This window comes from Anomalospiza imberbis, chromosome 2, assembly GCF_031753505.1.
Source record: "Anomalospiza imberbis isolate Cuckoo-Finch-1a 21T00152 chromosome 2, ASM3175350v1, whole genome shotgun sequence".
In the NCBI taxonomy this organism is placed as follows: domain Eukaryota; kingdom Metazoa; phylum Chordata; class Aves; order Passeriformes; family Viduidae; genus Anomalospiza; species Anomalospiza imberbis.
This window is the reverse complement of record NC_089682.1, coordinates 42,185,335-42,329,513: the sequence shown is the minus strand read 5'-3', so window position 1 is coordinate 42,329,513 and position 144,179 is coordinate 42,185,335. Positions and strand designations below refer to the sequence as shown.

Genomic DNA, 144,179 nt, shown 5'->3' with positions numbered 1-144,179 from the left:
GTGAATTTCTCTTCTTTCTTCTCTAATTTTCCTTACTCTGCCTCATGGTTTTATTTTGTTATCCCCCTTTCAAATGTGATGTCTCCTTTTCTCCTTTTCCTGCCTTTTTTATCATTGCTAGTCATTCTTCTGGTGTATTTGGAGTAAGTTCTGCCTTTTAACAGTCCTTTATGCTTAACTTGTCCTCTTTCTGACAGCATTTTTTTATTTTTAATTTTGATATCTCTGACATGTGACTATGCCTATCTGTTGTGTGCCTCAAGTAGTTGCTCATGCACCTAGGTAAATTATTTACACAAAATTTATACACTGGTATCTGTTATGTCATTTTAGTATGCTTAGATTTCAATTCAGTGCAAAACAATATAAATTGTAAACCTATTTATAATTTATAGGTGTCACAGTCTTCCAATTTGTCTATATCACCCAATTTACTTTTGACAGAAAAGTGCACATGGAAGAACTTTTTGTGGTGATATGGGATTTCCAGCTATATGATAGTTGCTGTGCAAATCAGTTTGACATGCCTCTGAGGTTTTTGGTTGTGTCTGCAATGTGTAGGCACCAACATAGTACTGTGGAGCATGGCTGGAAACAATGGATTTTTTATAAATGATTTCCACAGAGTGTGCCTGCATTTTTCTGTCTGAAATTTAAGGAAAACATAACAGCATTTGTCAGCTGAATAGATTATTTTCTGTCCTGTTGATGTAGGTTTTATCTAATTCTGAGTTCATGTACCTCAACTCATCTCCAGTCTATGATTCTACGATATTCCTGGTGAGGATCATATGATGTAGGGAGGCGGTGAGGTCATAGAATGGTTTGGGTTGGAAGGGACCTTGAAGATCTTCAAGTTCCAAACCCCTGTTGTAGGCAGTGACACCTTTCACTAGACCAGGTTGCTCAGAGCTCCATCCAACCTGGCCTAGAACACTTCCAGGAATGGGGCTTCCACAATTTCTCAAGGCAACCTGTGCCAGGGCCTCACCACTCCCAGAGGAAAAGAATTCCCTCCTGACATCTGATCTAACCCTACTCTCTGTAGATTTGTACTTATTCCTCCTTGTTCTCTCACTACAGTTTCTGATGAAAAGTCTCTATCTGGCTTCCTTGTAGGCATCCATGGGAGACAATGTTGCCTGGCATAGTTTGGATCAGCGAAAAGTCTCATTGAGATATTTGCAATAATTTAATTTAAATGGTACCAGCACTTCATAAAAGTGTTGACCTGAGGAAACAAGCTTGAAAGAGAAGAGCCCTGAGCAATGTGTTATAAAAGCTTGCATATAAATACCTCCTGTAATCAAATATACTGAGGTTCATGCAGCACTACAATGACAGCACTACTGCTGTAAATGAAAGCAGTAAAGCAGTCATAGGACCTCGTGGGGGAAAGAAATGAAAATGGACTATGCTTTCAGCAGGAAAACCTTAGTCAGGAACAGAGTCTAGAGAAATGCCACAGGCAAGTAAGTTATATGTCCTTCCAAGAAATATAACTGTTTGTCCACCAGGGCTGGTAAATTCCTCCACTTTCAGCTTCGCAGTCTGAGTCAAATGCTTCAGTTTTGGGGAGCTGTGAAGCCTTTGTCTTGCTGCTACAAATATTAGTTTTGTTCTTGGGTATTTTATCTCAAGGTTGAAGGGGATGGAAGTACATTAGCAGCTAGCACTCTGAAAGGTGAGTGGAGTTATTTCTATAAAAATAAATAAAGGAAAATATCTAAGTAACTCCAAGGCCAATAAAAATAAAGAATGAGCTATGCTGCCCCATTAGATGCCTTTTTTTTTTTTTTTTTTTTTAGATAAATATCAAGTTTATGCTTTACTGTTTCTGGTTGGTTTTACTTCCTCCCAGTCCATCAAGAAATCTGCTGACAAAAGGAAAGACATTTTTCTTTCTTTCTAACACATATAAGTGTTGAAGGAAGCATAAAGAAACTTCCAAATAATTTCTTAACAATACCTTGTACAACATTAAAAACAGTAACATGTTAATTTTCCCTTATGACTAATGTGAAGCCTTTGCCTGTCTCCTACCCCAAAAATTACCAGCTTGTTAGAAAAAGAACTCAAGATTTGTGGCTCAAATACCTCTTGTTTCATTCTCCTGGGCATCAGCCTGCACAAGGAAAGCTGTATTGATCACTACAGTGATCTATCCCTCTTTTTGAGTAGACAACAACTTGAACTCAAGCAGACAAATTCCTTTCAGCCATCAAAATGAAACTTTTAAAATTGAAACTCAGCTTTCTAAAAGACTGTAGGTAGCCTGAATAGCTGAAATGCAGAATATTAAAAAAAAAAAAAAAAAAGCTTGGTAAGGGAAGTTAGAGAAGTGAAAGGGAAAACAGGATTATCCCCAAAAATATTCACTTTTTTTGTTTGGTTTTTTTTTGTTTGTTTGGGGTTTTTTTTGTTTTTGTTTTTTTTTTTTTTTTGTTTGAGCTGCATAGCATATATTCAAAATGTCCAGAACTGAGCATATTTACAGAGACCTGCCTGCAAGAAGAAATCAGTGAGTGCTGTTGGCACACACTGCACACTGTGTGTAAAGGAGCTCACCCTGCAACAACTGAGAGTGGCTGAAAGACTTTCAGTATTTTGACCATGACGATGTACCAGCTCAACTACTCAGATGCTGAAACCATAAGAACATCTTGGTGTCCACTAGAGCAGATTAGGTAACAAATATTTAATATTTGCTTTTTTAAGATTTCTATAATCATGTATTTTTATAGGCAACTTGTTACAGAACAGATTATTCTTATTTCAGAATAATTGCTGTCATATTCTTGTTGAAAGCAATCAGAAGAGGAAAGGCTGAAAGATTTGGGATTGTTCAGCCTGGAAGAGAGAAGGCTTTGGGGTGACCTAATTGTGACCTTCCAGTACCTGAAGGGAGCCCACAAGATGGACAAAGAGAGACTATTTACCAAGGTCTGAAGTGACAAAACAAGGTGGAATAGCTTCAAAATGAAAGAGAGTAGGTTTAAATCAGATATTGGGAAGAAGAAATTCTTCCCTGTGAAGATGGTGAGGCACTGGAACAGGTTTCCTTGAGAAGTTGTGGATGCCACATCCCTGGAAATGTTTCAGGCCAGACTGGATGGCTCTGAGCAAACTGGACCCTGCCCATGGCAGCAAGGTTGTAATGAAAGAATTTTTAAGGTCCCTCCCAGCCCAGCCCATTCTGTGATTCTAAGAAACCTCCTCTAGCTGATCTTACCCACTGCAGAACAGCTACTCCATGAAGTTGTAGGGAAGAGCTGCTCCAGGAAGGGGAGAGTGAAGTTAATAGGAGGAAGAGACTTCTGCCTTTGGAGAAATTGTTAGATGATGGAGAGGATCTTTTCTGTCTTCTAAGCCTTATAAGATGTTTTGGAAATACAGAAGAGACTCAAATGAGCTTGTTTAAACTTTCCCTCAGCTTTAGTACACACACACCTATTTTACACCATGCAGAGCATCACAGGGATTCTTAAAATGCATGACCCAAAGTTCTTACAGGTATATGGATACAAAGACATGACATCTGTTTATGTTACAGTCTAGAACTTACATTTTTAGATAAAAGAATTTCCACTGAGAAAGTTTGAAAAACTTTTATATTATCTTATGTTCTGTTATATATGTCAAATTATACTCGAACAAAATTTTAAACTATTTAAAAAATTATTTCTCTCAAATTACTCAAAAAATTACTTCTCCCAAATGCAATAAAACCTGTCTTGTCCCATTCTCACTGTTTCCCATATGCCAAACAAAAGGTAATGGACTTTTTTCAGACATTTCCCTTAATCAGCAAAAAGCTTGGAATAAAAGCTCTCTCTGATTATTAGCCTTAAATCTTAATCTCCTTAACTTGTCAGGGCCTTGCCATTACTTTTGAATGTTTAAATATAGATTAATAAAGAGAAGACATGCCTAGCCACTGCAATCATGTAGCTATTAGAAGAGCAAATATCTTAAGAGCTCCAGCTGAAGTGAACCCCAAGAGAGATGAGGTTTAAATTCAAAAGAATGCAGTTTCCAATTTAGGTGAAAACAAGGTGGATTATGAATTGTTTGTCCCTACCACCTCAGTGTTTATTTTGCTGAAGATTTGTAGTGGTAATTAAATGTTGACTTCCAAGTAATGCTAAGTATCCATGGAAATAAATAGAGCCTGTCTTTATAGACATAGAGATGAAATGAAGGTATTTGTGGAGTGAGGATTTGTGTTTATTTATTAATTTAGCTTGTAGTACTGTGGGAATATCTGTCTTCATTTAAAATATTTGTTTATTTGCAAGTCCTGTGTTTTCATTTTTGTTTCCCTAGTGGGAATAAATCAGACTTTCAGGTTTTTAAAAGAATTCACAAAACTTCAATGGATCTTTTGCATTGCACAGGGTCTTCATTAAATACTTTGGGCAGACTTTAGTCCTGAAATAGTTTTAGACAATTTACCAAGGCATTTGTAAATTTCAGTCTGCAAAATTATCTGACTCTGAAGTGCACAAGTTTTCAGTACATTATTCTGTCAGGATAACTCTCTTGTAATTGAAGAATAACAACTTTTTTCCTCTGTTGTTCAATGCTTTTCTGCCCTCCAGTCTTCTTCCCCATGCTTTCTGCGGCGGTTGCCCGTTACGACCTCAAGCAGTAAAAGCTTCAGCTGGCACTGCCTTGTGAGGCCATAGCCACTATGTTTATGGACACTCCAGGGTTGCAGAGTGCCCCGGTGTGGGTTAGCAGCTTTGGTAGCTTCACACTGAGAGGAAGCGAAGGGAAGAGCGAAGGACACTTTGCCTGCGAAACTGAGAACTTTTATTCCCCCATGCACGGTCTGAGTGAATCGCCCTCAGCTCATTGCAAGGCAAAATGGCCCGGAACAAAAGATTACAGCAGATTAAATAGGGGGTGGGCGGACAGGGGTGGAAACCTGCCTCGCCCTATGGTGTTAAACCGAGATCGGGTTTCACAACCAATGGTGATATAACAGAGGTGGGCACAGCGTTTTGGGACGAATAGAAAGGCTAAGGTGGGGTGATTGACACGGAAAGCTCTGTGAAGAAGCAGGCAGTGGTTATGTGATTGACACCCCGACAAGGTGTGACAACCCCTGATTGACAAAACCACGTAAGGAGGAACCTTGGGAGGAATGAGATGATTGAGAGGTGAGTTCTCATGGTAAACAACCTGGAGCAAACCACTGTGAGGGTAAATAGGGGTACAAGGAACATACCTTTACTAACATTAATAAAATCCCTGACTAAACCAACCCAACCTACAACAGCCTTGACCGTCATAGTAATAGGCACAGTCCTTGGATAGTTGCATGCTCAGTATAATGTTATAAGATAGGAATTTTCCTTTGACTGGCTTATCGACACTTAAATTGATTTTTCATTAAAATGTTGTTCCAGTCTTAACTGGATAAGGTTGGGTTTGCTCAGAAAGCAGGGCAAATTCCCACATTCTCTTAAAACCAAAACAAATAGAATTACCGCAACAAAAGCCAAAAACCCTGGTAGAAGTGATAACTTATGTTCAGACCTGAATTCTATGTCTGTTTTGTGTCACTGTTAGTGCCTCCAATTGTGTATGGAGTACTCCTAAGAGAAAATCCATTATCTTCCTCAAATTAGAAAAGGAAGATAAAATGAGCAGCTGGTTTATTTTTCTGGCTCCCATCTAAATGTAAAGCTTCCTGGGCTTGTTTGAGACCATTTAGATATGATTGTTGTCCTGCTTTCTTTCTATTTCTCATAATGAATATACATCTAGGAGTGATTCCAGATTTCAGGATAATCTCCTGGTTTGGTAACTGATTTCTTTCTATCTTGTTTTAAAGCTACATTGGCAGTGTCTTTCAAAGCATTTTGAGATGACTTTTCTCCTTGCAGCACTGTTGAGATTTAAAGTAACAAAGAGCAAGATAAGAAAATATGATGCTTTTTTTCCTTTTTTTCCTTCCTTTTTTTTTAAGAGGTTCCCTTTTGTCTCCTATTCCCTCAATGAGTAGAAAAGCATAAAAGGGTTTGAAGTAAGCTAAGTCCAAGAGGTAGATAAAGGAGAGTCTGACGAACTTCAGTTTGTTTGGAAACCAGTACCAATATTGCCTTTCTAATCTGTATGGATAATACAAACAATAGAATGTCCTATTTTTATGGCCTGACCATTACATCTTTTCCTATAGCCATATATAACTTTGAACTACTAACAGTCATTGTTTGTAGTTATTTGCTATGTTTAAATGCTTCAGATGAGACTCTGGGCTTTTTTCAGTTTCACCCTGTATTATAGAACAGTGGCTGTTGCTGGGCATGCAAGGTCGTAGCTGAAATGTCATTGCTTTTGGTGTCCACACTCAGTTATTTTCATTTGCTGATGAAGATCTGAGGCTAGTCAATCAATTAAACTAAAAGTGAAAGCAATTTTAATGGCTCAGTGGTTTCCTCCTGAGAATGTTATCCTACATGGCCAAACACATTGTGCTGCTTATATTCAGTCTGTGTAATGGATATTTCTGGGTGTTCCTAGAAGTTCAGGAGGCCAAAGCATGGACCGAAGTTTCTCTGTGTGGTTCCAAAGCAGTGCAGTAGGGGAGTTCCTTGCACAAATGAATTACCCTTTTGACACAGGTTTTGGTTATTGACAAGCTTTCACAAAATGAAAAAAGGACAAGTTTTTGTGAGTGAGAGTAAAGGCTATACAATTTCAAAATTATTTTTGCTGGCTAAAAAAAGACATCTAAAGGTATTTCAATAAAATAGGTATTATAGTAAGTTCATAATCAATCAGAGGGCAATGAACTAATGGCAATGTAATTAGTTTGGATGTTCTGGGTGTGCATTTTGCTTTTTTTTGTTTGTCATTGCTTATATAACTGCATGACATTTGCTGCCATGAGGGACATCCAGGTCTCACTAATTTTAAGAGCAGTCAGAGTAGTAGATTTTCCATATAATAAAGTGTGAGCTTTAATTTATATTTCTCTTCTACCATCAACCAGTAATGCAGCTGTGGGAATAGCTCCTTTGTGTGTGTGTGTGTGTGTGTGTGACAATGACCTATGAAATTACACCCATGATGGGAACACGGAACACACAGAAGAGATCGCTAGAATATGAGCAGTAAAGATGGAATTGTTGCAATCTGCTCATGGATGAACTTAAAATTTCACATATTTCAGGCACAAACATTTCTTCAGACTGCAGTTTTTATAAAAATTACAAATGCAAGGCTAAGCAGGGTTACTCTCCTGATGAGAGCAAACAGCATAACACTTCCACAGCTAGTGATTTAAACCTGTCCTAATTCAAGCAGAAAAAAAAATACCAGATTCTAAAGGAGGAAATGTGGAAGGTGGAAGGTTAAGGTCACAGAAAAACAGAAAAAACGCATTGTAGGTGAGGGAAGTGTTTCATTGTTTTGGAGTTATAGATCAAAATATCAGTAATACTCATGCTGGCTCCTGAAACCTGGACTGTGCTGCTTAGGAAACAAAAATTATCATTAACCAAGTAGGGAAAAAACCTTGAAGATATACTTCTGCCTTAATTTCTGTGGAACAAAGAAGAATTTTCTAGAAATTTCTAGATTCACTCCCCTTTTTTAACAAGAAATGATTGCAAAGGCTGTAAAATCACTGAACAATGCAGTGGGAAAAGTTTACTTCCAGTCTGCCTTCATTTTTGTGTGCCTAACCCATGTTCTCCATAGGCTGACTGTCATCGGGATATTTTGATCTCATTTTCTGCCGTTTTCCAAGATACCTTATGCTCTGCTAATAGCCATTTTTCCCCCAAAGATGATAGCTGCTCACAGCTGCTATCCCTATCCTTTGTGGATGCTTGGCAGCCCCTCCTCTGTCATGCTGAGAACAAACACCTGGTCATATAACTGAGAGGCCACTGGGCCCTTTGGAAGGATGACAACTAAGCACCAGCTGTTATCACTAAAAGAGTTCATCCATTTCTCTCCTCATCATCTCCTGAAACGTTTAAAGGGAAAAAAAAAACAAAAAACTGACCAGGAGCAGGCTGAAGAAATTGTTGTCCAGAACAGGGGTGCTTCAGATCCTAAAGACTTTGTACTCCATATGATCAGAAAGACTGAGTACAACTGCCCTTTTCTGTTCTAGTTATGTGGTTTCTGTTCCGACAATGCTGGAAAATATTTGCTGCAGTTTAAACTTTCCCTAAAATATATCACGTTTTTAGCTCCCACCCTAATCACTCATTTGTAAACATGCCTATCCTGTCAGGATTGATATGCAAGAAAAGGGACAAGGATTCTGTGTTAAGTCATGGTTAATAGCAGCTCAGGCCTCATCTTGCTACATCAGGAAAATTTAATTACACTTTTTGGGTTCACTGAACTGGTTTTGTCTGCTTGCTAATATCAACTAGTTGACTTCATTTAATCAAACCTAGAATAAAAAAAGAACACCCCAAAGCAGACAGATAACTATCTTACACTCTGTAGCTGGAACTATTTCACAGTTCACTTCTCCAATGAGATTATGAGGCAGCTGCTACATCAACTGGCTGCTTTCTTTCTATCATGGAGCATTCACCTCCTTCATAGTTGATCTCTCAAGGTACTGCCAGGTACTGAGCCCTTATCTAAGCAGCAATTTATCCTGTTTGAGCTGCTTCTCCTCTGAGAAACACCTATTTCTAACTTCCTGCACTTCTATCATGTTTGGTTAGCTATTCCCTACTCCAACAGTTGTTCCCTGCTGCCCCTTCCCTAATTGTTGCTTACTTAGTTACCTGTTCCATCTAATGCAGTTTTACTAATGATTTCTGTTAATTCATCTCCATCAACACAAACACTGCTAGGGGCTGATGCAGCCTATACAATACCACTATTCCAACTTCCACTGCTTTCTGGAAACTCTGAAGTAAAATGTCCCACTTTTTTTTTTTTTTCCACAGCACATAATTTGTATCCACATCATTACAGAATTGGTGTTTAAGATGAGCATTTATCTCCAAATTTTACTTGTGAGCTGGCCTGTACTTTCCTATATCCTTACAGCTCCAGATTTTCTCTGGTTAGCTGCGGACTTTCTTTTCAACAACTACCAAACACAATAAAATAGGACATGTTAAAAGAGGTCACGTTTCATCAAATGCTTTCATTTATCTTCCTTTCTCTCTATCACAAATCCAGAGAGCTGTCTATGGTCTCTGAAAATCTCCTGTGATTTTCTTTTAGGGTCCAACCATCAGGCATATTTGAGAATGCAGAATTTCTGCTCTGCAAGTGTAGGGCTATAGTAGTGTATGGAATAGGATGAAACTTATTCTCTAATCCCAAGATTAATTTTAAGTATGGAATTCTGCCTTTCTCTTAGAATTATTTGTGCCAGTCAAAATTCAGAAGACATCTGACACAAAAGTAGGTTTCCATACAGTAGTTACTAAAAATCAGCATCGGAATAAAGCACAAAGCCACCAGATCCAGACCACACTCTCTGACTATATCACTAATCTCAATTTAGTTAATTGGGAAAACCTAGACTAAGAATAGAAGTAGAAATCATTGCTCAAAATATAGTAAAGTGAGCAAGGGAAGAAATCCACTTCAAATGGATGAAACAGAGAAAGAGGAAAAATCATGATTTTAGGAAGATTTAGCATGGTAATTCACAGTTGCATCTGCATCTGACAAGCTGTGCACAACCAGCTATGTTAGTCAGTTTAAGAGCAGTTAACAGCATTTAACCACCACTTTCTTTAGTCCTAAAGTAGCATCAGGAAAAATTGCCCCAACCATGTGGATGTCACAAAGGGCTGGTTTGCCATCCCATTGACGGTCAACTCAGCTTGATCTGATTAGAAGAGGCGACACTGTTCATTGAAGAGACACATCTATTTCTGAAAATCATTAGATTTCTCCAAAATTTTGTGCCCTGGGCTGTTCTGGGAAAATTGTCTTTGCCTTCCTGGAAAATCAGGAAGAACTTACTGTTCATAAAATTCCATAAGGGTCTCAGTATCTCCATTTACTGCTGTGATGTAGCACAGACCTATTTAGTGCTCCCTCTCAAACAGTCTCAAACCTTTAATGGATTAAGATATCCACAGTTTATCACACAGAAATAATTCCCTCTCTCTCTTCAAACTCAGATCTTACTGCTGGTTATCACACACCTGGCTGTTTTCAAATGCCACCTGCCTTGTGCTGTTAGCTGCACACACTATTTCATTCCTTTTTTTCTCAGTAAGAGATAATCTCCAGGTTCTGTGGATCTATTTTCTATGTATGGGCTCTGGACTGCACATGTGGTGAAGAACACATCTGTTAAATTGCCTTTGAGGTGAGAGAAGGGCTTTTCTGAGCAGAGGTTGGCAAATATGAGCTCCATATTCGCAGTAATGATCAGTGATGTTCTCTACCTCAAGCAGTCCTCTTTTCCTGAGAAATCTTATCATGCACATGCATTACATAAAGGCATTGACTGGATTCACCTTTTTCTTGGTATCAGTTTTCTGTAATAGCCATGGGCGAAGGGCAATAACCTGACAATGGCAGCTGCTTCTGTCTGTCTTGAGAAAGCACAAAAGCCCTGGACTACCTCACTTCAGTCCTGGCGAAGGGAGCACCTCAGGGCATGAGCTCAATGTGGACAAAGACCTTTTAGATTAAAAAATATGTATTGTGTGGACTGCTGTGTGCTGGTTTTGTGCTGTGGGAAAAACAGTGGTAAGAGAGTTTCATTACCCCTGAGGGTGTGGAGGTTTCACAATAGACAGACCCGATCAAGAAAAAGGTTCACAATATTTAATACCAACTTTCTAGCTGTTTTATTATGTTAAAGCAGCTGAGTCTCACTCAGAATCTGGTATCTGGCAAGCAGTGTATTGAAATGCACTTGAATACAGTACTTGTAGAGCAGATACTATTGAACAGAACATTCACAAATGGATGCAGCTTTTTCCAGGGGTGCCTTGTAGCTTCTGCAGAGTGACAGCCAAATTCTCTGGAGATCCACCCCATAACAAATCATTAAAGCTAATTTTTTGTTGTGTCTTGCACTAATGAGTGCTATGCTCAGAATGAGAGTCTGATGTTTGAGAAGATATTTGCTGTCATTTGTTTAAAGGACAAGTGTTGTAGATGTCGGTGAACTTAATGGGAAGAATGATGATGTTTGACTTATTTCAGAAGGCTGAATGATTTCTTTATTATAATTATGCTATGATACAATAATATACTATATAAAAGAGGATACTAAAAACTACATGCTACTTTCTCTATCATATCTAACTCACTCACAACTCATGACCCTGTTCGCCAGAATCCAGAAACAGGTGGATCTCATTGGCCATCAGGCCCAAACAATCCACTGTGTTCCAACCAGGCATTCGCTCTAGGTAAACAATTCTCTAAACACATTCCACAAGAGAAAAACAAGGAGCAGAAATAGAAATTGTTTTCTCTTTCACTTCTCTCTGTGCACCTTTATAAAAATCCTGAGAGAGACAGAAATGTGCTTGCCACAGACAAGTGTTGAATCTTGTGGTCTGAGATGAGCAGTGGTAGGCTGAGGCACTGAAGTGAATAAGGGTTTGGTAAACATTTCTTGCAAGGAAATAATTTTTCTGGTACATCCTTGTGGGTGCCTTGAATGCTTTAGTAAAGATCCCTTGGAAGCAGGCAATAATATGGAAGGAAGCATGCTGAAAATTTCTCAGAGGTATTGAGAGAAACTGTCTCATATGATGTCATTAATGGCTTGTGAAATGCAGTTTGGTGTTTAAGTAAAGCAATTCTGGCTGAGCTATATATATTTAAATTGGTTGCTATGTTAGCTGTGAAGAAAAAATATCTCCTTAAAGATGTTTTCCATTCTTTACAAAAATCTTGCCTTTTGAGATCTTTTTTATCAGCTCACTTGACTTAATAGAATTTCTAAGACTAATAAATATGTTTTGTTGAAGATGTGAGTCTTAATACCCATTTGAAGCTAAATTATATTTCAAGTATGAACATGCAGTATAGCACAAGTATTTTAACTTAACTGCATCTTGTAATTTGGAGGAAATACTGTTATACCTACAATGAGTCTGGTCATCCTTATAAACTAATACTTATCTAAAGCAAATAATCACTGCTATGTACATTTGGCTAGTACTAACCATGAACATGGATTTCCCTGAAGTATTATCTAGGATGCACACCACTTGGAGCTTGATGTCTTCTAGAGAGAGCTTTGTTTGGTTTGTCCAGCAAGGAAGTTTAATGTACTCATGGTGTTCTCACAAAAATGTAATTCTTGATCACCTCTTGACAGTGTGACCTTGAATTATTAATTTTTAATTTGTTTTCCACTATTCCTTGCAGAGATGATAGTTAACTCATTAATTTCTCTGCATTCCCTCTTCACAAGACATTTCTCACTAAAGGACAAACAGTTTTATTTAGCTACTTACTATTTTGATTTACAGATTGCTTATATAGATCAAAGATTGTCTCTGTTTAGGGCACTAAAATTTATCGCTTAGGTGCAGAAAATAGCTACAAGTGCGTGGCTGTTTACTGTCCTGTAAATGATCCCATTTGTTACAGTGGTTAGATTGAGCTAGGGGGATGTAACCCCTGGATGCCACATGTTTTCCATAGGAAAACCTGTTAACAGAACACAACTACCTGCTTTTGCCTGCCCCAAGTGGGTGTAGAAACAGTAGTAATAACAGCAGGTGCTTAGTATGACGTTGTTTGTGACAGAAAAAATGGAAAAGGAAGAGGAATTGTGGGGAGATTAAAAAAAAATCTTCCGATGGGTTTCTTTTAAACCTAGCTGTGTTTAGCAAGAAGTTTACAAGAACAGGAGGCCTGACAAATAGATTTGCATGAGATATATTGAGTTGAATTTTGCTTGGTGGCCAGTGTTTCCTGCACTCCTTACTCTGAGAGTCCCCCTGAGCAATAAAGGCAGAGATGAAGTCATTACTACCTGTCTTCTGATCAAAATCAAACAGTTCTTTTCAATGTTTTTTCTCTCTATAACCTTTATAATTACTCTTTCACAAATTCATTGCTTATTTTCATTTGTGGAAATGTCTCTTCATTTTGCTTAGCCTTAAGTGCTAGTTTTTCAACAATGAGCGGCTAGGGACCTTGGTGACCCCCAAAGAAAAAGAGAATTTTATTCTAGGCTGGACAAAAGAGCAAATATAGGGCCACTCACATGTATTCTTTCTTGTATTCCTTGTGTCTCCCTTCTTCATTATAAAAGATGCATCACTAAAAATTAACCCCAAAGGTTTTTTTTCATCATCATCCTTCCTACATGAGAGACTGGGAGAATTATCTCAGGATGCCCAGGGAAAGAAAGCAAAGGACATGGCCAAATTATCACCCTCTGAAAGAACAATTCACTCGCTTCTTTCTCCTGGACCTGGAGCTGGCTCCAGGACTCTGGCTTTAATCACCATTCTGGGATTGTGATTATGTCTTGCTGCTGCTTACCCAGCAGATTTAGTTTCTCATTCATTTGATGGAATACTGTATTTGTTGAACTTACCTGTGACAGTTTGACTGGGTGCTGAGGCTATAAAAACTGCTTACCTGCACTTAATAAATAGCATTTGCAGTCATTTTACAAGTATCTTGGCTATTTAAGTCTTGCCTTCTGAATATTGTGGATATGGAACAAACAAATCTGAATTTCCCTTTAAAATTTCATCAAAGGCATAGTTCTCAAAAGTCACTAGTTTTTTGACAGTCCAGGAGTGCCATCCACAGGATGAAATTCATATTTTATGCCACAGCATCTTTGATACTTTAGTTGGAAAAAAAATAGTTTAAAAAAAAGAAGAAAAATCAGCAATTAACTTTTGATACCACTTAAATATTTACACTGTCACCAAATAGGAAAACCTTTCTTTCTTTCTGCTGAAATTGAATGACAACAAAAGATATGATTTAGATCTTTAGGTGGTTGATAATTGACTTCTAGCAGTTTATAAAAATTATGATACAAATATAACTTAGCTTTGGTTTGGGTTTTTTTTAAGACTATTCTGTGATATTGACATAGAGCATATTTCTTCTGTATTTATTGAAATCTCTAGGGAAAATACTCCTTTGCCCAAAGAGAGCTCATTGGATAATAAAACCAGGAGGTTGTGCAGGACTGGATTTTCTAGATAAGATGATAACATATAAGGCCATTTTCCCAAACTATTATATTCTCAGAAATAAATTATTAAATATAAAACATTTATTCATGTATATTCTGTTATTGAGTCTAATATTGCCTTGAGAAACTATAATGAGAATAAAAAAAATATGGTGAATTTATAATACATCGGAGGAAAAAAATTCCCTCTCAAGTAGGGGGTAATCTGCAACTAGAGAGAAGTATGTTTATTAAAAGGTAACTGTACAGAAACTATAAAATTGCAAATGCTCTCTCACATCTTTCAAAATACCTGTGAGTTATTATTTCCTTGAATACTTTCATAATGTGAGTCCACATACAGAAATTACTTAAAACTACAATAGTTTTAACATGAGAAACCATTGAAATGCATCCTTATGATGTCTTTGGCCAGTGTTAGTAACCACCGTGACAAAATCAGGTTTTGGTGGGGAGTCATAAGTTATTTTTAGTGATCCTCTGCCATCACTGGTATTGGTACCTTACTTCTGGAATTTCTGGCCTTTAATTTTTGTGACCCTTCTGGCATTAGTTGCAATGAAACAAAAGATGGACAGCTGCTCAAGGTCTCCTTATGGTCAGGAAAATTTTCCTCGTCTTTTCCTTTTCCTTTTCCTACTCTCTATCCCCGAGTACTGTTTTCTATGCCTGTTATGATTTTCCAACTCACTCCACACAATTTCTGTCCTCCCCTCCGTGCCATTTGTCTGTTTTACTGCCATCTCTGCTGGACACAAGGCTGTGCTGCTCTGAAGTAAGTATGAAAAAAATATGAGTGACCTCAATTCAAAACCAACTGAATCTGTTAATTTCTTTGACCTTGAATGTATTTTATCTTGGTACTATTGCTAACACAGTAAGTATAATTAACTCCCCACTGTCAAAATTTTTCCCATATCCTATGTTTTTTCTGTAGCTAGGTCAAGCACATTTTCTTTCTAATCCACAAAATGCATTCCAAAAGGTTCCAAAGCAAAAGTGATTATAATCCAGCTATCACTTTGCTTTAAGAAGAGATTTGGTTTCATTTGATACTTTTGGGAAAGATATGCCAGAGAAGCTAAAGACCAATAAGCAGTTCAGATGCACAGTATAGCTTGTAAAATTAACCTTCCATGATTAACTAACCTTCTGTACTCTCAGCTGAAAGTAATATTAAATGTGTTGGAATTACTTAAATGCAACTCCACATGCATATAGAAATAGTGTTATTAGGACTGATACAGAAGTATACAGTCCAGACAGATTCCCAGCTGAATCTGCAGGAATGGTGTTTCCATATTGGTTTATTAGGCAGGAATGGAGAAGAAATCCCTATTGGACTCATAATCTTATTGTACAGAGCAATATTTCAGAATATTCTCCATGAAAAGTCTGACCCAGAAATTTATGCTATTTTTATTTGTCAGACTGCTGGTTGTCATTGCACAGATCAGTGTTTAAACAATGCATCACATAAGAGTTTTTGTCTCTCTTCATTTCTCATGGAAAGTAAGTTCTGGTATCATGTGGGTTCTTTGTTTATGTTATTAGTCTCTATAAACTTCATACCTGAGAATGGAGAATAATCCTGAAGTGTGGAGAAAAACATGTCTCAACAATTTTAAGTATTTTTTCTGGGTTTCAGATATTCTTCAGCTTTTTATTTTTTCCTTCAAAGAATCTCTATAATGTTTGCTTACTAGACTAGTGACTCCTCATGACTAATTGTTTCAATTTACACCCCCTGCAGCCTTATTCTTCCATACCCCAATCTGCAAGAAATTCAGTTTGTTTAGAAGTACTAAGATCTGTGTCATGCCATCAACATATAGTAAGCAAACCAAAATGTACCATTTTCTCTACATTTTCTTGTGTTTGTAATCATTGACAGTACCATACTTGGCCTGAAGCCTTTTATAGCTGTGGAGTTCTTTCTGTATTACCACAGCATTCCTACAATGGGATTTTGGCCAATCATTAAAGATGCAAAAAACTCCAGTGATTTAGGTCACAGCACAGATAAAACAACCATTCCCAGAAATAGGTACCTCTTCCAGGATCATAGTTGGAGGCTAGAAAAGGAAAGATATAACTGTTCATAGATGGAAGACTTAAACTGAAAGTGCTGTGAGATACCCAGAGAAGCTGTGACTGCTCCACCCCTGGCATTGTTCAAGGACAGAACACTGATCTAGTGGAAGGGGGGTTGGAACTGGATAATCTATAAGGTCCTTTCCAACCCAGGTCATTCTAGGAAGGCTGTGTAGGGGCTAAGAGAACATAAACACTGAGAATTCTGCCACCCTTGAGTTTCTAAGCAAGTCACATTTATTGTCTGATCAAATAATGATGTGATGAGAGGTCGTGCTCCTTTCTGAAATCCCATTAGTAACCTGTGTACCAAGGGAGAGCTCCAACATTCTTTTTAAATTTGGTCGCTTTAGAAATTCTTCTCTAAGATACCCATGAATAATACACATCTCAGGCCTGGCCTAAAAATATCAAATTCACGCTGAGCTGCTGGTCTTGACTAGAAACAGACTGTAAATGGTGGAGGAGGTATGATTTGCTCAGACTTATTTTTCAAGACAGCTCATAACATTACAGAACCAAAGTGCTGATCACTTTTGGAAGATCTCATTTGAGTGTTAATCTTCAAAACTGACCTTCCCAAGCCTGGCAGGGGAGATAGCCTATTGAATTTCTTGAAGGGCAGGGACTACTGGGGGAAGTAAGGTCTAAGGCTGCAAGGGATTGCCACATTTGTTCACGGGCTTTAAGCTGAGTAAATGAGCAGGAAAAGTAAAAAAAAAAAAAAAAAAAAAAAAAAAAAAAAAGCCCACTAGGCCAAGGATAGATTTATTTACTCTACAGGCAGTACAGAGCACAGTGCATTATAAGCATGTCTAACAGGTTGCTTGGGAACCATCTCAGGCTTTTATAACATATGACAACCTTTGCTCAAATTTGTGCAATGCCAGCCTAGATGCGGCTGTTCCAAGGGCTCCTTATCTTGCTTTTCCACCTGGTCTATGAATGTAGCAATCATTAACAACTTCACTGATCCCATGGCTAGCAATGATAACTAATAATTAAGTTAATATGAACATTCGTAGTATTATTATTTGTCCTAATCACAATGCCATTTGTGCACCAGAGGAATGTGAGGTCCTCTTTCAGTAAACATTATTGTCACAGTCCATTTGAATATATAAAATTTAGGGAACAATGGTCTCTATAAATTAAGCTTTATTTTGTGAACTCATTAGCCAAAATAAAACCAAACAAGACAAATAGTGCCTCAATTTCCTTTGTACAGACTCACATGTCTATGAGCAAAATGGTTCCCTAGACAATGGTGAGAGCATTCATTCTTCATCTTCCTCCCCTGCATCACTCTGGGAAGCACAAAAGCCTCGGCAGTCCAGCTGCTGCTGGAACTGTTTCAATATTTTTTCAAAGAATCATGCAGTCCTTATGGTTGAAATAGATCTCTGAGATCACTGAGTTCAACCACTGACTGATCACCACCTTGTCAACCAGACCATGGAACCAAGTGCCAAGTTCAGTCCTTTCCTGAACACCTTCAGGTAATCGTTACTCCCCTATCCTGGGCAGCCCATTCCCATGTTTAACGACCCTTTCAGTGAAGAAATTCCTCTTTATATCCAACCTGAATCTCCTCTGGCACACCTAAGGCTAAGCTTGAGGTAAGCCAATGTATTTATACCTTCCATCTTGGAAGTCTGGTCTGTACCACATCCATTACTTACTGGAATCTGAAGAGACTTCCAGACAATTACTATGCAAGAGGGCAGGTGATATCTTCAGCAAAGGGTGAGCTTAGGGTGATAATGGCTGCAGAGTGGCCTGTACTCCTTCCCGTGCATTGCATCCCAACAACACCTTGTTTTGTCTTTGAACAGAACAGAACATCCATCAGGTCTTAGCTTGGGGAATGTGTCAGGCCAAACCTGGAGCAGCAGTTGAGCCAACAGTTGGAGTTAAGCAGACATGAATTCAAAACTCCCAGAACAGCCAAATTAATTGTTGGGTATTATAAGGTTATCTCTATTCAAAGAATTCAGAAGGACATTTTTTTCTTCTCTAGACCACATCAGAGGGCCTGCATGTTATGTATTAGCCTCAAATGCTTTGGAAGTGTCTAACGGAATGCGACTTGATGAGAATTGCAGGACCATAATTCTTTCCCCAAGACAACTATCATTCTCGTCTGCTTAGAAATAATGACCCACACATAAATCTCCTTTGACATATTCAATCTTATTTCCCATCTACAGCTGTTGTTGAACTTGGATGGATTTCATTAAAAATCCTGTAGAAAAGACTACACTAAATTGTGCACCACCATGCTGGAGATGTATCACCTCAGAAATTATGTAGGATATTTCTGGGCTCTGTAAACATGAGGAAAAAAATTTTGAAGCTTTATTTTTCTGTGCTAAAATCCTGAGTGATTATAATCCATTTTGTCCTTTTCACAAATTTGAAGTTGATTAAATAGCAATATTTACATAGGTACTGGTAAAGCAGAACCTAAGGAATGCTTATCCCATCTTAATGAGTACAGTACAGAGGGTAAGAACAAATGCTAATTAAAAAGCATCTCTATTTATATGAATAAAAAACAGCAACAGCTTTTACACCTTTTTTATCTTTCTTAAACTCAAAGTTTTCAAAACAATAGTGTAAATTAATTTTTGGTGGTGTGCTACTTTGTTTTCAAGGATTTGAATAAACAACCCAGTCTGGCAGATACATAAACGTGTGTGTTGCTGAAGGATCCATGCCTAAGGAGTTTGTGGAGCCATCTAGAATGCATTGCTTTTCCTGATTTTTAGGAAGAGGCAATCCTTTTATCAATGAGCAGAATTGTTCTAACATAGTCTGTGTGATCATCAGCTTCCAAGTGAATGAAAGAATGAAACTATTTTGATAATTACTAAGAGACCAAAATGTAATGCTTGAAGAATAAGTAGAACAATTTCTGGTAACTGCAGTTTTTACCAGAAACAAAGTTTGTTTGTAGTTATTTTCTAAAATTTCACAACTGTTACCATAATAACAAATCACTAAAATATCTCTCTGGAGTAGGAAATCAAGGCTGGCATTTTCAGAAATAGAGTTTATTGTTAAATTCTTTCTTTTTTATGTAATTAAAACTGAGGTCTATTATTTCTATCAAAGTTGCATAGGCTGAGTATTGTCAGATCAGGGTGAAACTCAATTTTGGAAGTATCAACACAAGGTTTTCATGTGTACATGGTTTCAATGGTTAGTTAACACCATCCGGAACATAACTTTGGGAACATTTCTGTGTGTTTTTCCTATCCTAAGCTGTCAGAGCAACACTAAGAGCAGCACTACAACTGCACTTTGCAGGGATGCACCCTGAAACCCAGGCTTCTTGTCCTTTTTTTCCCCTTCCAAATAAAGGAGGAAAAATATGGGATTTGGAAAGAGCAGCACTGCCCTCCGGTGGGCAGATTAATCCTTCACAGAGGGAAGTTTTTCTTTGAGATCTTAGACTATTTAAAAAGCAGTGCATAGAACCGTACTCCCAGCAAAACATATGGATTGAAACTTTCAGGGTAAGGTTTGAATATGAATAATGAAAATACTTTTATTTTTGGAGGGTTTGGAGGTGTGTGAGTTCTGTTTTGGTTTTTTGCCTTTTTTTTCAGAAATCTGTAAAATACTTTTATGTAAGATTAGAAATCACTGCAAAATAGGAGAGTACATTTGTCTTTTGTAACCTGAAAACACTAGAGTGTCAGTAAAGATGAGTTCAGTTCCTTCATGTCTGTTTCACTGTCACACAATTTCAACCCTGAATGAGCATTTGTCATTAATCTGATTAGAATAAAATATTCTGTTTTTTAATCTTTTAGTTATTGGACAAAGCACAATCAAGACAAGCTGAAATCAATAGCGAAAATCTTTTAGTTGTTGGACATAGCACAGTAAAGACTAACTCAAATCAATAACAAAACCTTTCTATTTGAAGTTAATTAGAAACAGCAAAGGAATAAAATGAGTATGTTTTAAATTTGCATATATACAACTATGTTTACATAGAAATAATGTTGTTACACAGTTGTTTCTGCTGAAATATAATTCTTATGGAACCCTTTCACAGGCTTCTGTCCAGGTACCGAACCCAGAAGGAGCTGTGAAGGGGTTCTATGAGAACTGATAGGAGCTTTCTGAGAAGAGGATTTCAAAAGCTTTCCATTCACCTTGCAAAGCTTCATTATGATAAATTTTTATACAAAACAGAATTGTAAGTCTGCTTAAGTCAAAACATCTGAGTAAGCCAATCTAAGACCCTTGCTATCATAGAATTCTGGAATGGTTTGGGTTGGAAAAAACCTTAAAGATCATCTCATTGCAGCCCCCTGTCACAGGCAAGGACACCTTCAGCTAGACCAGGTTGCTCAGAGATACATCCAATCTGGCAATCTGGCCTTGAACACTTCCAGGGATGGGGCATCCAGAGCTTCTCTGGGCAACCTGTGCCAGTGCCTCACCACCCTCACATGTACTTGTTGTTGTTGTTGTTGTTGTTGTTGAATCTAGTCTAAACCTGCTCTCTTCCTCTTCTAGGGAAAAAAATGAATGAGATAGTTCTCAGTGAATTATTTTTAAAATGTCCATGTTCTAATTTCTGTATTTTCCGAACATCTATGTGTCATTTGGGTTGCTTACAATGAGTTAGAGTATTTTTTTTCCCATTCTTTTCTAGATATTTGGCCTGGGAATTCAACTTGCACTGGTAGATTTGGGGGTTTTGGCCAGCTCTTTTTACTTTTTTTTTTCTAAATATATTACATTTCTAAATTGCTTTAAGACTAATAGTTTAAGATTAATTTAGAGAGACGTCTGGGGGCTTTTAAATACCTTAAGAAAAACTTACTCAGATCCAGTTAGCTGAAAGCATGTGTTTAATACTAAGTACTCTCTCACCAGGACTTTTTCACCAATACTTCGAGCTAAGACCTTGATCCGCTTTTGCAATATCACTTCTCTACCCATATGGATATGGCTGAAATTTCTAATAAAGAAAAACATTTGCTCTTTTGCTGGTTTTATTGGCACATCTTCCCTTAAAAAAAATTATTTTTCATGCTCCAACTAATTTTCTACCCTTGGATAATCTCTCTGGCTCAACAGACTTTCCTCAGAGGGAGGACTTTTTACTTCACTTTGAGGCTGACTTGACTTAGCAGCTCTGTGTTAGCTTTAAGCATGTGTTTCCATACTTTACTGAATCGGTGTTAAAATTATGAATCAGGTGTAATTTTCTCTTGTTCATTTTCCAACTGCTGCAGCAATATATTTCCCTCAACAATTAATTTGTTTAGTATTCATGAACATGCAAGTTATTCTAAAACCATTCTCAAGATCATCACCATCTCACCTAAACCCTTGTTAAAATGTGCAACTAAACTTCACTGGTTTTCAAGTAGAGTTATTAGTTGAAATAATGTAGGGACTTTTAATGTGACTTAGCTTCCTTTTGTATGCTGAGAATAGTTTAAAACTAATCTGGCTCTTTTATAAATGCAATAACTCCATGAGATATACATTATAGTTTGTTAGAAAATTACTTTTAAAATTTTAAATTGTTTCTTAATTAAATATATGTTTAAAAAGCTGTATTTGAATATAGATTTAAAATACTACTCAAATCTGAGATATTTACATTGAATTTTAGTTTTATTTAACCATTATAAATATGAAGTGCAGTAAGATTAAAATGCAGGTATGATTATTATTTTTTTTTTATAAATATAACCACTATTCTGTGATGTCCTAGGGCTTCCTCTACAACCAGTGATGGCTGCAATGGTGATGTGAGTGAGAGTCTCCCAGTTTGAGTGGGCTTTGGATCAGGTCCATTAACACCAACTTTCAACTATGACCAGCTGGATTTATGAGAGTTAGTTGGCATAATTCCTAGAAAAATGGTGGGCTGCTTCTGGAGAAACATGCACTATATCCCTAAGCTTAGCTGATACTTCCAGATATTAGAAGAGGCAATTTAATGATCTGTATCTGTACATTTTGGGTGATGAAAGGGACATATCTCCCTGCTATCTAAATTCCAATATACGGAAAAAAGACCTAATGAAGCTGAACTCACAGCTCCAGGAAAGAACATTTTAGTTCTATTATTCTCCAAAATTGCAAGAGGACTAATACAGCCTGGGGAGGATTGTAAAATGAATTATCCTTAGCTGCACTTTTCCTTATAGCCTGATTCCAAAGCAAAGCACTTTCCTTTCACTCCCTATGAATATCTTTTGCTGTCATTCTTTGGTTTATTTTACTTCAGGGACACGGTCAGCTTTTATCTGCCATTAAAGATCCATTTCTGACAGCAGGTAATGACATTTGAAATCTTTTCCCTACACTATCGCTTTAGACTCTTTGTGCCATGAAATTGGTCTTTTTTTTTTTTTCTCCTTCTTAGTTTGCAGACGGTAAGTTGATGCATCAGCCTCCTTGATGTTTCCCATTGGGCACTAGAAAATGACCAAGCAAAAAGCCAAGTCTGGATGAGATCAACACAGAGACCAAAAATAAAAAACAAAAAACAAAACAAAACAAAAACACCAAAAAAACACCAAAAAACCCCCACAAACAAACAAACAAAAAGAAAAAAAAAACACCAAAAGCAAGAGGGGTTTTTTTCCTCAATTTTTCATTTAGCTAGAATTTTATATTGACTCCAAAACAGGAAAGACTGAGTTTTTCCAAAACTCCCTTTTTTAAGAATTCAAACCTTTTAAGAACTGAAAGCTTCAGTTCTTGGCTTAAAAGCCCTCTTTAAAATTATAGAAAAAAATCTATGATTAGTTTACTCACTTTGCCTACCTTGACATCTAAGGTCAAGGAAGTAGCAAGGGACTCAGGGTGTTTGCAGGGCTGCCAGATTCTGGTTTCATATGTAGCCCAGTGACTTGCGCCTGAATATAGGTCCTGAATTTGTCTCCCTTATCCATGCTACATAACCTATGTATCACTTAATCAGCACCACAATCCCCAGGATCACCTGCCTGGATTTGCTTTGATGTTGTTAGTCAGCATGAGGAGGCCACATGCTGTTTTCTGTGAACAGTTCAGTAGTATGGAGGGAAGGGTTAATTCTCTCTGGGCCCTATTCAGTCATGTCTGGCTTAGCTGAGCCAGCTCAAGGAGCACAATTTTAATCTGATATAGCCCAGTGGCAAAAAACCCTCTCAGTTAGAGGACCCAGAATGTGCTTAGAAAGCATAAAAGGTGGTGTGACTCAGAGAAATCTGTTAGGGGTACAGATGGACTTTGCCTAAATGTGGAGTTAGCCAATAGAAGGACGTCATACAGGTGGAACAAGCTATTTCCCACTCACATTGACATAGTCTAATGCTGTAATACATATTATCATGGAATCAGAATAGCCTGGGTTGGCAAGGCCCATACAGATCAAATAGTTCCAGCCCCCTACAGTGGGCAGAGAGACGCCTTCCATTAATTCAGACACTTTCAGAAGTTCTTGGAGAAGTTCCTTTGATATACCAGGAGCCTAAAATCTGTGTACATTAACCACTCCTTATGAAGAAGAACTTTAAGAAAGATATATCTTAAAGTGTCTGAAAATAGACTGCTGTCCAGCAGGTCCCAAAATCATCGCTACTGGTATGTTGTTCAGTGAGCCCAGTTGACATGCTGCAGTCAAATGTCTGTTTCAAATTTGTAATATTGACTTCAATGCACAGTAGAATATGACTATGAAAGTTAAACAGACTGTAAAAGAAAGAAGGGATGGTCAGTGTAAATCCTGTAGCACAAAGCAGAAATCCCAGCAGTTCATACAGTAGTATAAAACCTGATCAATGAGAACAAAAATACTTGTTTTCTAACATGGAAAAAGAAAACTGTGTTCTATTTGTCTGAGTTAAAATAGGAATACTGTTCAGAGAATAAGATTCAGCAATAAACACAGTGGCTGCCTCTTGATATGGAATATATTGTTTCCAAAAGGGTGGCAGATCAAGCAAGGAGTGTGATTTTTAACAATATTGGTCTGACTGTGAGTTTTGTTAATGCAGAGATTCATATCTGCTTGCAACTTTTCAAAATTGAGCTTTTAGTTAAGGGTTTCCTCCGCAGGAGTTTAAAATTCCCTATTACCTAAATAGTGGTAAGTATTTGAAAAATCACCTTCACTTTTTCTTTTTTTTCCTCTCTTTACCTTGTGATTTAGTGTCACCAACTGTGACCGATGTGATAGCTTCATACCATTGAAGTAGATGTAGTGGTTATCATATCTACTTTATATTTATTTACTCACTAAATTGCATCATTAGATTAAGTATTATTCCTTTAATCTATTGTACTGGGTCCAGCTGGGGTGGAGTTAATTTTCCTCATAGCAGCCTGCATGACACTGTGTTTTGTAATTGTGTCTGAAACTCTCTCATATTTTGGCTATGGCTGAGCAGAGCCAAGGTTTTCTCTGTTTCCCATTCTGACTCCCACTGTGAGCAGGTGTCGATGTCTCGGGGTTCAGAAGGTCGAGGTGACCCCGAGATAGTGAAAAGTCTTTGCTTCCTAGCCCGCCGCAGCTGAAGAAGGAGTCTGGAATGCTTCAGATTGCGTTCTCAAGGTTGTTTATTTTTTCCTTATCTATAACATTCTTTCTCTGACCTGCTGAGGTCTGTCGAATAAAGCAGCCATAGCAGTCTGCTCTGCCCTCTCAAGCAGTGTTTACCTTTTATATCAAAAGTGACGTATAGTCTGTTTACAATAACGTACCAATATCTAACATCTACGCTAGAGAGTGTGTCTCTACCTTAAACCAGTAGAAAAGTGTCACCATCACACCAAGACATGAAGGAGAAGAAGGCTAGGACACGCCCAAATCCTTCCATCTTGTACCCCCTGAATCACATTCTAAAAATCCCAAAATTCTACTTTTCCACCCTGTGTTAATTCAAATTTCACACTACTAAAACCCTTGTGACTTGTAATTCTTCATACAAAATTGACAGCTTTTCCTATGGGCTAAAATCGAAGCCACAGGTGTTTTTTGACTTCATGCTAAGATCTCTGAGCCCCCTGCCAGGGTCTCAAGACAGCCAGGGCAGCCAGAGGGATGTCCTGGACTCTGACAAGCAGCGTGGGACAAAGTCAGGTCAGAGGGCTATTCCATGCCATATAACATCATGCTTAGCAATGAAAAATATTGCAACAATACTGGCTTGTATTTTATTGAACCTTTGAAATTCTTTGCTATGGTTCAGAAGTGGTGGTGTCAATGCAAGACCAATGGCACCTCTGTAGGAGTCACTGGGTGTGTGTTTGTCCCTGTCCAGCTGTACTGCAGATCCAGCTTTAATGTCAACAAAGTCACATTCGGGAAGGGAAATTTAGAGCACCCTTTCCCAGCTCCCTGCAACCAGGCTCCAGCGTTGCAGGCAAATGCAGTGCTCTCACACCTTTAGTAGACAGATTTCTATACAAAGTTTTAGAGGGGAACGTGTTTCTCATTCTTCAGCAAGTCAGGATAAAATCATAGACTGTTAAAGGGTTGGAAGGGACATTAGAGACCATCTTGTTCCAAACACCTGCCATGGGCAGGGACAACTTCCACTAGACCAGGTTCCTCCAAGCTCCATCAAACCTGGCCTTGAACACTCCCAGGGATGGGGCACCCACAGCTTCTCTGGGAGACCTGTATCAGTGCCTCACCACCCTCTCAAGGAAGAATTTCTTTCTAATATCTAACCTAAATTTCCCCTCCTTTAATTTGAACCCATTATCTTATCAATATAGGTCTTGAAAAAATGTCCCTCCTCAGCCTCCCAGTATATACTCACAGTTTCTTTCAACAGCCTAAATAGTGCTTAACAGATTCTTTCTTCACTGTAACATGCAAAATTTCACATTAGTGTAGAGAAGAATAAACAATGAGTTTCTTTAAGAAAGAAAAAATTTAATAATTAACACCTGAATTACTCATAGTTGACAGAAATTTTTTTTCCATATTATGTCTTAGTTTAGTCTATACATTCTGGTGTTTTCAAAATACATTACCTTCTCTTTTTTTTTTTTTTTTTTTTTCATTTTTTACCTTTTCTGATATGTTGGGTATTTATTACCTGGATTTGTTTTTTTCTAGTTTTCTGGCATAGCCTTCTGACATGTTCCCTCTTTAACTTTCATCCTACCAAACCTAAATCTCACTTTGGACAGAATGTCTCCTAATTTTCTGTATTTTTATTTTTTCTCAGATGATTGAATATTTTAGTTATTAGAAATTAAGTTAAAATTCAGCTTTTGTCCTTTATTTAACAAATGGTTTGTCTCCAATTCTGTGATTTCTGAATGACCAAGTATATTTTGTTGACTTTCCCAAGGGTGGTGTAAATGCCATTAACAAACTCATCTGTTTCAAAAGCATCATGTTTTTCATGTATTTATAGGAGACGGCTTAAAAGTATTTTAAAACAAAAACATCTCTAAATATTTAAATTTGTTTCACATAATTTCTAACCAATAGAGAATATATGAAATTATACAGCAGGAAGAAATTATATTTATAATTTCATTATCCTTTTACTTCTCAAGTGTTTAGAATTTGTATAAATAGTATCATTAGTACAGTTGTACTATTACACCATTTAATAGGCATTTTACTAGCCTGCTTCTCCCTGAAATGTTACCCTTTTTATTTGACTCTTCATGTGTTCACCTGTGACTGCAGTGAAAATAATTTTTTTGTGGGAGATTGTGCTGTTTTCAGACTTCACATACTCTTTTTTTTTTTAATGCTGCAAAAATACACGGGGTGGCACAATTTGACTTTATTATTTATGACCTCCTTTTTCACTTGGATAAACTTGATCTCAAAGATAAAATCTCAAAGAAAACCAGCAAGAACAAGTATTACTGGGCGAGAGAAGGAAAATGCAGGCTCTTAGTGTCCCCAAATGAAATGCTAAACTCATGGAACAAAGTCAGACAAGTGCTACAGTGTAGGAAAAGCTATTACATAAGAAATAAGAAAAGAAAAATTAAAATAAACTGCTGCGGTGCAGCAGCGGTACACAGCGGTGTCCTGGGTGTGGGTGACAGAAGGGGGCTGCGACACCTCCCCTGGGACCCCGAACCTCCTAAGCAGTCACCGAGCGATCAATGTGGAAAAGACGAGATGGGCCTTGCTTGCTTATCCAAGGATCATTTATTGTGCCAAAAGGGTGAAAGAAAAAGGGTCCATACCTCGAATATACAGCAGAGGCAAGGACCCAGGCACAAGCAGGGCAGTGGGGTTTTAGAGACAGGACTAGGATGGAGCTTGGGACTAGGAACCAATAGCAGAGTGGCAGGGGATGAACATAAACCAATAGGGAGTTTCAGGAGAGGGGAACAGTCTAACTAAACCAATGGGGCAACAAGGGATGCATAAATGACAGGGAATTCTCTGGAATAAGGGGTAGGTTTGAGGGAGGACTGACAGCAAGGACTAAACCAATGCCTCAGGGGAGGGGGTGTACAAAACCAACTATTGAAAATGATAATAAAAAAGAAAACACACCACAACAATACACTAGATTAAATTGTCATATCTGTTCATTTAGAAGCAATCATCAATCATGGTTATTCTTTCTTACTGCTGGAAAAGAAATAGAAGCTTAATATTTGTTATAAAATATGGGGGACTCATTCAGCATTTACAGATTCTTAATGTTACATCTGTCTTGTTCTGTCAACTTAAATCACTAAAAATTTATTAGACTTAAAAGTCCTCATTCTTCCAGAGCAGAGACTTTCAGGCCATTTTATAGCAGACTGTGCTAAAAGTTTTTGTTCCCGATACAATAAGTCTAATAACAGTAAATACATAAGGATTTATTTCAGTTGGCAGTAACAGGAAAATCTTGCAATACAGTTGTACACTAACAATGATTCCTAAAATTATATTTTCAACTCAATATAATCTTAGCATTTTAAATTCAAGTTCAGTCTTTTTTGACTGAAACAGTTTAATTTTCCATTTCTAATCTGAAGAATTGACAGAAGTATGAGAGAGGGAAATGCAGCCTTTTAGCAATAGAATTTTCAACTTGGTTCCACTTGTGTAATCTTTCATCAATTCTATATGTAAATTAAAAAAAACAGAGTCTCAAATCCATCTGCTGGGCTTGTACTTAACAAGACATATTTTTAAAGGTAAATTGATTCAAAATGTGTTGTTTCTGCAAAGTTAGGAGAAAATCAAGGGGTTTATGAGCAATATAATGTTTGCAGGGTTATGACGTTTCTATTGAAATAATTGATATATATGTTAGCTGGAAATGCTAAAACACTTGTGTAATTGTGTAGTGGTAGATGAATACAAGTGAAAATGCAGATATATTTGCCATTTTTTAAATGCTTTTTGTAGAATTGCACTGAATCATCCCGTTCCCATTGCCTGTCCCTTCCTTCCTACAAGGAAAAAAATATATGAAATCTGAAATATTGGTCATTTCTATAAGGGTTTTCTAAGCCCCGATTTTTTACATCATTACATTTGATCTGTTTCTAATAATGTTTATGCTTTTGCCATGTTTCAGACTGACTTAAAAGGGCAAGTTTTTTCTATTTTTGTATTTGTTTGTTTCTTTTCCTCCAAACCATATGAAATCTGTCAGAGTTGATTTGCATTGGAATGTAAATCCTTCCACGCAGACTAGTCCTGTGTCTCAATTGTCCAGTTCTCATTGGTTTTTCAGTGGCAATTCCAATTTTTAAATGAAGACAAAATGAGGCTGAAGGCTTGTAATAGAAAAAAGCTATCAAATTTCAAATATCATTGTTAGTATTTCTGCTGTGTTTGATATCAGGTTTTTTTCCCAATTTACATAGGTATTAAAGAAAGAAGTTGTTGATAGAATCAACAACAGAAAGTTATAAAACATTTTCACATTCAGTATCTTGGGAGCATTTAAAGAGTTTTGAAATAAAAAGTGTTCTCTTTGTAGTACCTACAATGGGTAATGAGGAACAATTTGAACACAATGACCAAAAATTTGAACTCCTGTTCAAATGAGCCCAGTTATTTGAACCTTTGAGAAAGTAATTACATACTTAGTTGCTTTCAAAATCCAACAGCATTTTCTTCATCCTTCTGTGCTACCTGTCAGCTACTGCTAAAATAATTATTGTGTTAAAAATAAAACTAAGAAACCAATTGTACTTAATTTTGTTTATTTATCATCTTGTCAAACATCCAATGTGAAAAGTTAATTTGGTGCAAGAAACTAATTGGATTATCATAGAGGTCTGACCTGAATATCTCTCCACACATGTCTAAAAGAATATAAATTACTTTTAGTTCAGTAGTTATTTAGAGGATCATGTACAGAGGACAAGAAAATAAGAATGACCAAATCATTTAGTGCTCTAACTTGAGATCTGTGTTACCTGGTTTGGGGAATCTTTTAAAATTAAGTAGAAGAGTTTCCTTGTCATACCTTTCCTCCAAAACCCACACATAATTGTTGTCTTGCTGTTACGTTAGGTGTAAAGTGGGATTTTTCAAAGGATTCTGCACTGATATAAATCTTTTTCAAGTCAGGCTCAGCTTCTACTGAAAGCTGCACTACAAATTTCAAAAGGAAAGGAGCAAGGCTGAGCCTGAATGTTCTTGGAAGTATGTGTAGATAATTTTTAACGTCAAAAAATGTCAAGCTGCCAATATGCTTTGGAATATGTGTATTTAGAGAGTAACCTTATTCTCACACTTGACACACTGAGCACTACATAAATGCTTGTCAGTTCTCTTTTGCAGCCTCTCTGGCCTCAGCTTTCACCTAATTTTGTGTGCTATTTGGGAGTGAACGGCAAGGATTTCAGATTTACTTTTTCCTATCTTCTCCCTTTATTTGTGTAATCTCTTTCTGACCCACGTATCTGATTTTCCTTTACTCTGCCTGATGTGAACAACAAAAAAGTAACCACATGAGGTGGCAACAAAAGGTATAATAATGGAGAAATTTGAGAGTGTGTTTCTTATGGTCTGGCCTGCAGAATCTCAGGTAGTTAAGAATGTTACATCCACAACACAGATACACAGGAGAACAAATGCTTCATAAAACCAAATTGGATTTCACATACAGATTTCCAAAATCATTCCAAAGGGTAATGGACAAGCTATCTTTGTATTATTGATTGTATAAGTTAGCAATAGAGATAATTATTTCTCCTTCAGCATTTCTTACTTCTCATGTTATGGAGATACCTATGATTAGGGTTTTCCAGAGGCTTAAGAAAAGAGATCAGTTTAAATATCTGTTGCTCTAAAAGAGACAGATATTTAGCAGAAGGACCTGGGAATTTTAAAGTACTTAAATTTCAGTGAAACAGATGCTATGCACATTTTTAATAGTTAAAATTTAACAGCCTTTTAAGGAAGCCAATCTGTAGAACAGGGCATAGCAATGCTTATCAAGATCTGCAGTCAAGAGTGTTTATTGAACAGTTGAAATAACACTCATGAAATACAGATCTTAATGTTTTAATTATTATTTGAATATGAATTTTCCCATTTTTCATATTTTTGAGACAAAAATCTTGAATATTCATCAAGAATAACAGTTTTCTAGGTATCATGGACAAACTTTGAAAAGACTGCTGGAAGCTACACAAAAGATGAAGATGCATTTTAATGCATCTAATTTTGCCCAGATTTTTCCCCATATTTTGCACAAGTGGTTTACATAGGACAGATAGAGGCTAAACTACCCCATACCTAAGTTCTTGTTTCAGACCTTTCCCTCTTCTGTGTTTTGTGGCCCTTTAACCTGCAAACAGAGGTGAAGATTTTCTTTCAAACTTCTTTGGAAACAAATATATACTGACAAAGCCCTCTGATGTATAGTATAGAAAACTTAGTTTGCATTTATTCTATCATTTGGAGCAAAAGGTAAGAATAAAAGAGGACAACCATTCCCCTGCCACTTGAATTTTCTTTTCAATGCTTCCATATTAGCCTACAAGGCACACAAATCTTTATACACAGCAATGTTCTTGTGATTTGTTTTATTCATAGAAACTATTACATTGTGGCAAATTTATTGCTGTTTTCAGTGACTGCTCCACACTGGCATCAATTTACATCAATTAATCAGAGAATTCAGAGAAGCAGTAATGCTGCTACTTCCCCTTGACCTTTGTCTTTTACCTGCCTGTTTTGCCGTGCAGTGTTATCAGCTGAGTTGACTCTGATTCTTCCCCTTGTGTGCCATATCTGTTCTTAACTCATCCCATTTACTTGTCACAGAGAACTTTACATTGACATGCTCTTTCCATTGCTCAGATGGTTGTTTTCAAAAACAGCTCATGCTGTTTTCTGTTTTCTTCTTGATTGCTACTGTCTTCACTTTGTTCCCATGATCCATAACTTTTCCCCCTAATAAAGAGGAACATAAGGAAGTATGTGCATGTAGTTGTTTAAACTCAGCTAATTTACTCAATGTGGTCTATCAGTTTATTTTTTTAATGCAAAGCATCATGCTATTCTCATTTTATCTAATTTTAATTTACTAAAAATTAGATATTTATGATAAAATATTTATTTATTATATTTAGTCGGTGTAGAAGGATTTGATTGCCTCCAGAAGCAAATTCTTACCCTCACCATTGGGTCTCTGAAGTTAGGTAAAAATCTTCCTTTATTCCCAGAGCCTGTTGCTGGCTCTGTGATCACTTCTGCTGAAGTCAACTGTTTTAATCACTGATTTCCTTTCTGGATACTTTTAATTAGCCTCACTTTTTATTATAATATATTCAGAAACATATTTCTCTGAGTCTGACTTAAAATAAGATTCTTTGATTCTATGTTGGAAACTGATGAGAAAAGGAAGTGAATGTTAAGCTGCAGCTAACCAGTCAGACAAGACATGGACTGACACAGAAAAGAACCTCACAGTGCTGTCCTGTGAGATCTTCCTGGATGTGCTGAAACAAGGAGAGTTTTTTTTTGTATGCTTTAAAAAGGCCTTGCTCCAAATTGAGGGAAAGGTGATATATTCCAGTTTTGCTTTCTGTGCAATTTTTTTCCAAGACAGTCTGAAGAACTATTGCTAATGACAGCAGTGCCTCTTTAATTACTTTTCTGATATAGATTTGTTAACATGAAAGCAGATTACTCGCCAGCAATTTACTTGGATCTTTTAATTGAATAGTTCAGCTTAATCCATATTTCTGAACACTTTTCATGGGATGTATAAAATCTGTAAGGAATTTATACATTTTTTTCTTCCTTTTTTTATGGTCTTACTGGAAGTCAGAATTTAAACTATGAATGCACAAATCAACATAGATATTTGTTCATGTGATGGGAATCTAACACTCCTCAGAACCTTTTGTCAGTTTCAATATGGTCTTCCACACAAAGTAAATGTATTGGTTACTTCATCCATTACTATATTATCCATTACTGTGTTATTTTGCACACTACACATCTCCTCTGTTTAGTGATCACCCCTAGGAAACTTGTTAGGTGTGCATGTGAAAGTTCTTGGGCAGTGTCTCAGAGCAAACACTCAGATGACTCCACGAGTAGATCTTCCCACTACAGTAAATCTTCCAATGTGATGAGGCCACCAGACATCAACCCAGAGATTTCAATAATTGGTAGCTCAATACACACTTAGACCCAGGATTTGGGGAATGTTTGGGGACTAGAGGCAGATATCAGGTCCAATTCCTTTCTCTATCTTCCCATCTTTGACATACCACAGCCAAATGGAGACCTACATAACCTAGACCAAGGGGCACTTAGACTTGTTCTGTGGCCTTGAAAGTAGGTTTGGGTTCTTTCAGTTTGGTTTTGAAGGGCTTGGGATGGTCAATTGGTTGAATTTTTAATTATCATAAACTGTATGACTTCAGGAGGGAAATGCGGACACTGTTCCTTCATACCTTTCTTTTTATTAAAACAAAAGTATACCCAAATTTGTTCTACACTTGTGTGTTCTACAGCATAGTTTTCTCTCCACCTCTAATCCAATTTAAATAAAATAATACTGCTCATTCTGGCATCTTTAATACTGCATGCACTTTTAAAATTTTGTGATCTTCTCTAAGAACCACAGGATAAGAAATAGCATTCCAGAAAACAGAAGATTCAGCAAGTCCTCCAAGCTGGGTTATTCTGGAAACAGGTGAAAAGAAGGTGAATACAAAGACTATGTACTCCTCTGTTCCCATGACTCCTCTGCTGAGTTATGTCTTGCTGAGTCCAACATGCATGAGAAGATCTTTGAAGAGAGAATAGCACATTAGTGATGTATATTATGTGACTTTTAGTCAAGCAACATTTAATAATTAATTACACAAAGAATTAAATCTAACTAAAACTTCTGATTACTTTTTTTAGTAAATGAGGTCCATGTTTTTCCTTTCATATGAAGTTTCACGGCTGGATGACCACTACCATGGATATTTTTCATCCTCATTTTTTTTTTTAAGTATGGTGTTACTGCAATCCAGCTGTGGGGTCCCCAGCACAGGAGCAACATGGACCTGTTGGAGCACATCCAAAGAAGGGCCATCAAGTTGATCAGAGGGATGGAGCACCTCTCCTATAAGGAAAGGCTGAGAGAATTTGGATTGTTCAGCCTGGAACAGAGAAGGCTTTGGGTGACCTAATTGCAGTCTTCCAGTACCTGAAGGGAGCCAACAGAAAAGATGAAGAGAGACTATTTACTAGAATCTGGAGTGACAGGACAAGGTGGAATGCCTTCACACTAAAAGATGGTAGGTTTAGATTGCATATTAGAAAGAAATTCTTTACTTTGGGGGTGGTGAGGCACAGGCATGGGTTGGATGGGGCTCTGAGCAATCTCATCTAGTGGAAGGTGTCCCTGTCCATGGCAGGAAGGTTGGAATGAGATGATCTTTAAGTTCCCTTTCAACCCAGGCCAGTCTGTGATTCTACGATTACTGAAAATATGATCTCCATTTTAAACTTCTCCTTTTGATGCAGTGGTGAAAATAGCTCATAGTCCCTTTCTGTACCTTCACAGCGGATCTTTTGCTTTGGTTTTCTATCTTCTCTGGAAGTCTGCATAGGGAAAGAAACAAACATTTAGACATCTGAAAATAGCTGTCAAAATAAAGCTGAATTTCATTTTTTTTTTTGATAGGTCAGTGCAAGTCTTTGGGGGGTGACAAGATGTTTTCCCACAGAGAGCTAGTCATTAAAGTAATGTCAGGCTTTAAGTATGTTTGTGATAGTCTGGGTATTAGAGGAATTATCTGAGCACAACATCCCCTCTCCTCCTATGTCAGCAGTCTTTTCACCCTGTGCTGGAGACTGATCAAGCAAGGAAATAAAAGCAGCCCAATAAGGCTACAAAACCTGTGGAGCTGCAGATATGGATGCAGTATAAATGACCTAAATTGTGAATCTGTTAGATTTCTACCCTGTCAATGCCCTATTTCTTTAAAAAAATATCTAACCTGAAGTTTCACTTGTATGGCTATTGTAATAATTATAAAACCCTCAATTATCAACATTAAATAAGTTGTCATCTTTCTCTGAGATTTATCACATTAATAGAGTATTTGCCTTTATATAATTTAAAGTATTTTAAAATCATGTTGTATTATTTTATCATAAAGTTCATAAGTAGAGTCATAAAACTAGAGTTTAGAAAGTAACATGCAATTGATTTTATTAGTTTCAACTAAGTAATGTAATTTATTTTTAATTTTGCATTATTTCCTTAGGTGATTAATTTCTTTGCTGTAGGGTGTCCATGACCTGTGAATATTCACAACTTGCAGTAGGTGGTAGTAAACTGTTAGTAACAGTGGCTCACTCTTTTCCTGAATGGATCATACAATTTCATCGGTTTAATCATGTAGCAAACCATCCAAATCCAGCTTTCAAGAGTCCTATTAATCCACAAAGGAAATTAAAGTGAAAAGAAAATTTCAGGACTATGCCGAAAACTAAAAAAAAATGCAACTAAGACTGCAGAAGAAGAATGAACAAGAAAAGTAATTATATGAGGAATAAAAGTAGAAGCAAATGAAGTCAATGTCTAGAGGGCAGTTTTCAGTCACAGGATGTGCTCATCATTAAAAGGCATAGAAATGGCCTGGAATAAACTGCATAATGTTCAACCAAGTTCAACAAGTCCAAAGTCCAGCATCTGGGTTGAAATAACCCAATGTCCCAGTACTGATTGAGCCTGACAAGCTGATAGGAATGTCTAATTGCTGCCTTCAGCTATCTAAGGGATGATTGCAGAGAAGGCAAATGGACTCTTCCCAGAATTGCAAAAGCAAAGCCCAAGAGGCAACAAACACAAATTGCAGCAGCTGATATTCCAATAAGATACAGTGGGAAGAAGAGAATCACTATGCAGTGTTCATGGAGTCTTCCACCTTGGAAGTATTCAGATATTGCCTTGACATGGCCCTGAACAGCCTGATCTAATTTCAGTTAACCCTGTCTCAAGCAGGAGTGGAACCAGATGCTTGTCATAGGTCTCTTCCAGCATAAACCTCTCTGTTTCTGTAATTCCTGACTGCTGGCAAGCAAGCACTGGCACACTGTTGAATTCTGCTCCCCTCATATGGAAGGTTTACAAATAAAAATGTGGAAACATGGGTTGTTATATTGTTTTATAACTAGCTCATACTAGTTCAGACTATAATACTTTGCAAACAAATTAATCCAAGAACTCACTTTTAATTACCATCGGCTCAATGTCCAAGGCTTGCCTATTAATTATTGCTACTATGGCCTTATTGCCAGATAAAATTGTTTAGCAAATGACTTCATTTGCAGGAGTCACAACTCCAACTTGAGACTAGCCATGCTAAGTTAAGTCTTTGGCCAGCCTGTAATCACTCTGTGTGAACTGTAAGTGGCCACAGTTTTTACTCCTCTGGGCTAATCTCTTCACCATTAGAGCATAAAATCAGAATTTAACATGCAGTGGCATCTTTGGGTAATAGTGATGGTCATTTATTAGTGATGTAGTTTCGATACAAATAGTGAAATTATGCAAAACATGAGAGAGGAATCCAAAGTCCATCTGCCCAAAACTCCTCCGACTTGTGATAAAAAAAAATATTTGATTAGGGATAAGACAGGACTAAACTAGTATTGTTTCAGGCAGCATGGACAATTGCAGCGATTCAACCTTGCCTGGCTGCCAGATGCCCAATCAGAAGATTCCTCAGTGCTCTCCTCAACACAACAGGGCAAAAGTAATTCATAGCCATCCTCAAGTGGTGCAGGGAGATGAGGACTGAGGGCTTGTGGCCAGTCCATTACAGTTCTCTGTCACTCTTTCCTCTTCACATTTTTCCCCTACTCCCTGCAATGGCACAACTCTGCTAGGTGTGGGATAACCTAATATGTGTAGCTGAGCCAAGTGAATTATTTAGAGACATCATCAATTTGTGTGATAGTCAGTGTTCAGAAAGATGTCAAAACTTAAACCCCTTGAAATGAAAGGTATTGAAATTATTGCTGAGAAAGCACAAAAAGTTACAAAGACATGACTGTGTAACAGTTCAGCAGTGCTCAGCACTACGAATATGACCTGGTCATAAGCATGCATCTATATCTACACACATTTGTATTCATATATGTGTGTGTCTGTGGTATACAATATATACAAAAGCAATTACTATTCTGTCTAGCATGATGACCCAGAGATCTAATCCATTTGCAAGATACAGACTCAGTTTTCTCTTGCTCTGTAAGGGCAGTATGATTAAGCTGCACTGAATTTTGTTTTAAAATCTTTGTGTATAAGTAAATAATTATTTCTTTTTAGTAAGGTGAAATATTACTATATTGCTTTCATTATGGTATGATATTGAACTAGATGAAGGTTCCCCACTGTCAAGCCAAGATTTTGATTGTGATTTAGTGCTTTACATCCTTTCAAATGGCAATCCTTTCAAATACCACAGTTCTCAATGACTGGACAGAGAACTGCTATGTCATCCAAGAGTCTCATTTCAAGACTTTCTCATTTCTTCCTAATTTATATTATCTCCATTTCTGTCAATTAACAAATAGAGCTTCTCTCTTCCAAAGACTGACTCAGAAGTTTCCCTTTCATTTGACAGGCAGGAATATGGCAGGTGTGCTCAGATCCTCCACAAGGAAGAGTGTCATACCACAAATCTGGGTTTAGTGCTCTGATTGAGAGTCAGAAACAGTAACTCCCAGGGCTCAAAACATAGAATCAGGATGACTTTACTTTTCAGGAGCTCAAAAGTTTTGACAGATTAAATTTATAACCAAATGGTTACACTGGTTACTACATTGCCTGTTAATTTACTCCTGCTCTACTACGGCTACAGCTCTCCATCCACCGTGCTTTAACTTTATCAAGGACTTGCATCCCATAGCACATTTATGCCTGGCAAGAAAATACAAAACAAGCATGCATTTCATAATGTCTTCTCTGATTAGTTGTCCAGTTCTGTGGTCAAAGAACCATGCCTTACACAGATTAAATTTGTGCTGCTGAATTACTGTGCAGTGCTGAACACTTTGCTGAGCTATGGCACATTACTAAACAATTCATTTTCCAGCACTTTCTTTATAAATAAAATTACTTCTAAAGGAACTTTTTAAGCAGAATGAGGAAAGATACGGCTTTCGCTGTTGTCCTCATAATTACCCTTAGGATAATTAAGGAATTATCAAAAGAAAACTGTATAAGCAATAAATTTGGCAGCAATATTTTATATTGTCACTTAAAAATATCAAATTACAAGAAATAGTGTAAATCCAGTGACTAACCTTACATTTCTGTAGGTTTTCTTGTTCTTTATCTGAGACAAGTATCTTCAGTGCTTCCCCTCTGAGTGGATTTCTTTTCTTCGTATTTGCATATCCTGTGCATGATTATGACTGCTGAGGAATGTTGTAAAAACCTATGTCAGTGAAGTTTTATGATGTAATTCATTTACAATCATCTCCTATAAATATCTGTTCATGTGGATTATTACTTTCCTTCTCAGGCTGTGTCTTTTGTCAGTCCTTAATTCACAGAAGTTTTTGAGACAGAAATGAAGCTGACAAAATCATCTGATAAGAAATACATTCCTCTTAGTAGCGATGAGATTTTCTTTGCTTCTCTAGTTGCAATCTTTGTGTGTGTTTGTGTTGGACTGATTGTACTGTCTTGGTTATCAATCCAGGAGTTGGAACGAGGTAAGTAGCCAATCTTTAGCTACAGACCTTTAGGAATTCCTTAGACTTTGAAGACAGTGCTCTTACAATTGTAGTTGTATTTTTTTAATTACATGCTATGTTTTTAATGCTGGGGGCAGAGGAAGTGGTGTTCTAGGGTTTATGTGTTTTCCTTCCCTGGAAATTGATGTCAACAAAATAGGGGAAAAAACCAAACACTGGAATCATGCTCTGAAGGCATATAAAATAATTTTCATGGATTAGGCTTTGGGAAAGGTCCCTAAGACACAATCCAAGCTATAAAGCTTGGGTAATTCCACCATGTTCATCAATTAGTGAAGTTAATATGGAAAAGTGTGAAATTTTGCCTTTTTCTCCATGTATGAGTTTTGAATCAGAAAACAAATAATCCACTGAAAGTCTAATAATCCCCTAGAGTTTGTGGGGCCTATCTCTTGGAATCTATTAATTTTTTATTGAAAAAATATTTTCAAGTCATTTATTGGTGTGAGAGAGCTCCTGCATCAGTCAGCTGCCTGCACCATGTAAAGCTCAGATGAAGTCACTCTTAGTCTTTATTCAGTTCTTGGAATGTGATGGAAGAAGTTACTGATACTCAAAGCAAACTAAATTATCAATGTTTCATGATTTTCAATTGGAATTAAAATTTTGGTTAAGAAATAATGTGGATATAAGTTAAGTGGGAGGGCCACACCTGGAGGACAGCATCCAGTTCAGGGCTCCAAAACATGTGGGGGATATGGAGCTACTAGAGAGAGTCTCAAAGGGATTTTTGTTGCTGAAGAAATATTCTGTTACATTGATGACTTTACTGCTTTCATTAACCAAAAATCCATACTATTTCATTCTGACGGCTAAATTTTCATGAAGACTGAATTTTCTGTAAGAATTATGTTAAAAAAATAAAAACAACTAACCAAAGCCATTATGTCAGAATATCATATTTATTCCTTCAATTGCCATTGTTTTTATTTCCAGATTTTAGAAACTGCACCACCTACCAACTTTCTTACCTTCTTACTAGAATGTTATCACACTCCAGTAAAATAAAAGGGTATCTTATTGAATCTAGAGACAGGCTTTTACTTAATGACTTTGTTTTTAGAAGAAAAATAGGCCAAATTTTGTAAAAATATGATTATAAAATATTTTAAATTATAGTTGATATATAATTTTTAAAGGTTTTTGCTATTAAGAAATATTTTTAAACAGATTTGCAATTGTCTTAAGGAAAAGCCTTCAAAGAAGCCCAAAGCAGTCTGCTATTACTATTGTTATTATTATTATTAGTTGATATTAAATCAGTGTCATTATGCTATGCCTTCCATAATAAACTGTTCATTGTAGTATTTATTGCTTATCTGCTGTTATGTTTCAGTTATTAAATTTACTAGAAATGCCTCTGCCCAAATTAACGTGCAAATTAGACCATATGCCAAAGTCAATATTATGGGTTTTATCTAACAGTAAATGAGAGAGATAAAAAGGAATAAATAAGAAAGAGGGGACTGGGAGGGGAGAGTAAGGTGGAGACAGATTAAGTGGAAAATATCAACACTACATGGATCTTGATGGCATCCTGTTGATCTTCTTGGTGGTGAGGGTTTCTTGAAAAACACAGAATCCAGTGAATATGTTTGGGCCAGGTGGGAATGCCCAGGTTCCTGTTAGGAGGTGTCTTCAGGGAGGAGAGGGCTTTGGTGGTCACAGCCTCTTTATGCAGTTTTGCCATAATGGGCAAAATGCCTTCATAACAATGTTTAAGCCATGAACTATAATATTTTAGTCTCTGACATCTTCTTTTGTCTTAAAACTTGCTTTGATGTTAATGCCTTCAAACACAATCTAAAATACCACTAGTACTGCAACTGGTAAGCCAAAGGCATTTCCTATCAATCAACTTTAATTCAGATATTTTCTAAGAATTTCCAGTGTGTTACACAGTGAAGAAATATGTTTTAAATGTATAATGAATTCTTTTATGTATACCTCATGTCTTGTAGTATATTAAAATCAAGATTAAATTTGCAGCAAGGACCAGTTGTCTAATTTCTTTATAAATTCTCCCAGAATTTCATATATGTATTGATGAGAAAGGTCAGGTCAAAAATAATTTAGCTATTCTGACACTGAATATTTCTGTGCTGTCATCAAAACCAGTTTACACATATAAAAAAGAGCACTGCCAAATACATAAAGTGTGAGGCAATAATTCATAATATTTTTTATCCAGAACATACAAAATACTCATAATTCACTATTTGTCTTCCCGTTTATCTCTGTCCCTTGTGTCAGACATAACTGGGCGTGTCATCTTATCATTTATGCACTCACAGTGTTGCTGAAAAACAGCATCTAAAACAAAATGGAAAATAATGAGAACTAAGGGTTAAGGGTATTCATTAAAATATGATTACAGTTATAACTATTGTAAACATCAAAACAATTTTTTTTCTTTAAACTCAGCACTAGGCAGAACATCTCTAATCACAAAGCAGTAAAAAAAACCCTAGAAATTATTGTATTGATGATATGTGTGAAATAAAATCTAATGTAATAATTTTCATTTATATCTATATAATTAAAATACCTTTTTTTTAATTATCTAGCTGAAGCAGATGTGAATACTCATGGCTATATGGGAATATTTAAAATAGCCTCTGGTGCATCTTTCACTTCAAACTTACAAAATAGTTCATCAGCTGATTTCAAAGTCCTTGCCTTTGATGTCGAAAAATTGGTAAGAACCTATCAGCTTGTGGTTTATTCAAGAGTATTTGTAGGTACATTAATTCCCTAACATTAACTGCTGTTGATGGGTTTTTCTTTCCAGAGTTATTTTGGGTCCTAAGCCTGGTCAGAACCCAATATATTCCTTATTTGAGAAAATCAGTGAATCATCAAAGAAATAACTTGCTTATGTAGTCGAGAAAAAGTTATTTAGTACTAAAGCCATGATTATAATGTGAGAATGTGGGTATTTTTAATTATTGTATTGGTTCAAGATTTCTCTTTTCCATATAGATACAAAATATCTTTCAAGAAAGTGATCTGAAATACAAATTTGAGAGATGTGAAATTTCCCAGTTCAAGTAGGTACAGCTTAATTTAACTTTGAAAATAAATGTCAAAAGTCCTCACTCAGATATTTCCCTCAGAAGTAATTAATTACCTTGATTATCAAGACATCCTTGGGAACCTCCTGTATTATGCCTTTCACACACTCATCTTCCAACATGCTCAGTTTGACACCAGTGTGTGTCCTTGGGCAAACTTCCTTCTCAAGCTGATGTGTGTCCCTGCCTTGACCAAACCAGTAAGGCTGAGCACTAACACTCACTCAGAAAAATTCCATATTTCAAAGAACTGCTGAATTATTTTTTTGCCAAGGTCTGATCCTTGCCATCTAAAAGAAATTTCAGGTTAGAGATCTCCTGGCATAAGCCTGGAAGCTCAGGCACTCATGTCCCTATGGATACAGATCCACTTAATTCACATTCCTTAGGGCGTTAACAAGTAAAAGGCTGTCATTTGACACCAGGAAAAGCACCAGCCTCTGTGTCCTAAAGATTCAATAAATCGGTACAGTAAGATCTGCTTCATTTAGTAAAGCTCATTTTCAATATCCTGGGGTGTTGGTTGTCCTACTGAAGGCCAGCTGACAAAAATGTCCAGGTTTTACAGCCCGGTCTGTGGTGTTTATTCCATCTGCACTATTCTTAATAAGGTCCTGATTCAGCAAAACACGTGAAACACTGTCTCTCATTATTAAACAGTTCCAGGACGTGTCCCCATCCTTTCCAAAACATTCTAATATCGATGGAAAACATGTGGTGTTGGTTGTGGTTTTTCTTTTTTATTGTTGCTTCTTTTTCTAAAGGAAATCTGAAGATGACCATGACAGATTGACATCAGAGACCAGGTAATTTTATATAACAAAGTTTACTTAAAATATAGGCAAGAGACAATGATACTACTAATTTAGACAGTTCTTCTGTGGACTGTGAATAGATTAAAAAAAAAAAATGAAACCCAAACACTTTTAGAATTTAGATAAGGCCCTCAAAAGAGGATGAAGCTTCAAAACATATCTTTTCTCTTAAAACTTCCTTTAGGATTAGATGAAAAAAAAATTATAGTCTCTGGAACTGTTGATTTAGAAAGAAAAATGAAAGAGTGAGAAAGGTAAGAAAATATCTAGAAAGGAAGAGATATAGGTTTGTGCTGAGTTTGCTCATGTAAAACTGCTTAAAGTGATATCAGATCTCATGTCACTACCAGTAACTCAAGTTTTAAATCAAAAGAAGTCTAATGACACACTGTGATAGGCAAGAACAAAGCAGAGGACAAAAGATTAAGACTCTAGCAGAACTGAAGAACTGTGGGAAATGAATGGTATAATTGGCTGTCTCATAGGTAAACCCAGAAAATTAAAGTACACATTACATGAAAACAGATCAATAGTCCTGTGCTACCACATGTTCTTGTGAATCAATGTAAGTACATAAAGTTGATAAATATGTGGAGGGGATTAGTTTATTTGAATGACTGTCCTTGAAAAAAAAAAAAAAACAATCAAGATAATGGGATATTATCTGACCATGAATATCAGTAAGCAATGGGAAGCAGATTTACATTGGAGCAATCTTTTGATTTAAATAGTGAGGACATAACTCTATTAGCTAGGAAGTGGAATATGATCCGTTTATGAAGGATTATATAACATTAAGGGAATGGACTACACAGCAGCAGGAGTAGGCCACTTCCAAAGTGTTGTCCTTGTGAAGGTAGATCCAGTCAGGAAATTTGGTTTCTGCACAAAGAAAGGGACTATTCTCATCAAAATTTGGGCATCAAAGATGGAGACATCTCTGAATGGTTTGCTCAAGACTGTCTTTGTATGTGCTGGGTTTTTAGCTTTCTCATCTGGGCAATTTAGATGCCTTTTTTTAGGAGGAGACCAAATTATGCCAAACAGCTTATTTCTTTCTATCAACCAAAATGAGAATCCAGATATCTTCCCTGTAAATAACTGTGTTGGGCAAAACTCATTCCACCACGGTATCTTGACACAACAATCATAGAAATTGCAGAAAATCTGCTGGTTTTGAATGTTGGATCTTGTTTTTAATACATTAGTAAGGATTTGTCTTCACTTCTGCTTTCAATAACTTTGTCTCAGACATTACTTTCTTTTCATTTTAAAAGTGTTTACCCCTTCAGGCAATCTGCTTGGCATTTCACCCTTGAAATGCTGCTGCTGACTCACAAGGACAGCAATAAAAGCTTTTGTTTGCTCAGCATGGCCTAGAGGTTATCAGAAATATGCAAGAAAGAGCTTTTCTACATATTGCAAACTGCAAACTATGCTCAGCAAAACAACAGGATTAATCACTCCTTACAAAGAGCGCTACTGAGTCAGTTGCAAGTGGGTAGTTTAAGGATAAAAACATTTACACCTAAATTTAAGGAGAAAATGTTTATCTTTGGCAAGTGTCATACTTCAACATTACTTTAGCTGCAAACATAAAACTTCATAACAGTGTCTAGAAAGGATGGAGAGAACAAACAGAAAACACTCTGGATAAAATTCATAGACATTAAATGCAGTTTAACCACAATTTCTAAATATCTCTGTTTTCAGCCATCATTGTTTCCTTGTGAGAATCCAGCAGATCTGCAAAAATGCAGAATCCGCAGATTTCCTTTATAAAAATGGTCACTTTGTATTATATTTTGTCTAATTATACAATTTTCGTAATACTTCCAGTTTCACCTTCAATATTTTAGGGCTAAACTTATTGAACAACAGTAAAGCTACTTCTTTATGTTTCCTCAAGTTCAGCTCCATTGCAGCAATTGAAATGAATGTTATCTTGGGTTTTTTTTTCTGATAGTGTAAGTAAGAGTAGATAAAGAAAAAACAAAGTTTCTCCAAGGTTCAAACTGACCTGATGATTAAGAGATGTTTCTTTATGTCATCTTTGCCAGCCAATACTTAAAAAACAATCTGCCTTTGCCAATGGAACCAATGTTAGAATGAAATATTGTCTAGATAATGTCGTATAGCAGGTTTTTTCATCAGCTTGAATAACTGATTAACTTCTCTGGTTTGTATTGCTAGTGTGGTTGTGATCCTCACCCTTTACTTTACCCAGATGGTAACAGTTGAGAAAATAAAAAATGAGCTGGTTTTGGGTGTCATTGCAAATAACCCTAATCCTGCCAAGGCTTTGAAAATTGATGTGAACAGCATACAAATCGCAGGTAATTTTAGTAAGTTTTTTGTTTGAGGGTTTGTTTGGTTGGTTTTTTTGGGGGGGGTTTTGTTTGTTTGTTTTTTGGTTTTAATTCTAAAAATCCTTCAGAACTGCAGGTAGCAGGAATGAAAGCTTTGGCTCCCAGACAGCAATTGGATAGTTAATTTTTCTCTTGGGTGCCCTCCTCCCCCATTACATAACTTTCCGTAGCAGCTGAAAGAAGAATTTACAACCTTTTCTACTAGAAAGTATGAGTCAGCATTGTGTACTTTCCCTAAGGAGGGAGTAAAGGGCAAAATAGCGGTTTCCCAGTGAAAATGACTCAATTTCACCTCTTATGAAGCATAATATTTGTAACTTTTAGCCCTCTAATTAAAGCAACTAAGCCCCAACCATGTTGTTTCATATGTAAATACAGTTACAATTCTGTTCTGCTAAAGAATAAGAAAAGGGCTCAGAGTTGCAGTGAGTAAAGACTCATTTACTGAAAAATATGTCCTGTAGAAAAAAAACTGCTCTGGGAGAAGTGCACCCAGGGAACTGGCTCCATATTCCTGTAGAGCCTAGGTAAATGTAAGAGGGAAGAACAGGGCTTTAAGGACTAGGTAGCTTTAAATTCTGCAAGTATACAGATATTTCATGTAAGTACTAGAAAATATATCAAAATCTAAATGGGAGCCCTTCAACATCAATGGGAATCTTTTTTTTTTTTTACCTGAATAAAGCTTCAAAACAGCTCTTCACTGAGAATGAGGTTAAAAAAACATTCTGAATTCTTTGAAGAAGAAGTTGATTAGCTGACATTTGAAGACCTGCTGGAGTTACTATTAAGTAAAAACTGAGGAGTGGCAATCTGCTGTGCCATGTCTCTTACTCTATATTAAAAGCTGCATTTTTTGTTAAGTACTTCAAGTATTCAAAGGCTAAATTCAGAGTCTGGGCATGTTTAGTTCTCTTTACTGTTTGTTACAAATTACTGCATAACACTGTGGAAAATGATTGCTCATTATACTTCAAAAATGCCACCAAACAAAAAATTAAGAGCCTCTTAAAAGGTTCATCCATTGATGAACTTTGAACTAGACAAACTTTTATTGCTGTGGATCATTAAAATGCCTCTTTTCACCTGAGATATCACCTGTCCATTCTACCAGGTGTGCTTCAATAAAATAATTGTACCTAATTAACAATCACAATCATATATGGCACTTTTGCACTATGTATATCATCTGTTCTGCCAGAGACATTCCTATTTCAGAGAGGGAGAGAGGTGTCACACAGGTGTGACTTGCTTGAAATGAGTTTTCACAGTGATTAAAAGTAACTTTCTTTCTTCTAAACTATCCCAAGTTAATTTTAACTCATTCATCTCTTCTAAATACTGTTCTCTAAGATGCAGGTGCTCTGCAAATCTCTATAGAATAAAAAGCCTTGAAAGAGATTTCCCAGGTGAAGACATTCTATGTGCAATACAATCAATAGGGATTGAGGATTGAAAGGAACGGCAGTGGTTTTGAAAACTCATAATCTCAACTCATTTTTGGGATCTTTCCTCCTCTGGGATCATGGAGTTTGAGAAAAGACTGGGAACAGAATGGGGCAGAAGGAGGGAAGCAGGACACTTACAAGGATTCAATGAGAAATAGTCACAGCCGATTTCTTTTTAATCTTTATTGCTGTCATTTAAAACTAGACACTGTGCAATAAAAGAAGTTTATAATGAACTTGCTTTCTTCCAGTAGCTGCTGAAAATACTACTACAATGATGCCTTTAACCTCATCAGGTCAGTATCTTTCTCAAAGCAGGCACTAATTTTTGCTACCAATACAAGATGAAGGAAAACAAGACTTGCTGTTCAGCTCACATAACTTAGTAAAGCTGCTCTGGCTGCAGCTGGGGCTTGACTGCCAGGGTCCATTCAGTGATAATTAACTGCTTTCACCATTTCTGACTATTTAAGAAAGCAGTGAGTGATCTGTAGACTGTACAAAATCTGTAGGAACTTAATTAGAGTATCAAACCAAAAGCTGAGTCTCCCTTAACCAGCTGAGCTGCAAGCTGAAGATTTTGCAGATTTAGGGAGGCAGATAAGGCTGGGGAGTCCTGCTCTCATGTTGTGGTTATTGATTTACTAAGCAATGTTGACTGACAGATTTTCCTCCCACTATCCCTGAAAATTTTATGATTATAAGACATGAAGCAGACAAACTTAGTCTCACAAACCTGCCAAAAGTCAGCCAGAGATAAAAACAATACAATAAGTGCTTTATAGCACTAGGTGCAGGTAGTCACATACAAACTGAATGCAAATTATCACATACAAACTCTCCAGGGCAAGGTACCAGACCAGAAGCTAAACAACTGCCCCTATAAATATAGGAGACGAGTATTTATTGATATTCTAATTACAGCCATAGTAATGAAAGAGTTACTATAAGTCTGCTTACAGGCCTACCAACGTGTATAGTCCAAAGTGTGCAAGTACTATAGGCTATTCCCAAAGATACAGTTTAAACTGCTAACATTCAGTTTTTTCCCCTATCTGTTCCTTCTTCTGGTATGCTATCTTAACGCTCCCCTGGTCCTAAGTTCAATCTTGCTAATCATCCTCAAGCAAAAATTTGGAGACTGGGGGAGGTTCATAAGGAAAGGGGAAGGGAGTTGGGAATTGTCAGCACCCAAGGTTGGAATGGAAACAATATTCCTGGTGTGAATTTCTTCTCCTTGGCTTTGGTTCTGCTTGAGGTCACTTTTGTTCTTTTTGGTAATTTTGTCTACTTCCTTGTTCTTTCTGTTTCAGTCCAAATGTCACGATGTACCTACATTTTACCACACGTGTACAGTTACACATGCTGGATGCAGGGTTATGGCTCTGCTGACCCTAAAAACATCCTTTGCCATCTCAACCTGTTACTGTAGTGAGATTTTCTAGTACTTGTGCTTATATCACTGCTGCTTCTTTCATTGTCCTGTGTTTTCCTTTAGGGATTTTGCTGTCAACTTGTGCTTGTGCTGTCACTTTTGGGAACATCTGTAGCAACCAGAATTTTTCAACAGTTTTCAAGATGTAGCTCCCTGATAACTGTTTTCTTAGAACTGTTTGCTCCTGCATGCATCTAGGTTTTAGGTCTTGGAACATTTAATTCCTTCTAATTCAGTTATCCTGCGGTAAATGTATAGACAGATATGTTGGTATAAATATGTTTGTGTGTGTGTGTATCTCTCTGAAAACCTGTGATGGTATGAATTATGTTTTTTTTTCTCTACAGTAGCTGTGAGAACAGTCCATCTATTCACTGCTCTTCTCTCTCTCTGCCAAAGAAATTGTGCCCCTAAATTTGCTGACACAGAAGGCACCGTAACCAGAATGGTCTAGTTTAGCCTAATAGTATTTGCTAAATAAGCATGTTAAAAAATTGGTGGGAAATCCTCCTGCAAGTTTGTGCACTAGGTCTGGGAGAGCAGGAATATCTAACAAAAGTAAGTTGTTGATGGCCAGTGGTCAGCAGCTTCTGCCCAAAAATCTGATGGGTGACAAACTATAGAGAAAACCTTACTGCATCTCCCACTTTATTCCTTCAGGCCCTTAGTATTATAAACTGAGGTACAGGATCCAGTACCTGCAGTGACATGGAGATTGTTTTCAGTTGAAGACATCATCATCCTACTCACATGTTTGAGTCTTAATTTAGAAAGTAAAAATAGTAAAGAGGGATGCTAAAGCAAATTCAGAGAGGAAAAGAGAAAAGACTGTATGGGAGCTGGAAATGCAGGTGCATCCTCAATGAAGTGGAACTTCTGTTGGAGCAATCACAAATACACATTCCATTTTCCCCAGAATGTTTTGCAGTTTACAATCACTAATAAAAATCTGCTTATTTACTTAGGCATTTGTTCCGGTGTAAATATGTATACCCACAGTATATATATACACACCTGTATGTAAATAGACAAATACTAGATAGATTTGAGGCTCCTAATTTATTTGTAGAGCAATTTTATTTGTCAGAAAATGTACATTTGCCTTTTAGTACTAATATTGAAGTTGTCATAACTTTTCTTGTTTCAACAGATCCCACAAGTTTAACTACAAGTTCCCTGACACCAACTTCAGGTCAGAACTTTTACAGGGGAAGACAAGAAAGAATTGCTCCTGGTTTAGTGGGGGGAAGGTGGAAGGAGGAAAGAAATCTTTTGAAGTTATTGAAACACTTGGGTTTCACATAATTTTTTTTTATGTTTATTGTGACACTTGAGCTTCAGGACCAACCCACTCAATCTGGCACTACCATGTCATTACCTGGAGCATGGGGAGCTTTTTTTTTTTTTTTTTATATCTGCAATAATGAAGATATAAAAGCAGATTAACTACTGCTTAATTCTGCCCAAGTGACCACAGAGGTGCTCCCAGAGAGCAAGAAGTAGAGTTCTAACCTCGGGTTGTATTTGTCCAGGTTCAGGACAAGTCACTACAAGCAAGTCCTCAACAACAGTGGGTGAGTAACTGTGTGTGTGGAGGAGCAGGGAGGTTACACAGAGCAATCTGAGATTGCAAAATTGCACTGCTCGTGTACAGCCTCTTCTCACAGCATTCAATCCTTGTATTCCAATCCTGAAAATTCAGAATATGCAGGTTTACCTTAGACCAATGAGACCTCTTCAAGGAGAAGGGACTTCTAAGACTGTACATGCTACAAAAATGTTACACGTGTTATGCATGTTGATGCACACGTTGACACTAATACTAGTTGCTCTTTTTTTTAAAAAAATCATATTATTTATTGACTTTTATGAGGAAAATAAAATAAAATAAGCAAACTGATAGTAAAGTATGACTTCCAATGGACAGAAAGCTGAAGATGTTTGAATTTTGAAAACATTCTCCAGCCTTCTTATATGGTAAAATATATTTGAAATCTACAAGCAGTCTAATGTGTTTACTGTCCTTATTTATTTGAATATAGCACTTATAGCACAAATTAGGGTAATTTGCCATTTAAAAGAGAAGTCAGGAAGTTTCAGTAGGAAAAGTTTATATCTTTCAATCCAGGAGGTGGCAGTGCTGTTTAGTTTTCTGAGCTGAATAAACCAAGAATTGATCATGTTGCATGTAAACAATGATTTCTTGCCTGATGGGCTTGTGCAAAATCTCTTCCTGGGTTATTGGTTGGAATTTTTGCTCTGGGTATAGAATGCACAGTTTTGTCTCTGCTCATCTGTGGAAATTCATTCACTGGCCCTGTGTCACCTCCAACACTTTACTGGAGTATGTTTGGTTCATTTTAATTTCCAGTTGGATGCAAAATGGTAAATCTTGTGGCTTTGTAACATTTGCATTGCCAACACTGAGAGTGTTTTGTAAAGCACTTTAAAATGCTACAATGCATCCATGCCAATATCAGTCTGGGACACACAATACAATATCATACTTAATCTGATTACAGAACTAACAGATCTATTAAAAAAAATAAAAATATGAAATTTTACAGATTACTATTTTCCCTTCTTGTATCAGAAATGTTGACGTTTTTCTGTAAGCATTTATTGAAGTAGAGACAAGGAACTGTGTGAATATTTCTCTAGAATTTAATGCAATTTTAAGAATTTTCAAATTAGTAGTTCTCCAAAGCTTAGTTTAGCTGTGTGTTTCTGTTCACTTTAATAGGACCTACTTCAATTCTACAGATATCTAAGACCAAAACCCTCTAAAGACTAAGAGGTTTTTTTTGCAGTAGATGAACATTTATGCTCTAGGAAAAGGCTATTAGTAAGATGTGCAATTTCAAGGATCTGCCCATGTATTCTAACAGAATTTTACTCTTAACTTATACATTTAATTTGTAAATCTGAAAAGAATATGGTTTCTGATAATTCTGGTGTTTAAGAATCTAAAGGCTCCTTTTTTTAGGATATGCTGGTTAAAAGATCAGATTCCTTAGTGTGATGAGGTGCAACAGTTTGATGTGTTTAAGTTGAAGAAATAAATTAAATTCTAGAGATTTTTCACTGTTATTTAAACCAAAGTAGTTTTCTCACATTATTTGAACATAAGTAATTGGAAAATGTCATTTATTATATTGCATAAAGTAGTTTATTTGTGTAAAGGAAAAAAAAAAGAAATTCACAGATATTTTCTTCCAGCCTTACTTCAAGCTTAGCTTCAAAATATATTTCACTTCTGAGAACTGTCTCCATTCTGTGCCAAATTTATCTTTTTAGTATGTGATATTTCATTCCAGGCTTCTAAAAATGCAGTTTTGTAAAACACAATAGAGTGGTTGATTTGATTTGTGGCAAAGCAACCAGAGGTAAGTCAATTTTCCTTTGTAGTGAGACTGCATTACTGTTGTACTGTTATTGCTCTCATCTTTATTATTCCAGCTGAGTGTTTGCCACCTGCTGAACTCTGTGCTGATGGTGCAACCTGCATTAGTGAAGATTTCTTTTGTGATGGAGTCTGGAACTGCCCAGATGGTTCAGATGAATCTGAAAAAAGATGTGGTAAGAATGTACACTCCTGGAAATCAGTGTGTTTAAACATCTGTTTAAAATACTGTCAGTAGTTTGTAAATAGTTTATGGGCAATAAACTGCACAGTGAAGTCCAAATCAATTCTACTAAAAATAATGAGTGATTTTTATAATATTTATCTTGCAAGAGGAAACAATGTTCTGTAAAATTCTCACTAATGAAGAATATGCTTAATAAATAATGAAATATTAGACTCTTTCTGTTTTAATATAAAGTTGTACATTTTGTGCTTACTATAGAAACATTACTAATATAAATCCTATGTAGATTACAAAATAATACAGAAATTTAATATGAAGATTTGCATCAGTGATATCAAACAGTGTTCAGACCAGATGATCTATATCGGTCCCATTCAAGCTCAGCCTGTCTCTGATTCTATGAAGCTACAGACCTGAAACCCCATTGGAGTTTCACATAAAGAATTCTTATCCTGCAGTGCCAGTCAGTTTGTTTGCCTTTGTCTTATCTTCAAGTACTGTGTCCATTTCTGGGCCCCTCACCACAAGAAGGACATTGAGGGCCTGGAGAGGGTCCATGGAAGGGCAATAAAATTAGAGAACAATTCATGTGAGGAGCTGGGAGGCCTCAGCCTGGAGAAAAAGCAGCTCAGGGATCAACTTCTCGCTCTGTACAACTCCCTGACAGGAGGATGGAGCCAGGTGCGGGTCAGGCTCTTCTCCCAGGCAAGTAGTGACAGGACCAGAGGAAATGGCCTCAAGCTGGCCGGGGGACATTCAGGTTGGACATCAGGAAGAATTTCTTCACAGAAATGCTTGTCCAGCATTGGAACAGGCTTCCTAGGGAAGTGGTGGAGTCACCATCCTTGGAGGTGTTCAAGAAATGACTGGACATGGTCTGGTTGACAAGGTGGTGATCTGGCAAAGGCTGAATTCAATGATCTTGGAGGTCTTTTCTAACCTAAGTTATTCTACTCTATGATTCCATCTGACTTCCTGGTTTCCCCAAGAAATTTTTTTGTACCAAGGATTTTGACTACATTACTCCTTGCTAAACTGCCCTGCAGTTTTGCTGGGAAGGTGTGCGGGTTAATGCTGCCTGCATTGCTCTCCACAGCCTCAGCTCTCAGTTAAAAGTCTGTCGAGTTGCCTTGCAAAGAGAACATTGCAAATGTTTTAGGAGCAATGGGAACAATTAACTCCCTGAGTGTTTTGTTTGCTTGTTTATTTGCTGTGGTTTTTTTTTTGTTTTGTTTTTTTTTTTTTGGGGGGGGGCTTTTTTTAATATAAAATTTAGTGCTAGAAATCTGGAAAGCTTCTTTCCATTTTGCTGTGAGAAGAAGAAAACATTGAGGGCAGACTGCTTCAGCTTTCAGAAACATGTGAAATGCTGGACTCTAAAAACAAACAAGCAAGTAAAAGACCAATTATGTTTTTATAGAATCTGAAAGCTTGATTCTGAAGGTTTGTGACAGGCTGAGCCCATAAATGTAATTTTCTTCAGAAAAAAATAAAAGAGAATTGCAGATTCTCTTCCCATTACCTACATTTTTTTCTGACTGCAGTCAGCTCAGGAAGTAGACTTGGCTGAATATTTTAGGGAAAATATCCATCAAAATACTTCAGTAGTATATTCACTGAAGCACATCAAAATGTCTACTTATCATAACAGCTGCGTGTATCTAAATCATAATAATTATTGGCTCTGAGTTGGTCCTTCTATGGTTGAGGAAATCAGAAGGTCCTAAGGTTCAGCTAGATCTTAGTTCCATGGAAAGCATTAGGTAACATAACCCCACAAAGTTATTCAGTCATTCATTTCTACCATCATACTTTCTTTTTTATGAGACAGCAATCTTATTTGGGGTATTTGTTATTTTTTTTTATTTTAGATATTGCTAAATAAGAAAATCTAGGCCTTTATATTCATAAAGTAATATTATACATCTAATAAAATGAATGATTTTTACTTATCGTCACAGAATCACAGAATGGCCTGGATTGGAAGGGACCTTAAAGATAATTTCATTCCAACTCCCTGCCAGGTACAGGGACACCTTACACTATCCCATATTGCTCAGAGCCCCATCCAACCTGGCCTTGAACACTTCCAGGCAGGGGACATCCATACAGTCTCTGAGCAACCTGTTCCAGAAGTTTTTTCCTACTATCTAATCTAAACCTATTCTTTGTCAGTTTGAATCCATTTCCCCTTGTCCTGTCAGTCCAGGCTCTTGAAGTAAACTCTCTCCATCTCTCTTGTAGGGTCCCTTCATAGAAAGGACACAATTATGTCACCCCAAAACCTTCTTTTCTCCAAGTTGAATAATCCCAATTCTCTCAGCCTTTCCTCACAGCAGAAGAGCTCCATCCCTCTGATCAATTTGGTGGCCTCCTCTGGACTCTTTCTAGCAGGTCAATGCCCCAGCAAGGTCTGAATTTACAAATTTCACCCATATTTTATTCAAGATATTACATTCATACCTGCTATAAATGACAGAATTTAATTGATATTATGCATTGGTAGATACAGACAAAAATAAGCTCAAATACTTGAAGTCAGTGCTGTGTAGGCATGACTCAGCTGTGCCCTGGAGGCCACACAGGGTTTTAAGTTATGAGTTGTGTTGAGTAGAGGTTTTCAGCTCAGGCATAGACTTTTATGCACATGGCTTTTGGATGTGATTTGCACATCTCTCCAAATCTCTACCGAATATAATTTGTGAATGTTTTCCCCTTTGTAACTGAGGATGTTATTCCTCATTTCAGTACAACTGAGCTAAAAATTTCAGGAATGTGCATACTTAATAAAAGTAGTAAATAAAATAAATAAGTACAAATAATAAAAGTATTAAAAGTAAAATTATAAAATAAATATTAATAAGAGTAAAAATAGTCAGTGTCAGACGGGAAAACAGCTGTAGTTACAGTCCAGAGAGCTGGATGATTTACCCCTGTTCATCTTCACTGATGCCTGGTATTTCCAAACAATTTGGTCAGTTACCACTAGTGCAGCAGTTTTGGTTCATAACCTTATAGAAGTACACTTTTGACTGGAAGACAAATTGTTGGTCCATGTTTCTTATATTATTCTATTGTCAGTCTTTCCTATCCAAAACCTCAGAGCTTCTCTAATTTTTTGTATTTAAGTTTCTTAGCAGATTTTATAAAACCAGTGGAATGAGGGGTAAGAAGCTGAATGCACCTTTGGGATAGCTGCCAATTTTTTCCACATCTTTAATGTTTCACATTTGTCCCATTCCTAGAAACTCAATATGATCACATGAAATCTAAAATTGTTTAGATTTTCAGAAGTTCTTCAGAGTTTCACAATGAGATTTATGACAAATTCACAATTCACTTCTACATGCAAAAGAGTTGTTGTCCTCTAAAAAACTTGGTTTGTTTTTCATCTTGATTGTTATTCCCTCTAGTATTTCTGATTTCATAATGTCAATGACTTAAAAATATAGGATTAAAAAGTGAATTTTAGTAATTTCTTTCCTGCATTAGAGAGAATTCAGTAAAATCTCAGATTTTCAGAAGAGATTCAGGCAACTGAACACCTTTTTTTTTGTTTGTTTTATTGATTAAAATTATCTTGAAAGGTCTCTTCCTGGCTCTGCAATGCAGTGCAGTAACAAAAGGCTTCACAGAAGCCTTTTCAATTTAGCCTAGCAATTTCAGTGAAAGGGTCTCTAGAAAAATGTGAAGTCTGAACAGCAGCCACTAATAATGACTGGCATTGCTGTAAAGCAGCCACATAGCACGTAGGGGTACAGAAAGGGAGACTGGAGGCTGATCCCAGGAGGGGTTTCTGCAGACTCTTTGCAGTTATTTTATGTCTAAACTATCATTTTGTGATTACTCACCTCACAGCATCACTAGAGCACTGAGAGAGACTAATCAGAAAGTAATGAACTGGCCTTTGGCAGAGAAAGATCCTGTCAAGTGAAATAAGTGGGCTTGACTTGACCAGTTTGGGGAACTTCTCCCTCAAATTCAAGGCTAACAGGATGAAGTCTTCATAATGTCCCATGTATGGAACATAAGAAAATAGAAGTGGACAGCAAGATACATGTTGGGGAAAGAGTAGTATCCTTTGGCTGCTTCAAAGGATATCTCCTGTGTCCTTAGATGAACAACTGCAGATTTTCTTTGGGCTCCAGGATGAGGCAAAAATGTAATGACTTCCATGCCCATCCATCTTTGACCACAGCTGCTTTCTCCCTGCAAGGAGGAAGCACTGGGAGGTTCTCTAGGGAAAAAGGACCAGTCCCTGCCCTCTTCCTGCTCGGTTCTGACACACTAACCACTGACTATTGCTAGTCTACCTAAGGGCCTGATTGAATTTACTCACTGTCTCTTAAGAGATAAAAAACAAATAGAATAAGAAGATAAGAACAATCATAATAATACGGGGCTGGAGCACCTTTCTTATGAGGAAAGACTGAGGAAGCTGGGGCTGTTCTGCCTCAAGAAGAGACGACTGAGAGGGGACCTCATCAGTGTCTGTCAGTGCCTGCAGGGAGGGTCAGAACGGGGACCAAGCTCTGCTTGGTGGTGCCCAGCAATGGCACAAGAGTCAATGGGCAGGAATTGATGCACAGGAAGTTTCACCTGAACATGGGGAAGAACTTCTTCACTGTGCAGTGACCAAACACTGGAACAGATCCCCCAGAGATGCTGTGTAGTCTCCTTCACTGGAGATATTCCAGAAATGTCTGAAAACAATCCTGTCCCATGTGCTCAAAGTTGATCCTGCTTGAGCAGGGAGGTTGGACCCATTGTGGTCCCTTCAAACCTGACCCATACTGTGATTCTAAGAGAAATAAATGAGCAAACACTTGTAGTTGATTTTATTAGGAAAGTATGGTTATCTTTTTTATTATTGTCCATACTATAAGGTTCCTTTTAGATCAGATTATGTCTTACTTGTTAACAGCACCACATTTTCATAATCTTCATTGATAACAAGCTGGGCGCTTTCCTTCTTCTCACACTGATTTTCTTCTTCTTATTGGTAAGGACAGGAAATATGTGAATTAAAGTGGAGAAAAAAAGTACTTCTATACCAATACCCAGCTCTAATGCTAATATAGAATAATAACTATCATTCCTCTCTATGTATTTAAAATCTTATGTGTTCTACTTTCCTCTTAAAGATTGAAAAAGGGAATATGTTTCTATTTCGGCTCATGCATTAGGCATGTTGGCAAAGTTCATTCTGCACTGTCTTTATTTATGGTCTACAGCTGCCTGAAACAAAGCTTGACTTTTATTTTGTGTTTGCTAGAGTGAAAGGCAGAAAGAATTTTACACTTATAAAATGAACGCACAAAGAAGCCTAATTTATTCTTTTATATATAATTTCCCAGAGGATGACAATGCTCTATAAAATTCCCATTTAATTTTCAATATGATTGGTTATTTGTAATTTGGAGCATCATAATAGGTATTATTTCATTTCTGAAATTAATTAAAAGCTCTATATAATTTCTGATCATCTGCCTCGAATTGATGAACTTGTCCTTACCTCTCCAGATACCACTGTGTATCATAAGGGAAAAAAAAGTATTTTTAAGCCTCTGCACATGTGTGGTACTGATTTTATCCTTATGTGAAAGCCCTATGATACGCTTTGAACTTCTGAAGAGAAAACACTATTAGACAGATTCTTAACATAATGTTCAAAAGATGAAGCAAAACCTTCAGCAATTCTTCTGAATCTGCTGAAATAAAAATCTCTACATGAATTATCATTTCCAATCTTGCTGAGGCTTAAAAATACTTATTTTTTCCTTTTTTTGAAGTGAAGAACTTTCATAGAATGGAATACCAACACCAAGGGAAAAAAATTATGAAAGCCCTTTGAAAAAATAGATGGTGATAAATAACATTTACCTCAGCTGAATAAATTCAATAGCTGGCAGGAAAATTGGGATCCACTTATCTCTTCGAGTACTCAGTAATATATAAGGCAAGGAACCAGGAAGCTCATAAAAGTAGAGATAACAATAGTCAACCATATCCCCTTTTGCTTTTATTCACGTGATATCAAATCGTCTCTGGTAGAACAAACACAGTTTTCTGATTTAAAGTAGTTGTAGATAAGAACTGGTAAGGCAAGATCCTGTTTCCTTATAGAAGTATAGAGTAAAATGAAAGTATTGGATTATCTAAATCCAGTTGCTGTATTTGAATTATTTAGATTAGTTTAGATTAGTTTGGATTAGTTGGATTATGTCTAATTTAAAAATTAATTTTCTGTACTGCTTTTCTTCTCATATAGTACTTTGAGATCAAACAGTGATAAGAATTAAAATGGGAATAAGTTGATAGTGTATTTTTTTTTGTCTTCATATTGTTGCTTACAAAGCACTTCCAAAGGTAATCCATGTAAATCAATATCCAGGGTCACCCACATTTTGGCTCTGATTCTGTTTTTCAAATGTCATTCTGACAAATGTTCTTCATTATATCTTTACAGCTGCAGTTTGTGATGGAAAATTCATGTTGACTGGTTCCTCTGGGTTTTTTCACTCTATGAATTATCCAAAGCCATATAATGAAAACATTGCTTGCCAATGGATAATAGTGTAAGCCATTTTCCAATAATTTTGTAGCTAACATATTTTTGATTATAAGGTGATCTTGTTTCCTGCACAATAATCTTATGCCATTTGCTTTTGTTCCCAAATACCCCAGCACAGAAAATATGTAATACCATTTTCTCCTTTGTGTTTATGTAATTTTTCTTTATGAATAATCTCCCTAACTATATCAACAAATTTTCCACTTACAAAAATTCTTAGGTACAATTTTGAGAAATCCTGTGTGTTATATACATCCAGAGGAACATAAGTGTAAGTTCAAAATAAATCACATAACTCAAAATAATTGCAAGATTTTTTTCCCCAAAGGATTATATTAAATAGTAGTCTTCAGATAGTGGCTTTATATTATGTAATTCTTATTAAACAGAGTTTTCAAGAATTCCCTTGTCACTTAGGTGTAAAGGTTTCATATGTGAGTTAAGAGTACCTGTGTACCTATGTAATTTAGAAATATGTTTTAGAATTGCATAATTAGCATTTTACATAATAGCACCAAATGCCTGTTAAGCCTTAGGCACAAGAAGTGGATTTTTTTTTCTTTTTAATCAAGGATATATACCTACAGCCGGGGACAACTCTTTGATTTTGACTCTCTAAGTCTAGTTCTTAGGCCAGGGAGAAAAAAGATAGTGACATTATATGATGATAAATCTCATCCAAAAGTACATTGTAAAGTAAAAAAATTGGATGATCACAAGTTAGACAGTCCTAAAATCCCTCCTATGATTGCCAATTCAGATGTTACTTCTTTGAAAGGCAGTAATTCTTATTAAGTTTTATAATAATGGCTGTTCTTTGATTCTGAGAAGTATTAATTTGGCAGAAGATTTCAAAGGAGATTAAAAAATTGCCTTTAAAATTGCAGAAGATTTGAGCTTCTCATTCCAAAGGCTCCTTTGAAAGTGCTAGGCTTTGATTTTGTTCAGAACTTTCATCTTCACCTTGAAATAGTGGTTTTCCTTCTGTTTAGTACATTTTTTCCTTCTCATCCTCAGTGGTACTGATCACCAGTAATTAGTGACAACACCTGGCTTTAAAATACAGGCGTGTCCCAGGAAAAGGACAAGAATTTTTCCCTTCAGAATATGTCTGCTTTGTTCCTCATTTCATGGCATTGCAGAATTTGAGCTCAGTAAATAAACATGTCCCAAGTGCCCTCCTTCCTTCTAAACTGTTGATGTTGCTCCAGGTGCTGCTATGGCTACAGGAAGCATTGTATTAGGTAGATATATATACCAGGTATGTAGCTAGTAAAAACTTCATTTTAGAGAGAATCATTAGCAATTGCAAATGATATGGTAGAGGTTCTGCAGATATGTGTAATTACAGATTGAAAAATGACAAAAAACAACCATCAGAATTTATTTTCCACTTAACTACTTTAAGAAGTCAGGCAACACTGAGAGTAAAGCCCTAAGAAATTAAAAGTGGTGCTCAAATTTTTGTCTTTCTTTCAAACAGAGTTGTTTCCAGGAGGGAACTTTTGGGTTTTCCAATAACCTACGTCCCTATAAAAATGTGTTAAAAGGCAACTTATAATACATCCAATATTGGATTTTCTTGTGCCTGCCTTTGTCTAGAAATATTTCCCCATTACCTTTAGGAAGAGCTTTTATATTTTTATGCCCTTTAACTCCAAATGAAGATCCAATCTGCTCTCCTTAAAGAGCAATATGCTCAATATTTCCCTGAAAGTTTAGCTTCCTGAACCTTTCAACTATGTTTTACTCTTTTCTAAACAAAGCTATTTCTCCCATCTGGAGAAATATAAAATTACAACAACAACAAATTTTAAACGGCAAAATATCTAAGTATTTATTTCACACTTATCTACTTATCATTACTGATAAGCACCATCAGATTGCTGTTAAAAGCTTATTTTCTTTGAGTCTCTGAATTCTGAAAAAAGCCCCACATGGTGGTAGCTAAGCTGGTAGTGTTTTAGAATTTGGACTACCATATGTGTCTAATGGGAGAACAAATTAAATATAGATTATTCATAGAGCATAACTGTAGCAAAATAAGGCCAAGAATTTTTACACTTCAAGTGACTTCTGTCATTAACCTTGTGTGATGATTTGGATTTGTAACAATTTCCCAAAGAGTGGGTTTGAGATCATCAATTCTGCATTCAAATCCTGTTTTTGTCATAAGAGACAGTGTTTTGGACTTCCAGGAGAGAGATTTTGATATCTTGCTGTTCATATTCATATCTTGATACTGTTCCTCTGGGTTAGGGAAGTCTACCTCAGCAGTGAGATATCTAAGAGTAATATTGATTGCAATTCAGTGAGATACAGAGGACAACGAAACCCAGACAAAACCATCCAAAACCCCCTTCTAGAACTGATAATCACATTCTAAAGTTCAGAACATTGAGATTCTAGAATACAATTAATTCCAGTGTGTAAATGTGTGTGCACTCTGTTACAAAAGGTTTATGCCCAATTCCTTTGGCAATTTTACAAGTTAGAAAAATAGATCATCTTGATTAATAATCTTGACTAATATAATTTCATGTTGCTTCTGAACTTTTCATTCAAGCACTCAATGACTTCAATGACTTTACTGAAGTCAAATAATAGATTTTCAGTTTTGAGTTTGTGTTTCTTTCATTGCCTTAGAGTGCCTCAAGCGTTGTCCATTAAACTGAACTTCACTTCTTTTGAAACACAACCCTATTCAGACGTGCTGAGTATTTTTGAAGGATTAGGACAAAATAAGGTTTTAAGAGGTAAGTTTATTTTTCAGTTAATAATACTAAAATCTAAGTGGTAAAATAAGCATTTTGAGGTATCAAAAACTGCACATGTATGTTTAAGAGGAAGACTGGATCTGCATAAAGTTAGTGTGTTAGACAATTAATCTCAATATACCTATCCACCTTTTAATTTGACCAGAAAAAACCCTTATACATTATGAAATTTCTACTTGTTTTTTGAGATCTTATTTGAATGATCTTGATAACTTCATCAGCCTCATGGTCTTGTGGGATCCATGTTCCATTGGAAATATATTGTCAGAAGTTCCTATAATATCACACACAGTAATATAAAATGAAAGCATCTAAACTGAACTTGGGTGGGAAAATTGTTACAAAACATCCTGAAAACCTTTACAAGTATGGCATTGTTTTCCTCAGATCTTGGAATACTGATGATACCTTATCTCTATCTCTATGTTCTACTCTGAAAACTAGGATTGTACCCATTTTTCACAAGACTCAGTCCATTCAGCTGAATTCCATCAGAAATGGAAAACGTATTCTGAAGATAGACTACAGGGAGATAAGTGTATCAGAAAGATATATTATTATTTATCCTTATTTTCGGAAATAGGTGGAGAATGGGAATGAGAAATGGTAAAAGACTAGCTGATATCCATATTGGTGGATATGAGAGATGGAATATGCAGATTATTTATGTCAGCCAAACAGCTAAATGCTTCAAGAGTTTGAAGCTATTATAGCAGGATTGCAGTAAAACAGGAAAACCATCCCTTAAGACTCAATAAACTAATACACTGTGCTTTTGTGACAACACTGGAAATTTTAATGTGCTTGTGATTATTTTCTCTCTAACTGTATGTTTGTTTTTTTTTAATTTGTTTCTAGCTTCTCTGTCAGGGACCAATCTTGAAACAATTTACATTTTTTCTCATGAGGCTACAGCACAATTCATGTCTGATTATTCAGAGAATTATAATGGCTTTAATGCAACATACACTGCATTTAATGCGAGTGAACTAAACAGTAAGTGGTGTGTGTGTGTGTGTGTGAGAGGGTGTGTTTGGTTTTTTGTTTCTTTTTATCCCAAAATTTTGGTGAATCTACATTTTCAGTTTGAGAAAATGGAGGTGGAAAGGGAAACAGCATTTTCTGACCTCAGTCCAATACCTAGATCCACTTTGAAAAAATTCATACTGTTTTAAAGATCAAATAAATTATTTATGTAAGGCTATTCACAGGTTTACAGGCCTGTATCTAGCAGTAGGTTGATGTCTTAAAAAACTCATCTGTGTAAATAAAACTGTGATTGAACCTCAATCAGATTCCACTCAGCCAGTTTGTTCACTAATCAACACTATGAAATCATTGACCTCAATATCTTTATATTAAAAAAAATTTCAGAATAACATTTAGAAATAACACTCAGGAAAAAAACTGCTTCAGTAAACAGGCCTTAGGAAAAGTCTGGATGAGGTAAATCTACAGTGACAACAAAATGCAGCAATATTACTCATGCTTTGGTAATTGGATAAGTGAAGGCTTCTTTAGCTGCTAAATTTGGAGCAGGAGGTGAACAGGGAATGTGGCTGGGATGGGATATGCTGCAGGCAGCATCAGGAGGGCCTGTTCCCTCTAGATGCTAGAAAACAAGTTCCAGTCGCGTGGAAGCCCTGCCTAACCTGCATGTCAAGGCACCATGGGCAAACACTGAAATATCATGAGAACAAAAGTGATGAGGATGCTGCAGCAAAGCCATGTGAGCAAAGAAGGAGCAAATAAGAAAGAAAGTGGCATCCCAGGTGCATGGAGCACAGCACTCTGCTCTAATGGTGAGCCCTTTCTGCTGGAGCAACCCAGGCCTTGGCAAAGAAAAGAGGAAAAGAAGAATCAGAAATGAAGGTTGGTGAATGAGTGCAAGAGTATGTTGGGCTACCCTTCAAAAATAGTGTTTTATTAACAAGTACAAACAACACACTTATTTGAGTAATTTTGTTGCATTGCAAAAAGAGGAAAATAAGTCACTGTGGGCTGGTTTACAAACATATTTAAAAATTTACATTATTTATCACTCCTTCCCATGTAATTTTAAGAAAAAACTTACCATCTCTGTGATCTTTTATTTACTAGAATTTCTTATTCACAGATTATGAGAAAATCAATTGCACTTTTGAAGATGGCTTTTGTTTCTGGATACAAGATTTAGATGATGATTCAGACTGGGACAGAGTTCATGGTCCTACCTTTCCCTTGATGAGTGGTCCTGAATTTGATCATACATTTGGCAACTTGTCAGGTAAGATCAAAAAAGTGGCTTGAAGATTAAAGGAAAAACTCAATTTAGCTTATATCACTGCATTATGGATTCTTCATAGTGGTATTACTAGGATGTTGTATTATCCTGCCATAAAAACGTCAGGGCTACCAGATAAAATGTTTTATCCTTCTGATTGCCATCTTGTGGAAACATACCAAAACTAAAAGGGGAAAAAAAAAGAATAAGAAAAATTATTTAAGTGTGAAGTACTAAAAATTTCAATGATTTTATTACATCAAAATGCCTTATCTGAGAAAGGAATTTCTATTGGGCAAAAATGTTATAGGTCAAAAACCTGTATGTTTAACTTCAAGGAAAAAAACTATAATTGCATTATTAGGCAAATCACTTCTATTTCATCCCTCTCTACTGCTGACATCCTCATGCTTGTCACAAAATAATTTTGATTCAAATAAAGTTGACCTGCAGTTTACAGGCGGCATCTGTGTCCCTAGTTACTGCACAGCAAACACATCAACTATGCCAAACACAAAACACTCCAGTAACTGTTACAGTTCAAAAACTTAATTGGAAGAGTGGTCATATCAAAAGTGGAATTTATTTAAAGAGACAATACTGATAGGAATTGGATTTTGAATGTATTATGAATCCTTATACCAGCATTAGACCCTTTAAGTTTTTTTCTGCTTCAACAATAAAGCAATCACTCTCTCAGTTGATTTCTCAGTCCAGCTAAAACCAGATAAAATACAAATTGGATTTTGCAATGGTTGTAGGTATTTTGTACAAGACTTACATAAAATTTATTCAGTGACAAATAAGTGGGGAAATTGCAAATTATTCTGAAAGAAGTTACTCCTGGGAAAAGAAAAATAGTATTCTGCACTTTATCAGATAGAAATTATTCACCCCTCTCTGAGTAAATGCACATTTTCTAAATCTTCAGAACACTGTTTTGTCTTCCCACTTGGCTCCTAGAATGCAAATCAGATGAAAGAATGTAAAATTTGTTTAACAAAACACTTGACAGTGATTTTTCTCTCTCAAAAATATTAATCCATTTTAGGTACTCTCTGTTTTCCTGTGCCAACTCTAAGCTGACATATGTAATGTTCCTGTGTGTAATGTTACTATTGTGTTGCATATTTAAAATTCTGTGAGCTGTATTTTGAGTAAATTGCATCCTTAATATCAAGCTATTACATTCAGTGAAAGTCTTTTTTGTTGGTTTTTTTTCTGCTCCTGAAAAGTAAAGGCCTTAATACATATTCAAAAATTGATTTTAAATGCTCAGAGAATTGATGAAACAGAGAACTGTTCCTTTGACTATATGAAGAACTTTTTTCTTCAAGTTAGACATCATGTCTATTTTAGTGCAGGCTCTCTGAGCCAACAGAGGAAATTAAAGGCCTGATTCAGATTTCAGATTAATTTTCAGGAATTTTAGCCTGTCACATGAAAAAATTAGATAATCTGGAAGTATAAATAACAGAATACAGTGTATATAATTTAATTAATATAATTATAATTATATTGATTTGAAAATTCTGTTACTATAATATTTGCATATATATGTATTAGCTAGATAGAAGAAAATACAAGATTACACCCATGAATTGAATAAAGCAATTATTTTATTTTAAAGCTTCCTAAGTTTGCATTTCTTATGACAAATCCCAGTGCTTCTATGGCCTGTCCTCATATGACAACAAGAAGTCCAAATTCCTAGCTGCAACAAATTATCTCAGAAAAAAGCTAGAAACCCAATTCCACAAATAAAGAGGGAGTTTGTTTGTTTATAATCCCTCACCTTGCTATAAAATATTCACATAGTCATTCTGTCACCCTCTCAGCACATAATCCGTATTTCCCATTGTCATGTGGATAAGAATTATGAAAATGTTGGGAAATTCTTCTGCAAAATACAAGCAATATCAAACAGGAAGACATTTTTATAAAGGCAGGAGAACTTCTGCCTTCACAGAATATAAGACAGGATTCCCACTGACTTAGAAAGGACTAGTTTCCCATTGCTTATCTAGTTCTGAGGAGTATCCAAGCTTTAAAGCTCAATTTAATATGTCATTGACTGATGAATATATCTTGGGATAATCACTCATATTTACTGTGTCCGGAATCTTCCAAATCATGCAACACTATCTGTGCTTGGTGTTATTTGAAATATAAAAACTCTAATTCAATAAGTAAAAAAGAAATTTCTTCTGTCCTGGCTAAAGTGTGATCATTATCTTGCAGGATTTTATATTTCAACACCCATTGGACTTGGATTCATAGAAGAGCGAGTCCGAATTCTGAGTTTGCCTTTGGTCCCTTCTGATACATATTGTCTAAGCTTTTGGTATTGTTACATAATTCCTAAACCTGTATTTTGTTTACAAATATACCCAAAGAGCTTCCTTTCATTTAAAATATTAATCCCATTGAGCATGCCAGCAACACCAGCCTGGTTCTATTTGTCTTTCCACAATCAGTCTCAGCTCCAGGCCTGAAGTTTAACTCCTTCATAACTTGACTTTTGCAGTTAGCTATAATGTATTTTCTTTTTCACCCTGCATCCAATATTAATTTCTATGCAAAAATGATATTAAGAATCCCTGAAATGTTTTTTGTCATGAAGTTTAACTAGGCCTCTACAATTCAGGAGTAATTTAAACATACAATTAATATGATTTTCATGCTTGCTTCAAATTAATCCTAATTTCATAAAACATTATAAAATAAAAAGAGTAGCATTTTTTCATGGAATCTGACTTTGTTCTAATAATACCAAAATGCTTTTCCCTCTCTAGGTATTTCATGTATGGGGATAATGTTTACCGTTTAAGAGTTAGCATAAGTGATGAGCGTGGTCAGGAAAGGATTATTTTTGAGAAAGAAGGAAACTATGGAAACAACTGGAATTATGGACAAGTAACTTTAAATGAAACATCTGATTTTAAGGTTTGTTAAACTGTTGGTTTTTTTTTTCATTAATTTTAGCTAAACTGATATCAGAGATTCCAGCAAAATGAACCCAAAATTCCACTGTTCCAAAGATAATACTTAGTATCATTTAAAAATGCCTGCCATCAAATAAGTATTAGCATGTAGAAGATTTGAATCCCCAGCTGAAGTCTCACAGCCCCTTTTCCCTACACTGGAATTTAAAGTTTCCATATTTCATAAAACAGAAAACATGATCATTGTCAAGGAACAATGAATGTAATCATGAGAGCTTCCCACAAAACAAGAGTGTTCAAAGATCAAAATCTGCTGTGGAATATACAGTCTTGATAGTGATGGTGATGTGTAGCTTTTATCTATGAGAAAATTTAAATTTAAATTGCTTCAGATTGTGAATCAGTTTTTTCACTAATTATTTACAGATTAATGCACTGAAAGTATGTTGCAGATGGAAGTGGTTTTGACACCACATGGTTAATAACTGACTTGACTTATCTGTAAACAAAAGGAGGAGATTTAGTCCAGACAATTCTTTCAGCATCTCTCTCCTGGAAACAATTTCTTTTTATAGGCATTTGGGATGGTTTGCCCTGTTACAGTAGTTTTGATTTATTTCTGGCAAGCACTGCTAGAAAGATGCATTTAACATCTGAGGAAATAAATGCATCTGTGACCTGGCTGCATCAGATTTCCAGGAAATATATAACCACATATGATCTCTAGAAGACTGCTAAACCTAACTGTATTTCACCAGCATTAACTCCTTGTTTACAGGATTGCTTTAAATATATGGATACTAAAGAGCAGTTAAGAACAAATGAGATTAGTTTTAGCTTTTTGTGTAATTACTTCAGGAGAAGTTTGGGCTGATGAGCAATGCAGAATTTTAAAATTACATTTTAAAATTACATTTAAAAATATACATATAAAAAGCCAAGGTATTGAATATTTTTAAATCATGTTAATCATTTAAATTAAGAAGCTACTACATTGCTTACAATGATCCACTCAGTTTACATAGTGCTGTTTTGTTTTGTGAGAAATTCTGTCGCATCTCCGATGCCTTCCCCTGAGTGTAGCACCAGTGTAGATTACAGTGGAAATAAGAGCATTTAAGAAAAGACAGAATGGTACAGCATAGGAAGATGAAAATGGTTCATTAAATTATAAAATTCTAATTTTTTTTCCTGAATTCAGGTTATTTTTGATGCCTTTAAAAGGCGTGGTCCCAGTGATATTGCCGTGGACGACACTGGCCTGACGAAGGGAAAGTGTAATGAAGACAATTATGTAAACCCAACTGTGAGGCCAACTGCTGCTATCACCCCATTAGTTCCTAGTAAGTAAACACCAATTCACTGTTGATTTCCTATTGCTGTATTTGTGTTTGAGTGGGTCAGAATTTTGAACCTCAGTTTTATAAAAACCTCTTGTCAGCATTATAAATTCATCTGCAGGATAACACACTAAGATCAAGTTCCATGCCTCTCCAGACAGATTGTACAGCTTGATCCAGACCCTTCCAGCTGCAGAGTATTTTAGAGGAAAGCACAGAGGTTTAAGTTTCCTCAAAACATTCCAGTTTCATAGACCCAAACAGGAAAATCTCACAGCAAAAAAAAAAAAAAAAAAAAAAAAAAAAAAAACCAGAGAAAATACTTGTAACTATCATTATAAATCTGTATAACTTATATAAAAGAGAGAAGAAATATTGTATATGATGTTAAACAAGTCCAAGCACATTCAAAGCAAAAACCAATACAAATATAAATAGAGCTTGTGGAAAAATAATTAAAATATCTGATGGGGCTTGCTTTGTAATTTATTCTGCAAGTAGATGAAATTTTGGGAAAAAAAATTCTACAAAAGGCCTTTTCAGACATAGCTTCAGATCATTAAAACAAACATTGAGCATATTCCTGGACTTCCTCTTAATAGATTTACTGTGCCTTTCAAAGCACAGCTGTTTTCCCCCATGGCAACAACGTAAAAAAATTTAAAAATAGTCTAAATGGTCTAAAATTAAAATAATAGTAAGACTACTCACATTGTATTCATGTTGAGACATTGTATACTATTATTATTTCAAATCTGTCACCTCCAGGTCTACTGCATCAGGACAGGTAAGCAAAAACCTTCTAAATATAAGAGTAAAATGCAGTTTTAGAGCTCCATCATGAGACACAGGGAGGTAAAGTTCAACAAGGTGTGTATGTCAGCAAAATGAAATTTTAATATCTGTAGTAATTTCAGTCATAGTTCCTCAAAATGAGTTTTGGAATTCAATAGCAGATTTTATTAAAGTAATTTTGTGGAGAGATGCTGATGTCTGCCCCCTCCAGCTAACCTTCAGGTGCTGTGGATAAACACACCTCACAAGTTAGCACCAGTCTAATGATAGTGGTAGAACAGCCCTGTGGTAAATAGTAGCTGAGTGCTTCTGAGAAACACCAAAGGAATATCAAACTATAGATCTCTACCCAATGCATGGTCATAAAATCTTACCATTCAAAAAAGGGACATGGTAATATGGCTTACAACTCCTTATGAAAGAGATTAAAGAGATCCATTATACAAAAGAACAGTCTAAGCTGTTGCTGGGGAAAAAATAACTTGTTTTCATAATTTTATTGGTACATGCTACTATGTGCTATCTGTAACCTGATGAAAAAGAAGTGAATGTTATCAATCATCTTCAAAGAAGTATGAAATTACTTTGATGAATGTGTACAAGCTTACTAACACTAATGATTTCACTACAAATGTCATGTCTATAAACAAGACATAAAAGAATTTGAGCTGAGTCAATTTCTTTTACTAGAATTAGAGCTTCAGTACAAGTCACTGGCATCATTCACAGTGCCACAAAAGCTCCCTGAAATGTAAAAAAAGATATTTTTGATGGTGGCATGGGAAAGCTGGATTTCCTTTTGTCTTTTGCACGAGTCTGTCACCTTATGCTTTCATCTACAACAAAGATCGCTTTCATCTTCATGTTAATTTATCTTTTAACACAAACAACGGTGTGGAAAAGACAGTGCACATTCCCCACTTATGTCAATATAAACTGAAGTTTTGGCCAAAGCACAGAGATACAGGTCATATATAATTTCAAAAATATTGAGAAAGTAATCTCTTGTGCTCAGCCAAGATTGTTGGTAGTGATTACTGCTTGGTTCTCCAATGAGTAACAGCTGTATGAATAACTCCATATGAATTTATGTTCAAAGACCACTGAAAATTTTTAAAACATTGTTTCAGGACATGAGTAAATTCAATTTCTTCTCTTAATTTGCCATGCTAGACAAAGATCACTACTAATGTGCCTTACATGTAGTCAAGACCAGATCAGATTTCACATGTCATAATATTCCATTAAAAAAAACCCCAATGTAGTCTTTATCTGTTGTCCATGGTATTTATAGAAAAATCTTCTTTGTGAGCCATATGGCTGAAACATAATATACTTATTAGCCAGGATGAGATTGTTAACAGTATTGTTAACAGCTCCTTTTCCTTTCTGAGCATTCAGCTTTTCTTGCCAGGAGTGATTCAGTGAAATAGAAAGTTCTAGAAAATGGCTGTTGTGAGAAAGTTCAAGTTTTTCTTGGGGGTTTTGGGATTTTTTTTTTTTTGTGGTGGTGGTGGTGGGTTTTTTTTTTTTTTTTTTTGGGCTTTCTACCAGTGGGATTCAGTGGTCAGACTTAGCAGGACTTGTAGACTTTGCAGTCCCCAACCAGGGGCTCAGAATGTGAGATGCTATCAGACATCATGGAATGCAAATTTGAGCCATAAGGGGGGGGGGGAGGAGAGAGCTGAAGTTTAGCCAAAGTCTGAGAGTTTAAAAAAAAAAAACACAACAATTTTAATTCAAGGAATAAAACATAAAAAACCAAAACAAAACATAAAACAACCAAAGAAGGTAAAGCTGTTTTGCCTTAACTACGATTTCCTGAAGCAAGTGGAGAAGCACTCTTCATTTTTGAATGAAGTAACTGTGAGCAACAAAATTGGGAAAATATCAAAGTTCATTCTCATGGTTCATTTAGTCATTCTGATGGCTAAAATGAAAATAAATAATATTTCTCAATATCAAGTAAAGTTTTTGAACATGAAGCTGACATATTTGGGATGTAAACCACCATCAAAATTATAATTGAAACAATATTGATTATATAAAGTACAGTTAGCTGTGTCCCTGTTGTGAGTGCATGTATATGTGTGTACACATATCTACAATGTTTGCTTTTACAGAAATTTTATTAATTTTCACCCATAAGTATATATACATCTTTATGACAAATGTCTTTCCTACTACAACAGTTGTTTTAAGGAAAAAGCAAATGACTGGTTTAACCACTGACAAGGTTTAGCTGTGAAAGGTTTTGGGGTCCTGAAGAAAACATAGTAATGGTTTGTGGTTTTTTGCTGAAAGTTTACTTGCTAGATGACAAAAGGAGCTTTAGATTTGAGTATCTCTGCTGACACTGCAAGAATAATTTCTCCTCCAAAAGAGTGGTCAGGCATTGGAAGGGGCTACCTGGGGAGGTGGTGGAGTCACTGTCTCTGGAGGTGTTCAGGAATGAGCTGGACGTGGCACTCAGGGTATGGTCTGGTTGACAAGGTCCCGTTGATCAGTCAGTGGCTGGACTCAATGGTCTCAGAGGTCTTTTCCAGCTTTAATGATTCTGTGATTCTGAGATGGATCAGATAACAAGAAAGGCGTACAAGCAAAGTGCATGTATTGGTTGTATTTGGAGGCTTCTCTTATTCTCAACATTTCCTAGCTTATTACTGTAAATGAGACATATGACTCTATCATATTCTTGTCTTCATATTTCTGTCATCGTTACAGTGTGCAGACCAATAATCATGAAAATTACTTTTATAAATTATCGTTGTTACCACAGATTAAAAGATTAAGACAGCAGGTTAATTATGTTTTTGAAATGTTTTCTTTTTCAGCTGACTGTGGAGGGCCGGTTGAACTCTGGGAGCCAAACAGTACATTCAGCTCTGCAAACTTTCCAAACAATTACCCTAATTTAGCTTTTTGTAAGTCATTCTTTTCCAAATCCTTAGGAGGAGTTTAAACATATAAAAATAGAAATACTAAATCTGCTTTTCCAACTCAGACACTGTCAAACAAACAAACAAAAAAGATTTAAGGTATATACAGTGGGATCTTTTAACTGGATTCTTTATGGTACTGAGTAGAAGCTAAGGAAACAAGTGCCAGCTGATTAAAAAGGGATGAAGACAAACATAATCCAATGGAATGGGTCCAGACAGGACAATTCCATCCTGCCTATTATGTCAAATGTCTTTATGTCAATGCAGCAGCACATAAGGTGATGAAAGTCCCCATTTTACCATAACCTGGTGTATCTGCCAGGTTAATATTATCACTTCTGCTGTTAAATTGCTCACATTTTCTAGAGGCAAAGAATATGCACATGCATTTTGTAAGAATCCTCTCTTCATTGAATATTTCTTAACATACTAGTCAGAAGACATGGTTATTCTACTACATTACTTGATTTAGATTAAATGAGAGCTGGCAAAAGTGAATGTTTCAAGGTGGTTCACTATGTCTTGTTGATGGATAAAGCAAGAAAGAGAGCTTTGTCATTGCTTCTTAATGAAATTTTAATTATTTATTCCTTCAATCCTGGAGAATTGTGCTGGGATGGTAATCATAAGAATTGTCATTTTGTGTTTCTGTTCTGCTTGAGATATGGCTCACATTTCCAGGATTCATTCCACAAGTTCCCAAATGAGATTCCTGCTAGTGAGAAAATACTTTTCACTCCTTAAAAATATTTTTTTAAAATTTTCTTTACAAGATTTCTATAGTATCCACACTTAGATTAAATATGATAAAGTATAGGCTAAATAAAAGAGGTATTTTAACTTCAATGACTGACTGATTATAAAAATTATCTTACTATCAAATGAGACTTAAGTGACAAGACTATTTGTCACATTGTCACTATTAGAAAAAAATGAGATTAACTACCTTGGGGAAACTCAAAGCTGACATGAATGATTAAAAACAAATGTGTATATGTTGTAGAAGCCTAAATTCAGTTTTAAAAATGTTTTAAGAATGAGAAACTATAGAATTTTGGATCTTGACAGTTTCTAAATACAAGATTTAAACTTCTTAATTTCTTGGGTGATTATTAACAATTTAGGAGACTTTTTTTCCCCAAAGCCCTTCAACAGGAAAATGGCACAGCAAATATAACTACTGAAAAGGTGATTTGTGTGTGTGTGTGTGTGTGTTACTATTTTCCAGGTGTGTGGTACTTGAATACTGAAAATGGAAAAAACATCCAACTTCATTTTCAGGTTTTTGATCTGGAAAGTATTCATGATGTGGTTGAAATCAGAGATGGCAGAGGACCAGATTCCTTACTTTTGGGCAAGTAGCAGCAGTGTATACTAAAATGAATGTAATCAGACAGCTGGAGCAAACCAATGGATATAATATCATGGAAATTAAATTCCTCTCATTTTATTTGCATTTTTGGGCCTTATTTCAGAGGCAATTCAAAGGAAAAATTGAGAAAGCATACTTTATGTGACATCAAGTTTCCAAAACATTTGCACACACACTCAGCTCTCCATGCAATCCATCTGAAATTAACTTCTCAGTGAATCTGTTTATGTGTGTAGACAAACAGATAATTTCTCAGCTGAACCTTACTGTTCTATGCTGATCAGTCAAATCTGGTGCTGGGGTGTGACCATGGCAGTCTGAGAGCAGTTAAGTTTGGGGGAGCGGCTACATCCCTGTGGCGGCAGTACTTGCTTTTGAACCCAGAGCATTTTGAAATACGTATGAACAAAATAGGTTGAATGTGCTCATGTTTTCCTGGTGAATAGCTGTCTACACAGGGAAAGGTCCACTGCCAGATGTATTCTCTTCAACAAACCAGATGACAGTGATCCTCCGGACAGACAAGTCTTCAACAGGGAAGGGATTTCTTGCAAACTTTACTACTGGCTACCATCTAAGTAAGCATCTGAACCTTTGTATTTAAGAGGTTAAACCACTGGCCAAATGTATTTCAGAAAACGTGGAGAGTGCAAAGTGACTCTCAGCACTTGCTCAGTAGAAAAATGAAAATGTTAAAGAGAAAAAGGCTGGTTACTCATCTGTACTTTATATTTCCTGTCATGAAAAGTGATGGGTTTGTTTCTTAGTGTTATTGGAGCAATGTCTAGATCATGTGCAACTCTGTGAAATTATGTGGAAAATTGACTCAGTATTTCGACCAAAATCTTTTCAGATGTTAAGAGGGCAAGTACTAACTATTCCCTATAAAAACCCCAGGAAAAAGCAACACTTTTTAAATAATTTCAGGATGTCATTAAAGTGTGTTTAAATGCATTTGTAAAATATTTACTATTGATATCATGCACTAGAAGAGAAAACTGTTTGTGGTAAATATGTTCAGTATTTGCAATACGGTTCTTCTTGCATCTTAAAAAATTTGGTCTTCAGTTTGTGAATAATCTGAGAAGAACTAGTCTCTTAAATATTTGGACAGCAGTGTTTCTGGTTCCAGCCAGATCCCTTCTGAAAGGCTCTTGATTTTCTTGGGGACTGCAATTAGACTTCTCACTCATAATTCAACAATCAACTCACCAAAATATGCAAAATTAAGCATAATGCAAATTACATGAAATGGTAATATGCTTAGCAGGACAAATAATTATACTAACTCTAGGCCAAGTCTTGACTGAATTAATTGGAGGCGTTGTATTACTTTTGTGGAAGTCTGACAGGAGAAAAATAGAGAAAGAAAAAGCAGTATTTATTGAGAGATGTGTTAAGTACCATGCACTTACCTGAACAGAAAGTCAACGAGGATCTAGGCTGATTTCCTGACTTTAATTCTCAGAAATGGCAAGTTTCTCCCATCTGGTTTAGCCAGTGGCAGATATTTTACGAATTGACAGTAATTACAATAATATTACTTTTCTTAATATTTTTTAAAATCTTCACCTTTGGTCTACATTTATAAAATCCACTCTGTTTTGATTCTTATTTATCTTCTATTTATCTCAAAATTATCTTTATTTTGAAAGACAGATGGAAGCAAATGGAAAGAAAAAGGAAATCAAAAGCTCTTCATACAATCTACACAGGTTTCTTCAGGTGAACTGTAAGACATCATGTGAACATCAAGTTTCCTCACAACTACAGATGAATTTTCCTCTCTTGTTTCCCTTCAGGGGCTTGCACAGTTGATCAGCATCAGTGTGGTAATGGGAAATGCATCCCATTGCACAACCTGTGTGACAACATACCTCAGTGTGAAGATGGCTCTGACGAAGCAAAATGCAGTAAGGTTTCCTTCATACAAAGAAATCATAGAATAATTTAGGTTGGGAAAGACTATTAAGATCATTGATTCTAACCTTTAATCCCTCACTGCCAAGTTCACTGATAAACCATGTCACTCAGTGCTATGTCTACATGTGTTTTAAATCCTTCCAGGGATGGTGGCTCTACCAGTTCACGTGTTGACATGCTTAACAACCCTTTTGGTGAAGAAATTTTTCCTAATATCAAACCCAAGCCATGCATATTTGGCAGGAATTGCCTAGGAAAACAGCCACAGAACCTCAGTTATTGTAGACCACTGCAGATGCACACAGGCCATGCCAATTTGCACAGCAGTACCTCACTGAGTTTTTCAGGGCCAGGAAAACAGTCACTTTTCTGATAAATGTATGGAATCTGGTGAAGAACTCTGGAAAAGGTAGGAAGCTACTCTGTGCTGAAAACTGTAGCTGTTTATAATGGCCCCAAAATTAAATGAAAACTCAACATATGCTTTTCTTCTGTATTCATTTTGTATTTCCAAATTACACTGGACTTTGCTGTAATTAATTAGAGTTTCACAGCAGTAAAAATTCTGCAGTGCAGGGTAGAGAATAAACATTTTTTTGGTGGAAATTCCTGAATAGTTTTGTGAGTGTGAAGCCAAACTATAACACAAGGCACCCTCCAGCCCAGCTGAACTCCATGGGGTGAATGGATGGCACAGCTTCAAAAGCAGCATCCATTGTTCACTACTATTCCTTACTTCTCTGGTAAAGTGGTCCTTTCCAAAATGCATGTGTACAGTATACCAATTCATTTTACGCAGCAGGGAAATAAGATTCTCTAAAACAATAATTTAAATGTAGGACTAATGCTAAAATTATATTTGGCCTAGCATAGAAGTTAAACTGCTCTTCTTTCTGACAATCTATTTTAGAGAACAAAAAGAAGATTTAAAAGTGGTCTTTAAGCTTAGCACAATTCCTCCATTTTACAGAGGTCTGCTAGGGATCAGATATGTTTTTAGATGTGTGCTGACAGTCAGTTGCTGATTTCAACTTTTTTTACATGCATATATATAAAAATATACATGGCATATGTAAATACATGCAGATAGAGAGACAGATAGATAGATAGATGTCTGAATATTTTGTGGCAAACATATTCTTCCTTTAAAATGTATAGAATAAAATTCACTTTGGTTTCTTCTTAAGCAAAGAAAACTCAAATTTATTTTTCCAGTCCTTGCTGAAGAAGATCTGAACAAGAAATCCATCACCTACATTAACATGATGTACATTTTCCCAAAGATTTATTTTGCCAGTGATTGTCTATTACTTCATAAAAAAATTACCTCACATGAAAAGCCTGGGAGATTAGTTTCCAAAAATCCATTTAATCCAAACTTTGGCTAAATCGATCTACGTCCTAAAACAAAATGAAAATTCAATTAGAAACTCTCACATTGAGTCTTTCCAGTGTCCAAAAGCCTTGCTCATTTTCCTGAAACCAATTTTAATGACTTAACAGAAGTGGCAACTTGAACTAGACAAACTGTCTTTTCAAATCTTCCAACTTCTGAAACTTCCAGGGTCTGCAAAGAAATGCCAAAATTCTAAAATATATGATATCTGAAGTAAGCAGTTGTTGGATCCTCAATGATTTTATTATTTCTTACCAATAATGTATTTGGAGAAGAACATGGATCTGATGAGGAGAAAGGAAAAAGACTTATAGTTCAAGTTCTCTCAAGAAGACAGGTGTCAAAAGTAATTTGGAGAAATCTTGCAGTGTGTACAATTCCAAGATGTTTAAGAAGCTCAAAAATTTATTTTAATTTAATCTAAGATTTACCATTCATTAATTAATCAGTCTAAATCACCTCTTTCATGCACATATTCCAGGTGTCACAGAGGCATTTCTAATAATCTAAATGTTTTATTTACTATGGTGGGTACTCTATGTACTCTATGCATTTTGGTGGAAAAGGTTTTTTTGCACAAATAAGATTTTTCTAAAAAAAATATTTTGGAAAACAAGAAATGTCAGTGCAGTGCATGCTTTTCTTTACTTCACAGTGGCAATACCTGTAATCTGCCTAAAATGCAGCTGTAGCTGCTAAGACATATATGAGACTCTGTTGATATTATTATATACAATTTTAAGGTTATATAATAAAATTCTTATTTTCTATACATGTGTATACATGAGATTCTGTTGGCTGTACAGTCTAACTTCCTTAGTCAGTATGGCAATCAGACTTTTTACCAATAAGCTAATGAGCGTTTGAATTCCTGTTCTCAATATTTTATTTTGTGAAAAGTTTTTATAGAAGGACTGGTTTTCAGTGAGCTTTAATTATAAGTATGAATGTTTTAATCAAAATTGCAACAAAACCAGTAGCACTTGGAACTGGAAATCTTTTTTTTTTTCATCAACCCTCATTTTATCTTTATTTCCAGTCAGTATTACAAACGATCATGGAACTACAGCTTCACTCATTATTTGGAAATTATATTATGCTGACTAAGAAAAAAATGCATTGTTTAGAGTTGATGGAAATTGTACTGTTTATTGTCTCTTTCTGAGACATATACAGAATACAAGGTATGAAACTCTCCTGTGGCAGAAATATAGGAAATAACAATAGCATTTCCTTCCTGTGGGAACACAACATCCTGGAGGTGCTGAGTTTATTGCCTCCATAATGCATTTTTACTTTTTTTGTGTTCTTCATTGGCAATAATAAAGCTCTTTATATTACATTTGTGTTTTCTTGGGGTGGGGGAGGAAAGTGGTTTGCCACCTATCTAAAATGCTTCTGCCTGTTTTGTTCTCCAGTGAGATTACTCAATGGCTCTCTGAGCACCGAAGGGCTGGTACAGGCCAGGGTTGGGAAGATGTGGCATCTGGCATGTGCAGATGATTGGAGTGGAGAGATTTCAGACAGTATTTGCCAGCTGCTGGGGTTGGGGTGAGTGATAAATATTCATTGTTCTTTGTAACTTGGTTGCAGATTTGTTGAGTGTATATTGGCATTTTCCTCCTCATTTTACTGGTGTACTCTCCAAAAACATGGCAAATGTATCTGTCTCTGTCAAGTGGAGTGCTTGGTGTGCCAAAAAATTTGAGAATGTGGCAAACCCTGTCTTGATGACATTCAGTACAGGACTGATGACTCTGAACATGGCAGGTTGGGCATGAGGATACATATTGGAGAACATTGGGAAAGTGTTGTGGATGCATCACCCTTTTACCACTTTATATCACCATTTACATCTTAATTTTCATAAGAATGGCTCAAGAGTAAAGCTGGAGCCAACAGCAGCCTTGGCTGCTCTGCTTTTGTAGTGCTGCTGTTCATTTCAAGTAGAGATAATCACTTGGATATTATGCTAGAATAGAATGGTATTCTAGAATTCTGCTAGGTAGAATGGAATCTCAAGGTAGGCTTAAAGCAGGGATGGAGTAGGGAAGTATATGGAAGAAAACAGATTTGGCTTTAGTCCCTGTTCAGAAGAATTTTCAGGGGAAACATGGGGATTGTTGAGTGCAGGGTGTTGCATTTTTCAATCTATGGTAAAATTTATGGCCTAAATTTTGGCCTTACTTACATCATGTGCTACTCCACTGCCATCCAGTGAATAATAATTAGCTTTCCTGCAGTGCTAAGGTTTTTAGGGAATGTCACTCATCCAATTAATAATCAAACTAAATTCTGAGCTTGCAATTCATTATTTTTGTTGCTGGCCAAAGAAAGATGCCTACAAATACCCTTATGATAAATTAATTGTAGTAATCACAGAGTTAGAATGACATAGAAAAATATCCAAGTGTTATTTCAGAAATGCTTCTAATTGGATGAATGTCTGCTGGTTTGTTGGGTTTTTTACTTTTTTCCTTTGGGTGAGTACTGAGTTTACATAAAAATCAGGTAGCTACATGCAGAAATCCTGAATGAAATTTACGTATGCATGCATGTAAGTACATACAAACTATGTTTAAATGTGTTTCTGGTCAAATACCTTGTTCCTTAGAGTGGCCAGTGGCCTTCTTCCTCTGATTCTTTCTGCCCCTGCCCTGCCTCCTTTCCCTTCTGGATAGAAGTAATTTTGTGGTCTACTCATTTAATTGACACATTTGATAGGCTTCAACAAACTTTACCTTCCATGGTATTCTAACTTTTAAATATTACTTAGTGCTTTTGTCCCCATAACATTCTGTGGCAATATCTTCCAGGTTGTCTCTATAAACCACTTAGGTGCACTTGCTAAAAGATTTCCTATTAATCTTCCTAGTTATTTCTTATTATTTCAATTTCTCTCCCATTGTCAAGGAAAAATATTTTTAAACCTAACTTGTATCACTTTTTTGTAACCTGGGTGCTACTGCAGTTACAGCACAGGACAAAATTCTCATATGGGTGTGTCTATATTAATGTATGTATTGATATATGAATAAGTGTGTATATATATATATATGTATATATATATATATATATATATGTAACTCCTGTGTGCATCACACTATTCTGCTTTTCTTGAATCCCCCTGTAGCAGCATATTTCTTTATAAGCATCACCATATTTGTTACTAAATGGATGTTTGCAATAGCAGGTCCTGAGTAGGCTGTAGCTCATGCTCCTACACTGAATTACAGCCTAAAATCATGTTTTATTAGAAAGACAAGCTAAAGTTCATCTAGGACAATTTAGCTTTACTATTAATTGCTTATACATTTGCTAGTCTCGCTTTCTGTTTCATTTATGAAAAGGACTGAGCTGATAGGAGTCCTGTATCATATCCTGATTATTTATGTACCTGGGCTACAAAGTGCAGTGTTCCTCACAGGTTCTAGTAAATCTCATGTGTGAATCCTTTTGCCTCCATTTTTCAAATATGTGACTGTTGCATTTGTAATTTGTACCAAAGAAGCCAGTCTGGAGACATGCTTATTGTGCATCTACAAAATACACCTTAGGCAAATAATTTGCAAATCTTCTTAATGAGTCTGGGCTGCAAGATGAACAAATTAATGCTCTAAAGAAACCTGAAAATAATCCTTTGCAAGCTACAAGCTTGCACTTGTAGCTGCGTGCATCTGACAGCACTGCTAAAATCTGTTGTCACCATTTTATTTCCTGGAACCAAGAAAATCACACACTGAGCTTTTCCCCATTGCATTGGGCAGATGCAAAACAATCCTGTTTCCCTGGAACCAGAGCCAGCTGGGTCTTTGCTGAATTGTACCCAGGAATGGTGGTAGACCTGGCAATTTTGTCACACGTAAAAGTCCAACAAGAGAGAGAGTTTAGGCTTTACTCTAAAACCCTTAATTCTATTCTCTTCATGAACTTGCATCACTCTTCAGAAGGAAATTAGTTCCTGGGAATACTTTGCTGGTCTCAACAAAGTTCTTCATCATAGAATTTGACTCTGCCTACCTGGCTTGGCACTTTATTGCTCTCTCAGACTGTCTAAAAGGCATTTCCAGGCTGAGAAATGCAGCAGTAGTGACTTTTCCAATGGGTGGATCATACAACTCTCCTGGCAGCACAGCAGGGTTGTTGAACACCTCTTTACTTCATACACAGCGGATCTGCAGGCAGATTCCAGACTTCATCCTTCCCAGGAGAGTGAGATTTACTGCATTTGAAGAGAAGACACAGTGCAGGTGCTCCCTATGTATTAAACCTGCAGGTGCTCCCTGTGTATTAAACAAATGGTTCTCTTCTTGCTCCTGAGATGTGTAAGGTTAAAGGGCCAGATGGGAGGCTGTCATCCCCCCAAAAAATTATGCAGTCTAACCACAGCTTTTTTCCCCATGCTTCCTCAAGGGAAAGCAAATATGTTTCACAGATATATGTTTCAAACTGGTCATATGAAGTATCACAAAGTGCATGATGCAGAATGGACTATAAAGTAAATCTGGATATGGGTTCTAAATGTCAAAACAATTTGTATCACTAATAGTACACAGAATTCTTAGTTCAAAAAGCCATTGCTACAAAAAAAACCCCAAAGTTAGTCAAAGAATAGACTAATTGATTCCTTTAAATTGACTACATGACCTTTAAAGGTGCCATCCAACCCAAACTGTTCTGTGATTCTGTGACTCTATGAATACACCCCACTCTTGATCAATAGCAAACATGACACTATTAACTTATTCCACAGACACTCTGATTTCAACAGATCTATGAGGTGAAAATTAACCTTTTTTTTTACTCCATTAGATTCTTCATTATATAAAATATAATTTCATTTTTTTCTGGACAATATAATATAACTGCACCCCTCAAAAAAGCAAGACTGTGATACCCCAAGGTTCAGCTATTACTGCCCTGTTTTGCATACTCAGTTCTAGTCCATATGTTTAAGAACTGTTATTTCAAACCCTTCATTGTGGAACAGAAAAGCCAAACTAAATATTTACTGCTGTCAAAAGAATTAAATAATATCCCTTTCAATATTAATGTAGCATTAGAAATCTTAGAATACAATGTAAGACTGGAATTAAGAGACTCACATTTTAATATGAACAGGTTTCAAGACTCAAAAATCCCCTGCTAAAGGGTCATTATTTGAGGAGAAGAAAAAAAAAATTAAAAGCAGGTGTTTATTCTATAAGCATAATAATTTCCCAAATATTGCTCCACTGGTGGAGTAGGGTATATACCTAAAAATATGCATTTGTCTTTTTGTCGCAGGGATGCAAATATGTCATCAGCTGTATTCTTCACTGGAGATGGCCCATTTGTCACCATCACCGAAGGAGGTAACCACAGCCTAATTTTTACAAAAAGGTGGGTACAGTGAGGTTTCTTCCTCATACAAATGATGTCTTTAACTGTTGTGGTGATTATTTATGCACTAATATATAGCTCAAATCCTTACTGACATCTCTGTCCATTTACTGTGGAAATGGTATGCTCTTTTATCAAAATATTTCTTATCTAAAAATCTCTAAATTATGAGTACATAATATAGTAGAATTAAGACTACCTATATATAATATAGAAGAATTAGGATGGAGTGACATTCACCCATAGTTATAGACCAGTTGTCACAGTAGGTTCTCTCTGTAATCAGCAGAGAAAAATAAGCACTCCAAAATGTGATCCATCAAGGCATCTCTTGAAATATGATGGGTCACACTCTATAGTCCTTTGACTTTATTGATATAGACTTTGGACACACTGCGGATTGCTAATTTAAGCCATCCACAGACAGGAATCTATATTTAAACAAACTATCCCCACTCAAAAAATGCCTTCTGGATATGTCTCCACCTTTACAAATGAATCATTAGATGACATGATCCTCAGAATACATTTGATTCTATTCTAATTTTTCTCAGTCTAAATAAATGCTGAAGGGATTCTGAAGGGTACTAGAAACTGGTAATTTCTTGTAGATTAAATGAAAATGTGATATTAGCCCAGGATTATATCCTCAGGATTTACAATACAAGCAAAAAGGCTTGCTGTCATCAGTTTAAAGAATTGTAATGACTTCAATTACTGTTTTCTGTTTATAAGAGGCTTTATTGTATTTTTTTTTTCTGGATTTCTACCAGAACACTGAGCCAGAAAATTACTGTCTAATTGCTAAAATGCTGAAACCATGTTGAGGACAGCAACAGTCCATGTTCTTTCAGTTTCCTTTAATAAACATACCACATAGTTACAAAGCAAGAGACATGTCTTAATTTTCTATGGTCTATTATTTTGTCTCCAGGAAAAAAAAAATTAAAAGTTAAAATGTTCTATAATTAGAACATTTTATGTTCTAATTATACTCTGTTAACCCCAAACATTTATCATTCTCATGGGTGGTGAAAGTATCTTAAATTAATGGAACATCATTTGAGGTTATTTTTCTTTTTTTCTTGAGTGAATGTCTAAACCAGCATTGCCACAAGACATCTTGAAGAGCAGTAATGACTTAAAGATGTCTTCTGCTAATGCCTATTAAACACTAAAAGTGATTAAAGCAGGAGGAAACTGAATAAATTCATTTATCTTAGTTGTGTTTCTCTTGCAGAAATAGGTGTCTTCTTCCATGTTTCAGCTGATAGGAATCATTTTGCAGGGTGACACTATTGCAGATTCACACATGGCTTTTCTACATAAAATGAATGCTAGAAATATCACACAGATTTGATAATTTAAGCAACTGAATTAATTAACTGGTAATCCATTTATAAAATGTATTTCTCACATTGTTTTTTATTCAAGTGCATCCATCACTGAAACAAAGGAGGGCACATATAATAGGGTTTGAAATCTGCAGTGACAGAGACAGCAAAAGAATTCACTGGTGCCCTTAGGTAATGTGTTTTTTGGCAGAATAGTTTTGTCAGAGCCCCAGATCCTGCCTTTTAGATACATGTGAGCAGATTCCACAGGGACTAATTGTTTTTGCCAATTCTAAGTGAAGATCATGCTCACAGATATCCTAACTACTCCAGATTTCTGCCTGGCATGCTGCTTGACAGCTGACACCCAGAGAGGCACAGAGGAGGGTGTTCAGCACATGCCTCTGGTGCCTTTTGGCCACTCCTGTGCAGACCAAGAGGCAGCTGAGAACTGTTGGGCTGAAGTGCAGGCCAGGAAGTGCCTCTCCTGCGGGAAGCTAGTTCCACTAAGAAGAAAATTAAATAATTTCTACTGAAGCAACCAGTAGGTACATGTGGTGGGACAGGCAACTCCATTTACACTGAACATGTAAAATTAAAGGGACAAATCTGACACTTTGGCTGTTAGTTCGGGTAGTTTATGCATCTACCTATGAGAAAGCATAGGATCAGATAAAAGACCTAATATACAGCACTACTGATCCCCCCTTTGAAAGCCTATGAAGGCATAGTGGAAAAGGGTATTTAGTGGCTATGACTTTTATGCAGAACATGGTTTTGGTTTCTTGCACTTTTGGTTTCTTGATATTTGTCTGCTTACGGATTTGGATACATGTCACAGAAAATGATTTCCACTTTTTAAATTACAGCTTTAAAATTAGGTACCTACCTTGAAGTAGGAAATGGCAATGGGGGACTATTCAGGGCCAGAGGATTATCTCATTTGCACCCCACTATAGTGAAGGTTTAACTGGGGAGGTGGTGGGTGGTTGCAGTTCCCACTTTATTTCATGTACCTCTACCTCTGTGCCATTGGGAAATTACTGGGTCACATCTCACAGCAGATATCAAACGTTAGAGCAAACACAGTGAGGGATATGTCATTCCCTATCATGTTTAAAGTATCCTTCACCTACTCTATTTAAAAATGGAATGTGGAAATGCTCACTTGAAACAAACCGTTGGAAGAGCTTGGTTTCCTGTCTTCCCCTCATTCTTATTTCTGTGTGTATCAGATTTGAATTGCTAGCACACACACTGTCCCAAGTGTTTCAGATTCATTACAGACTATAAACATAATATTAAAACCTCTGGGTATCAGAAATGCTTGAGCAGTTTTGATCTATGGTCTTAAGCTCTTTAGACACTGGCTTTATATATTTGCTAAATAATTTCTAACCTAGCATATGTAACTACATATTTTACAGTAGCATTATTTTCTTAGTAAAATGATACAGGGATATAAAACTAACCTCTTTAATTCTTTGGTCACACTGATCTCTAGTGGTAAGGTACTGAAAACAACTCAAAAGGTAGGAAAAATACCATAGGCAGCTATAACTTTATTGAAAATCTGTCTGAGATAGATGACCCATTTCCCTAAAACACAAGAGTCAACTTTTATTTCCATAATATAAATCAATTAAGTGCCCACTGAAGAGAAATATGTACATTTAAAGTTGTATAACATATAATGTTGTATACTTATAATTAAAACATAATTTAAACATGTGGCATTAGTTATTATACTTAACAGGCTGATACTGCTAAATGAATGTACTTCCACATATATGATTATATAAATTTCTCTGTGTGTTTATGTATATATATTTGACAGAGTTATCTGGTGTGAAGATCCTTGTGATTTAATTGCACTTTCATTCTAGAGAACACTGTTTGGACAATCTGGTGGTTTATCTGCAATGTAACATTCAATGTAAGTACACAGAATCCAGGAATATTTCACAGAGAGATCAAATTGGTCAGACCATAAAGCCAAATGTTTATAGCTTGAATGGAAAGGTTAGGGAATGGACTATAAATGCTATACTCATAATGACATAAACAAGGAAAATTTAGTCTTCATTTGATTTCAGTGTTAAGTGCCCACTAGAGATGGATCTGTAGTGAAAACATTTATAAAATAAATGTATAAAAATTCCAGAAGGTCAGAAGAAAGAAAACATCTAAATCCAACTTAGACAGTTGCATCTTGATTTCAGCTCTAAAAACCCAAGCTTTTTTCCACAGTATTTTTGAATAGCATTTCAGATTATACAAAGCCTTGTTTTTTCTAAGAAAACTGACTAGTCTAATAAAATATGCTACATCCCTTTATTTTTTTATTTTATTTGATTTTATTTTGCTTTATCTTAGCTTGTGGAAAACACCTGGTAACTCAGAATAATGGAAGAATTATAGGTGGAAATGATGCCAGAAAAGAGGCTTGGCCTTGGATCGTTTCACTCCATTTTAATTTCCAACCCATTTGTGGAGCTTCCCTTGTCAGTGACGAGTGGCTGGTGACAGCAGCACACTGTGTCTATGGGTAAAGTTCTTTTATGTGCAAGTTCACTAAGGAGGCATCAGATTATGAACAAATTGTGACACTGATATGAAAAATTAACAACTAGCTTCTGATTTAATTACCGTGTTTTGAATCCCTCGTAGGCTCAGCTGAAAGCTCCCTTACTTCCTGGTAAATCCTCAGTCCTTACTTTAATGCAGAGAATTGTGGAAACCAAGCAGCATTTCCTGAGCAATACGGAATTGCACTTTAAATGCATGGTATTAATACTGAGCATTGGTACTTAATCCATAATTATTGTGGGCCTCCATAAATTAGGTGAATCCCTACCAGTGGTGTAAAAGGTGACATCATATCCCATAAATTAAATGCAGCATTCCTCCTGTATATTATCCTGGACTGATCAAGATTTACTGTGCATCACTGGAACAAATCTTGATTTCTGTGCATTGATTAGGCAATATTGGATATCCTCTCTATGGTGTTATTTGTACCATTCAAAGAAGTGATGCATATTGAAATATTTTCTAGGATTTGCTTTCATAATATCTACATTAAATACAGATGTTGTAAAAGACATATAGAAATTGGAATGGATAAATAAAAAAAAAAAAACAAACTAACAAAAAAACCAACAACAACACAGAAACATCCCCCCAAAAAAACCAAAAAAAATCACAAAACAAAACCAAAATTAGACTAGAACTTTCACTACAAATAGCTAAATAGTAAGGCAGTGGAAACTGTGCCAAAATCCTAACACTGCCTCATGGCATGACAGGCCACACAAAGACACTAAAATGAAAAGGATTAAGCCCTCTTAGTTTCCATACAATAAATCCACAATTGTCTTGATACTTCCTTTTCACTTCAATCACCTTTCTATTTTCAACTAAATCTAATTTTACCATCTTACCTTTGCTAGAATTTTCCTAAATTGAAGCTTGCAGTTTCACACCTTCTAAACATTTAACTTGGACACTCCTAGTTTAGAACAAAAGAACCTCTTGATGTCAAACCAAAAGGTGAGCAGAAACCAATTCAGTCCAACAATCAGGCTGAAAATGTACTTTTTAAACCATAAAGTGATTGATTAAAAACCAGAAAATATTTAAGTTCCCTGATGAACACAGCCTCAAACCAGCACATGTAGATTAGGAAAAAAATGCAGATTATGCCATATTTTGTTTTAGCACATTTTGTTTGATTGAGATTAAGAACTAAGAAACTAGCTTTCTGAGTCTATGAGCTGCAGCATTTCCAGCAACATCTTAGACCTCTTATTCTTTAGACATTCCATTACAATTTTCTAACTGGGACCAATATTAATTGCCTGCTGGGAAGTCAGTGGTATTCTTCATAGTGTTTAAAAAGCCATGGTAATTTAGTTAATGTATTTTCCTCCTCTGCACCACCATTTGATTAATTCATTATAAATAATACATGATAAACTCACCATAAAAAATCAGCAACACATATCTGCAGTGTGGCTATTTAAGACCGTGATACGGAATTCTAAGCACATCTACTCTGTTCTATTTATTTGACAAAATGTGCACATGCTATGGATTACCACGAGGCTGAATATCAGCATTTTATCTGATACATATTTTTCGAAGCTTCCATTAATCATTACTAATCGTGAATACTCTCCTTGCAACTTCTAGGCGACAACTAAAGCCATCCCGCTGGCAAGCGGTTCTTGGCTTGTACAGTCAGTCAGATCTGGCACAGCCCCCAGCAGCGGTTCGAAACATCGACAGAATAATTATAAATCCTCATTACATGAAGCAAACAAAAGACAGTGATATTGCTCTGATGCACCTTCAACACAAAGTGAAGTATACAGGTGAGTTTTTATATTCCCAAAAGACCCATTTATTCCCATTTATTCTATTATGCAGGGTGGTAGGGAGTCTGCTCAGTACTTCCTGGATATCTTGGCAAAAAGTGGGTTTGAATTAATGAATGTTTTCTGGTATGACTTCATAAAAACCTGAATACAGGGAAGAGGTTGAAATTGATTACTTGCTTCTCATTCACAGATTACATACAACCTATCTGCCTACCAGAAAAAAATCAACAGTTTTTACCAGGAATTAAGTGCTCCATTGCTGGCTGGGGAAATATTAGGAATGAAGGTGGGTCACCTGCTTGGAAAATTCTGACAGGCATGTAGCTGTGAGGGGAATCTTGTTCCTGTTCCACAGGAGTTGCTAAGGTCAAATAGTTTAGAGAGCTACTCTTCCATATGAAAATTTAGGAACATTCCCATTCCACTATTCCTTCTCTGAAGAAAAATGATAGTTATAACATATCTCTTAGAAGAAAACATGCATATCTAAGTTCATTAGGCTATGAAGAAAGCTTCATACATCCACTTAGAAGTTATGATGACTACTTTTCTCAACATGAAATATGTACATCTTGGTTCCAGATATTGGGTGGGGGAAGAGGAAGATTAGTCTTTCTGGCAATGTGCAAATGATTTTTCCTAGAAGTCAAGAAAACTGACTGCAGTGTGAAATGTATGTTCTATGTCATATGCTCCAGATTTGGAGTCTCTCTGAAATAATAAATATGCCATTTCACTTCCACAGTTGAATACATTGACTTCTACATTGAATTGCATTTAAAAATGTGGGTAGGAATTAATAAAATAATTTAAAAAAAACCTTTAAATAACCAAAGTTACACAATGAATAGTGAGGAAACACTTGACAACCCATGCTCCTAAGCCTTTAATCATCCCTTAGATCTCCCCACTGTGAGTTCAGAGTCATTGATTTTAGTAATCTTGATTCAGTTGTAACCAAATTCAGTCTCATTACACAAATGAAAGGCAGAATTCAGTTAACGAGCCCTGGTTAATCAGTGACTGTGTTACAGGGACATAAGCCTGAATAGTACAGCAGTAAGGCAGGGATTCCTGCTGCTCAGGAGCATGCCGAACATGCTGGAACAGGAACAAAACCATCAGCATTCCCAGTGGGATGCATGTATTCAATGCTGCAGGTAAATGCACTTTGTATTTTCATCAGGTCCCTCTTCAGATATATTGCAAGAAGCAGAGGTCCCTCTCCTTTCTAATGAAAAATGCCAGCAATGGATGCCAAAATATAACATTACTGAGAATATGCTCTGTGCAGGATATAAGATGGGAGGAATAGATTCCTGCCAGGTAAGTAGAAGCAACTCATTTCCACTGCTGGCTTAAACCTCATCTAGTTACTGAAAAAAAGGCTCCCAGATCCTCACTCATGAAAAACAGAACAACCCCTGTCCGTTAATGTAATTTCTACTCATGGTACTTTGCTCATTTAATACTTTATCAGGATACAAGTTTTTTTTTTTTGGTTTTGTTTTTTTTTTTTTGTTTTGTTTTGTTTTTGTTGTTTGTTTGGGTTGGTTTTTTTTTTTTGTGTGTGTGTGTGTGTGTCATCTTGCCATAAACAACTATATGGGAGATAAATATGAGGACTGGAATTTTTTTGCACTAGGCTTTGAATAATTCCTGCTGAGTAATTCCATGAAGAAGAGAGGCACATGCTTAGAGAAATGCAGAGAATAGAGAAATAAATACCAAATAGACTAAAGTTTCAGAAATCCTTCATTATGGGAAAGAGAGGGAGCAAAGCTGCTTTTCCCCAGAATCTGTAGACTCTGGACACCTTTCCTAAGCAGACACCACAGTATTTCAAAGAGGCTGCCTTTCTGCACTGATATATGTTCCTCTGGGTTTAATTTTTATCCATTACCGCTATCTTTAAAACTCGCTGCTTCTCTTTGATGATGTACTCAGAGGTGGCTGCTGCATGATTTTTCTCCCACCAATATGAAGTCTGTGGCATGGAGACTGGCTGGCTTCCCTCAAGCCTGATGAGGAGCACTCTCACCTAACTCCTATTGCCTTGCCCTACCAACCTGAGCCTTCACCACGTGCCCTGACTTTGCCCAGTTTAGTCTAGAACAAAGAAAGCCTAATGTCCTTTCCCCTCATGGCTTTTATCTTTCCCTTTTTCTTTCTGAACCTTATACTGAATAAAAACAAAAACAAAACAACAAAAAAAAAAGAAACCCAAAACAAAACAAAAACCAATTCAGTGTAGCACCACAGGCTGATACAGAGTACAAGTGACCAGCACTGTGATCAATGACCAGTCAGCCATGAGCAAAGAGGAACAACTGATTCTTGATAGCACAGGCCCCTCTAGGCTGCTGTCACAGCCTTTAACATTCTGGGATGCCCTAGGATATGGGCAGAAGTATTTTAATGGCTGAGTCCTTGCAGAATTCTCTGGTAAAGATTCATTCACAGGGCCTGGAGAAGACACAATTAATACTGGTTCAACTAACTTGATAGACAATGAAAAATAGTAATTGTTTTCTTTCTCATCAAGACACCCATGGCTGACTCATCCCCAGTCAAGCGAAATCAATTTCAGTCTCTATTACAATGCTACGTCTGCTAAACTATTGAAAAGGAGGTGAAAGAAAAGGACACCTTCTCTTCTGGCAATCTTGTTATTTTGTTCTCTAATTGTGAGACTGTGGAAACTCTGGGGTGACTGAAAGTAGAACCGTGTTTTGGCTGAATATATTCAACTGAAAAAACCCTCCACACTTACCTAGGCTTTGTGAAATATAAAGGGCTGAACATAAAAGAAATAAGATTAAAAAATCTCTTGAAGTCCAGTCCTGTATTGGAAGACTGATAACAGCTTAAGCTCATATCACTTAAAAAATAAAGAAAAAATAAATTAATCATTTCAATTTTTTTTTTCACATGGAAATATTCATATTGATCTCCCTTCCTGGTGCTCAGGACACACAGGGGTAGAGCAGAGCACCTATGATTAAGGAACAAAATGAACAAACATCATAAAGAGGCTCTGCCTGAGAGTTGACACTGTTCACTTTAAACTCTTGAATTTGTTATTGCAGGGGGATTCAGGTGGCCCTCTCACATTTGAAGATGGGGACAAGTGGTTTTTGGTTGGTGTAATATCATTTGGAGAAGAGTGTGCACTTCCCCAACGACCAGGAGTGTATGTTCGAGTCACCATGTTTGTGGACTGGATCAAAAACATCATCTATTAGCTTGATATTTTTAATTATAGCAATGGAATTTAGATGTTGAAAGTAAGACATTGCATAATGATGTAAACTAGGCTGCCATTTCAATCTCACAGAGCAACTGAATAAATACATAAATCTTGGTGAGGAAAACATTGGTAACTTCTGCTACCAATGTTAATAAGACCCATTTCCAAGTGAGCAGAATATTTCAAAAGAGATGCTGTGGTTTTGTTAACAAATAGTTTAGTCATTTTACTTTTTGTTTTATATAGGATCTTAGGAAAACAGATTCTTTCAACATCAGTGCGTTAACTGCACAGTGGGGGGCTTTACAAAGCACAGGCAGTAAAAAAATGTTTGCAAACTGTAAATGCTGTAGTGGAAAATAATCAAAATTGTTAATATCGGGTGAAATATTATCTGGTTCATGTTTTTACATTGTGTTTTTCAATGTGCAATTTCATATTAATGCATAGTCAACTCTTCCCAGCAATCTCTCTGCATATCAAAATGAACGTACTTTAAACTGGGCTCTTGGGAGTTCCTCTGCCTTGCCTATACAAAAGTCTCTGGAGTGAGGTTTATAGATTGTGCAGAAAGACTGACCATGGATCATGCTGCTTTCTAATGAATAAACTGAATGTCAGCCAAATGTTCTCTCTTGTGTAATGTGTTTGGAATTAATAGAGTTTAAAAAAAATTGAATAGAGCTTTTTAGTTTTCTTTCTACGCAAGTGTTTGGCAATTATTCAAACAATTATAGAGATGGGCTTTTCCACACCCAGCCACAGACTCACTATACTGCAACTTCTTCTCATAAAAAGTGATATTTTTAAAAACATTTAAAAATAATAAGTACCAGTTCTCCCTCATGAATAATAGTATTTCTATATTATATGCCTTTTCTGTAGTGGTGATTTTTAATACATATTTTGTGCTTTGTAAAAAAACCAGCAGGGTATCCCATTACAGCATTCTAAAGGGGAAAGAATATGAAAACTTAAATAAGGGTTTTATCTTCTTGAGCTCTTTTATAAATGGGTTTCTATTAAAATATAATTACTTACTTGTTCAAATGCCTTAAATTTTACGGTGTCTTAGTGTAATATGATGCACTTCTTTACTTCTCTTTTCATACCAGTGTAGGACTTTAATGTGTTTATCATTCCACTGTACCGAAACTACAAAATGCATTCTCACATACTGTATAAGTTTATCTACACATATAGACAAAGGTGTTGTAAGCTCCTGGATTTGGTTCTTACAACCCTAAATGCAGGTATGAAGTGCTTGCAAACAGAGATTGGCAGTCACTGATTAAAAAAAAAAAAAAAAAAAAAAAACAAATCCCAAACTGCTTTCAGGTCTTTGTAAGAATTAGAGAACTAGGTCCAGACCAAAATCTGAAACTTTATCAAGACATCTGTGATCACAAAGAACACAGATAAACATAATTATGACAGAGAAAAGGTAAGGTGTTTTAGACACAGTCCTCATGTGAAAGACACAGTTTTTTAACATTAAAATATTAGAGTTGCAAATTTTATCTTTCATAGTGAAATATTGTTTCTCCTATTACTCTAAAAAGTAGAGCATTTTGCTACCAGTATAAATTTATTTGGATGAAGTAATTATATTAAAATGCTTAAGTAAAATGTGACCTGATTTTTGCATTTTTTACCATACATCACTATTGTACATTGTGTTTCAGTCTCTTAATGAAATACAAAAGCCAACTGAAAGCAGATCCAGTCACTAGAAAATGTACTTCCCAGGAATACAGTAAGATACTTTTATTTGTGTGTATTTTCCTGCTTCCCAAAATGTGAAGCATAAATGTATTTTGAGATATACACTGATAAACTACCTCATCAGGCTGAAAAAGTTCTATTATCAACCCTGGCATAAAAAGATATATCATATAAACTATTTTAATTTAAGAAGCCATTTTACTTAATTAATTATGTCTAGATAAAACTAACATAACCTTAGTCAATCATATTCTAGCCTTTGGTCAACATCCACATCTTCAGTTGCCTGCAAATTAACCTGTGGAGAAACCAGTCAACACTATGTCAAAACACTTGGGCAAAACAGATTATTTGCAATTGAGTCAGTTCAAAGATGCTTTGAAACAGAGGATGGATATGGTGAGAAATATGGAATTATTTTGTCCCAATAGCCAATATTTCTTATTTCTACATAAAATCTGAGCACACTACAACAGAAGCGCTGGATGCCACTTCCCCATCTGCCTTCATAGGGCATAGTTTGAGATAGGTCTGTACCAATGCCTGCCCAGCCATCACTTTCACTCTGTAAAAAACACTCCTGAAGGTATTTGCATTCTCCTAACTGCTGCTTCAAAATCACTTCTGCTGCCATTAACCACGATATCGATAGTGACAACTTTACATGAACTTTGGAAGTATAGCATGAAGAAATAGTTAATCCTTAAGGTAAAGGGAGTGAATCCTTCAAGATCATAAAAACAAACTAAGTTTTTTTTACCCCAACGCTTCTCAAGAAAGAGGTCTCCCTTCCCCTCAGCTGAGTTAAATCAATATTGACATCAGTAGTAAAACAACTCTGGTCTTGGTGATCATGTAGGATCATAGTAATTTCTCACTGCAAAGGAAATTGAAGTAGGGGATTGAACAAAGAAGTTCATACTGACCGGAAGAATTATAGACTATTTTAAGTCGGAATAACAATTCTTAACCTGAGCTACAGGAGAAGTTTTCTTTGAAAAGGAAGCAAAACCACTACATAACAGCAGCTTTAAGATACTTCCAAAAGTGCTTCAGCAACTAATTGCACAATTAGTATTAATGGCAACTTAAGAATATTTTTTCTGTGCTCAGAAAAATTGAGACACATTTGTGCATGAAGTGATGGGGTGAACATCAGCCAGCACAGTGCAGGCAACCCTTCAGTTCTGCTTTGGTCAGTCTCTCCCCAGCCAGTGGTAATTATGAATCTGTGTTAAAGCCAGCAAGGTTTAACTCAGGCTCTTGACCTTTTGCTGCAATGGCAGTAAAATCCCTTAACTTTTGCTCTGACACTAGATTGTCACCAACAAATCAACCAGAGTGCTACTGCCACCACCCCAGACTGCTCCTAATGACTGGCACAACCATTCTTAAGGCACAGAAAGCTCTTAAGCTACCAAAGAGAATGGACATTAATGATGTTAATCATAACTCCAAAAGACCACTTTAAACGTATCACAGTTACCTCTAAATCTATCCATCAATTAATATAATTAATGTGTTTCTAGATAATAGTCTGAGTAATGTTGGAATCAATCTATGAGTGCCACTTCCAAGAAAAAGCCTTTGTCTTCTCTTTGTTCCAGCATTATTCCTAACAAACTATTAGCAATATTTAAATGACTTTTAATGTATTTTTTATGTAGACTTACTGAAACAGTAATTTTAATCTTAAACTCTTGCCCACTGTGATTTTTTTTCCATCAGAAAAATATTTTACTGAAGTAACAACTAATAGCTGCCTTTAAAGGGCACACCATTAATGAGGTATCACTTTCCAAGTTATTTATGTTGACCTTGGGCCAATATGTTACAGTCATTCCCTGGCAAAATGAATTCATTCTAATGCAGCAAAGGACTTTGATGAATCCTTGAATTTTGCCACATCAGGTTGATGCCACAACGTGGTGGCTGTTTCTGTCAGCAACCATGTTACTATTTAATAAAATAATATTTGTTCCTGAGGTTCAAAAATTGTGTTAAGTGTGCAAATAAATACTAAACAAATATTTTGTATCAAACTTTTATGCAAAGATAAATAATTGTTACACTGTAAAATTGTCAGTTCCATTTACTGTACATTGACTATACAATACAATGCATGAGAGACTAAAAGAAACAGAGGTTTGTTTAACTACAAACAGTCTTAAAACTGACATACACTGTGAATATTTCCCCATAAAAACTTCAAATGCTCTGTTCATTTCATTGCTCACAGCTAGCTAACTTACATCTCTTAGCAAAATAAACACATACCCTTTATTTAGCATGGCATATTTTGTTTCTGAATTAATAAACAAACATCATATAAAAATGATCTGAACATTTGCCTCAAGGGGGAGCTTACAGTTCATTCTTGCAGATCCTTTGCATTTTCAAGCCATTCCAAGCTAATGTTCTTTGACAACATTATAATACAGCCTCACTGCAAAATGTTATTTTTGCTTTGTTTTCAGTCACTAAATCATTATACCTCCATGCTACTGTCCTTCCTAGGCGTCTTTGAAATCCATAGTGTGGACTGGTTTGGACTGGTTTTTGTTCTTCCTTTACTGAAAAATAAAAATATAAACTATTTTCAGTGCATGTATGCCTTTGCAGTCCTGATTCAGCTCTGTGATCAGACCTGAGCATTCTATCCCCGGATCTCAAGGCCACATTTGGTGCTTTCACAGTGTGGGTTCCCCATCCACAGTGGCACTGTTACCAAAAATACCAGACCACCCTGTTTAGCAGTGCTGCTCCCAAGGAACTGTACTGGATTAGCCTGAATGGTTTTTATTTCTTTTTTTCCAGTTCCCATCCAACCAACTCTGTACCTCTCGTACAGAGTAGTCTTTTCAGAGAAGGACTCAGTTTGACCAGGTCTGGTGGGAGCTGAGCACTTCCCTTGTCTGGGGGGAAGCAGAGCACACACACCCCTCTAAATCCATACCCAAGGTGCAGCCCACCCACCCCGGTAGGTACCACACCCCTGCCCACCCTGGGTACACCAACGGGTTCACTGCGCACCCCTGTGCCAGCAAGCCCCTTCCCTTCTGGGCTTGACCTGACATCTCATGAAGTGATGGCACGTGAGTCAGACTCCTAGCAATGAATGACTGGTAGAAAGCTTCCTTAGGGCTAGTTTTCAGTCAAAACTGTTAATAGTAGGTTTTGTGTTTGGCGTTTTTTTCAATTAAAAAAACAAATAAATAAATAAAACTGCTTCCAAAAAGTACTTGCTCTGCAATACTGCTAATGTGTTTGCTCTGATTTTTTCAGGGAGCCCTAAGGCACCCTGAAAGTTTATGGCAGTATTTCCACATGGCTACAACTGCCACAATACACATCTTCCCTCACTTAGATTGGCATATGACAGGGCACTGCAGACTACTGAAATAGGAGCCACTTCAGGAGCCATTTCAGCTACATTTCAATGAAAATGCTCCAATTTCTAGGTAGAATATTTCACACTGATGAGGATTTTTTCCCCAGTTAAGTAAAAACCAGAAGAAGCACTACATAACTCTGTAAGGTGGAAACCTAAGAGTCCCAACAGTCCTATACATTCAGTTTTACTCCTTTCCTGGTGTGTAAATGCAAATGAGTCCGAGTTGATTTAAAATGTACTTTGAGGGTGCTGAATGCTACAGTAGTTTTCAGTCCCTCCAGACTTACCTCTGAAGTCCTACAAAGTACTGCATTATGTACCTGAGCCCATTGGAGTAATTGAAAAGACTCCCTTTGGCTTCAGTGGACTTTAGATCAGGCCACAATGCTATAAACAAAGCAATGGCAATGAATCAAGTGGTTCCAGGGCTTCCTTCTTAAAGAAACAAAGTCACTACTTCCTTCCAGATTGATCCAGCAAAAGCAGGCATAATTAATGATGAAAGACTTTGAATGGAGAGTCCTTGCCACACAGCAGGAACAATTTCTAAATACCTTGGATCAGAACTAGAGCTCTATCAAATGAGCTTATCTTCAGCAAACCTACGCTGATTTTCACAGCTGGTTCAGGAAACAGATTTTAGTGATGACAAAGGTAAGATGAAATAAATTGCTTATTGGTGTTTTGACCATCAAATGCAATCATAGAAACTGAGAAATATACCAGGTTGGAATTTAAACTTTCTGCAAGGCATTCAGATGATAATGGAGATGGGTCTTTGAAGCAGTTTCTCCTTGCTTCCCTGGAAGAAATGAAAGGGAGAGCATCTAAGCATGAATGAGCTGATCATTTCTGCTAGCTACAGGGACGAGGTGTTGCTTTGCCTTATTACTACCCTTCAAGAGCCCAATGACAGGCAAAATTAGTCATGACCTTTCAAGCTAGGCATGTCCTGGTTGGCCATGGGTTGTGGCTTTCAGAGGAAAGGTCACCATGTTGTGGAAGCCTAAAAAAGAATGAGAAGTCAGGTTCATGTGGAAAATTGGGGATCCCTCCTTCCCCAGCAGGACAGAATCCCTTTGCTACAGTGTTCAGATGATAAGTTCAAGGGATTGCTTTTTTTTTATTTGGTTTTTGCCCAAGAACTGCATATTTGTGATGAACCAAAATGGCTTGCAAGGCAGGTCATAAGTGGAATTTGAAAATGGATAGGAAAATATTTTTTAAAAAACAAAGTTTTGTTTCAAAAGATAAAATACTTCATTTTTGGTAATAGTTTTTTTGATATAAATGATTTTTAAAAATGGTTTAATTTCTTTAATTAAAGGTTTTAATGTAACTCAAAATAGACATTCTAGGGGTGGGGGGGGGGGGGGAGGGGAAGGTGGAAAACGACCAAACAATAAAAAAGAGAACCCTGTTTTGCACCAAAACCATTTCGTCTTTGATTTTTGTATAATTTCATCTATCAAACTAATCAGCTAACAGAAAAAAGGGAAATCTTTCAAGGTGAATTTCCAATATCTGTGCCATGCAATTTTCAAGTCTTGGAAGTTCAGATGAATTACTTCTGGATGAACTGCTATAGCATCAAAGGCCTGATCAAAGCCCACTGAAGTCAACACTACTTTTTCTATTGATTTCAGTGGGCCATGAATCTCTCACTGCTTTCCCAGGAGTATTCAAGGGCTGAAACTTTTCTCAGAAGAGAAACACCTGCCAGAAAAGCTACTAAGATGTACCATACTTACCAAGAAATCCAGGGCCACTGTAATAAGGGTTCCAGAATTAATTACTCTGCAATTGCTAGTGTTACACATATTATTTTACTACTCTTTTCTGCTTTGAGCTTCCAACCTTCTGCAGCCCCAGTGGTGAGGTTTCACAGGCTTTTATTTGCCTATCATCAGACAGGTTGGAAAGTGTTTGTTTTCCTTTTCTTTATGGAAAATGCATAAAATAAAAATACAATCAAGTTTGTTATGCAGTCCTTGCAACATTTGTTCCTTATGGCTGCTTGTTTCAATGAGGCATGGTACCAAGGAGTACTGCAAATATCACTGTACATTCACTCATACAGACAGAAATAGTCTTCACATATGGAGTGTCTTCTCACTTGAAATAAGTTACTGCAGCTATTGGCGGGAAATACTAAGTAAAAATCATAAGGAAAAAATAAAGAGCTAATAGTAAGGAGGAAATTTTTTTTAAATTTCTTAAAACAGTGATATCATATTCCTTTTAGTTATTCCTTGTCTTCAAGAGGGAAAACTGCTTACAAATCTGCTTATTATTCTTGATATTTTATGTAAACAGCATTTATATATGAAACATATTCCAGTTTCAACTCTTCTGGATTACATTAAGTTGAAAACACTTCCTGAACTAAAGGATAAATGATATTTGAGAGTTTCAGAAATACTAGTTCAGAAAAAAAATAAATTATATGCTGTCATGTCTTTATGTATCTATATCATATTTTGAGAAAAATGAAAAGTCCAAAGAATTTTAAAGCACGGAGCAAATTATACTGTATTTCAAAGGCTGAAATGTTTCTTTTTTGCATAATAGTAACCCTGCTTGATACCACAGCTATGAATACATATCTTCTTATTTTATGCATCCTCTTTAGCACATACATGATGTACAATGGATATCACACTAGTGTGTGGCTCAAAGCAAGCTTTTGCTTTTCATTTTCAATTTCAGTGCTCCAGTGGTCCATCTGTTGTTTGTATGGTATGTGCAGTGGAACAGGATTAAGCAGCCACTGGCCCTTATGTTTGTCCTTGGAGTAAATTTTTACTTTAGGTTAGAAAGTGAGTCCTTGGCTTCACCTTGTATCTGTGAGGGACCCCTCTACTATTTCCCACAGACCAGGTACTTTACAGGTGGCAATCACAATGAAAGAGGTGAAGTAAAAGTGCTGACAACTGCCCTATCAAGTGGTCTGCAAAGAGACTTCCTTCAGAAACAGGTGGAGTCCCAGCAGCAACATTCTTTGAGACCTGGAATTATTTCAGCATGTTGTGGAAAAGCCTGAAGGTGAACGTTCAGCTGTAACAGCTGCAAACTACTTGCATTTTAATAGATGAAAAGGCACGTATTTGCATATTTGGGGACAGATGTAAGCAGTCTTTCAGTGGGAATAGCTTGCCAATGGAAATATGAATTCTGCATTATAAAACCATTATGGATGAGTATATTTTACCTTTTATGAAGCATCTGGAAACAGCAAGTCCCAAAAGCCACCAGTATCAACAGCAGCAGTGGTATAGTGGGTATTACAACATAAATTAAATTCGGAATTATACCTACAAGACAAAAGTTCTCATTAATGTCTCCTATGTTGAAAAGCTTTCAACCATGTGAGTAAAAATCTGGAGTAAAATAACAAGAATACATTAACTTACACAAAAGAACACATATATTCCTTTTATAGGAAGATCTCCAAAGAGAACTCAGCAGTATCAAGGATAAAGCAGCACTTGAGTTATGTGCAAAACATATCTTAAGGTCTTCAATTCTGATATTTTCCAATTTTGTAATCCAAAATTCAAGTGTTTTAATGAAGCCTAATTTTTTTACAGTCCATTTTAACTGTAGCCTCAGCTGTCCTTGTATGTGGACTCCCTGCCCATGCAGGACCACAGGAGGAATGAGCCTGGCTCTCATCTTCCCTTTCCCCTTAAAAGACACATAAAGCCTCTCCTTGACTAATGAGGAGAGCTCCTCTGCAGGTCCCTGCACAAAAGGACTGGGAAATGGTACGAGATGAGACTATCATCTAGCTGCACTAGAGGATGGGGTCTGCAACTCCCAGAAGGGTACTGTTTCCCAGTAACTATATGCCCATGTTTTGTACTAGTACACATTTAATGTACAAATTGTGGAGATTTTCTTACCTATTGTCCTATTTTGAAAATATTTTCCCTAGCAAGAATAAATGTGAATATTCATGTTGTGTTTGAATTTTAGAGTCCTTGCACAGTTTGTATTAAAAGGAATTATTGATTACAAACCACAGTTTCTCAATATAATAATTCCTCTGGAGTTACAAATAACGGAAACACCCGTTTGGAAGCTGGCTCAAATCCAGACAACCAGTGGGCAAACAAAGCACCCGCTTTCCATAATACCATGGTGTAATCCTGTAAAATCCAGAGCTGTTCCTTAGACATGTTCAGTTCCTTGAAGCAAAGCCAGGCTACAACTCTTCCTGAGACTTGGGACTCCATTCAGAAGATAAATTGCTGAATGAAGCAGCCAGGGGCATTGAAGAACTTGGGCACTAGGTATCCATTTCCCAAATATCAAATGTCATCTCTACTGGGAATCTCAGCAAGTCACTGAACTCCTCCTAGCATGGGGTTTTCCAAAAACACAGGGTGCTCGGGGGAGCTATGGATGCGGTGTTTATTCTAAGTTTGGTGAGACAAGGAAATAATTTGTTTCTACAGCAACTAAGAGGACTAAGACTCTTGAAATGTTTTTCAAATATATGTATTTTCAGGGCTCTTCCCAGGGAAACAGACTGTTTCTTCCTATTGACAAAAATGGAAACTGAAATATTTTTTTAATTCCACTATTAATATTTTTAGCAGAACACTACATTCATATAAACACATTACCTGTTTCAGTAGCAATAATATGATACTGATCTTCTGGTTTGCTTGTGTCATAAGGATTTCCTGCTGGCACTGTTGGAAAAATATCTGAAAAGGAGATCAGACATTTTAGAAAAACAGTAAAAAATATGGCTATTATGTTGTTAAATAAATTAATAGTAACTACATTTTAATTTATATTGGTAAAATGAACATTTTTATGATTTATTAAATATACATGTAAACAGGATTTTATTACAAAATTGGAATTATATCTGTAAGAATAATTACAAGCAGTGCTATTCTGAACAACAGCCATATATTTGTAGCTGTTGCTCTCTGAAGAATTCATTTTTCCTTTGTTCCAGTTCTTAACTGTGCCTGTTAAACTTGAGTAATTTTAGAGGCTCTTGAATTCTATCCTTATAATTATGTATTTACCAGTGCAATGGAATTTAATGTGTCAAAATTGCTTACCGTATTCTGGCTCTGCTCTGTCTCCTAATTCTTTTTCTAAGACATTATCTGTTAAATCAATATTTGAAATTGATTGTTGAAGAATGAAAAATGTGTGCAATAAAACAGATGTTTCCATTTTTTTTCATGCAGTATCACAGAAATAGATACATTCCCCCAAACAATAATTGCTTAATTCTTCAGCATTTCATCTTCTTACCAAAGACTGCTTGCAAACTAGTGTCAAATCACCTCTAGTTCATACTTTTTGCTCCTTAGAAGAAGGCTATAGTTTAGTCTAGTTTCAATTCTTGGTGGCCTCTGATTTAATGGCTAATGGTTAAACCCTAACTTCTTGTGATGAATAAAGTGCCTAACATATCCAAAACTTCATTTGTGCCCACAGCTCTAAAACAATATATGAAGTTCTCTCTATCATAAGGTTGTACTAACTGAACAGTGCTATGAGACTACAGTTGTGAGTGTCTTGATAAATACAAACTGCTAGGAGAAATCAAAACAGCAATAAAGCCTACTACTTACTCTGGTATAAAATAGCTACATTTGGCCTTATATAAAGAAAGACACCAAGATACCCCAAAGAACTGAGCTGCTGTCTCTTGACAGCAGAAGAGGAGATGAGTTTTTAATTTGATTGCATAATCAAACCTGCAGGAGCTGGACAGGAACTAAATGTGGTCGCAATTACCAACCTATAATTAAATTTAAGATTGCTGAATGATCGATATGATCCAAAGCCAGACTGAACACTGCAACAGTAAACGCTGTCAAGGGAGGGCTTGGAAAAATAAAAGTGTCTACCAGAAGTGTAGTTGCTGCTTGAGCAAGGCTGTCTAATGAGGACTGTCCTGAACTTGCTGATGATACAATTAGATGCAACTTTATCAAAGTCACCTACAACCTGTTTTGGTTTGTGGCTGGTATCACACAGCCTATATTGAATACAGACAGGAGAGTTGTGAAAAACAACATACTCAGATAACAAACTGAAATTCAATATGCATGTGGCACTTTAGCACTCCTGGTGAAATGGATGTATTTCACACTTGTAAGAGGTGACATTGAGCCTTTACAGTGATTTGACGGAGGACAAAAGGTCATTTGTAAGTCTCACTTGGTTTGAGATAACAAATGTAATTTTCCTACAAACATTGGGTTACTTTCTTCAGGCCGTGAAAGAAATGTCATATATCTATTTATATACATTTTTGCATCTACTCCTTTCCTCCATGTGACAGAAAAATACATTTCTGGAGAATAGTCTGTTTTGCTAAAGAACACAATTCCCACAGTTTGAAAAATAAATAGCTACAATTCAGTAGTACTTTATTTAGCTGCATAACAATGTCAATACTAACAATAATCTACCTACACATTGTTTGCCTTATATGCCTCATCATAAACTAATAACCCACTTCTACTTCGAGAAAGAAATATAAATGTATTTTCATTGTTACTATTATCACTTTGTTTTCTGACAATCCAAAATACCCAACACTTACTCAGATGGTAAAAGCAATAGAAAAAGCAATTCTTTATCACATTTAAACAAGAATGGTAAGTAGTTTACTAGTACAGAATAATTATCTAATTTAAATTTGTTTCCTTTTAAAGCGATGAAATACACCTGAAACCAAATCTTTTTAATTTTAATAAGGCCCGCAATTTCTGACATAAAAATGTTTGGGGTTTAACAACATAAAATATTTTTGTTACACTATTTCAAAAGAATTCAAACAGTTCTAAAAGTGATAAAATTGTCACATTTCCATGAAAGGCCTATGATGATTACTGATCATCATAAAGTAGTGATAACCACTAACAATTTCAAAAGCAGGAACAGATCTAGGGGGTGACAGTATGCCAAAACACGTTGGTATATCAATTCTGCCAAATATTTAATATTTGCTTGCAATATTAATTACTATTAATATCCTCATTAAGTGACCAGAAAGTTAAAAAGTTATGTATCCACCAAAACCAGAGGAACAAAATGGCCTGGATCTCTACAGACAGACAGACCGCTACAAAGATGGTGATTGTTGTTTGATCATCAGCATAAAGACAGAAGGAAACTGCAGAATTACATAGTTCAAACAGCTGCTAAGAGTAGGATTTCATAGAATCATAGAATGGTTTAGGTTGGAAGGGACCTTAAACAATAGCTTTTTTCCAACCCCCTACCATGGGCAGGAACACCTTCCACTAGACCAGGCTACTCAGAGTCACATCCAACCTGGCCTTAAACATTCCCAGGGACAGGGCATCTACAGATTCACTGATCAGGCACTGTGCCAGGGCCTCATCACCCTCACAGCAAAGAATTTCTTCCTAATATCTATTCTAAACCTACTCTCTGCCAGTTTGAAGCCATTGCCCTTGTCCTGTCACTCCAGGCCCTCGTAAGCAGTCTCTCTCTCCATCTCTCCTGTGGGCTCCCTTCAGGTACTGGAAGGCATCAAGTAGGTAATCTCAAATCCTTCTCTTTTCCAGTCAGAACCATCCCAATTCTCTCAGCCCTTCATCACAGCAGGGCTGTTCCATCCCTCTGATCACCTTGGTGCCTCCTCTGGCCTGGCTCCAGCAGCTCCCTGTCCTTCCTGTGCTGGCAGCCCAGAGCTGGATGCAGCCCTGCAGGTGGGGTCTCAGCAGAACGGGGCAGAGGGGCAGAATCCCCTCCCTGCCCTGCTGCCCACGGGGCTCTGGGTGCAGCCCAGCACACGGGGGGTTGTGGGCTCCCAATGGCCAGGGCATGTCCAGCCTCTCACCCACCAGCAACCCCAGGTCTTTCTCCCAGGGCTGCTCTGGGTCTGTCCATCCCCAGCCTGGATTGGTACTGGGGCTGTCCTGACCCAGGTGCAGCAGCTTGGACTTGGTTGGTTAAACCTCATGAGATTCCCACGGGCCACTTCTTGAGTTTTTATTAGTTAATAAATGAAATAAATCCATAATTTCCTATGCATTCTGACTTTTAGCTTAGTTTTGAAAAACAAACACACCAAAAGTTATTTGAAAACATTTGCATGATCCTGCTGAAAAACATGTTTTCATTTACTTTAAATACCACAAAGAATAGAAAATTTTACAGGCTCAAACTGGAAAGTTCACTTTTTACATCCTTTCTGGTTTTGCACCATGTTCTAGTTTATAGTTCACTTTTCCTTTATTGACATATACAGAACTTATGTCATGTCTGAAAGTACAGCCAAATTGCCCAAGATCTGTTTTTTCTGTCACCATCTCAAGTAGCATGCATCTGCTTTTCACATCTATCTAAATCTACATGCATGAATGCAGAAATTTTTCCTGCCATTCTGGACTTCGTTCTTCAAGCCTTAACTTTTTAAAAAAATCACCACACATAATTTGGCATAAAATGGCAGGGCTGCAACTACAAGGACAGTGCAATATTTTCTACAAGAGAACCCAAGACGTCTTGGTCATCCTACATAGAAAGTAGAAAATGTACACTTAAAACTCTTTGTGAAGTAAGGAAATTAATTAAATCAAAAAACCACTGAGAATGCATGATAGTGAAGCTAATTTTGAAATCATTCTTATTAGATATAAACAGGTTTATTTAAATGCATTAAAAATGTATTTTAATAGTTGGTATTGACATATAATATTCCCTGTTAATGCCAGCTCAGGCACACACCAAAGGAACCAGTACCACAGGCCAAAAGATACTTGAAGATTCCCTCACAAACAAGACAATGTCCCACCAGTGAAATATAACTTCAGTTTTACCTACCTGGGGCATATTTGCAGATAAAATTGTGCTTCATGTTGCATCTATCATCATTCCATTGATAAAGGTATGGCCCTCCCAGACCAGGGTTTGCAGTTGGCTGATGATACATCACCACACAAGCTTCACTTCCACAGGAAGGCTCATCTGTGTACCAATTTCTAGTTTTTGAAGATAAGGTTCATCAGGATGACAAAAAATAGAGTTTGTATCAATGAAGAAATATCAACCCAAACAGTCTCATCCTCTTCAAAGACATCCTGCATTTCCCACAACCCTTCTGTGAAAGGCCCAAGGCACACATCTCTGAATCGTAAAACAATTCTGATCAAAGCACCTCTGCAGAAATAACACCCTTTCCTGCTTTCCTCCATATTAGACTCTTATCTGTCTCCTCGTCTTGAGTTCTGTGAGTTGCTGCTATTCTGGCCTTTGGCTTCATCAGGAAGTTAAAGGCTTTTCAAAAAGGGTAGAAACAGAACAATTTATGCTAAGCATCTTACAATAATTTATTTGGTGGCTGGCTCCCTGATTTGAGGTGGCCAGAGCCTTGCAGCATTTACCTGCCTGCTTTCAGACCACACCTGAAAGACTCTGTGTGTGGCAGAACAACCTCCAAATGCCATGCAGAGGCAAACTCAGTGTGTAGGAGCAAAGAAATTTGTAGGATGAAGCCACACAATGCCATCCTGTTGCAGCTTCAGATTCAAAACCCTGATTGCCAGCTACCCTTCATCTGGAGAAGTCAAGGGTACAAACTTCATGCCATCAAGCAAGGTTTGGCATTTCAGGCTCCATTTCTTTCTATGGGACCTTCTCAATAAGCAGTTTCACACATTTACCTGAATGGTGACATACTTCCATCAGCCCACTGGTAGAGGTCAGGGCAAGCACTCGATGTGGCCAGTCCATCGCCACTTCTCCACAGCCCAATCCAGAAGTCACCGTCAGAAATCCCAGAACCTGATTTGGTGAGGTTTTGCAGCATGTTTTCTATTAGCTGCTGCTCAACTTCACTTTCCAAGCTCAGTAAAGCCCCACCATCGATTTCACAAGCCTGGCGGGCCTCCTGGAAGCCCACGCGTCTAGACAAGTCCTGAAAATAGGCTAATTTGTAACATGAATGCTTGAAGGCACCATAGCACACCTTCTGGCCTGAAAAACAAAAACATGGGACTGGTCAGAGTACAGTAATGACTATCAAAGCTGCAAGAAAAGAATACAGCACATCATGCATACGCTGCTGAAGGATGGGAGATTTTTGCCTGAGAGGATTCATTGTGATAACCTAGCACCACTGAAGTCCTTTGCTCTAATTTAAATTTCAAATGACATACAGTTCATGGGAATTGATGCCATCTTGCCATGGCCTGTGAAACTCTCCAAAACACTGAAGATTCCCAATAGGTTTTAGAAAAATATTCTTTACTTTATAATGACTGTACCATCAGGCCTCTCTGTTATAGCCAGGACCTGTTTGAAGGGTATTTCCTTGACTATTCCATACCAATGGACCAACTTCACTTTTATTGTGTAATCAGACCTATTCAATTTAAAAAAAAAGTTTCAAATACACATGTTTAGTGTCAAGAAGTAGCTGGAATTTTTCTTTGATCCCCTAAGTTAACCTTGAGAGGCTGTATATGAGAGGAACTCAGCCACTCTTCACTACCATGTGCCTAAGTACAATCCGTAAAGGTCTATGGGAGAAGACAGTCTGCTCCTTACAGTTCTTTGTCAGAGAAAGATATATGTCTGTTTCCTAAAAAGGAAAAATAATTATAATTTTCAACTACTAAGACTCTCTAGAGTTTATTCAAGATATACAAGATGAGGAATTAACACACTCACTTATCAGCCACAACTGAACTCCTGTATGTTTAGTTAGGGACAGGAGAAGGCTTCTAAATATAACCATCTCTTAAAAGAAACAAAATCAAGTTTTTCCACTACAGAAATTCATCACTGGAGAAGAAAAGTAGGACAATTTACTTTGTTAAGCAAGAAGGACTGAAGGATACCAAAGTAACAAAAACTACCAAGCATTATCTAGACTGATTAGAAATCAACAAAAGTCCTTATTTTACTGGAAAATTTGACAATCACACAACATGCTGAGCTGGAAGAGATCATTGAGGACAATGGAGTCCAACTCCCAACCCTGTGAAAAACAGCTTGAGTCACACCATGTGCCTGAGAGCGTTGTCCAAAAGCTTCTTGAGCTCTGTCAGGTTTGGTGCTGTGACCACTGCCCTGGGGAGCCTGTTCCAGCACCCAGCCACCCTCTGGGGGAAGAACCTTTTCCTCATACCCTGTCTAAACCTCCCCTGACACAGCTTCAGGCCATTTCCTTGGGTCCTGTTACTGATCACCAGAGGGAAGAGATCAGTGTCTGCCTCTTTATTTCCCCTCATGAGGATGCTGAAGACCAAAATGAGGTCCCCTCTCAGTCTCCTCCAGGCTGAACAGATCAAGTGACCTGAGTGGGTCCTCATACAGTTTCCTCTCAAGGCCCTTCATCATCTTCATAGCTCTCCTTTGGGCACTCTTTAAGGGCTTTATATCCTTCTAATACTGAGGCACCCAAAACTGCTCACAGCACCTGAGGCAAAGCCACACCAGCACAAAGTACAGTAGTTTATTGTACTATATCAGATTTGCATTTGAAAATCTTGTATTTAGTCTCACTTTTAAGCAAATCCAGGTACGTGATTCATGTAAATAACATTTGAACAAGATTTATTCTGTATCACCTTAAAAAAATGTAATTTGTCACTAGAAAACAGCAACATCCTCACATAACTTCAGCTATATTTATGTTTTCCCAGGCAATGTTTTTCTGTGCAGAAAGAGTAAATATCAAAGTAAACAAAGAACCTTTAAAGAGACATAACATTCATTATTTTTACATTAGCGTTGCTTCATTTTTGTATTTAATAAGTAGGATATTTTCAATAGGAGACAGCACAAGGGCTGAGTTGAAGACATCTCTGCATTTGCACAGAGCATAGTTTCAAGTATTTGCAGAGAATAAGCAGATTGCTAAGCTAAATTCTAGGGGCAGTAGGGATTTACTATGGGTAACTTTCTAGGGTTTCCTACAATTCTTGTAATCTTTCTAGAAAAAAAAAATGCTGAAACCTTCACTTTATAATACTCTATTAAAGTTCATCTGGAGGAGGACTATCAGGAAGAAAAGCATCTTTTAAATCTCATTCTTACCTTGGCAGACAGACTTCTGAAAATTTAGTTGTTTATCAGTAATTAATCTACCAAAATAACACAGGAACAAGAACAGTCTGACAAGCTTGTGCCACAGATATGGAAAAAACCAAAGGCAATTTTGACTTTGTCTGATGACATCCTGAAAACACAATGTATGCCCCAATTTCTTCCTGGTATTTCTCTTTATTCATACAGGTTAAGAGCCTTGCCCCCAATAAATGTAGCAAGGGCCATAGTCCTAGCTGGACAGTGGTGCTGAAGAAGCAAGGGACAGACCCTTTAACAGAGATGCATATGAAATAATGGGCTTCCTCCTAGACTTCTGTCACCAAAATAACTACTATTATCAAAGTAACAAAGTGATAAGTTCTAAATTGTTGCAAAGTGGGAAGTGCAAGAATGAAAGCTGCATGTGACATCCCAGCTCATTCCCTTCCTCTACAATGCTGAAATTCCAATTTTGTTTACATGATCAATTTTATCCAGGAGCTCTGTCTCACTGACAGGGCAGAGTGCACAGGGAAGGAAGAGCTGATCAACATTTTGACCCTTACTGCTGGGTGAGTGACAATGGCTGATTGCCAGAGTACACATGTGTATATAGCAGCACAAACATCCAAAGCCGAGCACTGAATTGCTCAGGACATTAATCACTTCCAAGGAAAAGTGACCACACCTTTCCCTGTAGTTGAGGATTGGATTCAAAGCACTAATTCAAGATGTACATGCAAATTTAGGATGTGTGCTTTGCCCATTGTCTCTTCTTTTTATTTTCCCACACAATCTTTGAGATAAACTCTTCCATGTTTCCTTTCATTCTGTGCACATACTTCTCCTTGACATCAAGTAGTAAGTTATGAGCAAATTCAGGTGTCAAAATATCCTGGTCACAATTTCAGTCATGCAGGAATGTTCAACCAACTGCGATGGGCAGGCTGATCACTGTGGTTCATAATTCCTGTGCTGCTCATCCCTCTCATGGGAAAAAAAGCTAACTTTGCCTATATAACACACAATCCACTCCCCATCCCTGCTTGTCTCTCAGGTGGCTGAAGTGCTCCCCTCACACTCTTTTCTCATGTACAGCCTCTGCTTTTCTGTGACTCTCCCAAAATCTGAGTCAAACCTTCTAGCAGAGGAAATGGATCCTTGCTGGCTACCCAGCTGAGCTTTCTCAGGATGCTCATCTGCCAGTCAGCTGCTGCTTGGAGACTCAAATAGAATCATAGAATCCTTTAGGCTGGCAAAGACCTACAAGACCATTGAGTCATGGCAAGTTCTGTTTCTGACCTGCTCCAAGGCTTGTATCCATAAGCTGTGCAGTATTCTTGTCCAACACAGGGGCTGCATCAACGCTCAGCTCCATCACCCGCACCAAGGAAACCAGGTGAGACTGTATGGAGCAGCAAGGAGGATGACAAGCATTTGTGATGCACAAAGGCAAAGAGCTACTGCAGCCCCTAATATGTGCCCAGCTTGCCACCATCGTGCACTCAAAGCAGGGAGCCCTCTCAGAGCCATCAGAATACAGATGTGAAGGCCCAATTTCTATGTGGAAGACATGTCCTTTCTTCCCTTAAACTGACCAGAATAATTTTTAAAGACACCATTTTTTATTGCAGATGTTTGGACAGGGTTAAGTAACTCTAAAATCAAGTTTTACAATGTGAAAGAATTGAACAAATGAAAATTTGCATGAAATCCAACTCCTTAATTACTGCTCTTTCATTTTTTGCTCTCTCTATCTGTAGCAAAATAAATAATTTCTTCCACACAGGCTGATCATTTCTGCAAGAATATACCTCCAGAAACGAACAGAGAAAACAGCAAGAAACAAAGAAATAATTGGCATGAAGACCCATAGACCCAAAGAGTGTGAATGAAGTGCGTGAGGCAGAGCAGTAAGCTTTCCAGAAGAAGCTGTGAATTTCTCTTGTTCTAGTTAATTTAATCCCTGTGTTTAGGCAGTGACCTATGCTGAATCTTTTCTTTCTTCTTTGGAAGCAGACTTTGAACTAGTTCCACTATGGCAGATAAATGTGTTAATGGAAATCTGCAGTTGTGCCTTAATAGGTGGCAAATCAGTTGACATTTTAGTGCTCTTCTCGGAACACACTGAGATGTCAGGTTTTAAAGCTCCATTTTTTTTCTCTCACTACTAATTTCTGAACTACAAAGCAGAAATAATTTACCACTGAAAAATGACAGAATGGACCACATTGTACAGGAGACAAGATAAGTATGGAAATATCAGCTATGTGCTACTTTACCTTATTCCAACATCTTTCAGCAGACTCCACAGTTACTTCTAAAGCAACGTTTTGTAATTTCAGCTGTATAAATTGAGTTCCAATTTTTTCTGTCACAATTGAATAGAAACTAGATTTGCAAGCAAGACTATTGGAATGAATCATGCTAAGATACTACGCAATGTGAATAATCTTTTTTTTTGTCTCATCATCCCATTAGCTGATTAGCAAGTGAACAGGATTTGCTCCAGAAAGTGCTAGCTACCATTTCCATCCATATGGGTCAGTTTTCATCTTTGGGTGTTTCACAGAAGCTGCATAGTAGAATGTTTGGATATCAGCCTCAGAAAAAAAAAATATTTTTAAACTAAATTACTCATTAAAATATTTCTGCAGATAATTGTACAGGGGAAAAAATCTCATTCAAGAAAAAAAAAAGCAAATTGCAAGCTGTTATTTCGATCAGTTATATCTCCATTATGTTTTAATACCATGCTTCATTAAACAAATAATAGGTTCCTTGATTACTGACATGACAGAAGTTATAGCAAAGTGTCATTTAGAAGCAAAATTGCTGACAAAATACCCAGGTCAAAGACTTCTCTCCCTAAGAGCATTAGGCTTATTACTAAACTAAACCCAGGTCCATGAGGGGCACAAAGGTCCTTTTGAGTGACACACCTTGCTTAGCTGGAGTCTTTGAAGACATCAGGTAGAAGATAAGCTCCCTGCTGATAAATCCCATTCCTCTTCCTCTTGAACCTTACAAACTAACCTGCAATCCAGGATTTGATACCATTAGCATCCACCTAAATTAGGTCAGCCACTGCATGTGCACAGCATATGTGAAGAGAGACAAAAATGAATGCACAAAGCCTGATTTACTAAACTCCATTATGTTTTTGTATTTTGACTATTTTTTTTCTCCCCAAGGCAATGGATTCAGCAGAAAAATCAGAAGAGCACTTGGCAAAAAGCAGTGTGAAACATTTAACATTAACCAGAGCAGCATGAGCCTGATGGAGACCTCTGAAAACAAAGTGACAAATAAAAACACAAGGACTGCAGTGAAAGAGATAATGAAATAGCAAAACAGAAATCTATGGTAATTAACCAAAATATTCTCTGCCTGTGCTATGAAGCCTAGCCTTGGTCTTGAGCTTGCATGAGCACAGTGACCTCAGGGATGACTAACCAGCATCCAGGACACTGGGCACAATTTGTTTTCAGCTGTCCCCATGTCACAGGGCACTCTACACCAAGTCCCAGTGATGCACTCCAGAATGTGGCCAGGAAGAGACTAAGTGGTAATAAATTTTCCTAATCACATTTTGTTTCAAAGCTGATGCATCTTGTCTGATGGCCTTTGTATCATCCAGTCAGATTTTGCCTGGGTTCAGCTGCTGGTCATATTTTGCTACATTACGTTACTGCTGTTGATGTTTTGCTGTATCATATTTGTGTCCATCCACCAAATATAATTTTTTTATGATTCATATTACTTTTTTTTTGAAAAACTGTGATAACATTTCATAATTACATTCTGTCTGCATTTATGATAAAAGCAAGTTGCCATCTTCTCTCCCAAAGTTTGTAACACTGAAGACACATCGTTCTCCAGCTGAGTCAGTGTTCAAAGTTTCTCAGCTCACAGTCCTGAGCAGTTTAAGGAATTCCACATGCTCATAAATTTGACATTCAAATAAAACCTGATGTACAGATCACATGTCAGACTTTATCTGTACTGATATCTTCATAGCAATCTCTTCCATACCTTAGCAGGTACTTTTCCCTCCAATCCTCCTAATAACCAAGCCTTCTGAGAGAAAAGAAAGTTGTTAGCGATTTATTCTGGATTAAGGATTATGCCTAAACTGTCATCACACAGTTTTTTCTTAAGTGATTTCCCAGGGTGAAAAATTTTCAAAGGTTCTAGGTCACTTTTAATGGCTTATATAAAAAACCCTGAGGGCCACATTTGTCTATCCAGCATCTGTGCTTCAGGCAGACGTGCACAGCAGTCAGCTTGCATGAATCTTATCAGAGCATGCAGACCATGTCTAAGGTGGCTAAATGGAGGCTGCCCCCAATCTCCCATACAAAACTCATCTATCAGCCATTCTTAAAATACTTCTTGCAATGGAGTATCTTTCTTGCTAAATTCTTGGGCAAGTAAAAGATATAGATGCATTTATAGACAGCAAGTCTAAAATGATAAATAGGATTTTTTTTCTATTCTTTCTCAAACACTGACCAGATAATGTAACTTTAGCCATTAACCATCCCATATCTTGTGAATTAGCAAAGATGATGCAAGAAGTCTTTAGACATCAGGCAAATAGTTGTCTCTAGGACTAACACAACTTTTGTAATGAGAAAAAAAACAGGGATGATGAAGTTTTAAGTGATTTTCAGTACATTTATTTCTGAAAAGGGGGTTACACCTGTATGTTAGCCTTTGCTAGTTCAGTTATTGTATTTCTAAGCACCTTTGGGAACAGGAAGTGGGCTTATTTCTGAATGACAACTGTCCTCAATAGACACATAATAGCTACACCTTAAAAAAAAATCAAGCAATCAAAAAGGAGACAGTGCAAAGGAGCACTTTGCAGTGCACATTTATATATTAAATATTACTCATTCCTAACACCTGGATTTTGCCATCAGCTGTATAGAAGTGCAATTAAAATTTGATCTGAGAGCTTCCATGCACAGTGCAGGAAGATTGCTGGTAACAAAAATGGGTAGTTAAGAGTATGCATATGACCCCTTATGACAAGTATTGATCTAAGCAGGTTATTTTTGGGGAGGTTTGTCAAAGCCTCTGTGTACCCTCTTTTTTAGGTCTTGGGAGGATGCAGGAGGATTCCTTGTCCTGCAAAATCTTCTTCATCATGTTGAATAAACTGGAAGAATTTGTCTTTTCCACAGCAGATTAAAAGTTTGTCTGGATTTTCAAAATCCCTGATGTGCTGCTTCAGGCTTGTTCTTGGTGTAATGGGAACTGGAATACCAGAGGGCATGAAAGCTGCCATCTTCACACAGCAATGATAGACTTATTCACTCATTTCCCAAAGAGAACAACACGCATTTATTTCTTGTATTTAGCTTCTCAGCCCTGGTGCACAGAGGGAACTGAGGCCATTGATAACAGAGCTGTAAAGAACGAGCTTGATGTCTAAACCTCATTAGAAGCTAATCAATACTATACCCTCCATAATTACCATTGCAGGAAAACATACAATTACTTGAACCAATGCAGGGTGTCTTCAACTGGAAAATTAATATCCATTTTTATGAAAAAATTTTAGTCACTGATTCAAAGCATTACGCAGAGTCAAAAAAAATCTCTGAAGTATTTCCCAAAATCTATTACTTTTTTTCCCCCAGGTCAAATCATTAAAGCCCTGACAGCTTTCCTTTCTTCTAAGTGAAACATACCTTCATTTTGGCATCAGTTCTGGTTTCAGCTATCTAACACATCATAAATTTACAGCATGAGATCCATTTAGCTTTTCCTGTAATAACTATTTGCCTTTCTTCTGATCATGTGAACTTACAGGTGTATATCACAGGGCTTGCCATGGCAGTCAGCCACTTTCTTCTTGAAGGGACCAGCTCACAGTTGCACTGTCCTGGGTGTTCACAAAAAGTGGCCACATAGCTGCTAAAATAACCCCCTAAAGCTGCCAATTGCCTTAAAAAATAAGGAAAAACTTGGACAGAATCAGGCTGATGATAACACTCAAGTGTCCATGGCATCTATTTGAACCTATTCAAAACAAGAGGAAATAGAGCGTGCTGGAAAGATCTACATATCTACAAGTCTGCTCTGGGATGTGGATTATTTTACCCAGAACTTTAAAATCTCAGAACAAAAAAAAAAAACTCAACCAAACAAAACACCCCCTTAACAGCTGAAGCTGTTAGCAGTGGGTTTGCTTTTGTTTTGATTTTATTCTGTTTTTTAAATTCTTATAAACACAGTAACACAATAAATTTTTATATATCATAACATAAATACAGATCAAGTACTCCACAATTTCAACAGTTTTTTAAAAAAGCATAAACACTGACAAGGCCCAGAGAAACTGTGGATGTCCCATCCCTGGAAGTGTTCAAGGTTATGTTTGATGGGCTCCTGAGCAACCTGGTCTAGTGTAAGGTGTCCCTGCCCATGGAAGAGGGTTGGAATGAGATGATCTTTAAGGTCCCTTCCAACCCAAACAATTCTGTGATTCAAATAATTCTATTCATCAATAGTTTTCTGTGTAGCCATGAAGCCCAGAACAGAATTCACAGAAGCTTTAAAGATCGACATACTGTGGCAGCTAAGTTGTCGTTAACTTGCTGTGGAATAGACATAATAGACAAAAATTGTAGTCTGAATGCCTTAAGTATGTGTGCCAGCCTAGGGGAGCAGGAATAGTTTTTTTCTCCTATCCCAAACAGCAGATATTCCCATTAATATCTCACTTTTATACTCATTAGTCAGTTCCCTCAAAAGGTTTTCTCCTAAGCATAAATGTAAGCACTTTTGACAGTTTCTACTGATGGCTTATTTCTTATTTTTGCCTCTAGAAGGAAATAGTTCATAACTCTTTGGTCATAGAATCACAGAGTATCATTCATTTAGAAGGGAGCCCCAAGGAGCATCAAGTCCAACCCTTGGCCCTAAACAGAAGCATCCCCAAGAACCCCATCATTTGCCCAAGAGTATTGGCCAACTCTTCTTGAGGTCTGTCAGGCTTCGTGTGACCAAGCCTGTCAGGCAGTGACATCCCTGGGGAATCTGCTTCTGTGCCCGACCACCCTCGGGGTGAAGAATCTTTTCCTGATATTCGGTACTAATCCCCCCTATGTCAATTAAATGAAGAAAAAAGGAGAAGAGAGAAAACCTACTCCTTCTCAATTATTTTTCATAGCAACCATCATCCATTCTCAGTAATTTTCAGTGAAATTTGAATTTCTTTTTTCCAAGTAGGTGTAGTTTCATGAATTTGTTACCAAAGTATTTGCAGTAGATGTAGGTAATATATATGGATGAAAAATTATATTAATTTCATTGGTTTAAGAGCTCCCTAGGGTGTAACACCCTTTATGCATTTCAGGAGTATAGAGTGCTTTCTTTTTGAAGCAGTTCCACAATTAACAGAGAAAGCGACAAGCAAAGCCTTACTCGTTGATCTGCTCCTAAGAAAGTGGGAAAAGTCAATCCACATGGAATCTTAAAATAGGTGACAGTTCACTTAAGGCAAAAATTGAGGGGAAGTTTAAGGGGAAGAAAATCTGTTAAAATATTATAAAGGATAATTTACACTAAGAGAAAATTCAGAGGTAAAGCATCACTGGTTAATTCACATTATATGTAGTCTTTGAGACTACATGTAGTGGGATTAATCTCACCAAAATTCAGTTCTTTCCCAAAAACCTGTCCATACCTAAACTGACCCACTGACCTCCCTGTGTAGACAGCTAAAGAAAACAAACACAGATAGCAGTATCTGTTACAGTAGCTCTGCAGTATATTAAAAATCTAAACTTAAATGAAATTAATCCCACTCTTAAAATACCAACTTTTTCCTTCCTTTCTTATAAAGTGAGCCTCGAGTCATTAGCTGGATACTGCAGCTACATTCAGATTTACTTGAAGACATGCCAACTTTTTAGGTAGGACTCATTATTTCTTAAGATTGCATGAAACTGAAGGTCCCACTGCTTGTCAGTGGTGGCAGGAGGGACGGCTTCAGCAAGAGACTCAACTTCCAACTAGTGAGTGACCAGTCATAGTAGGGGATTAGAGTGTGGCAATTACTACCAAAGGATTGTTTCATCTTACCTATTGTACATTAGCATCTACCATCTCTTCTGATCCATCAGAGATTTGCAAAGAGAAAGCCATTATGGGAAGTAGTTCCAAAAAAATAATGCTGTATAGAACCCTTTATGTTCCCCTGCAAAGCATGTTCCTGCAAATAACTTATAATCGAGAAGGTTGATCTACACAGAGTCAGATCTGAAGTACACAGAGTTAAATCAAGGTACAGAACATGAGTTCAACCAGGGAAGAAACCAGATTTCTCTTTCTGGGAGCAAGAAAAGCCATGTGAAAGCAAGCAAACTACCCATACCATTCCACAAGGCTCTTTCCATAGCTCCCTCCATGGTAGGCATTTCCTCTTGGACTTTTTAGCCAAGTGGAATATTGGGACTTGACAATCATGAGTTTGAGCTTTGCAATGCCTTTCTATTTTTGAACAAAATGCTGTGAGCAAAAAGCTTTATTCCTGGGAAAGCAGCATGCTGATCTAGACACAGCACTAGGATTGTCCATGTCTCTTTCCTTATCCCTGAACAGAAATGCAGCCTGGCCAACCTGCATAGCTCTCACCTATGGGAAAGGTAAGCTATATACAGTTGACAAAGGGGGAGGGGAGTCACCTCTAATACAGAAATCTGACTCTAGAAACTGATTTAAGTACTTGAGTATTTCTACCCTGCTACAGAAGGACTCCTCCACCATCAGAGGTCTCATCAAAACTGGGTTCTCATTCCATAAGGTATTGTGGAATTTCTTGGTTTGAGGCAAGGTGTGTTGCCTCAAACCATGTTTAGCAGAAACATGTATTATACATATTATATCCAAAAGTCATCACCTCATTTCACTCTAAGAGCCCAGCTCATTGATTTGCCCCCAAGAAGTCAGTGCTCAGTACAGCTGGATAAGGATGGGAAATAATAAAGGAGTCCATGAGAATTCAATGCCCAGCTTCTCCTTCACTTGTCCAAGTCTCAGTTTTAGTGATTACTGAGTCCTTCAGCTGAGCAAAAGGATCTTATAATATCTGGGCATGCCTATCCAAGAAAAGCTTTTCTAGTATGGAACTAAATGCTGGATATTTCCAGCAAAATGTGTTTAACACACACCCGTTGCACATGTAGATGAGATGGCAGGTTTTTTATCAGGTTATATCTTCTCAAATTCTGAGTTGCAAATGTATCTTGAAACTTGCACTTCACACACAAAAAAAAATCCACAACTTTACAGTAGAAGGTTTCATCTAGAGAAAATGCTTGAACTTTGACAGACAAAATTCAGGTGTAATAAGCAGGCCAATCAAATTCAATTCAATTAAATTATGTATCTTTTGAGAAAGGGTTTGTTATCTCTAGTCAATCCAGTATCCATGAAGACACTGCTTTAATTCTCTTACTTTGCTGTACTTTATGTAGAACTCAAATCTGATCATAAGCCACGTGAATGAATATATCCACTTCTTTAAAGGCATCTGAAGCAACAAAGTCTATAGTTTTGGGGCAACTCTGGTAGTTTCCGACTCACCAAGTGTTTTTCCTTATTTAGTGTTTTATATATCCAAGTACTTTTGCACCAAAATAGATAAATACTGCTTTAAAATACTACACTATCTAATATGTTATTGATGTACAGCAATAGCAAAGAGCAAAACTTTAAAAGCCATAGAAATACAACCAGACAAACAGCAGTCATTAAGCTATAATAGCTATGATTAATACATAGGCTGTTAAATGATTAGTAATAAGATTAGCTTGCATCTCTCCTGCCCAATAGATACTTAAAGTAATTGCATCTTTGCAAACTGCATTATCATCACTTCATGTTCTTTATGATGTCATGGGACAGCAAGGCAGACTCAGCACTTTCTCCTGAGCCTTCTTTGGGTTTTTTTCCTATAGGAATCAATTCTTTGGCAACACTAGATAGTTGGATATGGAGGCTGTGAGCATTGCTCATAAAACATCTGTCTAGATATATTAAAAATTAAAAAGCATTTTGCATCACATTTAAAACTTCCCAAATTAAAGATGGCAAAGAAATAACACCAAAATGCAAATTGTTTGATGCCAACAATAATTTTAATTATATCCTAGGAAAACTAACATACTTGGAAAAAGCAGCAGAAACCCCTTACTTAAAAAAATGGCATTACAAAAAGGCAGGCCTTTTCTTCTCTGCCCTCTTGACACTGTGATCAAAATGGCAGCAAATTTGCAGTTATTGCTACGTCTGCTGCAAATTTACTGAAGTCAATGGGACTCTTCACAAAGTCCAACCAGCAGTCAAGCAGTCTCACAAATAGCTTAGGTGAGTGATAGGAACTATATATTTATTTGGAATGAGAGCAGTGGAATTTCCTACTATGCCAGATTATTAATCATGACTGAAGCATAAATAATTTTTTTTAGGAATAGGTCTGTTTAAGATATAGACTTATGATTTCAAGCATAAGCTTTCTTAAGTCCAAACTGCTAGTTCTTATACAAGAGAAAGGTAAGTTAGATGGGAGTCAGGTGACAGCACACACTGCCCAATTACTCAGTGGTACTATTTCTTGCCTAAAATAATGTCAGCTACTGCTAGCTCTACATCTATCCACATGCATGGGTGTGGTCCTTGAGAGAAAGAAAGGGGGGGAGAAAAAAAGTTTTTCCAGTACATAAGAATATCTGCAATGTGCATATATAAATAAATGTGGTTGTTACTGTCTAGGAAACCTTTATCTAATGAATACAACTTCAACAAATAAAATAATAGTACATAAATGGTTCTTTCTGTAAGTGTCTTCAAACCCTCTCCTGTATTCTACCAGACAAGTATTATCAGTATAGTACAGTGACATGAGGCTCATCATATGGTTTGAAATGCTTCAGGGAAATATGGGGCAGAGTCTGTATCCTCTCAAAAACTCCCAAAGCCTAGTGTACATCTAGGAACAGTTTGACAAGGCAGTAAACACATATCACACATGGCTTTAAAAGCTGGACCTCAGTTTCCTATGTCTCAGCTAAACACAGAAGCTGCAGTTTAAGATCAAGGGACTGTGTTTCCTCAGCCACACATGGATTCCTCACTGAGACTGCTAGTGCCAAACCCATCTCGTAGTTAATTAATATTCACTAGTCCTTAAAAATAACAGTGTTACATAGCAGTCATATAAATTGTAATACTTAGAGCTTTGATGTATCATATAAGCCAGTATAATTCACAGTATAACAGAAGTAGATGAAATGTTTGAGGTTACTGTTGAGGCAAACAAGCTTTTTCAAAATGTTGGAAGTACTGCTACTTAGCTATTAGTTCCTGAAGATGCTGTTTTACCAAAAGCCCAAGAGCCCATCTCGGTTGTAGCATTAGAACATGCTTCAAATAGAGCATAATCAAAATGGTCCAGTGACTGCCCTCCCTCAGCAACTAAAAAAGTTATCTAATTCAGCAATCAAATGCTTGCAACAAAAAAAGAACCTACAAAAAAAAAGTTTTGTTGATATGCTACTGTTACAGCCTCTGAAACAATAGTATACAAGTAATTTGCATTGTTCTGGAGACAGTTTGTAAGAGCCATGTTCTTACCCACATATACACACACATAACTTGCTAACAAGCAGAGTGGAGTGTGTAAATCTTTGTTTCTAGGCAACTGCATGGATGTATAGGCACATGCAACATAACCCCAAGAGCCTGTCAGCTTTAGTCTGGAGGGTCTGAACCAAAGTAGGCTTAAAAGGGGTCTTTTCATTAAATTTAGCAGTTTCTGAGTATATGCACCTGTATATTGCAAACACACAGTGGGAGTCCACAGCTCTTAAATTAAACCTACGCTCCAGTGTTAGATACAGGTTTCTGAAGTACTGTCTTCCTTTTGGTTTTGAGAGTTGTGGATGCACCCACATACAACAAAACTATTAATGCCGCACACTCTTAAAAGTTTGCCCTCTCCTCCTAACAATATCGCAGACAAAGAAGAAATATCCCCGTCCAGCTGCCGACAAAACAGCGCGCAGACGCTCCTCGGGAAGACGCTCGATCTTTTTAAGCAATTCGAACGCAGCCGGAGAGCGCCGGCAATGAACCAGCTCTAAGAAGACGGGGCAGGACAGGACGGGACAGGACCTCGGGCTGCCGCAGGAGCCCGCAGCCGCACGGCTGGCGCTGCAGCCCCCGTTCTCCGCAGCACCCCCGCTCCGCCGCGGGGCAGGTGCGCCCGGGAGGCGCTCCCAGCGCTCGCCGCCGATGCGCGGCCGGTTCGGCCAGCGGGGTCGGTCCCCGGTCCGCCCCGCGCCGCTCCCGGAGCGCTGCGCTCCCGCACCGGCCCCGCACCGCGCACTCACCGCTGAGGACGCGCCCGGCGAGCGCCCCGGGCCCGCACAACACCGCGGCCGCCAGCACGGCCGCCAGCCCCAGCCCTCCTCCAGCCCCCATGGCGCTGTACCGCTGCCGGCTGGCTCCGAGAAGCGCTCAGGGCAGGGCGATGCCGGCCGGTGAGCGAGGGACGCGCACCCAGCCCCGCTACTGCCCTCCGCCACCTCCCCGCCGCCCGCCGCCCTGCCTTTATCTGCTTCCCCCGGCGAGGGACCGCCCCCGCACCGCCCCCAGCCCACGCCAGCGCCTGCCCCAACCCCTGTCCCAGCCCCTGCCCCAGCTCCTGTCCCAGCCCAGCCCCTGTCCCAGCCCAGCCCCTGTCCCAGCCCCCGTCTCTCCTGCACCTGCCCCAGCCCGTCCCAGCCCGAGCCCTTCCTGTCTCAGCCTCTTCTCCAGAGAAGTACCTGCACAGGTACGGGGTGTGCGGTCGCTTCCTGCTCCTGGTTGGAGGCTGCGGGGCGGCGGGTACCTCTCAGCCTCGCTGCCGGGTCATTTAGGGTTACTCACTGTCCCAGTGGCTTGGCAGTGTGATCCAAACCCAGGTCTGTCAGGGTTTCATATCTGTTTAAGGGCTTTGCAGACCCTCCTGGTTCGTATTTTCTCTAAGAAGAATATAAATGTCCTGTTGCCAGCTTGAAAATGTGGGACTAGATGTATACAGGTATATACCTGGAAAGCACATATACACACTAGACTATAAGTATATATACTGGAAAGTCCCCTTTTCTCATTGCCCCAGAAGATACTGTAGTCAAATCCACGTTGCTGTCACTCTGAAAATGCACTGGTAATTCTCTGGATCTCTTCAAAGGACCACTTTCAAGACTTGTTCGTTCTTCAGAGTCATGCTGAGGTTTTATCTACAAATACAGTTCAGAGATTTCTGATTACTTGTGTACTTCGTGTACTTTGCTTTTAAATGTGATAGATCACTGCAGATGTGCTCAAGGGACATCTTGTATGCAAATTACTAGATGGTTTACCAGTTAATTTCATCTTTCTCGGAACTCAAAGATCATATATTGTTAAGTCATATTGTTAAGGCATATTGTTAAGTTATTTTTCCTTTGGATGTTTACAGCCAGGTTTAGGAGTCAATACATCTCAGACTATTATGGATTTTAAAACATTTGATGGATTCCTAGCTGCCTTAAAGCTACCTGGGATCGGTTTTTACGACAAAAAGCCCCAAACCCTTGAGGTTCATAAGTAGCATTGGAAAACTATCTCAAGCACTGTTGTGTTTTGCTACCAACTTTTCCGATTTAATAGCAGAGTTATTTGTTTGTTTGACTGATACAGATTTTTCCCAAGTGAATTTATTCTTCCAGGCAATAACTAATTTTTCTCTGCATCTATAGATAAGTTGAGCTGTGATCATACTGAACAGTACATTCTGAAATGGATAAGTTACCTTAAGTCTCCATGGCATCTGAGATTCAACCTTTCCTTCATGTAAAGCTGGTGTTATGCAGAAAGAGAAGAGCATGATCCAGACCTAGGATGAATACAATGAGAATTTTAAAACATTTTTGGTAATCTGTTGCTAATATGAGGGAGTCCAAGTTTCTTCAAATGATCTTGGATCTTAAGTGATGTCCAGCCAAAGGAGGTGGGAGAATTTAGAAAGGTGTTCCTAGTTTTCTGGAATGTATAGTCGCCTACTCTCTCAGAAATGATGAATGGGTAACAGAGGACAAACCCCTCTAAATTGATGGGAATCGTATGTTGAATACCACCCATAGATACTGAAAAGGTCTTCTATCTTTTTCTTACACCTTTGCAAGTTTTCTTAGTTTATCAGCCCCTAAAGTAATTTTGAAATGCAGCAATCATATATTTGTACAGCTAAAGAAAGGTTCCAGGCATTTCCACTACCTCTTTTCCAATTAAATTAGCAGGATGCAAGGGAAATATAACAAATTTTGTCTTTAGTAAATTGTGCAGCACCTTTCTGACATGCTTTGTGCTGGTTTATTAGCCAAAACTGCATGCACAGTGTTGTCAAGTGATTGGGCAACCTAGAATTTTAGCAAATACAGTAATTGCATTCTAACACTGAAGCCTAATGATACGTTTTTCAAGATTTTGGTACCCAGAATATGAATAACATCCAGTGGATTAAAATTTTTTAATTATTTTGGCTAAATCCTAGCAACTTGTATGTCCATGAAATTACTCTTTGAATGAGGACTATATTTTCTCTGGCGTTATTAATTTGCCATGTTGCAAAGTTTTATTTCCTCATCTGGAGAGCAAGAAAGAGAACAGTTTAGCTGAACAGAAAGCTTTCAAAATGTTGCTTTCTTCAAATCAGGGCTAGGTACTTTTCTAAGCTAACTTTTCTTCTGAGTGAAATTATTTAATAAATCAAAGAAGAAAATAGGTAAAATTGAGCAGTGTTGTTCCAAAAAGTAGGTAAATCAATTTTAAGAAATAAGATCATTAAATGCTTCTCATTGCTTTATAAGCACTCGAAGGACCAGATTTGGGCAATTTTAAAAGATGACTACTATTCAGTATCACTAATCAGTTTTCAAATAAACCTAGAAGGGTAAAAAAAGTGCATTAAGTTGGAGTAGTTGCTCTTTGCAGCAACTTCAGAGTACCTCTACTTTGTGATTCCCCAAAGTGATAATGCTCTATACTCTGCTTTCATTAAATGCTATTTAAAACTTGAGTTACAGCTGTTTTCTGAGTTCATTTCTCAGCAATGATTATTTTCTTTTTAGTTTTCTCAGTCATATGTAAAACCCTTCTGACATTTGCCCATGAGCTTAGTCTTTGGAGCTGCCCTGGTACACAACTGAAAGTAGGAGAAGAAAGCAGTGACTTGCACATGGGTAATTTATTAGATAACTTTGCTAGAACTCCATCAATTTGGTATCTCATTGGCTTACAAAAATGGTTTAAGCTACTTAGCTTCTTCTGCCAAGTTTCTTGGAGCTATAATGGCATTATATTTTTAATGGGTTATTTATTCTGTAGTTATAGGAAATGATTCAGTATTGATGTTAAAAACATTTGAGAAAATATAAGATATACTAGATGAGGGAAGGGGATGGCAAAAATTTTAAGTTTCCTTCATTGCATTCACCCATAAATTTAATACAGGTCAAAAGGAAAAAAAAAAAAAAAAGAGGAACAGGAGAGGAGAATGGAATGGAATGGAAGTGATGGGAGTGTACCATTATTTGATATTCAAGTGTCTCACTCAAAAATTTATGTCCACCCTGCACAATATGGTGTGGCTTAGAAATTCTCAAAATACCTGTGAATTAGTGGTTTGCATAGCTGGGGCCAGTGGTCCCCCAGTTCTCCTGGCAGTGTTCCCACCTCAGCCTGTCCACCTCCCAAGCCAGCTAATTCAGCATTACCTCGGGTGTTTCTGCAGAGTGCTGCATTGCACAGCACAAAATGCCACTGTGGCTGTATGTGCAATGCAGCAGGACTGACAGCTACAACAAGTTCTGCCAAGGAACACCAAAATAATTTAATTTCCTTCTATTATAATCCATTTAGATGTAACATATAGCAGAAGTAGCTTTAAAAAAACCAAAATGGTTTAGATAAACAGGATTTCTTAAAGGCCACAGGACTTTTTTTATATATCAGCACAAAAACTTTAAGTTCACAATTTTTTTTAATATTCTTAAACTGTGATATCTTGCATCTACTAAAATGACGGGCTTCTCCCCACCACTGCCCATTAAAGTCCCATTAAATCTAATTTCTCAGCAAAATCTTCATGGATAGAGACCCAGCTTATTAATATCTCTTGGGCTTGGATCAAACTAATCAGTAATGGAACTCTGCATTTTAATTAAACCTGATTCTCAAACCAGCAGCAATTCTAAGTCAGCAGCAGTTCTGTCCCAAACCGAGATAGTAAACTGGGCTTCAAACTGCAAAAAGAACATTTTGACAACTTTAAAGCTTTATTATGAAAACGTATTCAAGGCAAGGAGGTAAATGAAAACAATTAGTGTTTGAAAATTTACCTTTCTGGGTAAAAGTACTTGTTCACTGGAATTCACAGCTGAGACAAATTTCTAACCCTTTCTTTCTCTGTCTTCTCAGTGGAAGCAGCAAGTGCATAGCAATATTCTCTTAAAACATATGCCTGGTTTCAAAGTCCAGCTGGTCTTCACTGGAGGAGGTTAAGTTCTCTCTTTGGATGAGAATAAGCATATGCTTATCTTAACTTGATCTTTGACTTGAATGAGAACTCAAGTCCTGGTTATCTGTGTTTGTCAAGTCCACACAGCAAATTTGTAAAAGTATTAAGATTAGTATTCCTCTTTCACACTGTTATCCTGTTTCCTCTGCATACCAGAGGTGATGACAGGACTTCATTTGGCTGCTGGGGTCTCTATATATTACAGCTACTAACAGTATTTACATAAGCCTTGTACCCTGAATGAAAGATACGCTGCATGTTTCCCTCTTTCTGTGATCCTTGTGATTGTTTAATCTGATTTTGTACTTATTTTCTCCTAAAAACTTTCTCTGTTTCTTAAAACATGACTACTGGGCCAAAAGATCCATTCTTTCCTTCTAAACTGCTTTCAGGCATTTGAAAAGAAAATGTGATTTAAAGGAGATGCAGTGGCCAATAAAGATGACTCAGGTCTGCTCAGCAGAAGAGATTACCTGACAGTCTCAGGATCTTTCCTTTCCATGTGGAACTGAGCTGTAGGTTGTGTTTTACTTTTTCTTCTTTCCCCTGGAGGCATTTGTACCTACCAACAGAAAGGGTTCAAGGCTGTGGAGACAAAAGGAGCGTCATGTATTGTTTTTGGGTGCGTAGTGAGGTTTTCTTTCTAGCACTTAATTGCAAAGCTTCTCTCTTTTCCTTGGCTCTACCAATACTTCTTCTGTTCCTCTACTTCTCACCCTGTTATCCCAATTTGATAATTCTGAGCGTGTTTCTGCAAGAATCCTGCAATGTTACCATGTCTAAACCCTCTTCCTTCAGCAGTTGGTCTCCTGAACTCTGCAGATACTGATAAAACTGCAGCTCATTTTTGCTCCTCCTGATAAGTCTGAACCATGTCCTGCAATCCCCATAATGCCATGAAAGCAACTCTGAAGTGCTGTTTAGTCCTGGTCTCCTAAACAGCAAGATTCTGTTAAGTGCTGATGCTGACACATGGAATCCACCATCAGATGAAGAAGTGAGAGTACTCAGGCAGCTGTGGAGTGGGAGGGATGTCTTCTCTCTCTTCTTCTCTGGAAAGTTCTTAGTATTTCTTAAGAAGAACAAGGAGTTCTGCTTGTTCCTCTGTCTCTGCTTTTGTCAATGTCTAAGCTAAAATCAGCATTCGAGTAGCAGAGAAAATAAGACCTTTTTTTCACAGCTTTGTCTTGTTTTCTAATGCATTCTGATCACATTTTGCAATTTGTTTGCAAAAAACTCTCACCACAGCTTTGTGTTATGAGTTTGTGATGCATGTGTTCCTCTCTCTTCCAAGCAGAAGAAAGGGCAATGTCAATGCTGGCAACGTTACCCCAAGTCTTCTTCAGAGGAGCTGCTTATCCAGTTGGGATAGATCAGCTCATATCTCTTAGCCAGGCTGACTGATGGGTTTTCCCATGATGCAGAGGAAGTGAAAGAAGGTATGTTGTGTGCTGTGTCAAAGCAGACCAAACTATGCTCAATATCAAGCTGGATACACCCACAGTGCAATGAACATGTGTGTGGAGATGACTTCTGACACCTCTGCTGCCTGAGCTTTGTGGACTCTGAGTTAATGGAGGCAGGACCAACTGAGGCCAAAATACAAGAGCAAAGCAAAAGAAACACCAGAAACCCACAAGATTATCTCATGTGGCTCCAGATGCTGTCCTGTTTGGATGTCAGCAGCTGATGATCCAAGTTTTTCCTGCTGCCCTTCTGGTCCACTCTTGCCAGCCATAACAATACAACTTTAAAAACCTCAAGGAGAAATATGTTTCCTGGGAAAAAAAAAAAAAGCATTATCCTTCTTGAAGAGCCACACCAAAATTCCATGCAAGAGTCCTGACACAAGTCAGCTTACTATGCATTCACTATGCAGTCAGTGCTTCCCAGCCTTGTGTGAAATTCCAGCCTGGCAAGGCCTCTCTGCCTGGGACTGAAACAGAAGTAAGAAATCCCTGGATTTCTGACCTGCATTTCCTTGCTGGCCTTGAAAAGGCATATAGCTTGAAATTTTTATACTCCCAGCTCATGACATCCTCATGTGCAGACACCAGATCTGATAAATTTCTGTCACTTAAGTCCAGATTTCCACTAAGAAAGAGCTCCATTTAGGCCTGGGAGGGGACAGCTCTCTGGTGTGTAACTTCTTGAACCCAAATTTAATGGGAGAGAGGCCAAGATCAGAGACACTGTAGACATCTGTTTAACAGCAGGCTAAAGCCTCAGAACACTGAAGGATGACTGTGGACTTCACATCCAGTGGCTTGGCTCTTTAATTCCTCTCTATGTGAAGGAATAATCCTAATTCTTAAGCTTCACTGCTGAAGAGTAATGGTTAGGTGCTGGTGCCTTGCTACGTTGGTCTTCTTCATTCCTACACACAATGTTTCATGCACAAAAGAGTCCTTCACAGCTCTGGCTTTGTTTTAGACCCAAGTCCTGAAAGCCAAGGCTCCCTAGAGCTGCCCCTCACTGAAAGCATAGGAAGTGATGAGCAGATTGCTGCCCTACTCTTTGTGGTTCAGCTGCTGATGACTGGGTGCCAAGGCAGCTGTATGTCAGCCTTTCTGTCTGAGCAGTTAATGCCTCAGACTTGTGTTCATTTTTTGTGTATTGGAACAGTTTTAAAGTGGAAGTTTTCTGTAATGAAGATGGGTAGCTTGTATGAATACATATTGAGAAAGAGAAAGAGGATGGGGTGGAGAAAAGCTAGAGTCCAGCTGCTACCTAGATGCAAATTAAGCAAAGCCTACAAGCATAGACTTGTTAGATCAAGCACATGTAACCTTTAAAATTCCAATTATGGAAAATGCTCAGCATAGTAAGATTATTGCCTTTCCTTCATACCCTACATTGCCCTGTTTACTGGCCTTTTAGCATTTCATTTAAAAGACTGATCAGTATGGCTCATTATTAGCATGATCTAGTTCTCTGACTGGAAGCAAATGAGCTGTGAGGATGAAGCTCTGGAAGAAGCTGTCCCAAATGTCGTATTGCTGTTCTAATCTAACAAATAACACTAAACCAGTGACCTCCATGGATTTTTTTGTCTTGAATAAATGGTGGGGTTTTCAGATGCAACAATACTTACACCTCAGGGGATTTCTCCATCATAGATCTGCCTTCAATGGGGAGACCTGCCATGGCCTCACAACTCTGAGTATTTCAGATGGTGATAATGGTGGCAAGTGACTCCTCGCTGTTTTGGGATTCTAATTCCTGGAGAGCTGGGTTTAATTCAGTTGCAGATGTCAATTGTTGCTAATTCAGCTCTGCAGCAATAAGGTGGCTGATTCAGCAGGACAGAGAATTCATTTTCTTCTAGACACATATCTAGTATCTCTTTTCATGATCTAAGCTATTTGTGATCCTCCCTACCTTGCAGAAGCAGGAGTGCCAGTTCTAACTACTGTTCTTGCATTCCCAATGAGGTTTAATCAATACTAGGGATGCCAGCAACTCCGGCGACTTAGCTTTCATGCTTCTGTCCAAAACTGGGCTTTGGCAACTGACGCCATCTGAACATGCTACAGCTCTTAAATTGTTCTATTTTCCTCCTTTCCATCGCTTTATCCCTGTAACTTCTTGAAGTGCACTTGGGGAAGGGGGAGGTTAATCCACATAAAATACCCTGCATCAGCTAGTTGAATAGATAATATGCATGAAATAATTAAAAAAAAAATCATTCTCTCTCTCAAGTCTAATCAATACATTTTACTTCATCTTTATAGGGAAGACTAAATAATCTCATGAAACTACATTGCTGAATTAAAGTTTCCATTCTTTCAAAAGCTGAAGATTTTGTTCAAGGAAAGAAAATTGAGGGAATCTGCATCACAAAAAGAAATCTAGAAATTAAAGACATAAAAATTCCTATACAAAAAGTCAGATTAGTAAAATCCTGGGAAAGAATATATAGCTTTATAGAAGAGGAGAAGATTCTTTTCCTTTAGAACATTTGACAAAACTTTTTTTTATTGCAAGACAAGATACTATCCAGGATACTACTTCAAAAACAAACATCTGAGGGGCTTTATCTTAAGTAAACCTAAGTAAAAGCAAACATAGGCACTTCAAGAGTGCTGGCTGCACTTGGAACAACAAAAGCTCTATGGAATAAGCTTGTGCAATACATTCTCTGACTTTAAATATGTGGCATACCTTAAGGATATATATCCTCATTAAAATTATTCTTGTCAAACACTATATTGCACAAACTGACCCATGGGTTTATTATGAGTTTCCAAACTTGGAATGCCTTCAGCTCTCCAGAGTTGAACATCAAATGACAGGTAGTATCTATGAGGAGATGGGATGGAAATTGCTTCATTTCCTCTTGGAGGAAATTTGCTGCAGAAAACTGATTACAATGCTTGTTATTTCTTTTGGAGTCACCAGGCCATTCTTCTGTATGTGGTGTAAAGCCTTGTCTTCAGTTTTGCAAATGAGCTGCAGAACAACTCAGCTATTAGGGAATGGATGTAGTGAAACTGTTGATTAGTACTGCCAACAAAGCTACTACCATATGGACAATTTGACAAGTGAGAAAACTAAGGATTACTCTTAACCTTTTTGGATCATCTTCCCAAGTGAAAGCCAGTGTCTCTGAATGTGTTTGGATTCTCTTTTTATCAAAATACTGCTAACAAGGACTTTGGTGAGATAAATATGCTACTTAACTAACAATAAAAGCTAGTTCTTTTCATAGATCAGCAAAATAAAATTAACTAAGTTATAACAGTAAAATAGAAGAATAAAGGCTAAAAGTTACTGTGGAGAAAAAGCTTGAGAACTAAATTTTTTAACATTTAGTTTCAGGGAGATACAAATATGTCAAGTATCAGAGAATATATATTATATAGACACATATATATATATATATAGTTATTCTTCATGTGTGTACATATTAAAGTATAATATTCCCTACAACTGAAATAGAGTGATAATATCTATAAAATAATCAACTGCTGTAAGCATGAGTTTATCTGTCACAAAGTAATGCAAAAACCTACTAATTCCTATGTTCTGCAGAAGCTTCTTCAGCCATAAAACTGAAAAGAACATTGGTCATGTCATTTGGTGCATCTTTTTGCTGTAACTTAAAGAGTTCTAGGGGCATATCTGATACAATCAGGAATGTTAGTTTGCCATATCTTCCTAGCTTAACTTTAGCCAAGTGATCATATTTAGGTACTTGTGCCTTTTTTAAGTGTTTTGATTGTTTGGCTGGGTTGACTTGGGTTTTTCTGGATGGAAATAAAGCTAAACAAGTAATTAAAAGAGTGTGCCTACTGGAGTCAGGGGGTTGTCAGGAAAGTGTCTTTGCACCTGTAAATGCAAAACTGCTACTTTCTTATTACTCCATATAATTATTTTTTTTAAAATTATATCAGGCTATTTTCCTCTTTTTTCTTTGTAGAGTCTCCTTTCCCTTCTACCTGGATTTTTGCATGAGGCCAGTCTCCTTTCTTACCATCAAACAGAGCTATCCAACTCCCAACAGAACCATACTGTTTTATCCTCACTTTTTCTTGCTTTCATGTTTAAATATTTGTTATTCTTCAAGTTAGAAGTAAATTTCCCAGTCAGGGAGATAACTTCAGTACATCGTGATCTCTCACTAGATGAATCTTTTCCTTTGGATGCTGCTTTACCTCCCTTTTATCCCTCTTTATTGCCCCAGTTCTACTCCACCGATGTTTGTTGCACACAATTCCTCTCTGTAGAGAGCAGGGAGCAAAATTGATTAAATCATTAAATGCAAAAGATCTTAGAGCTTTTGGCTGTTCCAGCTGCCTAATATGCAAAACCTGAGAGTGTTTTTTCAGTAAGATGGACTACAGAATTGCAGCCAAGTAGATGCCTGGAGACTGTGATAGAATTAGTGGTCTTAGCTGGCTATGGGAATGTTGTGGTGCTGAATTAACTCAGGAAATAATTGCTCTTGTCTAGTTGTTAAAAACATCAGAAAAAGGCACGAGATAAATTACATATGCTGTAAGGCACTTTATTTCTAGCAGTCTCCTAAGCATGTTAAGGAAATTATTATAACCACGAAGTATCTTTAAGAACTTGCAACAGCTTTGCTGTAGGAATATCTGAGTGGAAATGAATTTTTACTTTAAATTTTGGTTTTCTTGTCTCTCTTGCAGTGTTCTTCCTCAGTTTTCCATTCACATGAAAATTGTTTTCCATCTTGAAACACAGAGGCTGGGAATAAGAGGTTCTGCTGTTTGTTATGGAAGCGGCATTTCAGAAGTTTTGAGTATCTGGTTTTCTGATCTGTTTTCTGACCTGTTATAAACAAAATCTGAAAAATCTCAAGGCATCCTCTTCTAATCACATGTGTGTGACAGACCTTGCCCTTCTTGCCTTGAGGCCCATGAGGTGCTTGCTGCTGACTTGAATGACCCAAGATTTTGGAATCCTTTTTCCACAAATAAAACAAACTCAATATCTCTTTGGGGCTTTATTGATCTTGATTGACATTATGCCACAGAAATATTCCCAAATATCCTACATATGTTCCCAGGCTGCACTGACCTCATGGAGCTATATCTGAGATGGTTTTGAGCCACATGATGTGTTCTTCTGGAGATGAGTGGATTCCTCTGTAGTCCATGTGAATAAGGTCATGGACAAAATTCTATTTAAAGAATAATACTAATAGTTAAAAATCATTGCTGATAAAAACTTGTGACTGTTGATAAAAAATTGTGACCTTACTACAGCTTTCTAGAGTATCCCTACACTGCCATTCTCCTAGGGTATGAAGGGAAAAGAAATAAAAGAATGAAACATGAGCAATGAGCTTAAGGAGAATGTCCTCTATTCTAAAAGGCTCAAATAGCTCCTCAATGACTTTTTGAACTAATTTTCAGGCATCAGGAAAGACAAGGATGCTAAATTCCCTTTCGTACCTTCTTGACCTTTGAATAACCTGTACAGTATCATTTCTGATAATTCAGTACTCCTCTGTTTAATAATTTTGCTTCGACTGTGTAGGAAGAAAAATAATCAAGAGGGTCTGTTTCCATCTTCAGGCCTTTACTAAACCAAATATTTTCACAGTTCCAGTGCAAGCTGTCAAAAGTTACTCAGGAAAAGTTCTTAATTTTGGTTAAAATCTATTTGAGTTACAAATTTGAGGTTTCCCTTCTGCATTATGAAAAAGAAAATTTATTTTATAGGAATAAATCTTTGTTGGAAGCATTATTCTGTAGAAGCATAATGGTTGAAATCGTCCACAAAGTAAATCCAGAGGAAACTATTATGTAGAAAATATCTCGTAAAATTATTTTTTCCTCATGATTCTAATTACAATTAACCTGGAAGCTAATTGTCAAATTCTCATTTAAAAAATAATAAAAACTTAGTTTTTCTTCTTCATATTTCTTCATTCTGTGTTATTGTCTGAAGTTGCCCTTTTCACATTGCTCCTTTCCTGTTAATACTTTTCACTTTATAACAAACTAGGTATTCCACATTAGAGCTTTTTGCAGCTGGAGTCAAGGCTTCTGAGAATCCCAATGGTCACAAGGAGAAGTTTGACAAATGGTATTAAAAAAAAAAGAAAAAAAAAAAAAAGAAAGAAAAAACAAACATATTGTGATAGTGTGTCAAAATTACTCTTTGCAGTTTAGCATACTTTCTTCAAGCGATAGACTTCTCACTCAGTTATGAGATCATCACGTATGGTCCATATTCCTTAATTTATATTTCATCAAGTTTTCAGATTTCAGATCTACTTGCTCATCCATGAAAATCAATATAACTTCTGTATCCATTTATTAAGCTGTGGTGGAAAGGACATGAATCATCAGTGGCTAACTTTACTATGTTCAATATGATACAGCATTAACTTAATAGCCTCTGAAGATCACATTTAGCTCTATCCCGGTGCTGTGGCAACCACTTTTCCTTTAATAATGATTTGTATGCCTTAGCCCATTCCAATGCTGTTAATGTGTTTCAGGCATTCAGAGATATAGAGCTCTTCAGATGTGCAGCATTCATGTGTATCACTGAAGACGCAAGATACAAAACAAAAGTGGCAAAGGAATATAAATTTTGGTTTACTTCAAGACTTTGTATTTTGACAAAGAGGTATATAATTCTCTATATGTCACCTTGATGCCATAGAATCCCTATTGAATCATAGAATCGTTGGAAGGGATCTTAAATAACACCTCATTCCAACACCCCTACCATGGGCATGGACACCTTCCACTGGACCAGGTTGCTCAGAGCTCCATCCAAACTGGCCTTGGACATTTGCAGGCATCCAGGGACAGCCACAGCTTCTCTGGGAAACCTGTTCCGGTGCCTCACCACCCTCACAATAAAGAATTTCTTCCTAATCTCTAATTCTCTGTCAGTTTGAAGCCATTCCCCCTTGTCCTGTCACTCCAGGCCCATGTAATTAGTCTCTCTCCATCTTTTTTGTAAAGTCCCTTCAGGTACAGTGAGGCTGCAATTAGATAGTCCCAAAGCCTGCTCTTTTCCACTTGGCTCCACCCACATGACGCTAAACTCTGCCCAATCTCTGCAGCCAGGACACTGAGGAATCATCCATAGGAATGCCATGGATTCCAGAATCTCATAGTGTTCAGAATTTAATAGTGTTTAAATACCTCAGATGACCCTTTGATTTACTGATATACTTGAGAAGCTCAGTGAGGCTGTTGTAATAAAAAGTCATCACTGTCTGACTTCTCAGGCTTAGAGAGACTGAGAGAAAACCCTTCAGCACTGACCTCGGCAATAAATTTAAAGAAATTTTGGGTGTGCTAGTAAGTTCTTGATGAAAGCTGCTTGTATTTGTGCGCTAACAAAATCTGAGGTTTTCCTCTTCTTTTGTGGTGGGACAGAGCAGGTAAAAGTGAAGTATCAAAAATAATCTGGACAAGATGGACATAAAGACCAGTTTTGCAGTCTGTAAGTTCAACTATCAAGTTACTTCTGTTGTGGATGCTGAGAAATGTTTACCAAACAGCAAACAAACTGCTAAAGAGGTCTCCAGACACACTTTCACATGCCTTTTTTTAAATTTTGGATTATTTGAGACAATAGTATTGGATCAAAACTGTTTCAAGTCTTTTTCAAAGGACTATGTTAAAGTCCAGACTATGTTGGGACTGGACACTGAGCACACATGACATGTGGTGTTGTGAAGCCAGCTAATGCTGTTTCCCATTTCACTGGATCCAGACCCATTCTGTAGCTGTTTAACAACCTCTGCACTGATATAACACTGATACTTGCAGCCAGGGCAGGGGAAATAGTTCTGATGAGGAAGAAGAGCCTCACACAGGACCACAAATTGCACCTTGGACACCTCCTCACCTGAGAGCTGTGCTGCCCATTTGCAATATCCCTATAACTACTGGCAATTATACCATGTGAATGGCATCCTTGAAAATTAAATCATAACGAGTATTCTGCTTTTTAAAACATACTTCCTGAATAGTATCATGTGAACATTAATTAATTCTGGTAGGCTCAGAACAAGATTATGAAACTACTGGCTAGTCTATCTAATCAATTTATTGCATCAAAACAACAAATAAAGAAACAGAAATAGGGAAAAAATATTCTGACTACAGACTAAGTTTTCTTATGCTGTGATTAAAAATATCAATTCCCTAAGGAGGAGGAGAATTATGCTGTAAGTCTGCCATAGCATTCATAGTACCAGAGCTAATATAATAATCATTACTCACGTCATTTTTGTGAAATAGAGGAAGAGAACAAAGGTGAACTAAATGGTCATAAAAAGTACTGGAGTTAAGGAAGGTGCTTTTCTGGAACACAGACTTCTCTGCATGCTATGGATTTAACTTTGACAATTTAGACTTGATCAGAAAGCAGAATTTTCCCTCTGGAGGAATAGTGTTGCATCGCGGTTTGGGGTTTAGGTTAGGGGTTCTGATCTGTTAGCTAGCTGCGTTCTCTGTACCTCCACGCACCCCCTGTGTCTCTTCCCCCCCCCATGGCTGTTTGCTCTGGGTCCCTGACTGTTGGAACTTCCGTTGTCACTCCTGTGACCACTCCCCGTCCTGCCCGGAGGGTTCGGTGCCCGTCACTCCAATCTCCCAACCCCGTCCGCCCCAGAGCCCGGGGTCTGCCCCGGTCGTGTCCCCCTTGGGGGTCGTGGTCCACGTCATCACCACGGCATCTGCCCCCATTGGGTGGGAGGGTCTCTGCTCTCCTCGCCCCGTCCCTGATATAATCCCGTGCCTTGGAGTGCTCGCGGCCGTTTTCCTCACGCGCCAGCTGAGAGCTGGTCGCAGTGCCTCTGCGCAGTTCCTCACTGCAATAAAGGTTCAGCCTTCCACACGTGGGGAATACGGACATTCCTTCACTCTTTACTGGTGTCTCTCGCTCATGGTGGCAAGAATCCGTGGCCAACCCTGCCCGGACTGTGTCACGGAGCCGAGTCTGGAAACACGCGGCGATCCCAGGTCCCGGAGAGAGGCAGTACCGCTCTAGGTGCCGGAGCTGCCCGGGGACTGGGAAAACACCACGAGACACCATGGAATAGTCTAAATTTTCTACCTGCAAGTCCTAAAATGAAATGTAAATGAGAAGACTCAAGATAAATAATTACAGTAAGAGCACAGCAAATGTATAAATACAGATCTGATCAGTAATGCTTTACTTCTAGTTCATAATTAAAGTGAAGTATTTAACCTGAAACTGAATGCTGCAGTGGAGTCACCTACTAAGAAAATCAAAACAAGTGAATTTTTCCTCCCAGAATGACCATTTCTGAGTCTCTACTCTTGCCAGTAGCCAATTTCAGGTGACAACAGTACGACAAAGAATAAACAAGGACAGCTGCAGGAAGGTGAGAAGGACAAATCCTGGATGAAACTAAAATTACGCTAAGATTGATAAATAGCATATATAGCCCTTTTCTGAAAGACCTTTAGCCTTAGGTTTGTTTCTAAGAGAACACAGTCAGAAACTTAAGGGTTGAAATGAAGCTTAAGAATGTGTCTCTCTGCTCCTCCGAGATCTGTGCTGCAGCTCTTCAGAAGCTTCCCAGCCACAGGGCAAAATGGCCCATTGCTGGTGCTGGGTCAGACTGTACTTCACGTACAGTGAAGCATGCCCTGGAACTGCAGCACATGCTGAGGTCCCAAGGGTCTGTTACACATCCTTCTTGTGGTCAGCAGAGAAATTTTGATCTTCTGTTCATTGTTTTACCTTTGCTCAGAGATACTGCCCAAAGCTCCAATTTCATTTCAACCCACCATAATTACTGATGATGGCCTGGGTTAGAAGGGACATTAAAGATCATCTCGTTCCTACCCCCCATGCTGTGCATAGAGACATTTTTCACCAGGCTAGATTGTTTAGAGCCCCATCCAACCTGGCCTTGAGTTCTTCCAGGGATGGGGCAGCCACAGCTTCTCTAGGCAAACTGTGCCAGCACCTCGCCATCCTCACAGTAAAGATTTTTATTCCTAATGTTTAATCTAAACCTAATCTTTTTAAGTTTGAAAACATTCCCCCTTGTCCTGTCCAATGATAATAAAGGGTGTTTTTGTCACTGTGGCCAAGCTTTGAGATGGGCTTCATTTCCAGCTTTTTCAGCATCCTGGAATGTATCTAGCAATACTTCAAATCCCAGTCAGCAAAGTAAGGTTGACAGTACTGCTCTTACACCAGTCATCACTGTTTTCTTTTAAAAGACGCATCTGATTTGAGGCAGGGAGGATTTCCTTCTGGATCATCCTAGCAAAGGTAGTAACAACAATGATCAGAGCTTCTGGGCAGCTGAGAAGCATAAATAATAATGATGAGCACAAATCATTCCAGAAAAGAGCTGATAACTGCTTGCATAGAGGATCTTTTTTCTTCTATTTTATCTGTAGTGTTTTGTCTGTGTTGTCTTTGCTAAGATGTTGTGCTTCACTGCCATAGTGAAAGCAGAACATCAGAGCAGAATACTCCCTGTTGATAAATTTCTTCTGCAAATTAGTCAGTCTCATTTCTCCTCAAAGAGAAAAATGTCTCCTTTCATCTGCCTTTTGGGTTGGCTGGTAATTAGTCTTCTGAGCTGTGTCACTGGACATCATCAGGCACTTGGAAATCTTGACAACCTCTTCAGCTGGTAGATAAGGCAGTAAAAACAGTTCTGTTTTTCTATTGTCTTCAATATTACAAAATATCAATATTTAGTATTCATAAGTTAGCTGCTAAATATTTACATGTTTAGTCACTGCAGTATTTGAACTCTTACCATAATGCTAACCAGTGAAAAGAAATTATTATTTTTTTGAAGAATTGCATAGTGTACTCACAGACTGTGTGCAGCATACCATTTGCACAAATCACAAATAAGCTCAATCTGGAAAAATGTCAGGTTCAGAAGAACTAGAAATGATAACAGCAAAAAATGCATTCAGTACTAAAAGAGGTGTGGTGTTAAACACTCTAGAAAAAAAAAACTGATGAATGTGCACAGATCACAGTCAAACTACACAAAATTTGTGTCATTATGAAATTGTCAGAAAAGTGATTGGGGAAAAAGACTTCTGATTTTGCTTTATCTGAGTGTTCCTATTGCATGTCTAAATGAAGCAAGTGTTGCCAGGTATGTGGTTTCTTTTTTATTTCCTGCTGCTGTGCCAATCCAAAAAGAGAATTATTTACATCTGGTTGTCAGTTCTTCTGCCATAACATATTTGCCTTTATATGTGCAACCTCCTTATCTCTTACACCTGTAAAATGGCACAGATTGAAGCCCTTATTAAGGACAAGACTAGTGCCAGTTTGAGCAGGGGTGAAATTAGGCCACCAGAGACCTCATTTCTCCTGGAAAATGCATGAGCTGGGAAGAAAAAGTAGCTTGGCTTTCAGATTTAAGCATGCTCTGACAGAACTGCTAGTAATAAAATCCAAACAAAACACTGTTTTGCATGTGAACTGAACAAATGTAATCTGAAAGTTACCGACTCACAGCGTACCCAGAATCCTGAAACCAGTGTGGTGTGGCAGGGCCATATGGCCTGTCTGAGAGAAGCTATTTGCAATACCCAAGTCTTGCATACCATTCCTTATCTTAAAGAAAACTCTTAAGAGTTCATGCTGGCTTTGGCTGGGGTAGAGTTAATTTTCTCCACAGAGGCTGGTGTGGGGCTGTGTTTTGGGTTTGTGCTGAACACAGAGCAGATTATATAGAGATGTTTTTGTTATTGCTGAGCGAGGCTTGCACAAAGCCAAGGCCGTTTCTGATTCTCACACTGCCATGCAGCTTACTTCACAAATATACATGTGCGCCTGTTCATCTGCCTATTTTTTAGTGTACTCATAATGCCCACTACAGATGGTATTTTGTTCCCATGGATGGCATGATGGTTCCATCAAAATTTTTGACAGAAGCCAGCCTGAAGGTTGTCTAGCCAACCACTCAGCCCACACACTGAGAGATAAGTCCACCAAATAGATCCCTTTGCTGTCTGGGTTTTTCAAATTCCCAGCAAAACATCTGAAAAAAAAAATAGAGTGAAACCTTCCTGCCAATTGCATTAGGTAGCCAAAGGATCACTCCATTAAGGTAAGCTGCTGGCCTGAGCATGGATCATTCTGGCTTATGCTGAGCCATCCAGAAAAACAGGAGAAGATACACAGCTTAAGTGGCTGTGGATATTTATTTTATTTCTGGAGCTCCCCTCCAGGTCATTATTTTATGTAATCATATAGTTTTAGTGAGTCTGGAGCTTTTAGGATATAGAGGTCTTCATTACAGATTTTCTGTTGAAGACCTACTAACAATTAAGATTTTTTTTTTAATTCTTTTTAAGGAAAATTGGATAAAATGTATTTTCTATTTAAGTCAAAGGAGCAATTCTGTGGGGGTGAGATTAAAACAGGCTAAGGCATCCTAAGATATTTAAAACTAACATTTATTAGAGCATATAAAAGCACAATTTTATTGGTTCACTGCAGAATTTACAGCTACAGTTAAGAATATGACCTTACAGTATATTTTAAAGAATTCTATTTTCTGTAACATACTAGCTACCTTAGCTGGTAAAAAGCTGTTTTTTCTGATATATATACATTACTTTATTGACTTGCACTTTGCTCCATGATAGATTTATTCCTTTAAGTGACACTGAAAGTAATAAATATAAGACTTCAGATGAAAAACACTTTTATTGGCACACTGGAGAGAGAAAGTAAAAGCAGTGTATAAAAGCTTGGTACAAGCAGTCTGCATTTGAGAAATGAGGCCAAGTTAATGAGGAAAACCAGTTAAAATGGAGCTTCAGCATATTGTTCCTTTTCCAAGAGTTAAAAAATAAAGAAACACTGAAGGCCTGGTTGTGAATTTTTTTGCTGAAGTACATGCAGTAGTATATTTTATTTTCTTATGGAAAATTGAGGGGTTTTCCTGATTCCAAAAATATCCCACTGCACTCCTGGCCACAGTTCCTTATTACTATAGGTACTGCTCAGAACTGGGCTATGGAGATGAAATTCACTGTCAGAGTTCATCATGCTGTGTAGGAGGGCTGGAAAAAAATGCACATTTCTGGTGCAGTTAGATTAGTTCAGGTTACTAGCACAGAGGCAGAAGTCCGGTCTTATGTGCACAGCAAGAAGCTCAAGAGCTGTTTTGCCCTGAGGAGGTGCCAGTTCTTTTCACATCCCTTAAGAAATGCACTCACAATGCAGATAACTACTCATTAGTAGCCCAAAAAGGGTGATAGCAGTTATAAAATCTTATTTCTGATGCTGGAAGCCCCAAGGTGATGCCATATGAGAGGGATCTATGGTCAGGGCACAGCTGGCAGTGCAAAACCTGGCCACAGTGAGGTTCCCCTGCTTAAAGATCCCTGGAATTCTGACAGAGCCTTGGTCAAAATACAGATTCCTCATTCAGTGACAACAGTCAGGACTGGAATCTGCACTTAGGTTTGAAGAGTCCCTTGGACATGCACTTTAATCTTCTCATTAATAAAGCTGCAGTTCCTGAACAGGTGCATACAGTATTCCAGTGGAACAAGACAACATACATTTACTCAATATTGATGCACATTGACTGCAGGTACATCTACAAACTGTAACTGACTGTACAGATATTGACCAGATAGCTGTCACATGACATTCACAGAGGCACTCACCTAAATTAACCATTATGGGGATCACAGAGTCCTATAATATTCTTCCAGGCTAAGCAGTGCAAGGGCAGTTTTGAGGTTTCTTGCTGAGATCTGAAATAAAGGCAAGCTACTGTGCATAGACAAGAAGATTGGCAGGTTTTTGGAAAACTGAATTGCCAATTTAAATTAATATAATAATAATAATGTTACAGTTTTCAATCTCTAGCCATTAGTGATTTAGAATAATGAACCTCAAATTCCATTTTACTGGGAATATTTATTTCAATGATACCTATATTACTCATCAAATCCTTTAAGTGTCTTGAATTTTCTATCTTAAATTTGATTGCTCTCTCCATACCTTAAACACTGTGCTTATTTAACCTCTGCCTTCCCTCACTGTTTAAGAAGTCTGCTGTGCAAGCCCTCTGAAGTCTGAAGAGGAGGACTGTGGCAGAGATCGACCTGCAGCCTGGAGAGGTCCATGATAGAGGAAAGATCCACCTGCAGCTCCCTGCACTGGAGCTGGTGGATGCACAAAAGAGGCTGTGACTCCATGGGAAGCCCATGCTGGAGCAGGTTTGTTGGCAGGACTTGTGACCCCAAGGAAGACCCACACTGGAGCACTTCATGAAGAGCTGGAGCCCATGGGAAGGACTTTAGCTGGAGAAGTTCAAGGAGGACTGACTCCCATGGGAGGGACTCGGCACTGGAAGAGGGAAAGAGTGTGAGGAATCCTCCCTCTGTGGAGGAAGCAGCAGCAGAGACAACCCCTGATGAATTGACCACAGGTCACATTCCCCATTATCCCATGCCACTGTAGGGGGGAGAAGGTAGAGAAACCAGGAGTGAAGCTGAGTCTGTGAAGAAGGCAGGGGGTGGGAGGAAGGCAGATTTTTAAGATTTGCTTTTATTTTGAATTACCCTACTCTGATTTGATTGGTAATGAATTAAATTCATTTCCCCAAGTCGAGTCTGTTTTGCCCATGACATTAATTAGTGAGTGATCTCTCCCTGTCCTTCATCTAGACACAAAAATTTATTCTGTCTTTATTCTTTCTCTTGGTGCAGTTGATGGGAGGAATAATAGAATGGCTTTGGTGGGTATCTGGCAGCCAGCCAAGGTCCAGCCACCACAGAATCAGTCAGTGAAAGATTTCAGATGGAAAAACAGATTTTGGCAAGCCAATATTCCCTGGCCAAAATTGATAGACAAACAACTTCTAGAGGCCAATATAGACTCAACATTCCTGGTGTACTCTGCACTTCTGCTTCTGTTCTGCTGGTCATTCATCTTCCAGCAGCCAGGCATGTGACCCTGGGGTGATGGTCAAGAAGGAAATGTAGATCTTCTGTGATGATAAACTTTTGGAATCAAATGAAAATGGTCCTGATGTTTAACAGAATAATAAAAATTAGTATATTCAAAACTCATATCCTTTCTTTAAGGAGATCAAACCAGACCAATTCTGTAACAGCACATAAATCTCTCGTCCCTTTTAACAATTACTAGCAAAGGCAGTAATTAATGCAGCTCTTTATCCTGGCTTTAAGGCTGGGGGAGTTTTGTTAATTTGAGACTTCTCTGACCACCCAGAAGGGTGCCATCTCAGATCATCTGAAATAAAGGTGTTTGCAGAGTTTTTCACTGTGAAACTTTAGCTGCATAAATTTATCAGTGTCATTTTTTTTTTCTACATGGTTAATTAGATCATGACAAATTTCCTGCTTCGGCGAGGTAGTTTCTAAGTTTCAGTATCAGTCTGTTTTCAAGCTCTTTTAGGTATCTCTGCTACCATAAAACTTGTACTATGCACACATTGTTGAATGGACCTAACAGAATCTAACAATCCAGATTAAATAAATGGTAGAAATTCTTTTTACACATTCCAGCAACAAACCAATTGTATCTATTTTATTATTTTAACTTTTTTAAATGGCTTTCAAAACTGGCATCATTGAACTGGGAGCAACCCCGTCAATCAGTCAATACAATCCGATGATAATCTCATGTAACTCTTCCCATAACCTTGCAAATCAGCCTGATCTGTTCATTCACATTATGTATTTGCAGTGATACAGCTAATACTTTTGGTTTTTTAACTAGAAGTAGTGAAGTGATGAAAACTATCAATTTTCATCAGTGATGACAGTTTTCTATTAGTGGATGATGCTTATTTAAGTAAGAAACATTGAAATAGCAGACTGCTCTATCATTGGTTATTTCATTAGCTTTTAATCCTGAGTTAGAGAGAATAGTGAAAATAATTATAATTTTATCTTGTGAATAAGATATTTTATGACAGTTTGAATTGTGCTGTTGGACTGTTTCTGATTAGAATCACTCAGATTTGAGATGCCAAGATGTTTTGTGGCTGAGATGGCACAACCAGATATCCTGGCACTCAGAAGCATTCTTTTCTTACTGAATCTTTTGTAAACTCCCTGTCTAGCCTAAACCACTCTGGATGCACCAATCAGCATCAGGGGGAGAATAAAGTTCATCATTACTGAGGCAGTGTAGCACCCTAACAGTACCTCTCCTTTAGAAGATCCTGGCTCATGAGAAGATCATAATCACAGAATGGCCTAGGTTGGAAGGAACATTAAAAATTATTTAGTTTACTATGAGGGTTATCCCTCATAGTAAAGAAGTTTTTTCTAATATCTACTTCCTGCAGCCTTAAGCAAATAACCTTTTCAGAGGGGAATAGATTAATCAGAGAACCTTTTCAGTTTTAACACCTCTGAGCACACCTGTATTTCCATTATTCTTACTTGATTTTCCTCTCACAACTTTGTCATTACTTGTGGTCTATCCAAACATAAGTTCATAATTCTGATGGACATGTAATGCTGACTGCTATATATAGTTATGGGAATAGGACTTGCTGGAGAATTGTAGCCAGAGTCAGCAGTTAACATATCTGCAATGAGAAAGGCAGGAATTTATGTTTATGGAATTAGAATGAAGTTTTGCAGGTGCCAACCCATAGAAGTTCACTGAAACTTCACGTCCAACAGCCACGGAAATTAAATATCTGCTGAATAGGATGTTAAATTAGCAGGGCTGCAGAAGCAGGCTTGCTGATACAACGTTGTCATATTTTAGTGTCAGAACTGTTTTGTGCATGTTTCTGACAAAAAAAAGAAAGATTAATTTCACATGACAGATTTCTTGTTCAGAGAGAGCAGGGCCATTAAGCTGTTAATACAGTTTTCTATTATTCCTATACAAGTATTCAAAGACTATTTCTTTAAATACAGCTCGACGTTGTGTGGCAAAGGTTGAGGCACCTGTGCAGCAGTGAATGAAGGCTATCTAAATATGAATGACTAATTATCAAGGAACAGGAAAACACTAGTTTTCTTTCATGACTGTGATGGCTTCATCCTATTCAGAATAATCTGTTGGGAAAATAATTAGCATAAAGAAGATGGAGTTTTGATAAATAACTTTGATGCTCATAATTACAGTAATTTTTTGTATAATTTCTTTCCTTTATGCTCATGTTTTATTTCAGGTTTTTTCTTTCAGTCATAAAAGCTGATATTAAATTTTAAAGCAAACCTATCTCACTGTAGACAGACTCCTTAGGAAAGACTCTCATCTTTGTATGATAACAGTGGACTTAGCACAAATTTGCTGTTGGGATTCTTTCCATTTCTCTGAATTTCTCTTCCCTACCATAATAAATCACACTGATTAATGTGTCAGGAAGGATGTAAAATTATTAAATTTAACAACGCATCAAAGGAAACATTTTTCACTTTATTTGTATAGTATTTTATATTTTAAACTTTATTCTTGGAGAAAATTCAACCTCTGAAGTGTTGAGCAGAGTGGAAATGCTTGGATCATTGTGCCATCTAACAATTTCCTAACTTATCTCCAGATTCTGAAGGAATAGTGACTGTCATATAATAGAGGGCTCTGGAGGTTGCCAGCTTGAACAGTGCTTGTTGTTGTGCTTAGTGGTGTAAAAAGATTCTTATTCTGTCCCAGCTTTCTTTAAGGCTCTATAAAACATCTCAGTGTGCTGAGAAAAAATTTCTTACACAATATTTCTTTACACAAAAATGAAAAAAAAATCACTTCAGATATTATTAATGCTTTTCAGATCTATTAAAGATGACTCTATGGAATAATTGCTACATCTCCCCTCTCATTCACTGTCTAAGGAATTAACTACTGGGTACTCCTAGCAGCTAATTTGGTGTTAAATTGTTCATATTGTTCTTCTTATCATAGACCAGTACTGAACAGTTATTTCTCTCCTTTTTCATTTATTCCAGTGTTTGTGTGCACGTGTTTTTTAGTAGGAATGCTAGAAATTTGGGTTGCTTTCTCTCTGAAACCCTGCTTAGAAACACCATGTTGTTGGATATTTTAATGTTTTTTTTCCACAAACTCTATTATTTAAAAAAGTCTATCAGCTTTCTCATAGCATATGTAGTTAAATTCTCTCCCTGTCTACTCACAGCTCAGCATTTAGGGCGATACCAATTTACAGCCAACTATGCTACAAGAAGATGCATGAAACACAGGAGTGTTAAAGGATGAATTGTTGCATGTGTCCCATTGAAATCCAGGGAGACTTTAGTGTAATAAAATGGTCGTTGTACAGCTGTGAAACAGCAGTGAGTGAAGATGAAGCAGGAATAACTTGACCAGCACAAGTCCATGGAATCATCCAAAGGTGATGACAGAGCTGGTCAAGGTCCTTGCAAAGACACCGTCATATTTGAAAGGGCATGGAAATCACAGGGACACCTCTGATGAATGGGGGAAGGTAAATGTCACATTCATTTCAAAAATGGCCAAGCAATCTACCCAAGAAACTGCAGGCTGGTCAGCTGTACTTCAGTCCCATGAAGGACTCTACTTCAGAATGTATTTTACTGTATGTAGAGGAGAATATGGTGATGGGGAACAATTGTGGATTTAGAAGGATAAATCATGCCTTTTGATTACCTTTAGAAGGGTAAATCACCCTTTTGATTACCTTCTGAGGTAAAACACCTCAATCTGTGAATTAAGGAAGAGTAGCAGATATAGAACCATAGATTGTGGCAGCAGCTCTCTGGCCACGGAGAGCAGGCACAGACTTCCCCAGGCATTTTCCCAGGGAAGGCTGTGAGAAGATCAGAGGAAAGAATGAGAAACAATTCTTATCTCCACTTGTTGTACCTGCTGTTGTGCACATGTGTGATGTGTCATGGAGATTTGTTTACCAAAGGATGATTTCTTAATTGGACACTGGATGGTGTTTGGATTGATTGACCAATTAGGTCAAAGCTGTATCTGACTGGCTGTAAGGGTGACTGAGCTACTTAATAGTATAGTAATATATAGTATCATATCATATCATATCATATCATATCATATCATATCATAATATAGCAATTGATCAGCCTT

The 144,179-nt window shown here is 37.3% G+C and overlaps 2 protein-coding genes across 7 annotated transcripts; one reads left to right on the top strand and one right to left on the bottom strand.

Moving 5' to 3' along the window:
* Window positions 1–38,189: 38,189 nt before the first annotated feature.
* Window positions 38,190–90,553, top strand: TMPRSS15 (transmembrane serine protease 15). The gene is made up of 27 exons (XM_068180322.1): window positions 38,190–38,402; window positions 41,012–41,142; window positions 41,427–41,494; window positions 42,283–42,324; window positions 44,527–44,689; window positions 48,543–48,777; window positions 49,118–49,159; window positions 51,045–51,164; window positions 57,645–57,753; window positions 60,396–60,505; window positions 61,385–61,522; window positions 62,643–62,792; window positions 65,031–65,133; window positions 65,585–65,735; window positions 66,936–67,077; window positions 70,704–70,793; window positions 72,040–72,165; window positions 72,630–72,761; window positions 73,986–74,096; window positions 76,921–77,053; window positions 80,789–80,884; window positions 84,105–84,154; window positions 84,595–84,766; window positions 86,413–86,594; window positions 86,791–86,886; window positions 87,787–87,926; window positions 89,690–90,553. Exons 1-27 carry the CDS (start codon window positions 38,258–38,260, stop codon window positions 89,843–89,845), a joined length of 3,333 nt encoding a protein of 1,110 aa, XP_068036423.1. The 5' UTR covers window positions 38,190–38,257; the 3' UTR covers window positions 89,846–90,553.
* A 3,050-nt stretch (window positions 90,554–93,603) lies between these two features.
* On the bottom strand, window positions 93,604–119,643 carry CHODL (chondrolectin). 6 transcript variants are annotated; one of them, XM_068180648.1, is made up of 8 exons: window positions 119,428–119,642; window positions 104,647–104,959; window positions 103,808–103,965; window positions 100,054–100,101; window positions 99,601–99,684; window positions 98,181–98,283; window positions 95,693–95,771; window positions 93,604–94,148 (listed from the first exon to the last, which is right to left on the bottom strand). In XM_068180648.1, exons 1-8 carry the CDS (start codon window positions 119,516–119,518, stop codon window positions 94,146–94,148), a joined length of 879 nt encoding a protein of 292 aa, XP_068036749.1. In that variant the 5' UTR covers window positions 119,519–119,642; the 3' UTR covers window positions 93,604–94,145. The 6 variants fall into 6 exon arrangements, with proteins under 6 accessions (XP_068036749.1, XP_068036753.1, XP_068036748.1 ...); XM_068180650.1 differs by lacking the exon at window positions 95,693–95,771 and adding an exon at window positions 95,903–95,975 and having other exon boundaries at window positions 94,010–94,148; window positions 119,428–119,643; XM_068180649.1 differs by lacking the exon at window positions 93,604–94,148 and adding an exon at window positions 95,903–95,975 and having other exon boundaries at window positions 95,694–95,771.
* Window positions 119,644–144,179: the final 24,536 nt, after the last annotated feature.

Coding starts and splice junctions, on each gene's coding strand:
- TMPRSS15 (XM_068180322.1), top strand. CDS start 38,258: ATGAAGCTGACAAAATCATCTGATAAGAAATACATTCCTCTTAGTAGC. Junction 65,736..66,935: donor ATGAAACATCTGATTTTAAG/GTTTGTTAAACT, acceptor TCCTGAATTCAG/GTTATTTTTGATGCCTTTAA. Junction 77,054..80,788: donor TGCCAGCTGCTGGGGTTGGG/GTGAGTGATAAA, acceptor TTTTTGTCGCAG/GGATGCAAATATGTCATCAG.
- CHODL (XM_068180647.1), bottom strand. CDS start 119,518: ATGGGGGCTGGAGGAGGGCTGGGGCTGGCGGCCGTGCTGGCGGCCGCG. Junction 104,960..119,427: donor CGCCGGGCGCGTCCTCAGCG/GTGAGTGCGCGG, acceptor TTTGTTTTTCAG/GCCAGAAGGTGTGCTATGGT. Junction 94,149..98,180: donor TTCCAGATGCTTCATAAAAG/GTAAAATATACT, acceptor TTTATTTTTCAG/TAAAGGAAGAACAAAAACCA.